At 31.9% G+C, this 114,465-nt stretch overlaps 11 protein-coding genes and 1 non-coding gene across 15 annotated transcripts in view; 8 read left to right on the top strand and 4 right to left on the bottom strand.

Moving 5' to 3' along the window:
• Nucleotides 1-3,306: 3,306 nt before the first annotated feature.
• LOC11438347 (uncharacterized) lies at nt 3,307-4,561 on the bottom strand. Its single transcript, XM_039830347.1, has 2 exons — nt 4,285-4,561; nt 3,307-4,238 (listed from the first exon to the last, which is right to left on the bottom strand). The coding sequence occupies exon 2, from the start codon at nt 4,225-4,227 to the stop codon at nt 3,586-3,588; it is 642 nt and encodes a 213-aa protein (XP_039686281.1). The 5' UTR covers nt 4,228-4,238; nt 4,285-4,561; the 3' UTR covers nt 3,307-3,585.
• A 16,894-nt stretch (nt 4,562-21,455) lies between these two features.
• Nucleotides 21,456-23,756, top strand: LOC11439352 (light-induced protein, chloroplastic). Its single transcript, XM_003594107.4, has 3 exons — nt 21,456-21,963; nt 22,474-22,669; nt 23,249-23,756. The coding sequence occupies exons 1-3, from the start codon at nt 21,521-21,523 to the stop codon at nt 23,561-23,563; spliced, it is 954 nt and encodes a 317-aa protein (XP_003594155.1). The 5' UTR covers nt 21,456-21,520; the 3' UTR covers nt 23,564-23,756.
• Nucleotides 22,109-22,181, bottom strand: TRNAA-AGC (transfer RNA alanine (anticodon AGC)). The gene has a single exon. It is a non-coding gene; the product is annotated as a tRNA-Ala (tRNA).
• Nucleotides 23,757-25,413: 1,657 nt separating the features above from the next.
• LOC11439351 (light-induced protein, chloroplastic) lies at nt 25,414-27,596 on the top strand. Its single transcript, XM_003594106.3, has 3 exons — nt 25,414-26,065; nt 26,274-26,469; nt 27,048-27,596. Exons 1-3 carry the CDS (start codon nt 25,626-25,628, stop codon nt 27,360-27,362), a joined length of 951 nt encoding a protein of 316 aa, XP_003594154.1. The 5' UTR covers nt 25,414-25,625; the 3' UTR covers nt 27,363-27,596.
• A 7,547-nt stretch (nt 27,597-35,143) lies between these two features.
• LOC11445901 (pyrophosphate--fructose 6-phosphate 1-phosphotransferase subunit beta) lies at nt 35,144-41,879 on the top strand. Its single transcript, XM_003594104.3, has 16 exons — nt 35,144-35,458; nt 35,534-35,695; nt 35,951-36,072; nt 36,941-36,994; nt 37,081-37,187; nt 37,418-37,523; nt 38,322-38,385; nt 39,562-39,650; nt 39,759-39,890; nt 40,027-40,197; nt 40,295-40,410; nt 40,636-40,747; nt 40,875-40,959; nt 41,255-41,299; nt 41,410-41,478; nt 41,563-41,879. Exons 1-16 carry the CDS (start codon nt 35,272-35,274, stop codon nt 41,637-41,639), a joined length of 1,698 nt encoding a protein of 565 aa, XP_003594152.1. The 5' UTR covers nt 35,144-35,271; the 3' UTR covers nt 41,640-41,879.
• A 9,651-nt stretch (nt 41,880-51,530) lies between these two features.
• LOC112419322 (glutathione S-transferase T3) lies at nt 51,531-52,445 on the top strand. Its single transcript, XM_039830948.1, has one exon. It carries the CDS (start codon nt 51,531-51,533, stop codon nt 52,443-52,445), a length of 915 nt encoding a protein of 304 aa, XP_039686882.1.
• Nucleotides 52,446-52,902: 457 nt separating this feature from the next.
• Nucleotides 52,903-56,364, top strand: LOC112419321 (uncharacterized). The gene is made up of 2 exons (XM_024776896.1): nt 52,903-53,920; nt 56,333-56,364. The coding sequence occupies exons 1-2, from the start codon at nt 52,903-52,905 to the stop codon at nt 56,362-56,364; spliced, it is 1,050 nt and encodes a 349-aa protein (XP_024632664.1).
• A 4,102-nt stretch (nt 56,365-60,466) lies between these two features.
• On the top strand, nt 60,467-61,903 carry LOC11440365 (putative uncharacterized protein DDB_G0290521). Its single transcript, XM_003594102.4, has one exon. It carries the CDS (start codon nt 60,479-60,481, stop codon nt 61,721-61,723), a length of 1,245 nt encoding a protein of 414 aa, XP_003594150.3. The 5' UTR covers nt 60,467-60,478; the 3' UTR covers nt 61,724-61,903.
• Nucleotides 61,904-73,015: 11,112 nt separating this feature from the next.
• Nucleotides 73,016-80,371, top strand: LOC25486235 (ATPase family protein 2 homolog). 3 transcript variants are annotated; one of them, XM_013607451.3, is made up of 13 exons: nt 73,016-73,345; nt 73,432-73,715; nt 75,120-75,250; nt 75,345-75,489; nt 75,599-75,867; nt 76,655-76,779; nt 77,326-77,369; nt 77,868-77,999; nt 78,101-78,178; nt 79,103-79,185; nt 79,284-79,406; nt 79,696-79,756; nt 79,850-80,371. In XM_013607451.3, the coding sequence occupies exons 1-13, from the start codon at nt 73,246-73,248 to the stop codon at nt 80,006-80,008; spliced, it is 1,734 nt and encodes a 577-aa protein (XP_013462905.1). In that variant the 5' UTR covers nt 73,016-73,245; the 3' UTR covers nt 80,009-80,371. The 3 variants fall into 3 exon arrangements, with proteins under 3 accessions (XP_013462905.1, XP_039686280.1, XP_024631342.1); XM_039830346.1 differs by having other exon boundaries at nt 73,419-73,715; XM_024775574.2 differs by lacking the exon at nt 73,016-73,345 and having other exon boundaries at nt 73,580-73,707.
• A 671-nt stretch (nt 80,372-81,042) lies between these two features.
• Nucleotides 81,043-83,623, bottom strand: LOC25486234 (auxin response factor 17). Its single transcript, XM_013607448.1, has 2 exons — nt 82,664-83,623; nt 81,043-81,630 (listed from the first exon to the last, which is right to left on the bottom strand). Exons 1-2 carry the CDS (start codon nt 83,621-83,623, stop codon nt 81,043-81,045), a joined length of 1,548 nt encoding a protein of 515 aa, XP_013462902.1.
• A 1,777-nt stretch (nt 83,624-85,400) lies between these two features.
• On the bottom strand, nt 85,401-89,833 carry LOC25486233 (plant UBX domain-containing protein 4). Its single transcript, XM_013607447.3, has 4 exons — nt 89,623-89,833; nt 86,888-87,179; nt 86,431-86,526; nt 85,401-86,048 (listed from the first exon to the last, which is right to left on the bottom strand). Exons 1-4 carry the CDS (start codon nt 89,760-89,762, stop codon nt 85,665-85,667), a joined length of 912 nt encoding a protein of 303 aa, XP_013462901.1. The 5' UTR covers nt 89,763-89,833; the 3' UTR covers nt 85,401-85,664.
• Nucleotides 89,834-108,261: 18,428 nt separating this feature from the next.
• Nucleotides 108,262-114,465, top strand: part of LOC25486232 (homeobox protein SBH1) — a 6,697-nt gene continuing 493 nt past the window's right edge. Inside the window, exons 1-4 of one of the 2 annotated variants that reach the window (XM_039830345.1) lie at nt 108,262-108,380; nt 108,519-109,510; nt 109,795-110,050; nt 113,507-113,754. In XM_039830345.1, coding sequence (XP_039686279.1) covers nt 109,094-109,510; nt 109,795-110,050; nt 113,507-113,754 — 921 coding nt within the window. In that variant the 5' untranslated portion in view covers nt 108,262-108,380; nt 108,519-109,093. Of the gene's footprint in view, nt 109,511-109,794; nt 110,051-113,506; nt 113,755-114,465 lie in introns of both variants that reach the window. The other variant, XM_013607446.3, reaches the window with a different exon arrangement.

The raw sequence follows: 114,465 nt of genomic DNA, 5'->3' as shown, positions 1-114,465 counted from the left end.
ATAATAATACATGGTTTTGTAATGTATGAATTTCTCGACACCCCCCAACAAAATATCATCCAACCACCACCATATACCTCCCCGAGAAATGCATATGAGCCCCATTATCAGTCAACTTACCAACAAAATTCGATGACAAACTATGGTTACAATGACTCAAACCAAGCTAGCACATTCAACAACAACTACTTCTCCTATAATGACCAAACCAAGTTGCACCGTCCAACACCAATTATCCCCCCACAACAACCCACAATACCCAATGTACACCAACCAAAACTACAACCACCCACCAACACCAACAAACCTGCTTAATATTATTGTTTTGTGAAATCTCACCCCTTCTGCTTGGAAATGTTGCTCTTCGTATGAGTAACTTGCAGGTGATCGAGAATAAGTAGCTGGTGTTTTGCTGTCGTGAGTGGCTATCTCTCACCGTGTCTTTAGGTGCTCTGATTCGTAACGGGATGGAAACTTTTGTGGCTATTTTCTATTCCTTACGTATTGCTTATGATTTTACATGACTATGATTTAGTTTGGAATTTTTATGAGATGTTTTGATGAGGCCTTCGTGCCAAAACTAATTATGTTGTTGAAATAAATCCGCTGCGAAGTTTTGAATAATTATGTTGAAGGATAAATTGTTATTTATCTCATTTATGATTTTAAAGAAGTGTAGCATTCCGTTTATGTGTTGAATACTCTAATAATTGTTATGAATTTTTATGTTGGGAAAACGGGGTGTTACATTAATTGCATGCATAAATAATAATAATAATAATAATAATAATAATAATAATCAACTACAATTATTATAAATGCCCTGCTGTCCCACACCCTCGTCTTCGATGATGTCTTCCGCGATTTACTTGAGGGTCATGTTGGTCTTCGTCATTGTTATCTGTAGTTGATTGTATTTGACTACCATAACCCAACGACACATCGTGTTCCCTTGTTATTCTAACAACATCATCATGATCACGGTGAAACACACCATTTTTGGAGTATCGGGGCTTCAGAGTTGTTAGGATATTGTCCTTTCCCAAAAAAAAAATTATTGATCAATTAAAAAAAATTCAAGATCTGAACAAAAAAAGTGTAGAAGAGAAAGGAAAAAAATGTAGTGCAGACAATCCATGATAAAATTAATACTCCTCTACAATCCAATGGTTGGAAAAAAAAACTTTTTCATGGTGGGAAACAACTAGTCATTCCCATGCTAAATCCCACCTCTCAAATGTGATGTATTTGAGAAACTAAACTTGCAATATGGAACAGTGTAGCAAGGTTCAAATTTGAGATTTTTCTTTTAGTATTTTAGGTTATGAAAACATAACTGTGGAAATTAGGGAAGGTAGATGGACGTAACTTTTATATTGGTATGGTTCAAATTATAAAATATGAAGTGTGTGTTTAAGTTTGAGATTATATAATTCGAATAGAGGCAAAATGTTGAAAATGAAGGACGTGCGAGAAGTGCGAAGGACGATAATTTTTTTTATTTACCTATTGTTGGTAAAAGTGCCTAACGACTCTAAAATTTATATTATATATAAAGAAAATAGGTTGTTTTGAGCTGACTTTTTCTCCTTCTAATTATACTTTAAATCAAATTTGACTATAAGAATGCTATTTTGCTGGTGTCATTCAACAAGATAAGAATTTATATCATATTTGTTATATTTTTTTGAAAAACATTATATTTGTAATATTGTTTTTATCATTGACAAAGATAAGTATAATTTATTACGATATGAAATTGCATAATATCTATTATCTATACATGTAATTTTTCCCTAAAAAATAAAAGCAATTTTAATCAAAATCAAAATAGTTTTAATAAAAAAAATAAAAAAAAAAAAAAAAAACACTCTTTAAAATTTATACATATTAGCGCAATAAGATGATGAACAGACGGGCACGAGCAAGTCAAAATAAAATAAATAGAATAAAAATATGTCACTTAAGAATGAGGAGTAAGTTCAAGATATGCTCTATCTTTGGTTTGAGTGACAATATGTTAAAAATGTTGGGTCGCGAGGGGAGTCTGAGGGACCATCCACATTAGGCAAGAGCAATAGCATAAGTGAGAGAGACACCACACTTTTACCCAAAACCATATGGCAATTGGTTTATGGATCCCATCACTTATAAAATATCCAACCTAAACTTTCTAACAGGCATGGGACTTCTAACTTACAATTGCACACAACAATCTATCTCTGTGTGAGTCCATCAATTCATCATGCTCACCTTTCAAGTGGAAGTTCTTTCATCCGCACACTCTATCTTGTACCACTTTTGTCATTTGCGCACTAAACGTCGTCGCCTAAGCACCTTGCCAGGAATACCTTAAGACTTGTGTAAATTACAATAGAGACAGGTAAGTGAGTTATTGTATGTTATGCTAGTATTCAGTGATTCGTTTCAAACCGAATGGGCAAAGTTTAAGTTGTTGCTAAAAATAAGGAAGCTAATTTATTCAGCTCATTAAGTTTTAACTAACAGATTTTACAATAACAGATCATTGTGTTTGATCCCGTTTTGCAAACTCATTGAGATGGTAAATCTCATTCCCCATTGTTGTCGTCTTTTTCAAATGTCAGCTCATCGTAGAATTGAAGAGACATGAAGGAAGTCGTCATCAGTTCAATGAGTTGATCGGAATTGGACCACAAGGAGTCTTAGTTTATGGTTTTATTTGCCGGAAAAATAATTAACAACATCTTTGTCAATTTAATTTCTTGTCACATTGTTGATATTAAAGAAAATCATTGATAACATTTTGTCATATGTATGTTGATTTCTCGTCAGACAGGTGGCTAAAATTCATTGACAATTTGACAAAAAAAATCGTTACACACTTGTGAAATTGATTTGTTGTCAAAACTTGAATTTTCACAAAATATTCTTTACTAACGAAATCGACATATATAACTTAATTTTGAAAGACTTGCTTTTATTTGTTATCAGATTTGTGATAGACACAAAATAATCAACGTAAACACAATTACAAGACCTAATAAGGAGCAACAAAGTGTAGGAAATTTGGTATGAAAAATCAAAGTACTCTTATTTCAAAAATTAACCAATTACACGAATTGCACATTTGCTTATTCTAATTTCTACTAATGATTGTTTGATAGGAAGACAAAAGACAATTGGGTAAGGTCAACTTTGTGATGGGATTATATGTTGAAGACAACAAACAAAGAAGCATCATTAGCTGCACTCAATTATAAAATTAGTGTATGATTAAACACAAATTATTTTTATATCAATTAAATCCACAACCATAAAGTAAAATAAATCAAAACTCAATACTTCAGCCGACTTTTTTATCCAATGGATGATGATCATATTCATAGCATAACATTACGTAAAAAAAGATACTTGTAATACACATTTGGAGCATTAACAAATTGCACATGCATGAAATGACATTCATAATAATCAAATTAGGCATGAAAAATATTCATTCAATCAAGCTCATCCTGCATGTTTGATATCACGATAGATTGATCAGTGTGATTCCAACAAATAAATCTACTCTGATACCAAACATGCATGTGGCCGTATAATTTTCTAAAAAATGTCAAGAATCTCAATAATAGAACGATTACAAAGGGGACAAGAGCCTCTATTCAACCACAGCTCCCTAGAACAAACCCTGCAAAAAGTATGTCCACATGGAATAAACGCCGCACCTTTATTCCTCCCCATGCACACACAACACACTGAATCATTCCCCGCCATAGTGCCAACTTTCTCCTCCGCCTTAACCACCACCGTATCACCGTTTTCCGTTTCCTCCAACAACCGCATCAAGGACACTCTCCACGGCGTCCCAGGCATCCTCCCTCCTCCGCCACTCGTTTCCGCCGCCGGTCCTCGGAGTTGCCTCTCTGCCGCCAACGCCGCTGCAAGATTCATACTCGAAGAACTGGAACCTGTTTGAATCACCGGAGCCACACACATATTCGGATCTTCACTCGGATCCGTATCAAGAATCCGTTGCTGATTCTGTTGTGAGTCAGATGAAGAAGAAGAACGGAATCCCCAATTGGCCCCACAGCATCCAATAAATCCTAACCGTTCCTTGAAACTTCGTCTCCGACGAGGAACTCCATCAACACCGTCCATTTGTTCTCTTAACAAACCGAGAATCGTTGTTGACTCAGTTTGAGACTGAACCGGTTCTTGCAATAATAAACCGAGTTGACTCATCTCTCTCTCTCTCTCTCTCTCTCTCTCTCTCTCTCTCTCTCTCTCTCTCTCTCTCTCAAACGGTTATGTTAAGTGAGTCAGAGAGAAAATGAAATGGAAGGAGCATTTAAGAAAAAACGAAACGGGTTATATGTTGTGAAAGTGACTTGGAATTGAGGGTTTAATTAATAGACTTGGACTTGGCACGCATTGCAAGCTTCAATATTAAAGAAAGGAAAATAGAGAAAGACAAAATGGAAGGAGAAGATGAAGGAACCTGTTTCTTCAATTTACAGAGTGTGATTGTGTCACCCATTCTTCTTTATAAATTTCTATGTTTGTGTATAGGAGCCAAGCATATTTTATTGCATTATTATTATTACTAGTACTAGTACTATTTTTAGTTGGTGCAAACATCACTAAGTAGTACTACATTTTTCAGAAATTAAAAAACATGAAATATAATTATCATTTTGAGATGAGATAATATAGATCTCTTCTAACTTTAGCAAGGTTTGAATTTGAATATAGTTTTGTAATGCAACAGCTTTAAATCGATCAGAGAGAGTTTATCATCCATTTGAGTTTAAGACACGATTGATTAGTACATGCGGTTGCACGAAGATGATATCTGATTGAAAATATCATTTTGTAGAAAATCAAAAAATTTAGACCTTTTTTATTGGACAATTTTTAAAATTTTCAAAAAAACTTTATCACACAACTTATAATATCATATTTCTAGTATTTTCTTTTTTATAATAAAAATGTGGGTTATTTTTATTTTTTTGGAGGAGGGTTATTTTTATTTCCTGTTCATGCATGCAAATTTATTTAAAAATGTAGTATTTCAATTTAATTAAAATAGTATAAAATTATTAATATTTTCTAATTTGTTTGTATATACGTGTCCTTGTTTTGTTGCCGGCATTAGCAAAGTCAAAAGCCGTTGAAGGCGGCACAACAACCAAGGTTTAGGCCAAATGGCTTTGCACTCTTGCGGCAAAGGTTTAGGTTTATCTTTTTCTGATCTCATCTCACTTTAGTTGCATTGTACTCCAACTCCAAAAGGAAATAGTCATTTTTTTTATTTTGAAATTATAAGAATGCATTTAACTTGGTCCTAAATATATTAATAAATTTTGCAATTGGAAATCATCAATTAATTTTTTTTTAGATAGACGAATGACAAATAACTATAAAAATTCACATACATAAGTTAAGATGTTGGAGTTTAAATCATGCTCACAACATCCAGCCTCGCAATTTGACACTTTTACCATTTGATTAGGATTTATGGTCTCGTCCACTAATTACTTAATAGAGTAAACAAATGTTGAATTGGTTCGTTGATTTAGGAGATGTTTAGTTGAAGTACATTTTCTTAAATTTGTATCAGCTTGTTTAGGGCTCTATCAATTACTTAATAGAGTAAAAAATGTTGAATTGGTTTGTTGATTTAGGAGATGTTAAGTTGAAGCACATTTTCTTAAATTTATATTAGCTTGTTTAGGACTCTATTTCTTTTCTTTTTTTCCCCGAAATTTAAGGTTCGATAATGTGTACTTTAAAATACATTTTCTTCAAAAAAAAAGTAGATCGAATTAATTTTTAGAATAGTAAAATTGATCGACAATCTTTAACTTTAATTAGTGAGACGGTCTTTTTAAATGACAATGAATTGGATTTTGACTCTATCAAAAAAAGAATATTACCTTTAATTTGCTCACATCTAAATAATCTAAACTATGTATTGGTCGAGTTCTGTTCGCATATCAAGTATGAGAACACGGTTCACCTTGAATGGAAAAGTGGAAATAAATATTAAGTTACAAAAACTTATATGCCTAATACCTTGAGATTTTGGTGAAAAATATGTTGCTCAATTCACTAGTGTGGTTGTTGTTAACTCAAGAGAATGATCCACCAAGCTCTCCTTGCAATACAATAGTGGTATAAGAGTTGATTATTTGAATAAAGGAGATTGACTCCTTATATCAAAAGTCTGCTTTATAATGATGGTCAAGTTGCGGATCTCGTTGATGTTGAGTGTCAATGGTGGCGTAATTGTATGTGGATGAAACTTAAGGGAAAGCATCTCAGATGAATGGATGAACTCGCACTTTGAGTGCTTGTTTGTATATCAAGCATGATTTAGAGTCTCACATTGGATGGAAAAGTGGATGTTGAACAATATATAAGTGATGAGAACCATATATTTCATATCTTAAGGTTTTAGATGAAGATATGGTGTCTCTTCCACTTATGTGGTTGCTCTTAACCAATTGTGATTATCTATCAAAATTCCTTGGACACCCAACATGTTAGATTGCACTTAGCTCATATGTTTCATATTTGGCTCGCCATCTCCTCGTTAGAACATATGTGAATGATGGTGATTATGATGATGCACACACTTAGAGAGATCAGAATGCTCTTATATGAAATGATAAAGTTTTGTTAAGAAATGAATGATCACAACTCTAATAATTTTAACTTGCATTAGACATTTATGGTCAAATGCATCTAAAGGTCCTTTAAGTTTTTCATTTTTTTCAAAGTCGTCCTTTAAGTTTCAAAAGTCTCAAACAAGTTCTTTTAGTTTTTGAATCGTTTCAACAAGTCATATTGTAGATAGCATAGTTGGTAATTGCTTCCATGAACTCATCTTTGGTACCAAATCTGGCTCCTAACACCCACTTAAAACTAGTCATCTTTTTAGGCATGGTAAATGGTGGATAATGCTCTTTGTTGCTATCATTTAAATCATCACAATCATCCTCTAAAAGGACTTGTTTGAAACGATTCAAAAACTAAAAGGACTTGTTTGGGACTTTTGAAACTTATAGGACTTGTTTGGGACTTTTGAAACTTAAAGGACGATTTTGGGAAAAATGAAAAACTTAAAGAACCTTTAGATACATTTAATCGACATTTATACAAGGGGTTTCACTGATAGTTAATAACTAACTACTAATTAACAACCCAAAAAAAATTAAAATACAATTTCTTATTTCAATTTCTCCACTACTGAAATTACACTTAAGAACCTTCTCAACTCTTTGAATTTTTCTATCATCAAGGATTTTGTCATGATGTCAGATATTTCATCCTCAAATCGACAAAACACTGGTTCTATTATTTTGTTAACTTAGCACAAAGAAAAAGGTTTTTTTTTTTTTTTATCTCAATGTCTTTGCTCTTTATTTGATGTCGATATGTTTGATAGTTGATATGTATGTTCACCATTAGTTGCACTGTATCTCTTAGTCATGGTTATATTTAATTCAATAATAATGAATAGATCCACATAGCTTTACATGTTGCATAACTATCTGCAATGCATTCGACTTCACATGAAGATAGGGCCAAAACAAATTGTTTCTTTAAGAACCGAGAGATAGGTACTCCAATGAGCTCAAACACATAACCCACATTACCTAATGTCCAACTAAACCTAGATTAGGTTCCAAGATGACATTTTTTTCTTTAGTCTTCCTAAAAAGTGTTCCTGGAACACCCTTTAATGATTCTAAAATAAGAAATTATTTTATAATAAAGTCAAATATATTTTAATTTTCAAAGTATTGATTATACAAAGTTTCATAAACAGTTATAATTTAAAGATCTTAAAAAACACCCTATTCGATGACACTCGTTAAAATTTATCCTTTTCTTTTTTTTGAAAGGGATCGAAGATGACATGATGCCACCCTTTTTCACTAATTAGTTGCACCAATGTTATTTGTAAAATCACAAAGTTGAGAAACATATTAATTTTTTTTTTTTTTTGAAGAAGGTAGCACACAAATTAGCCCATATAGTTTGAAATAAAAATAAGCAAAAGTTTACACTTATGAGTCTATTCAATGTGTCTCACATCTTCACTTTAACTTGATTTTTCCGTTGTCTTAATTAAAACTATGTCTCATATATTTAAGGGTTAATGGTGCTTTACCTCCTATAATATAGGTCATTTTTTGTTTTCCCTCCTGTAAAATATTTTTTTTGATTTACTCTCCTGTAAAATATTTTCGTTTTAAATTACAGGGGGGTAAATCAAAACAAATATTTTACGCGGGGGAAAACCAAAAATGACCTATATTACAGAGGGTAAAGCACCATTAACCCTATATTTAAGAATCAAATAATTATTTTTTGAATAAATCATTATGTTCGAACTATGTCTCTAAATTACCATTATGTTACATTAATTAATTTCATCTCTAAACTATGTAAATACAATGAGTACCGAAGGGAGAGAACACTTACGTGAATATATCACGATCGACGTCGCTGCCACCACCGTCGGGCTTGGGCTTGAGCTTGAGCTAAAAGATATATATTTTTTATGACCCAAAAATGTTATTAATTAATTAATTTTATTATTACATGATAGTGCTTTCTTAAGGAATATGTTTCGTGTATATTTGATCCAACTAACTATCCGATCTAATCCGCTTGCGCGCTCCAACTTCTTGCCCAAGCTTATTTAATCCGTTTATTGCTTGATTTGATCTGCGGAGATCTTGTTCCCCAAGTTTCTCCGGAGTGGTTGCGAATTTTCCCTATAAAAGGAGAGTTCGCATAGTTCTTCTGAGTTATCGAACATTTTTCTTCTCTTCTTCTTTTAACTTGTGTTAACGAGTTATTCTCCTCTTCATCTCTTTTTTTAGTAAAACATCTTTTCTTTATATCCCTTTAGTTTCAAGCGGTATACATACAAACGATTTTTTGGAGGCGGTAACTCTTTCTTGTATAATTTTCCGTTGTAAGTCTTAAAGAGAGCAACCCTTCATTTATTATATTTAAAGTATTTTTCAATTACAAAACTAACAATTCTAAGACATTTCCAGTACCAACAACTTGTTTATGAGAATGATGAGGGAGAGTGACCTTGAGTAAAAATAAATGGGTAACAAAAATACTGTAATGAAAATTTAGCTAGAATAAAGGTTAGGGAGACACGTCTAAAACAAAAAAGGTTAGGGAGACAACAAAGTGATAAACGAAACTATAGTTTGGTAAGAGTTAGTTCAGTTTGCACCTCACGGTCGCAGCAATTATTTTGTAGAGAGATTCCAATCGTATTATCATAGACCTACCTATATCAAAGTAGCCACGTTATGGTCAATTGGTCATCATGTCATGCTATATATATCCCTCCGTGATTTGAGCAATGATTATTTACTTAAATTTAAGGGAATATTTGAGACAGTCCATTTAACCATTATAAAAATTGACATAGCCTGATACATGCATGCTTGCATTACATTATCCCTCATAGTACAATCCATTGAATAAAGGATTGGCATTGGTTTGGTTGGTGAATGAAAGTCCAACCAATGATTACATGGCGTTTGATGTGGACGTGAAATGCAATTTCTCTGCGTCCATACCGCTAGGGATCATTTTTTTTAAACAAATGGAAAAAAGAAAACTACTCTCTAGGGAAGGCAACCCTCATTCTATTTGCAGGAGTAGCAGCATGATCATAAAGGGGAAGAAACCACCATCTTCAAATAATCATGCTAAAAATGATCCAACTTAGTAAAAGAAATTTAGCACATTAATTCTCTTCACGAAGGATATGATGCAATTCTCTTCACGAAGGATATGATGCAGCCCAATAACCCAACTATATATACTCTAGCAAACATGAAAAGATCTTGTAAAAGAGCAATATAGGCATGCTGCATGCAAAGGGCTTGCTCATTTAGTTAGACTATTCATATCTTAATTAATAGAAAAATGTTACATGAACACCCTTTATTCACACATTCCATTGTACACCCTATACAATAGGAATATTTTGGTAAATTCATCTCACAATCACACTTTCTTTTCTATTTGTGTGAGGTTCAGGTTGCCACATGTCAGAATTTTGTAATTAATATTTACTCCCTCCGTCCATAATACATCACACAGTTGACCCTATTACACATGTCAATGCATAATTTTGAGGCTAAATATCTTAATAATATAATATAAAAAAATTATGAAAATTTGATATTTTGAAAATACTCATCGAGACGAATCTAACGACATCTTATGTGATATTATTTATCTTTGTATATTAGTAGAAAAATATGGTCAAAGTAAGTTAGGTCAAAATTGCACATTTTCAAATGGGTCATCTATTGCGGAATGGAGGGAGTATAATTTTAGGATCAAGAGGCTTTTATAGAAACACACATATATATATATATATATATATATATATATATATATATATATATATATATATATATATATGGACGGATGTGAATGGGAAATGTTACTCTATCATTGTCATATCAAATGGTGCTTATATATTTATGAATATTTAGTAAGAAATTTTTTTTTTTTTAAGAAGAATAGTAAGTAAGAGATTTATAAATCAATAGATTGTTTATTTTAGTCAATCTGCTATATGGATTGATGATGGGAATCAATTAATTATTAGAAATGGTTTCTAATTTATTTTATTATGGCTAGTTGTTGATAATTGTAATATTTTTGGAACATGATAAGAATAATGGGATTAAACTTATGAGCGACCTATATATGGATTTGCTCACCTACAAACTTGTGGAGGTGCCTTGCTCTCTTCTTAGAAAATTGCTCTTTAGACACATAATACATAATTTAAAACTTGCTCTTTTGATTTGGTGGTGTTTGATTTAGAAACTTGGAGTGTGCTCCTCCTCAAAATATCAAGTTTAATTTTCGTCAATGTCAATTTAAGGGACTAATTTATCTTTTTAAAAAAAGTTACATAATTTAAAAAAAAATATACACGTATTATTCATAAAGTTGTTAATTAATACGTACCAACATAATTTGGCACAACCCAATTATCTATGGAGGTGAAATATTTTAAAGGCTAAACAACTTGTACTCGACATAATTGATTATTTCTTTTTTCACCCTCCTCTCTTTTGACGCGCCCTACAGTATTCTAAAAATATTTCAAATAAGAATATATAATTTGAATGTCATTTTGAAGGTTCACAGATTATATAATTTGAAACCTTCGTATGTATATGCAAAACTCAGAAACTTGTCTCATTTCAACATTTCTCTTTTTGCCCTAAAACCTCTCTCTCTCTCTCTCTCTCTCTCTCTCTCTCTCTCTCTCTCTCTCTCTCTCTCTCTCTCTCTCTCAAAAGCTAAACATGTTTTGTTGAATTGTATTTGTGATTTTGAAATTTTTAGATATGGACCGCATAGATTGCGTTAGAAACAACATAACTACCATGACTACATCCACTGGCAAAAGGTTGTAGTGAAAGGCAGAGCGACCAAGGTTAGGGACAGGGGTACGAGAATGGACTGCAAAATTCATGGATCCGGGCCATCTCAGGTGCACGAGCCTAAGCCCAGACAACACCACGTTAAGGACGAGGAGGCTGATTCAGACAATTCAAAGGGAGGAGGCGAATGTTGATGATGATGATGATGAGGAGGAGGAGGAGGAGTAGCCACGACATGTGGAGGAGGAGGCACAACCGCTGGATAACTATCATGATGGACCCTATGACGTGCATGTGCTCACCCAATATCATCATGCAACCATGCACTTGTTTGATGGAGCAGTAAGATTCTCCAACTTATATTTTTTTTTTGCACTATGTTTTTTTATTTATGTAAACTGATATTTATTTATTGTTTGTTGCAGTGGCGTAAAAATGTAAAGTGTGCGAACAACGGGATGAAGCTAAATGGTATACATGATTCAATTAAGGTGAGGGATACGTTAGCCATGGTTATACATTATCGCCAACTTCAAACAGACTTGTTGGAGCATATTTGGGAATGATTTTGAACTGATGATAACAAAATGTAATTTAATATATAGTGTATTCGTCCTTTTTATATATTTTTATTAGGTATTTTATGTATTTTTATTATAATGTGTTGTCCCTTTTATGTATTTTTATATAGTATTTTATGTACTTTTATCAAGTAAACATCATTTTTTTTTAATAATAAGTTTTTATGTGTATTAAATGAATTATTCAATTAATATTTTAATTTAAATAAATTAATGTGCAAATATTAAAGTATGACATATATGGTCCACTTTAGAGACTCATTTTAAGGACGTTGCATTGGAGTAAAATAAGTGTGTTGCTTATAAATGATATGTCATTGGAATTCACTCAAGAAACTTAAGATCCCAAAATAAGGAACATTAATATTGCATTGGAGATGTTTTAACAAAAAAAAATTTAAATAGTTTAGTAGTTAAAAATTCACATTTTTCAGATGAATACATGAGATGTTCAAAGTTCGAACCTCATTATAATAATAAAATTTTGTATTTGAAAATTAATCTTCCATAAAATGATAAATTTATATTGATGTCATCCGATGAAAAAGTAAAGGTTAAAAAGAGTGTCACCAAGATAGTCTTCCTAACATTCATGCTTAATCGAGACATACACTTCGATCTCATGCACTTTCACACAGACCTCACAATTTGTTTCTCAAGTCGGCAAGTCATCGTTTTCGTTTTTTTTTCTTCTTATTTTCCGATTGTAATAATCTTAAACCTCAACTATATCCACATGTCACATTAATTTATAAAACTTATATTAATAATTTGGAGAACTTGATTTTAATTAAATTAAAATAAATTTCTATCAACCATTAATTATTTATAGAATATTCCTGAAATTTTTCTTCAAATTTAAAATGAATTGAGATTTGAAGTATATAGTATTTAGATTAATGAATATCGTTTATTTTTGTCAAAAAAAACTAAGTTAGTATTATGTATACTATCAAATGTCATTTAATTTTTTTTCTTGACGATTAAGATTCCGTTTGTTTCAGATTTTAAAAAAAAAAACTATTTTTTCCTTAAAAAATCACTTTCTTTTATTTTGAAGTGTTTGTTTTGAATTTTTAGAAAAAATATTTTATCAAAAAAATCTATTTTGACTCTAAAATGAAAATCTAAGCAAACATCTTTTTTAGGTCACCTAGTTTTGTTTGAGAGAGAAGTTCCAAATTATCTCTAAGTTCTTTTTGATTTACCTCATGAGAGAGGGGTGGTTTTAGATAATTTTTTGGTCTAGAACCATCTCTCTAACATCTTTTTTGGTCTAGAACTACCTTTCTACATTTTTTTTTCTCCTTTTAATCTAAATAAGTGGTTTCTACGTAGATCAAGTTTTTACTTGTGTTTTTTGTGATTTCGTCATTTGAGTGTTGCGTTGTGTTGTTCGTCGTCTTATGCGGTGTTATTTGCTTTTCCACTTTGTTGTAGTATTCATTTTCTTCCTATTGAAAGATTGATTTCAATCAATTACATATTGGCTTAAATGCGTTTTTGGTCCCTTAAGTATTTATTTGGTATTGCTTTGGTCCCTTAACTAAAATAAAGATTATTTGGGTATTTTATCTTTATCTTCGTTACCTATTTTGGTCTCTTCCGTTAAATAAATTCAAAAACACGTTAGGGTTTATATTATTCATCTTCTTCCTTCTCCTTCCATCCTCTTCTTCATGATTTTCATCATCAACAACACACCAACCCAGAAGAAAAAAAAAATCTTTTTCATCATCATCTTCATCAAATCTATAAACATTAATCAATTTCGTATCTCCATCAATAACAAATTTTTCATCATCATCACCAATCATAAATCCATAAAATAAAATTAAAACAACCAAAAATCATAATCATAATAACTATTTTTTCACTCAAAAAACATCACTTTCATCTATCTTATTCATTCATTCTTCAAGAATCTAGATTCAGCCCTTTTTAAGTTCTTATCATGAATTAAAAAAATGGAGAGAGAGAATTCAGAATAGAGAGATCCAAATCCAACCCTTTTTCTTTTTGACTCTCTTATACCCTTTTTCTCTTTGAATTCGGATTCAGACTCCAAAGGAAGAACATGAGAAGAAATTCAGATTTGAGATCGAATTAAATTGGTGGTGGAAACTGAAAATGAGAAACTAGAAATTTGAATTATGATTTGAAATTCAGTGTTGTTGTGTTGCATATGTTTGAAATTGGAAACTAGAAATGGGAGAATAGAAGGAAATTTATGGTGATTTATTTGTGTGTTCTTCTGCCATTTTAATTTATTTGTGTTAACTGAAATAAAGGAAATCTCAATCCTTTTTTTTTATTTCAATTCTTCTGCCATTTTAATTTATGGTGATTTATTTGCGTTTCTGTGTGTTGTGGGTGGGAGAAGAGAAGATAAGGAAGTTAACTTGTTTTTGTGTTATTGTAATGGAGGAAGAAATGAATGAGGGACCTAACTTCTACCTTTTTTAAAAAAAAAAAAAAAATTCACCTTTGTTGTTGCAACAACCCGATTTTTAGCTAAATTTATTTTAATTACTTTTATTATGTGTTTTATGTGTTTGTGTGTGATTATTCATCATTGGGTGCATTTTCATAGGTTTTCGTGTTAGAAGGGTATTTTAGCCATTTTAGACTTAGGAGTATTTTGGTCATTTTGTGAGAACGGGTAAAATTATAATTTTGGTGGGAATTACTTTTAGTGATTAGTGAGAATAGTTATTTCATTAAGTTACTAGGGTAAATTGAGATTTTACCGTTTAGTGACCGTTAGTGACATTTTACCGTTATTAGTTAATTACCTTTCTGGAGTGAAGAAACATTTTGGTTTGAATAGAAATGGGTTAAGCCCACTAGAAACTAGGTTAAGCCCATTAAGGGGTATACCAAATGAGTTGTCTTAGGAAAATATCATTTCATTCATTTCATAAGATATTTTCTAGAGAGAGGTAGAGAGAGAAAGTGGTGAACAATCAAGGATTGGAGTGAGCTTAGGAACTAAATTGAAGCCTAAGTTGGGATTAATCTTTATCTAAGGTAAAGGGGTTAGTCTTTATCATAATCATCATCATTTTGTAAATTTTCAAATGTTGTATGAATTTTTGCATAATGGATAATTGTTGCTAAATTCGTGCTCCAACTGTGATAATATGTTTGTATGCATGAATTGATGATAATTGTATGATTGTTGGCGAAATTACATGTTCAAATAGGAACAAATGATAAGTTGTGAAAATTGTGCTCAATTGGTGAATTTTGCTAAGTTGTTGTTAGATTGAGTTATGATTCTTGTTCAATTGATGTTATGGCTATTAATTGATGTTGTGGTTGATGAATCATTGCTTGGGTATGCATATTCATGAATTGAGGATGAGAATTTGAATGGTTGTTGGTGTTTTGGTGAAAATGATGAATTGGTTCAATTGTCAAGTGTTTTCAAGTTTGATTGCGTCTTTGTGAGTCTTTTTAGTCATATTGACCTATAAACATGTTCTCGAAACACATTTGGGCAATGAGGGATCAAAATTGGGATTTTGGGGTGAAAAGGGGTCAAAACCCGTAACTTTTCTGCAAACCTGCGAAGGTTCGCTTAAGCAACCTAGTAAGCGAACATTCATAGTTTTTCTGGGTTCAGTTCGCCTAAGCGAACTGTGAGCGAGCCAGCGAGCGAAGGTTCCTGGTAGCTACTGGAACTCGTTCGCTTAAGCGAACTTATGGTCGCTTAAGCGAACTGGTGAGCGACCAGGAAGCGAACAAAGTAGTTTGCTACTGTAACTTGTTCGCTTAAGCGAATCAGGTGGTCGCTTAAGCGAACATGTTCAGTTTTAGCCACTTTGATCTTTTGTTCCGGGTCTTTAGTGTAACACCCCGTTATCCCAAAAACAATTAAATAACAAATCCACATCAGAGTATATCCCAAACGGGCATGTCACGCTACTTTTCAAAATTTTCTTAAATAGAATATAAACTATTTAATAAACATCCTTCATAAACAACAATAATTTGCAGCGGAAATATTTCTCAACATTAAACTTCAACATCAACATTAAATCCTGGCACGAAGGGCTCAACATAAAATCATCAACATTGTTCAATTAACAATAAAAGGCTACATCATCAAGTTCCAAAAAATTGATACATAGGAATGAAAAATAAATAAGAAATCTCATCCCGTACGTATCAGAGCCCTAGACATTGAGCCACCACCTACTACTCAGGATCACCTGCAAGTTACCTATAGGAAGGGAAACATTTTCAAGCAGAAGGGGTGAGATTCACAACAATAAATATAGATATAAAATTCATCAATTGAATCTAACACCCTAACATAATAATAGTTATTCAATATAAATATATATTTCATAATCAACACATCAACAACAATGGTATTTACAACCAACAACAATGACTCATGCAACTATTTGACAACACCGCTAAGACTCCTCGACAATGCGACAATACGACAATGCATGTGGTACTAATTTACAAGGCAGAAGCCCTCACCAGATATTGAATGGTTAAAGCATTCATCAGGGCATAAGCCCTCACCGCTTTGAACAATTAAAGTGTTCCAGGACATGAGTCCTCCCGCTTTGAACGACAAGGCGTTGCAGGGCAAGAGCCCTCCCGCTTTATATGCTTATGCAACTGACTCCACTTGTGTATATCTACATACAACTTAACAATGCATATATGTATATATGACTCACAACTCCATAAGTAACAACATGTATGATTTATTTAAATATAACATACATCACAGTCATCCACAGATCATTATAATCAATCCAACAATTCAGAAAAAATGCACAATTAATCATAATCATGCTCATACATCAAGTTCAATCAACATTATTCAATTAAAGAACAAACAACTCAGATACTGGGCAACTCGCCTCGCAAGTACATCTACGCGCTATGGCGAACACAAGAAAACGGGTTACTCGCCGTGGCGAACTCAAGGCGAATGAGAAAAAGGTGCTCTCGGGAATTTTGACATTTTTCTCACTAAATCTTCATTCTTAAGCTCCCTATTCATCTTTTTAATCTAAAAATTGTCTCAGTCCTCTCTAAAATCATTTAGGCACTCAAAACTAACCAAAATACAGCTTATAACAACAATTCAAAAATCATGATCTCACAGGCACTTGCTCGCCATGGCGAGTGGTTCTGCTCGTGAGGCGAGCCATGAAGTTGCTCACTCGCGAGGCGAGACAAGCTACTCGTCGGGGCGAGCGATGAACATCAGTACGTGCAGAATGTAGGTTTCTCCCAAAAATCCCATTTTCCTCAAATTCACTCCCCAAATTAGTTTACAGATATGAAACTAAATGCTGTATGCAACCATAACCTATTTCTCACATCAAAACAGCAATCTCTACACTCAATTCACTCAAAGACCCATTAATCAAACATAAACCCCAAAATTCCCATTCCATCATAAACCTGTTAAACCCAAAATCAGAATTCAATAACTATACTACTGAAGCAAACCTCACCCTTACCTTAATTTAGAAGGACAAATGCACATCAATTCAGGTTCACTTGGTTCTTCTCCCTTTTCTCCCAAAACTTTGTTTTCACGTAAAACTGCTTCTGACTTCTCTTTTCCTAACTCCCCTTTATTTCATTTACTCCCCCTGATAGATATTTTAGCAAGTGTACTAAATACTATCGAAGTAGTAAAAATATCGTTCCCACGAGGACTGTGTTAATCTCAATTTAGCAATAAGGTTAATATTTAGGATGTGTAAATTTCTTAGTTGCCCTAGGCAGTAGTTTTGGTTTGCATAAAATTAAATCAACATAATATAAAGATAGAGTTGGAAAGAATAAGAGAGAGATGAGATTAGGTCTTTCAAATCATCTATGTTCCCCTAATTGGTATACTGCACCTATTCTTATGAATGATTTTCTAGTTCCACGATAGTTAACAAAATAGTTCTAATCAATCCCTTGAGTTAGGACCCTCTTCTCAAACTACAGCCCCTAATTCCTTAGGTGGTCTAATAATCTTTGAAGGTTTAAGCATGTTAACCTAATATCACTAACAAACGATTATTCATTCCTAGACTAACCCTGTTTATTAGAACAATTCAATTCTGTCTAAGTAGAAAGCTATGGTCAGTAGTCATTCATTCTCACTAAATCATGTTTATATTTGATCAGGATATAAAAAGCATTTAAGAACAATTGAATTGAATAAAAACTAGATTGTCATTCACAATAAATAGAGTTTCACAGCAACATGGTTCAATTAGGGTTACAAAGAATCATCTCAGACCTAATCTCTAAGAGATTTAGCTACTCATAATTGAGTTTACAAATAGCATAATCAATAGTGGAATTAAAACATACATAAACTGATAGAAGATTGAAGAAATCGCCCTCCTAGCCGTCTTTAGGTCTCAAAATCGTACTTTGCTCTCTCCAAATCGTAACCCTTGTCTTTGGAATAGACTTCAGCTTAAATAGGCACAGAATTTCGCCTAAAATCGTGCCACGATTCTCCTTGAATCGCAAATCACTGAATTAGGGTTTCCTTAGATCGTGTCACGATTATGCCATCGTGACACGATTTCTTCAATGTCGAAGCTTGATTTTGATCTTCTAAAATCGTGTTACGTTTTTACCAAATCGTGACACGATTCTCTTGTTTGTATTTTTTTCAGTTTTCTACTCTTTTGCTGCATAAGTTGACTTGTGAACTCCAATTTGTGATCAAACTACATATAAAAAGACTCTAAAAATAGCGAATGACGGACTGTCATCACCCCCTTAATTCTATTAATTCCTAATTAACTCCCCAACCTCCAAAATAATATTAATTCACATATAATTCTAATTATATTAAAATAAACTATATAATAAAATAATACACACCACATAATCAATAATAATCATTTAAAATCATATAAAAAACTCTAAATAAATCTAAATAAATAAAATAACGACTAGGGCGTTACATTTGGGGGCCAACCCGAGTTTTCTTAAATGATTTTTTAAGCATGTTTAGCTACTGTTAATCCCCTAAAACCTACTGGAACAATGATTGCTTGCCTAAACTTGAATTTCTTCAATTGAGTCTTAACTTGGGAAATTTTGGGAATTCAATTTTGTCGAAAAATAACTTTTGTAAACTAATGAAGCTTGCAAGTTGAACCTACAGTTCATATAGGCTTAGGTAATACTTGCAAGAGTGGTCAAACATCTTAATCAAGTAGAAAGTGATATTTCGGGTGGGAAAGTGAAAGGTTGTGAAAATGAGATTTTCATATGAACTTAAGTTGTGCTTGGGTTAACGTTAATGATCCGGAGGTGACTTGACTTCATAATTATATTGTCGATTAAGATTGTTTGAAGGTTTTCAACTTGTCTTTTGTCTTGGGATTTGTCAATGTTGGTCGGTAGCCACTTGACATGGTTTTAGTCAAAAACGTTTCTTGAACCAATTGTCCTAAGAATTGTGGTGACTATGTTTATATAACTAAGTGAAGGTGTTGGATGGTTATATTTTGGATATGATGTTTATCATGAGATATGTATGCTATCTTACTTAAAATGTAAGAAATATTGAATTGGTGAAACTATATGTGATAGTTGATGTTGAATGACATTGTTGATTATTGATAATCATGTTGATGTGTGATGATGAATACTATGATTTAATTGTGAATGGGCATGTTTTCTTGATAATGCAAATGATGTGGAGATGAACAATATAATTGGGTGTTGTCCTATATATTGTGGAGAAAATTGTGATTGTTATCGCATTATCGAGTCTTGTTACATGTCCATGTATCATAGTCGTGTTGAGATTGTAGTTGTAAAAGGGTTGAACTCTTTTACTTCAGAGATTATGTAAGACGGGTGTGAACTCTTACATACGATGTTTTTGTTGCATCGAAGGTGACGACCTTTTGGAGATTTGGTACCACATGCATTTATGTGTCAATAAGTGCATATCATGACATGAGTCTTATTGATATGTGTGATTGGTGATTGTGAGTGAATATTTGTGAATTGATAATTGTTCATGTGATTAATGATTATTGATGCGAGATATTGGAGTGTGATGTAGGTATTGATGTGTGATTATTATTGATCAAATGCATGATGTTAATTGAAATATTCATGATAACTGTTATTTGGATTATGATAATGTAATACTTACCCCCAGTGGTTTTAAACCGCCTACCTGTCTGTATGGATGGGTAGACGTTGTGCAGGAGTAGTGCTTGGTGAGTTTGTGTTTGGTGATATCGGGAGCTTTCTCCGATATCAGTGTTGAGTCCGCTCTGATCTAGGCTTGTTGTGTCGGTCTAGATTAGGTTATTTTTGGATTTTGTTATGTTGGAGATTACCTGTTTGTTTGGAATTTTGAGATGCATCTATGTGATGTAATTTATTGATTCATGATATGTATATATATTTGGATTACTCTGGTTTACATTCCGCTGTAACTGTTGAGGTTTATATACATGTTATTGGTTTTTGAATTTTGAATGTGGCGTAGCCTCTATTTCTTGAATAAATGTATTATTCGCATGTTTAATTGCTTTAATAAAAATATGAGTGTTACAGTTGTTGATGGGTTTTGTTGTTGTTATTGGATTTTATTGTTATCATTGCTGCTGGATTTTGTTGATGTTGTTGTTCTTAATACTTTTCCAGAAATGGATGAATGAGTTGAAAGATTCAGATGGAGAAGATGAAGAAATGAATGAAGTTTTCTGGGTTGGTGTGTTGTTGATGATGAAGATCATGAAGAAGAGGATGGAAGGTGAAGGAAAAAGATGAATAATATAAACCCTAACGTGTTTTTAAATTTATTTAACGGAAGGGACCAAAACAGGTAACGGAGATAAATATAAAATACTCAAATAATCTTTTTTTTAGTTAAGGGACCAAAGCGATACCAAATAAATACTTAAGGGACCAAAAACGCATTTAAACCTTACATATTCAATCAATGATTTGAACATCAACATTTCAAATTCTGGTGCATATGTTTTTCAATTACTTTGATTTTATCATATTATTTATATGTATTTTACCATTATACGCTCTCATCTTGGGTATTGTGAGTTTGTTAACAGATTCATCATTTACGCTTTTAAGATATAGAATATGTGATTATATTTGATGTATTCTATCAATTTAAATGTTTATATATTTTTTTTTCAGTCAATCACATATTCTTCTTCAAAATATAAAATATATATAAACATTTAATTTAAAACAATTTATACCGAAAATAAAAGGACAATATTGTATTTCAATCTCAAGGACACACTAATCTCGTTTCACACCAACGTTTTCGTACACCTCTCAATTTCCTAAAAGAGATCTCAACCGTTTTGTTTCTTAGGACACAATCAATCTCAATCGTTCGTAATAGCGTCTTGCTGGAGACTTCTAAACCCACCGCTTCCCTGTTTCATTTCTTCATCACTCTATAAATCTCTCTTCAATCTTCATTCTCTCTGAATTCAACTAAAAAAAATGGCCTCTCTATCAAACCTAAACCAACTTCTCCATACAAACACTCTTCCAGTAACCTCTCTCAACTCCACACCTTCAATTTCTCCGTCGACCATCACAGTCGGTTTTCTGAACAAACATGTCAGAAAACCGATTGTGTTGGCCGATGGTTTGAGGCGGGTGGTGTATGTTCAGGCTAATAGAATCGATGATGAGTGGGGTCCAGAGCCTTCTGCTGGTGTCGCGGTTGCGGAGGTGCAAGCAACTGAGAAAGTGTCGGATGGTGAGACGGAGAAGCTGAAGAAGGCGTTGGTTGGTTCGTTTTATGGGACTGATCGTGGATTGAAAGCGACGAGTGAAACTAGAGCTGAGATTGTTGAGCTTATTACTCAGCTGGAAGCTAAGAATCCCACACCTGCTTCCACTGATGCCTTGAGTTTGCTCAATGGAAAATGGATTCTTGCGTAAGTAAAATTATTTTACTATCTAGTTTGATTCTTGTATAGTTTTATGTCCAATTTAATTTTTAAAACGTTATGTTGAATGAATTTTTAGCCAGATCAATATTTAAGCTCAAAATACAAATAGAAGAATAAATAAATAAAAAAATGGAGATGCGGGGTATCGATCCCCGTACCTCTCGCATGCTAAGCGAGCGCTCTACCATCTGAGCTACATCCCCATTGTTGATATCATTCATGTTTCAATAAATATGATTTGGTTTTCTTTATTTTTTTTTATCAAAAATTTCAATTAATTTTCATATTTTTATTCTTAGCAGTGGTTTATGTTTCTAAGGTAACATAAGTAAAGAGTCCTGCTTAATTCTTATTATTGATGTTAACTTGAATTTCTGAAATTGCATCACATGTGTGAACAAGAGGTACAAACAAATTATTTCAACCAGAATAATGGCAGTGTGTAGTAGTTGTTCTGCAGCTAATAAACTCGTGGTTTGATTTGTGGTTCTTCAGGTATACATCCTTTGCCGGTTTATTTCCATTGCTTTCGAGCGGACTACTGCCATTACTTACGGTTGAAGAAATATCTCAGACTATTGACTCTGAAAGTTTGACTGTCCAAAACTCTGTTCTGTTTGCTGGTCCATTGACTACCACCTCCATTAGTACCAATGCCAAATTTGAAGTTCGAAGTCCGAATCGTTTGCAGGTTTGCCCTTGCTCCTTCTTCTTTTCTATTTGTATTTTTATACTTCACCCTCCTGTTAGGAGAGAAATGAATACGGTATCTTTGATTTCGATTGACGTAAGTCAAGTCTGATAAACTATTTCAATCAAGGATCGAACTCATTCTAACAAAGAAATTGACTTCGATTGAAACACATTAATCACTTGCGCTCACCACCTATTTTCCTTTTATCCAATTGTATTAGCGTTTTAAATTGGTCCGGGAGAAAAAAGATTGACATTTATTTAGTCTTCGAAAAATAAAAAAATTAGTTTAAAAAAGGTCAAATATTAATCTAATGAGGAGAATCAAACTCAAGATTAGTCTATTAAGTATGACAGTCCCATATAACAAAAAATATTAATTTGATTTTTAGAACTTTTAAATATCAGTTAAGTTAGAGTTATGGACATTACTTGGCTAACATTTGTAATTTTTTGAAGATTAGAATAGTAGTTCTTCACTCTAAAAGCTTATCCGTGTAGAATTCAATTTAGACAAACAAGTGAATTTCATCATATCATGATTTAAGTTATTGGTCTCATCTTTTATCTTAATCAGATCAAGTTCGAGGAAGGTGTCATAGGCACTCCACAACTCACAGACTCATTAGAGATACCAGAAAATGTGGAAGTTTTGGGGCAAAAGATTGATCTATCACCTTTCAAAGGCATATTTACTTCTGTCCAAAACACTGCCTCATCTGTCGTGCAAACAATTTCCAATCAGCCTCCGTTGAAGATCCCAATTTCCAACGACAACGCTCAATCATGGTTGCTTACTACATACCTTGATGAAGAACTACGTATCTCAAGGGGCGATGGTGGCAGTGTGTTTGTTCTTATCAAGGAAGGAAGTTCTCTTTTGACAAACTAAAGAAATTATATGTAATAATATCCAGTGTTCAATTGTTCGTATATTCATAAATAAGCAACACTGGATTAGATACATATTGTGCAAATAACTTGTTGTCTGTAACAATTTTGTATATGTAGTATCATCCGCTGTATATTCTTACATTTGAACATTTCTATACAAAATAATTGTCACCATTTTAGATATAAAAAAATTTAGTTTTATAACCATCATTTGAACTATGGAGCTTATTTTCAAATTCTTTTAGGTGTTTCTTCAGTTCAACCATTTGAACTATGTCTTTGGGACCTGTAAGCATTTGATTATTCTTTTGATTGGGCAAATATTTTGATTGTATGGTCATTGTATTTTTGTTTCCTGTTAGTGTTCTAATCTGTTGCCATATGGTCCTACAATAAATTTTGTAGTGCAAACAAGTCCAGTAAACCCTAAGTTGTTTCAGACTTTCAGTGGTTTTTTCTATACTTCCAAACAGGGAAAGTTAAAATTGAGCCATTTCAAGTGGCTCTTATAACTTCTTTTGGTGGTACTTTCTGTACATAACCATATGAGATATATTGTATACAGAGAAGACTCTTAAAACTTTTACTTACAACTCTATATATACAGAGCTAAATTGTAATTTAAATACAAATATTAATAGTAGTTTTATGTTGCTTCGAATAGTTAGAGTGGTTGAGCTATGCATCGGTACTAGGATGTCCAATTTGGTTTCTAAAACATTAGTTTAAATGATTTTTTAGGCAAAATATTAAGATGCTTAGACTAATCTTAGTTGCTCCTTGGATTCAAATTTGTTTTTCTCTGTGTTTTGTTCGTCTTAGTTTAATAATTTATTGGTAGTTGATGTGTTAGGGACCGCTGCCCTCGGTTGGTCGCTTTGTATGTGTAATTTATTCTCATTTGGAGTACTCCAATGAGAACTCAAGTTTGGTAAAAAAAAAAATCATTAAACTAGGGTATTTTGATACGTGGAGATATACTATAGTCGCACTCTAACACGCCCCAATAATAATAGCCGAATCATCCCAATTTTTATTTTCTTTTAACTTGTTACCGGTTTCATGATAGGGTAACCATTTATTTTATATTTTTTTCATTATTTGGTTGAATTTGTCTGTTCTTCTTCTACAACTTTAAACTCCACCAAAGCTGTTTTCACATTTCAGGATTCAACATCCAACCTGTAGAAACAAATTACAACAGTCTCAAACAAAAACTTTTTGGAAGTTGAAAACATGTTCCAGGACAATTTTTTACTTTTGGAAGTCTCAAATTACAACTGAATAAGAAAGATGTGATCAAGTGAGCTATACTATTTAAATACATTGTTGCTTGAGCTACAAGTTAGCTCTTATGACAAACAGTTACAACCGACTAACTGTCGTCGGTACATGTACAGAACTCTAAGTTCTAACATATCTCAAAAACGGTTAAGATCACTTTGAAATTGGTTAGCCATCGGAGCTTGGAAACGATAAACACATAAAAGCTTGTAAATCGTGTGACATATCTATACGGCAGTGGCCTAAACAATGTGACCTTAGCATTTCTCTTGTTATATAAATCTTACAAGTAGGTTATTTTGGTAAATAGTTCCCACTTCCCATGTTTAGTACTTTAGTCCATAGAAATTGTTCACGTGTTAGATGCCTCCCATTTTGAAATAAATATGGGTTTTTTCATTTAATTATTAACTATTTATTGTTGACAATGATTTGTGTTTCGATGCCAACTTATGATGTTCTGCTTATTATAGATGTTAACTTTAATTGCATCACATGTGATAGGAACAGCAAGTATACAATAATGCCATAAGAATATAGCTTCTGACAATGCATGCTAGTTAACAAAACTATGTTCCACAGCTACCAAATTCGTGGTTGGATTTATGGTTCGGCAGGTATACATCCTTTGCTATCTACCGTTTTGTTTCTTAGGACACAATCAAATCGATCTCAATAAATCCACAGCATCCATGTTTCACTCCATCCATCATTCTCAATAAACCTCTCTTTTCCTCTCTCTTCAATCTTTATTCTCTCTTAATTCAAGAAAGAAAATGGCCTCTCTCTCAAACCTCAACCAACTTCTCCACATAAACACACTTCCAGTAACCTCTCTCAACTCCACACCTTCAATTACTCCATCGACCATCACATTCGGTTTACAGAGTAAAAATGCCAGAAAATCGATTTTGGTGGCCGATGGTTTGAGGCGGGTGGTGTATGTTCGGGCTACTGCAAATGATGATGATGATGATGAGTGGGGTTCAGAGCCTTCTGCCGATGTGGCAGTTGCGGAGGTGATAGTGCCAGAAAGTGAGACGGAGAAGCTGAAGAAGGACTTGGTTGGTTCCTTTTATGGGACTGCTCGTGGATTGAAAGCGGCGAGTGAGACAAGAGCGGAGATTTTTGAGCTTATTAGTCAGCTCGAGGCTAAGAATCCAACCCCCGCTTCCACTGATGCTTTGAGTTTGCTCGATGGAAAATGGATTCTTGCGTAAGCAAATTCGTTTTACTAACTTTCATTTTTTGTTAACAAGTTGTTTTACTATTTGATTTGATTCTAGTGTGTTTTAGTTATTAATTTTTTATTGTTAGACAATGATTTGTGTTTGGAAGGGAATTCTCATATTCTGCTTATTATTAATGTTAACTTTAGCTTGTGTTCTGCAGCTAACAAACTTATAGTTGGATTTATTCCGCAGGTATACATCCTATGCAGGTTTATTTCCATTGTTGTCAAGCGGGCTACTGCCATTACTCGAGGTTGAAGAATTATCTCAGACTATTGATTCTGAAAGTTTAAGTGTCCAAAACTCCGTTCTGTTAGCTGGTCCATTGACTACCACCTCCATTAGTACCAATGCCAAATTTGAAGTTCGTAGTCCAAATCGTTTGCAGGTTTGTTCGTGGTTCTCCTTTTCGTTTATTTATTTCCTTGACGCTCTAGTAACCACCTTTTCGTTTATTTATTTCCTTGATGCTCTAGTTATGAGAGAAATCGATATATAATTAGTATTCCAGTTGAGGTAAGTAAAGTCCGACAAATTATTACAATCAAGGATCAAACTCATATTCTACCAAATAATTTAAGCTTAACTGAAGTGTATTAATCAATGGTGCTTACCACCTGTTTTTCTTTTCGAGTTTAGTAATACATCATTGTTGGTATTAGTGTTTTAGATGTTTTATTAAATAAAATATTTGAGTTGATCCTTGAGAAAAAAGATGGACACTTATTGTCTTTGAAAATGTCAAATATTAGTCAAATTAGTCTAATGAGGAGAATCAAACTCAAAACGACTCTAATAGGTACGGAAATTTTGTGGACACTAATCAACTGATATTAAATTTTTTGAAGAACAAGTTGGTAGTTATTCACTCTAAATGCTTAATCTTGTAGAATTCAATTAAGATAAACAAGTGATTTTAATCATATCATGATTCAAGCTGTTGGTCTCATCTTTTATGTTATTCAGATCAAGTTTGAGGAAGGTGTCATAGGCACTCCACAACTCACAGACTCATTAGAGATACCAGAAACTGTGGAATTTTTAGGGCAAGAGATTGATCTATCATCTTTCAAAGACATATTTACTTCTATCCAAAACACCGCCTCATCGGTTGTGCAAACAATTTCCGATCAGCCTCCGTTGAAGATCCCAATCTCCAACAGCTATGCTCAATCATGGTTGCTTACTACATACCTTGATGAAGAACTACGCGTCGCAAGGGGTGATGGTGGCAGTGTGTTTGTTCTTATTAAGGAAGGAAGTTCTCTTTTGACAAACTAAAGAAATTACATTGGTTTGGTTTACTTTCTTGGTAATTATATGTAATAATATTCAGGTGTTCAATGGTTCTTATATAAGTTATATTCATAAATAATCAACACTGGATTAGGTTCAAATTGTGCAAATGACTTGTTGTTTGTTTGGGATTGGGACTCACAATTTTATATATGTATCATCGGTTGTATATTTCTGCATTTGAGCATTTATATACAAAATAATTGTCACCATTTTAAATTTATAAAATGTTAGTTTTGCAACCATCATTTGAACTACGGCCTCATTTTCAAATTCTTTTAGGGGTTTAGCTCAACCACTTGAATTATGTCTTGAGGATGTGTGAACAATTGATAGTTGTTATGATCAAATAAAAAGGAAAATAAGAAGAAAAGAAAGGTTTGTAGAGGTACATAATTTTTTTATAAATTAGGGTCGGTCCAATGTATTTGTAGGCTTAAAATTTGGTTTACATTACTGCATGCAATTGTCATTGATGTTCCATAACGTGGTAAGTGGAACAGTCCAAAAAGGGATTAAAAGCGTAGCATGTGAAGGAACAAGCTATGCATATAAAAAAGCAGGTAAACCATTTTTGGTTCAGGTTCAGCATATTCAAAGCAAGAGTGGCTAAGGTTTCGTGTAGGACATAAACCATTCTCACTCCCAGAAACTTACAGTATTATATGGACCCAATTTAACACCATATTGTTGAGACATATAAATTAGGTCATGTGCATGGTTCAATAAATTCTACAACACATTTATTAGTCACAACCAAACCAAAACTTTAGAAAAATTGCGACTTTAAATCTTTAATGATGTCTTAACCAAGTTATTAGACTCGGTGATTAATAAACTATTTGTTTGAGGACCTCGAATTTGAATAATGACTAAAACAATTACTAATTAAACTTTTGAGTATTTTGCTAAATGGTGCGAAATGTTTTCGCACAAATCACACGAAGGTACCGTTTGGCCAGGCTTTTTTTTCGGTCTAAAAGCTACTTTAAAACAAAGTTAAAATAAAGCTCTTTAAGAAAAAGGTTAAAGCTGTTTGGTTTCTTTATTTTTTTTTTAGTTCTAAAGTTATTTTTGAGTTAAAAGCTGTTTGGCAAAATATTGTACAAAACTTTGAATTTATTATTTTTTGGTGGTGTCTGGGGTTCGAACCCGGGACCTTGCATATATTTATGCATTGTCTATAAATAAAAAAACTTTGAATTCATTATGAATTAACATAATAAATAAAAAAATGTCTAAAATATTTTTTGAAGGGAAAAAATGTTTAAAATATAAAAGATATATTTTTACCAATACTATATTTACTCAATGACGTTTATTTTGTGTAACATGAATACAAATTTGTATCATCATATAAACGACTTGTTAAATATTTGAATAGGATAAATAATTTAAGGAGGCTCAAATAATAACATAAATAATATCAAAGTAGTTTGGAAAATTAAAAACAATAATCATTTTTTTTTAAAGACATAAATCATCACAAACTCAAATATTTCTACTCTCCATCAACGCAACTCCTATTTGATTTCTAACTTTATTCATGTAGCCTCCATCTTGCACTCTTCCTGGATTATATGAACTGATTTCTTCATTTATATTGTTTTCTTCGTCACGCTCAATCATATCTATAATATGTATATATGTGTATATATAATGAGAATAATTGGTTTTTTCTTTTCCAATTATACTCTATAACAAATTTTGTTATAAGAATACCATATTTTTAGTGTTGGTCAAAAAGATAAGAATTTATATATATAATATTATATTTGTTACATTGCTGGTGTCATTGAAAAAGATATGTTTAATTTTTTTAATAAGAAAAAGATATGCATAGTTTCTTACGATACAAATGTGTAAATTATATATAAGTATAATTTTTTTAGGCAACTACACTTGTACTTTTAATTAAAATCAAAATTTTATAAAAATAATTATACGCATTACACAACACTAACAAAAATTATACGCATTAGCATAACAAAAAAAAAAACAGAAAGAGGAACATAAAGTATTACTCTAAACAATAATGTGTGTGTATTTCCGTGGTTGAAGAAAGGGAATAAAAATATTCGGTGTCATTCATTGACAGCGTGAATACAAATATTTGCGTGGTTGTGATGATCAAAAGATATTGAAGTTAATATATAAGTGATAAAAAGATAATAAAATTCCTTAAAAAAAATAGATAATAAACTTAAATGGAACCTCATTAAAAAATTAAATGGACCGGTTAAAAAAAATAAAATGGATGAAAAAAGCGTATTGAAAAAATAAAACAAAAGGTTGCCGGCGGGAGTTGAAGAGAGGTGCTTGTGAAATAAATTGGGGAGAAATAGTTTTTTGAAGTAGCATTCAACAATTTTTGGTTAAAGCTCATCCCATTCAATTTTATGCATTCTAAAAAAAGTACTCTTTTTCGAAGGTACTTTATTGATATTGTGTTTGGCCTAGCTTCTCCTTAAAAACGTAGAAAAGCTGAAAAAAAGCCGGGCCAAACGGTACCGAAGCAGCACAATTAAAAGCCGGTTACTTATAATATTTAGGAAAAACATTTTTAAGCTCTGTTTGGTAAAAATAAGCTATAAGTTAGCTGATAGCTTGGGTTACATCCCGTATAAATCTTAATAGTATACCACTTCTAGCAATAGCTCTTAATGCCGCATCTCTTCCTAGACCAGGACCTTTTATTATGACTACGGCTCGTTGCATGCCTTGATCTACTACTGTTCGAATAGCATTTGCTGCTGCGGTTTGAGCGGCAAATGGTGTCCCCCTTCGTGTACCCTTGAATCCACACGAAGCTGAAAAACTTGCTTATTAAAAATAATGTGTTTGGTAAAATTAGTTGTTGAAGTGGCTGATAAGTATAAAATAAGATAAAAGGACTCTTTTTTTTTTAATATACATATAGACACACACATTTTTTTTGTAATGTATTTATTTTTTAATATTTTTAATTATAGTTAAATATGTTTTTGGTCCCTCTAAATATTCAAACTTTTGGTCTTAATCTCCATAAAAAAATTCTTCGACCTTTAATCCTAAACAAAAAATTCATCGACAATTTTGATCTCTGCTTTATGAATCCCAGAAATAAGAGTTAGGTGGAAACAAAATGTGAGTTAGAATATATAAAATTTTACAACGTACAATAGACTAGTTACTTTTTCCTTTAAAAAAAAATAGGCTAGTTATTTTTTGTGTGATGTACGGTAGGTTAATTATAGCAAAATATAAAGCATTTCTTTAGTAAAAAATACATATATATATATAAAGTGCTCCTTAAAAAAAACAACGTGACATTTTTTTTAAGGGAAAAAATGGGGCGGTTATAAAGATGAACATGGGTAGTTGTTTAATTGAAAAAATAATTAATTTAAATTGGGTTAAAGTTGGAAGAAAATATAAAAAGCTACCAGCTATAAGCTAAAAAGCTACTTGAAATAGCTTTTCAAAAAACGCTATAAGCTCATGAAAAAAGCTTGTTACCAAACACGTCACGTTTTCATCTAACGAGCTTATAAGCTAATCCAACAAGTTATAAGCTAACTTTTTTGTGTTACCAAACACAACCTTAATCTATTGATGGAGCAAGGGCTGGCTCGTGTCTCAAGAATGGGAAAAGAACTAAAATTATAGCTAAAATACAATTGTGACTCGGTGTTATATCCTTAAAAAAAATCATTGCACCCCCTCAAGAATAATCATGATGGCTCTTAAGATTTAAATTATTTAATTTTAATTTTAATTTCAAAATAATAATAATATTTTATATTATATTTTTTTGTTATATTGTTGGTGTTATTGAAAAAAATAATCATGATTAATTTGACTTGTTATAAATTGAAATACACAAAAATTTATAGTTTTAGTTTTAATCTAAATAAAAAATTCATAAAAAAACATCATTAATAATTTTCAAATGTTAGCGCAATAAAAAGAGCGGAAAGACGGGCACGTGGGAGCCCGTCTATTCGCTAGTAGTTATAATAATATTAACTAGTATAATTATTTTTTTTGAGGAATTAACTAGTATAATTTTTGACTGGATAAATTGTGGATTTGTAAAATACTGACTTTTAATTATGCCCTCGTGTGATTTGTGCGAATATATTTCGCACCATTCCGCATTTTCCTTAAACTTTATTTACCTCTTCATCGAACAAGACTTGGTCTCAACTCCATCTAAATTACAACTTACAAACAAGACTTGATGCATGTTGTCCAAGTCATGCTATTTTGTCATTTTCATTCCTCATAAGAACTATGTCTGTATATGTATGGACTATGGAATTATGTATGAATGTTTATATTAGAGAAGGAAAGTGAAAGATATGTTTTCATGCACACCTAATCACGATTTTTTTTTACAGTTTTTGGTTGATTTGTCACATATATACAAAGCTAGCAGCGAAAAATCTATCATCTTGACCTAACTCCAAGCCCCACCACGTCTGATCATCACTATTTTACAAGCTGTAGTCACCTTAGAAAGTAGGAACCCGAGTGTGACCGATCACCATTGTTACATATTAAAATTAAATTGAATGTATATAACTTTTTTTTTTTTTTGTGTGAAGTAGTGTCTTTATTATTATCAACATCTTTTACTCGTGGGATTGGGAACCGAAAGACAGACAGCTCTCAAAACCGCATTAAAGAAAGTGATCAAACAAGATAAAATATGTTAATCAACATGCTTTCAGATTATTTGGATCATCTAATCCAAAATATTTACATTTCATCAACACGGTTACTTGCTTAACAAAAGACAAGTGCACCTAAGAGTGCTTGTGCTTCTCGGTGTTAGGTGAAAGATAAATGTTTCACCAACCAATTAATCAAGCTATGAGATCTCCGAAAATTGATAAAGAACTAAGGCTTAAATATGATTTTCGTCCCTGTAAAAAAAAAAGTTTGAAAAACATCCCTGTAAAAAAAAATTTGTTTGAAAAAGGTCCCTGGCCCCACTAAAATGTTGAAGTAGCATGGTTTTTGCCACGTGGCATGCCACATAATATTAAATTTTTAAAAATAATTTTAAAATTCTAAAAATTGTTTTTAAAATTTAAAAATTTTAAAAAAATTAAAATTATTTTTATCATATAATTTTCAAAAAAAAAATATTTTTTTTTTTAAATTATAAAATCTGAAATTTCTGAAAAAAAAAATGAAATGATTTTTTTAATTTGTTTTTAAAATATGAAGAAAAAAATATAATTTTCAAATTAAAAAAAATTAATGGTCGAAAATTTAATTTTAACAGTTTTTTTAATGGTTTTTGAATTTATTTTCATATTTTTTTAATTTAAAAAAATAATTTTTAAAACTTTAAAAATAATTTTAATTTTTTAATTATGTGGACTGCCACGTGGCAGAAATTGCACAGTCAGCAACTGCCATGTGGCAAAACCCATGCCATATCATCAAAAATGTGGGGCCAGAGACCTTTTTAAACAAAAAATAATTTACATGGATGTTTTTCAAACTTTTTTTTTTTACAGGGACGAAAATTAAAACGGGTCCAAATTACAGGGACGAAAATCATATTTAAGCCTAGAACTAATATTAAATGTGTCATAAGAACTAATATTAACATGACCGTAAAAGAATATAAAGAAAAGACTAATAAAAAGTAAAATTTATGATAGGAAAAAAAAATCATTAATAAATACAAAGGTAACTTTATATATTGAAAATAAATACTTTTGTTATGAAAACAGTAAATACAAACAATAATATAGAGAAGGAGAAGAAGAGAGAATAAGTAGAAGGTGTTGTTTAACCTGGGAAATGAGAGTTCTTTCCTACCATGGAAAATTCCCTTTTCCCAGGACAGCTGTCTGTTTTTACTGACTATGTCTAAAAAAAAAAAAACTCAGTTAATTTTTTTAATGTTATTTGTAATATTACTACTGTACCTCCCCTTTTTTCACAGCACAAAGTACACCTCTAACCTCCATTGTTTATCTCTGATTCCAGCTTTTTGCCAAAACACCAAACCGCTTTTTCATTATCTTACAACATTATCAATTGAAGAAAATTAAAGATCATTGTGTTTGGAAATTTTATAAGATGAGTTTTATCCATGTTAATTTTACAGTTATTTTCAATTGAATTTTTTTTCTTATTCCGATTATGGACATTTCTTTAAACATTTCAATTGAATTTTTAAATTCATTCTACTCTTGAAGGAACTATTTTCATATAAATGGTTTCCTGGCATACAAAATAGCAACCCTTCCGTATTCTCTTCATCCAGTAACAGTGAAAGAGTTATGATTTTTAACTAGAAATGAAAGAACCAGAAATTTTTTGGAAAAAGATAATGCAGTAATTGATGTAAAAAATGGTTATGTTAAGAACAATGCTTCGAAAACGTTTTGGATTGGCAACAAAGAGAACAAAAGATTTGAGAGAAGAACTTTTTAGAGACACTAACATGGTTAAATTTAAAACCCCCACACACGAATCCTCATAACCAAAATCTTGCAAAGAAACAACCTTTGATTGATTTAAGGAAAACCCCAGTTATATTTCCCCTGAATTTTGAAAGAAGGATATTGTGATTCTGATTGTGTTGCTGGAAGAAGAAGATGCAACAAGGTTTGGTTGGGGTTCTATGTCTCTATTAAAATAAAACAATAAATAAAACAAATGTATAATTGTTTTTTAATAGTTTGGTGGGGTCAGGTTTTTTGTTACACAATAGCCAACAAAAAGTATCAAACCATTACCAGGTAACAGATCTAGACCATACACGTAAAATAAATATTAAATCAATGGTTGTTATTAAACTTTCTCATCATAGTAAAAAACTTTCTTTTCCCATACTAAACCCCACCTAAGTAGAAGTATTACTATTCTCTAGTATATTCAGAATGTTACAAATGAACTCTATTTATAGGGAAATATAGTAGCCTATAGACTAAGCCCAATAATCAAATAGTATGGCCTATTAACCCATTTGATATATGGATATCCCACTTATAATATTCATAACAACTTTGTAGTTATTTTTATCTTTATCTTTATTATAATAAGACTTAAATATGTATTTGGTCCCTCTAAAATTTTCCTTTAACTTTTAGTCCCTTCAAAATTTTCCATCTTCACTTATATTCCCTCATTTAAAGTAAACTCATATGTAGAATTTTTATTTTTGAATAAAATTTTGCAGAAAAATTCATAATATTATAAGAATCTCTCCCAAAAAAATTTAGAATTTTTTAACAAAACATGAATTTAATATGAGTGTTTATATTTTTTATGGTTAAAAATTCATATTAAATTTATGTTTTGTTAAAAAATTCTATTTTTTTTTGGAATGATTTTTACAATATTCTACACATTTCTGTACAATTTCATTAAAAAAATACTAAAATTAACTTAAAAATAGGGACCGAAAATAGCGATTTAAAATTTTATAGGAACTAAAAATTGAAGGAAAACTTTAGAGAGATTAAAACAAAAAGTTGGTATATTAATAAGGACTAAAAACATATTTAACCCTTATAATAATGATAGAAATTATCAATATAATACTATCCATTTTGCAAGCATTTTTCAAAACAACTCTCAATATAAAAGTAAAAAGTAAATTCCATATAAAAATGATTTTATTCTCATACAATCAACATCAAATAATTTTTTTATTCTAGAAAAAACAAAGAGTCTTTTTGACATTGAAAATGACTGCAAGGCTAAAAAATCGGCGGGTCGGGGATATTCAATTCAATCGGGTTCGGAAAGTATATTTCTTGTTTCTCAATCTAATTAGTTTAGTCGTACCCTTTTCAAACCTACTTTCTCACCCTCTTTCGAAAACAAATCTTAGAGATTCACGCTTTTCAACACTACTCAACAACTACACTCTCTCAAAAAAATGGCACCAGCTGCAATCGTAACTAACGGCACCACCACCGTCACTCCCACCGTCACAACACGCTTCGCCTCCGTCTACAGCGAAGTCCAAAACAGCCGTGTCGATCACAAACTCCGTCTTCCCTCCGTTCTCCAAGCACCGTTCGCCATTGTCGATGGTCCTAAATCCTCCGCCGCTGGAAATCCAGGTAAATCTTCGCCGTTCATTTCATTCACTTCGATCTGTACTTGATCTGGTTTTCTAACTTGATGTTTGCATGTAGATGAGATCGCGAAGCTTTTTCCGTATTTGTTTGGACAACCTTCTGCTGCTTTAGTGCCTGCTGGTGAGAACACTGCGCTTCCTCATCGGAAGTTGAAGATCGGCGTTGTTTTATCTGGTGGTCAGGCTCCTGGTGGACACAATGTCATCTCTGGAATTTACGGTAACACTGCAAAATTTCAATCCAAATCAATCAATCTATACATATAGTCTATAGACACCGGACATCACTCTGCAACAATAAAGATGATATTGGCACGTCAATGCTGATATTAATTTAGAAAATAACATAATTAAATATGTATAACACCGGACACGCCTTCAATCAGAAGTGTCAGTCCTACATAGCGTCGCATATAGATATTAATACGTATTGCTTTTAGTAGTTTTTGATTTGGTTTCGATTTTTGTGTCTTAGATTATCTTCAACAAAGTGCTAGTGGAAGCACATTGTATGGTTTCAAAGGTGGTCCTGCTGGGATTATGAAGGGCAAATATGTTGAACTTAACTCTGATTATATTTATCCTTACAGAAATCAGGTATTTTTGGAATGTAAATGTATTTGTTTAGCTGAATTTTCGGAAATTTAGGTGACTTTTATTGTTTAACTTCATTCATATCTTCACTTGATTGAACCTTGGCACTTGTGAAATTAACTTTTGTTTTTGTTCGAGGATATTTGAAATAGATTTGACTTGTTGCGGTAATGTATATGTATATTTTATTTACGAGTGTGGACCCGTTGACTCCCGAAGTAACTTTGATATTTGATATTTGTCTGGTAAATAATCATTCATTATATACAATGAATTTCACCAATTCAACTGTCAAATTAAAAGTTCTTATTGAGTAGATCAACTGGACAATTTTTTATTAAATGTTATAACTATTTGATACTTCATTATGTAATTTCAAATGAACATTTAATGAGCTTCTAAAAAACACAAGTGAATATTGATGGTTAGACTACATTGCTACGAAATGAGCTTCTAAAAAACACAAGTAAATGTTGATGGTTAGACTACATTGCTACGAATTTCGAATTGATATAAAACTTTATGTGTTTGATCATTAATATATTATGACAATAATCAACTGCTGGATTAGTGAATGAAATTCATTACTTATAATGAGTTATTAAGCGGAGTAACTCATCTTGAAGATAATTTTGGAGTCAACTGATCCCCACTTTTTCTTTATATTCTGACTTTTGATAATTAATAAACGCAAGCGAGACGCTTATGAGATTTTACATGTTTTTAAATTTGGCTCATGCTTGTCAAGATTTTATCACGTTCAACGGTTATTGCTCTCTCTTATTCTTGATGTGTTTGTGTTTAAATCTTGGCCTTGCAAAATGATCACCACATGTTGACATTTAATAATAAAGATAATGATTTCTTTCAGGGTGGTTTTGACATGATTTGCAGTGGGAGGGACAAGATTGAAACTCCAGAGCAGGTATGGGTCATGAGGCTACATATTTATTATTTGAGCTCTCATATATACTTTTTACCTGAAATGTAATTTTAATTTACATGATATAGTTTAAACAAGCTGAAGAAACAGCAACGAAGCTAGACTTGGATGGGCTTGTTGTTATTGGTGGAGATGACTCAAACACCAATGCATGCCTCCTTGCTGAGAACTTCAGGTTTGTCTTATCAGAGTTTTATTGTTGGCACAAGCCGTGAAGCTTTGTTAATTAAATTATGATTTCATGTTGATTTTCAATTTATGTTCATTGGACGTTTTGACCACTCTGTCTATCATTTAATTAATTGATATAATATGAATGGAGTTTTTTTCTATTTATGAATATGTAATGTGTTTCTTCCTATGTATCTATTATTTTTGTTCATACTTTAATTTGAATTTGCGCAGGAGCAAAAATTTGAAAACCCAGGTGCTTGGATGCCCTAAAACCATTGATGGTGATTTGAAAAGCAAAGAAGTTCCCACAAGCTTTGGGTTTGATACTGCTTGCAAGGTGAATGGAGATACACATTTCAGTCTTCATTGTGCACGCTTAACTTTTTATCAGTCTAGTCCATACTTAAAACATTTCTAATATTCAGTTTTGTCTTTTAATCACCTGTAATTTTCAAGGGGGGTTTTGTTTCAAGTTTACTAAATTTATTCCTACGAATAACTTTCCAAGGTATTTTTAAAACAGATGGTTAGTTAATATTATAATATTTAATATTCCCCTGAACCTTTATAACAGGGAGGTTAATAAGTTAGTTATTCATAAATTTATACCCATCTTCATGGGAACTTTATTCCCACCCTTTTCTTTGGGAAATATTCCTATCCCAGGAACATTTTCTACCTAGGAATAAAATTTACTAATCCTGTAACAAACATAAGAATATGTATTTCTATCAATTTATTCCTAGGAATCTACAAAATAACTTGAAACAAACGCACCCCAAAGAAATGGTTGTAAGAATCAGCTTTTCACTTTTACATGTGGTATATTGATTATCTAGTAGATTATTAGGATTCTTGAGAGCACTAGGGGTGGGTGCATTCTAGTTTCATGAAATATTTCGTTCTTCCTCCATCATCATCTATATCAAATATGTAGTTTTCCGACCAAAAGAAACCTTCAATTGGCATGACTTTTTCAACTCTTCTTGTGCTTGGTTTATAAGTTATCGTAGTGTCCCTGAAATACTCCCAAAATATTAATTGCTCAATACATTTTCCCAACTGCTAAATATTGCACGTTTACATGAAATCATGACCTGACTTATTTTCCTGTTTTTATATTTATTTGATTCAGATATATGCAGAAATGATTGGAAATGTTATGATAGATGCCCGATCAACCGGAAAATATTACCATTGTGAGTACAGGAATTTGAGATGCTCTTTTATTTGTATATCAATTAAAAATTTAAGAATTTGCAAGGGCATATATTGATGCTTAATGCATCTTTTTCTCCATGGACATTGCTTGCTTTAATATCCTATAATCTATACGGCTTCTGTTTGCTTCTTGCTTCTTGCATCATGGAATGCTTCTTTTTAAACATTTTACCCCTCAGAACTACTGCTATAATTTGTTCTAATTGTATCATCTGAATGCCTGAGATCATCTTTTCTATTCTTTAGTCTAAGATTGCCAATACAGCCATTGAGATAACAAAACCATACTCCAATACCTAAATGAGGATCATGCTATCTCCTTTTTTAACAATTTACTAACTACTGCTACCTCCATCGCCATTTATAATACCCTTTTGACAAAATCACGGGAATAAGAAAGTTGATATTTCTATTAAATTTGTTTGTAATTACTATTATTTTTACGATTTTATCCTTTAAGAGAGAGAGTTTATGTTTTCAACATGCTATTTATTGTTAATTGAAGAAAAAAAAAGTATGATAAATAAGGGTATGTAGGGACGGAGGTAGTAACATTTATCGTTTTTTTACCCCTTTGCATATGTTAAAGCAAAACATAGACAACATGATTATTATGGATATCATTATCTTAACCGGTTCACCCCTTGACTTGTATGATATGAGCCATTTTACTGTTCAGCGAGAAATGCCTTGCTCATACATCATCCTGTCCCTCATGACTTGTGAATGAATATAGTACATACACCATTTCTCTTGTGATGCTATTTTTCTACTTCTGAATTGACTTTTCTGAGTTGTAATAATACTCATGGTTTGAGCTGTTGAATGGTTTATCTAATTTATTGGCACTTTATCTAGTCTTTAAATGAATATCTACTATGCTCTCACCTTAAAATTACATTGATAGAAAAAGGTGTTGTGATTATCAGAGCTATCTATTACTAATTCCTTAATAATGTGTAACTTACTCTTAAAGAGAAACGATGCTTCAGATTTTCAATTCATATGGCGGACATTAGGCATCATATTTGTCACCATCTAATTGCCCTCTCTCTCTCTCTGTGCCTGTCTTCCATATACAGTCACACATATTTGCGAGTTCATGAGTATGCGGTTGGGATTTTAAAATATGACATGTGATCATCTGTCTGCAGTTGTGCGGCTTATGGGGCGTGCAGCTTCACACATTACACTGGAATGTGCTCTACAAACTCACCCAAACATAACTATTATTGGAGAAGAGGTTTGTTATAAATCTATTCAAAATGCTTTGATGTGTACGTTGTAATTGAAGTTTGCTAATTGGTCAAGAGCCCTTTATCAAAATTTGATCTGTAAATATGCATTACAGGTTGCTGCAAAGAAGCTGACATTGAAAAACGTCACAGACTATATTGTAGATGTTATCTGTAAAAGAGCTGAAGATAATTATAACTACGGGGTCATTCTTATCCCTGAAGGTCTAATTGATTTCATTCCCGAGGTGCGTCTATCACTCTCTTCTTAACAATGTTTACTCTTTATGGACTTGCAATTATGTATTGTTGGTTCTGTCATTTTACAGTCATATGAAAACTTATTTATATACTCATTTGTACATGCCATTGTTCTATTTGCAGGTCCAGCATCTTATTGCAGAACTCAATGAAATTCTGGCTCATGAAACTGTAGATGAGGGTGGTTTGTGGAAGAAGAAACTCACTGATCAGTCATTGGAGCTTTTTGAATTTTTACCTCAAGCCATTCAAGAACAGTTGATGCTTGAAAGAGATCCGCATGGAAATGTTCAGGTACCTAATGTTTCAAAACACTATCTTCTGTGTTTATTTGTCTCCTTTATGCAGTTAGAATCAATATCATTGTTAACATTGGTATATTTACATCCAGGTTGCTAAAATAGAAACAGAGAAAATGCTTATCGAAATGGTTGAAACTGAGTTGGGGAAGAGAAAGCAAGAAGGAAAATACAATGGAGAATTTAAAGGGCAGTCTCACTTTTTCGGGTATTCTATCTATTCTATTATTATTCCATATGTTGTGAACTCCATTAAACATTTATATGATGCAAAAAGAGGTTATAGAGACTTAGTTTTTTTTATAACACCATTAACTTAGATTTAAAATTATTTTGTTCATATGCATTGTATCATTGTATGTATGTTCTTTGCCAGTTTGACTTCCTTTTTTAGAGCTTGTAGTTACCCTTGATTTGTTTAAAATATATGCAGTTATGAAGGGAGATGCGGTTTGCCGACAAATTTTGATGCTAACTATTGCTATGCTCTTGGTTATGGTGCTGGAGCCCTCCTTCATAGCGGCAAGACTGGACTAATATCATCGGTTTGTGCTTTTCATTAGCAACTTAATTTTCTCTTCTAGATTGATATTTATTATTGTGATTTCAAAATGTTAGTTTCAAATACTGAAGTCATCAATATTATTGATTTTGCTATGATACTTTGATCAGGTTGGGAATTTATGTGCTCCAGTAGAAGAGTGGACAGTTGGTGGAACTGCACTCACCTCACTGATGGATGTGGAAAGGAGACATGGTACTCATTTTATCTACATGAGCTTTCCTTTATTAGTTATTCACTGGATTAGAATCCATGCAATAGTATTTTTCTACGATTTTGTAAACACTTAGATCCATGGTTATATAACACTGATTCTTAATCAAATGCATTTAGGTTATAAATATTTTCTTTTTTATATTTTCAGACAATCAATGTTCAGATTGTTCTTGTTTTAAAAAGCTTAAAAGTTTTAGTATGTTGCATTTATAATTTTATGTGAATGTTTTTTTTCATTGTTTTGATGTATATGAATATGTAATTTTCTTTTCAGGTAAATTCAAGCCTGTGATCAAGAAGGCAATGGTGGAGCTTGAAGGTATATGTTTTCTAAATCTTTAATGATTTGGACTTAGTACTCCAGCTCCACTAAAGTACTGAGTTATCATTTTCTCCCATACTAATTATATTACATGTTTGATTGTTCAGGGGCACCCTTCAAAAAGTTTGCCTCATTGCGGGATGAATGGGCCCTGAAGAATTGCTACACCAGTCCAGGTTTGTACTCGCTTATTTTTCACCTTTTCATCCACATTATGTATTAAGTTCGGCTGTCAACTTGTCGCGGTGTTTTCATTGTAGGTCCAATTCAATTTACTGGCCCAGGATCTGATGCAGTTAGTCACACTCTACTCTTGGAGTCTGGATTTCAAATTTAGGCATAATGGGGTCCTCGTATTTAACAGTGGCAATTCATTTTTGTGGGATCTTGCGAGTCTATTGTATCTGATACTAGCTAGGTTTTTTTTTTCTTCCTGTTTACTTTTGAAATTTTCCAGCTGGTTTATGAGTGAGTTGATGTTTTGAATAAAACTCTGATGTTGCATTTTATATCGGCAATCTATGTTCTTGTCAATAATTTTGTAGTTTAAGGTAATGTGTTCCTATTTGCCTGATAATGTTTACTGAGGTAATTTACATTAAGGTTAGATGGGAGCTTATTTTCCCACCCTCCAAAGTCACTTAAAAACATATATACTTCTAAAAAAAACAGTTTTCCGCCTTGTATTTACAGACACGTGTGGTTTTTTAAAGAAACGTGGGCATGGGAAAATAAGTTGTCTGGTTAGAATACCAATTTAAGTAAAAAATAATTCAGAAAATTCCATAGCCCACTCTATGGAGAAAGTTAAAGGGTTTGAATACTGCTCTTTCCTCGTGCCCAACTGAAATACCGAAAATACACCTGTGATAGTTAAGTCACACGGGTATTTTTGGGTGGTTCAGTTGGGAGCGAACAATAATTGTTGGGTAAAGAGCAGAATTCAAAGGGTTTTGATTCCCTTCTGGATTTTGAAGATTCAAGCCATGCAATTCACCAAAATAATATGAACGGGATGATTGGTATTTCTCTTGCGATAACCATTGCCGACATTTTTTCTTATAATTTGAATTGAATAAAGTGCAATTGCAAGCAATAGGCGTGTAAAGGTAACTGGTTAAAAATTTAAAATTTCGTCATCCCTGGGATATGGGATCTCTCTCTTTTCAAATTGGAATTTTCTTAAGAGGTTCTCAAGTGTCAAGTCAGTGCCATACTAGAATGTAATGGGGAAGCCATAAGATTCAACAAACTATGACCGTTATCAAACTATATATATTATTTCAACAAAAAAATAATATGACATGGTGGGGCTTGGACTTAGGTCAAGAGAATGTAATGTTAAATCAAATTATATACATTCAATTCTGCATTTAACAATGGTTGATCCGTCACACTTGGGTTTCTACTTTCCAAGGTTTCTACAGACAGCCTGTGAGACGTTGAGTATCATACATGGTGGGGCTTGGACTTAGGTCAAGAGAGTGGATTTTTCGCTGCTTGCTTGGTATGTGACAAATCAACCAGACACTTTATAAATTTGTTCGTGATTACATGTACATGAAAACACATCTTTCACTTTCCTTCTCTAATGAACATTCATTCATAATTCCATACAGATACAAACAGAGGTCTTATAAGGAATGCATATGACATATTGCATGACATGGAAAGCATGTATCAAGTCTTGTTTTTAAGTTCTTGAAAGGTTTTTGAGTTGAAACCAATGTTTTAAATCAAAGTCGCAAGATTACAATTTTTAACATTTGCGGAAAATTACAATCACATATGGCTAATGCAATTACAATTGTCACACGTTTGTAAGGACAACATAAATCTTTTTTTTTTTTTTTTGTAATCTTCTGATTTTCAAGGTAATGAGTCATGGTATTTCGGTGTTCGACTGAAAGGTAAATAAAGTTTGATTAGTCATGATATTTCAATCATGATTTGATTTGAGTTCTCCAAACAATTGTTTTTTTTTTACTGTCTCAATTGGGGTCACAATTTCTAAACTTTTGGTTTGGTTGTGACTCAAATAAATGTGTTATTGAATTTATTGAACCATGAACATGACCTATATGTCTCACCAATATGGTGTTAAATTGTGTCCATATAATACTGTAAATTTCCGGGGGGGAATGGTTTGTGTCCTACACAACACCTTAGCCGTGAAACTTTGGAAGCTAATAAATTATACACAAGCATTAAATTCATCTCTCTGCTTAGCTTATTTTTCTTTCCTTTTGCACGAAATTGACATAATAGTGATGTGAATTTTGCCACTCTTGCTTTGAATATACTGAACCGAAAAGGACAATCACTTTTTTTCTGTGGAAGAAACAGCATGCATTGGTTTATCTGCTTTTTGATATGCATGGCTTGTTCCTTCACATGCCACGCTTTTAAGCCCTTTTTGGACTGTTCCACTTACCACGTTATGAAACATCAATGACAATCCCATGCAGTAATAATCTGTTACTTTACCACCACCACTTTGTTCTTGTCATACCTATAAATTGTAAATGACGTAAAATAACTAAGGGTGGTAATAGGATCCACATCCACTATAAAATCCATCCAATCTATCCACTATAAAATCCATCTAATCCATCCATCAAATAAAACGTTTGTTAATGGATTGGTTTGAAATCCATCCATCAAAGACTATAGATGGATTGAGTCCATCCACCTAATTTTTGAAATCCAATGGATCATCTCTTTAAAAAAGAAAAAAAAAACCAACGGATTACTTCACATAATATTTAATTTTTTTATTTAAATAAATATATATTTGATAAAATAAAAAAAATTATTAAAAAATAATTTAGGAAAAAAACTGACAGAAAAAAAAAGAAAAAAAATTAATTTTTTAATATTTAAAAATTATTAATTTAATATATTATAAAAATATTATTTAATAGTATTATATTAAGGGTGGTGGTCAACGGCGGAGCTTGGCCGGTCAACACCAGATCCCGCCGTGAACCGCCGTTGGTCGCCGGAAAAATGGTCGGTGCACCGCCGTGGAGGTTGCTGGCGGGACACGGTGATCAACGCCGGTGGCTGTCAGTTGACCACCACCACCACCATATTATTTTAAGTTATTTAATTAATACTATTTAATATTTCTGAATTTTTAAATTATGTGGGCTTATGACAAGCTAAAGAAAAAAAAAGTATTGGGCTTGCTTATAAAAAATTCATTTGCATTGAATTTACTAAAAAAAAGTTGATTAATAATAAATAATACACCCTTCAAACAAAATAATACACTTTGATTTATGGATCGGATGGATTATCCATCCAATAAAATCTAATAATGGATGGATTGGATGGTTTTTTTTAACAAAAAACAAATAGTGGATTGTAATGGACTAATGGACCTTTTTTGATCCATTCATTAAGATCCAAATCCATATCCATCCAATCCATCCATTTTGCCACCCCTAACAAAAACCGCATTTTGAATTGAGAAATGGTAGAACGATGCAGAGTTTACTACTATACCTTTGAACCAAATTTTAGTTACAAAGGAGTCATTTATAAAAAATAATTATTACATACTTTAGGGTCACAATGTCTTGAATGAATTATATTTTTCTCATGTATATATATGAGCATTGCTATTTTGTTCGAAGGAATGTTTCGTGAAAGGAATGTCAGCGTGTTTGACGGAGAATAGATTCCAAACTTCTTCAACGTCCTTTAACTCAACAACCGAGTTATCTATAAGTGACTTATTAGACTTGGTTATTCATTTTCCCAAATGAGGTTTCTCACATTTAGCCACATCATTAGAATTTGGATTGAGATCGATTGGTGCATATTTCAAGCAAATTTTTTATTTCTTTTTAAAATAAAATAAAAACGAGTTTGAGATCTACAATGTCCCATCTCAATCTAACAACTACCGATGTGAGTGACTGCAGTATGATATCTAATAGTGTATATTTAAAGCAATTTCTTATTTCCTATAAAACTAAAAAAATCAAGTATAAAATGTACATTTCAATCTTGATCTAACAACTACTACAGATGTGAATGAGGAAATCTTCCCACTAGAGAATCGAAACTCATCTAAAGGGTTTAGAGACACTCATTTCCAAAGGGGTCAAACTTCTTGGAAAAAAACCGTGTGGAATTGTTTATTAATTTTGGTTTAACAACTAGGAAGCCAAAAGCTTAGGAACTAGATTATCTTAATTTGCTCACCTTATACCTCTAGAAACACATTCAAAAGTTTAGGATTATCCTAATCTCTTGCAAGAGTATCCATGTTGTGATTGTGATAAGTGATTAATTATTTCCTTGTTCTCTTTTTCCTTACATTGTACCTAATTGTGTGGAGGGAAGGGGACACAGGAAAGTGATTAGAACTTTCAGCTACATATGAATCATATGATTGCATACATGAAATCTATTTAAATTAAAGGTGTTGCTCACGGACTGACAGGCTGCCTAATAGCAATTTAAAATTTAACTTGTTTATTTTCTTTGCTTATTTTTAGTATTGTTTAGTTATGATGTTTTTTATGAAAAAGAAATAATCTGAGAGATATGTTTACTTTGTATCAGGAGCTAAATTCCAATACTTCTTGTCCTTTTTTCTTGTCTGGAGTAGGTGTAATCAAGGCCAATATGATTTTACATTACTTTTACCAAAAGGAGAACTCTCTCTTTTTTTAATAATAAGAGATGGTATTCATTAAACAAGTTTTACACTTCTTTAAAATTAAAAAAAAAAAAAAAAAGTAGACAAGTTTTACGCTGATATCTAATTGTATTATATCATAACAATATCTTTCTTGAAATATATTTATTCTATAATAAGATATTACTACCTCTAAAAAAAGATATTACTAAAATAATAATTGAATATATGTGTAAAATTTATTTACAAGTAGAATGTTTTAAAATGAATTCCAACTTGATCAATTTCATTTGTCAGGTATATTGTTTTTAATAGAGTATCCATATGATAATACATTTTTTGATATACGTATTGTCGACGATATGAGTGATACTGATACAATAATTAAGAATGACTATTCGAGAATATAGGAATGACACCTTTATATATATTTTTTTTGTTAAACAGAACTTTATGCATTGCAGGATAATGCATAAGATTTAAGGAACTGGAATCTTAATATATCGATAGTCTGTTTTTCCATAAAAGAAGTTCATATGTTGATATATGATTTTAAAGTTGCATCAGATCTCCCTTTAGGTAGAGTTACTTGGAATAATTTGATTTCATTAAAGATTTTGTAGTTGTTTTTTGTGGCGACTGAGGTTTGAACCAAACCTTTGCATATATCATGCATTTCTTTACCAATTGAGTTATACTCACGAAGACAAAGATTTTGTTGTTTGTGTAGAGATTACTAAATGATCGGATTTCAACAAAATTTAATTAAATCTGAACATTACCAATTCTACCAAAACCATATTCATTCTTCTTCCCTTGTTTTTGTTTCTACGGAAATAGGCAACAAGTGTCATACTTGATTGAAGCTTGTCTTTTTCCCTCATTGTTTAATTCTAAAGTTACTTTTTCTTTCCTTTTATGTAGATACTCATATTAGTTACAATTAATTATTCTTTCATAAAAATGCATTTGTAGGAACCAAACAAGTTATCGTAAGTGAAGATGCTTGTTGTCAGTACAAGGTTTGGTGGATCTTCCTCCCTTTTAAAACATGCTATGTCAGCTGTTTAAAATGGGATCCCCATACCATCGGGTCTAGCGCACCTAGGTTGGGATAATTTATAAGTGTCGTAAATTATGAATTCGCCTAGATCGGTCTTGTGGTATTAGCTTGAGATGGAAGATTTCATATTCGATTATCTCTGATATAAATTTAGATCAGTTAATTTAACTTGTTTAAAAAAAAGTGTTGTAATCCAGAAGTTCTAGTTCAACTAGCAAAATGTCGAAATTGTTAGGCCGGATGTCATGATTGGGGTTCGAACCCCGATACCTCCACTTGTGTGTGTCAGTTTATAATGACTTTGTCATTTCGTCTATTATAAAAAAAAAGTGTTGTAAATTATGAGATACCAAATTAAATTCTTAATGATAAAAAACATTAAATTTAATTTTTAAGTGAAATGATTTTTAATCATAGTTCATTTATTTGAAATTGAACTCTAAATTACTATGATGCTCTTTTATGGATAATTCTTGTAAAAAAAACTTTAAATGGATAATTAAAGAAAAATAAGCGTCCTATCAAATTATGGAAATATAGTAATTTCTTATAACAATGATAGGCAACACTAGATAGGCCACACTCCAACTAAGTCGCTAGACTTTTTTTGTTGCTACTAACTAAGTCACTAGATAGGCCACACTCTAATGGTGATAATAATTTTATTTTTCTTGGATAATTGTCAAAGAAGAGCAACAATAATTGGTCGATTAGGCTAGGTGTTTGGACATATTTGCTAAACTTTAGCAACAACTAGCTAAGCTAATTATAGGTGAATCTAGCCTTGAGTTAAATTCTCTTTAGGGTTAATTTTGTTATTTATTGTAATTTTTAAAAGATTAATATTTAAAATTGCGTATAAGAAGATAACACAACAAGAACTAACTTGGCTTTTTCTTAATAATCTTTATGAAATATCCATTATCACTTTTCATCTACAATCAAAAGCGCTTAGATAAGATGTTATAAGTCTTTTTTAATTTAACTAAAGTTTTGAATTCAAATTCAATTTTAAACATGCAAAAACGTTAAAATTCTTCAGAACAGTTTACCGTTCATTTGAATCTTATAAAACTCAAAAGATTACTCTCCATATTTCTACGTGGATGATAGTATGATAGTAGGTTTATACATGACTATGAGCACAAAAATAAATAGATTGGCTAGATATGAAGTGGGGCCATATTCATCGATGAAAATAATGTCTCTTTTGGACCCACATGCATGGAACATTTTGCCTCCAAACAAAACGCCGTTAACGATTCTCTTCAATTTTAAGGCTACAAGGAACACGCCACACTACCCTATAGCCATTAGTACGTAACGTTCTTTCCTTGGGACCCACCTCCGTTGTCAACTAGCCCGGGCCCTCCCGGTTGCTGGGTCTCTGGTTCAGCCCACTTACCCTTGGGCTCTTGTTCTCACCTTCAAACACAACAGTAATACCCGTCAGAAATTGGTGTTTTCCTTTCAACTGTGTTCCACTCTCTCATCATACCCCAAACTATAATAACTTTTTTGTCATTAAATGATGAATGTCATTTAAGTTGATAAAGTATATGAATAAGCATAAATTCATAGTCACTAAAAAAAATAACAAACATACAACGTTCATATTAATATCATAAAACGACAAAATATATAAATCTAAAAATATTATTATATTCAAGAGTTTGAAATACACATGTCACTGGATTGATGACACCATAGATATTGATTTAATCTACATTGAATCAAAGTTGATCTACATTAAGAAGGAAAATCAAAACAAATAATGTTATGCTAAGATGATGAAATCACAAAAACATACGAAAGGAGGCTAAAAATATATAAAAATCACTTATTTAACATAAGAGAAACTAAGAAGAAAAAAACAATTTGTAAGAGTGATTTCAAGTTAAAATTGAGCATAAATCATCTCTCTTCGATAGATCTAGAAGAAGGAAGAAAAAAATGATAACCGCTAGAGTTTGAGAAGCATAAAAGAGAGGGCGTACAATTAATACTTATGCAAGATACTTATTTTATGTGGTTCATAATTAGCTGAGATATATATAGTTCCTTTTTATAAATTAAATTTAGGGTGATGGACGTCCAACAGAGAAGACTTTAGAACTCGACATTTACAAATAAATTTACATTTACGTTTTATTCAAGAGCACTAACAGAGCTCGAACCCAAAATCTTTGTATACAAGACTTGTATTTTTACAATTATATCAAACATTTGGAGTTAAATATATATAAATTTATTTCCTCTTTTAGTTGATTTTTATTTTGGCTTAAAAGCAGTTTTAGCCTCCTATGAAAAAAACTACAAAATTGCCCCATAAGTTTTGCAACTATAGCAGTTTTGGCCTCCAAGGTCAATTTTTGGTAGAAAAAAAATAACACGTGGCACCTCATTTAAGGTGCCACATCAGCGTTGACCAAGTCAAAATTGGCATTGGGGGCCAAAACTGCCACAAATGCAAAACTTAGGAGGCGGTTTTGTACTTTTTTTTTCTTAGGGAGCTAAAACTGCTATTAAACCTTTTATTTTAAAAGTAGAAACATTTTAATTTTATCATTATTATTAGAGTGTCAATAAATAATCTTTAGATTAAGTGATAAAAGAAACTTACTATAACCCACTTTAGTTAGTTTTTGTGTCAATTTAGGTGTGTTAGTTTAGTTTCTTATAAAAAAAAGTACAATAAAAAAGTGATAAATTAGAAACCTTATAAATAACAATTTTTATTTATTTATGTTAACAACCCTTGAAAAAAATAAGAAAAAACTCGTAAATAACACAATAAGCATATGTTTGGAATCAAACCCAAATAAAAATAAATAAACTATTATGAGACTTATTTTTGAGAGAAAACTATTATGAGACTTGAAAAACGTATCTTAAGGGCTTATTGAGCTACAAGTTATCTGTTTTCCTTGTAGGAAAAGGGGGATTTAGCTAGCTAGTGGTTGGTGATTATTATGTAATTAAGACATTTTTAAAAGGTACTAGTAATGAGGGACTTAAAAGGAGCAACAAGCCAAAAGTCTTGATGGCATGTGATTAAGATTGGAAATGGTAAGGGAGCTTTTGAGCAGAGCATCATGTGTAATAATAGAGTCGAATGTCAACATTAACAATTATGTAACCTGTTAGATTCAAAAAAATTATGTAACCTCATTTTCAAATTTTCATTGTACGATAATATGGATTCATGGTATTGACTAGTGATGATCTGAAATGATTGTATAAAGTAAGATACTTGCAATTCATTAGTGTTAATCGCGTTCTCTATTTTCTTGAAAATAATCGATTCAATATAATTGCAAAAATGAAATCAACAAAATCCCTATAACTAAGGGAAGAAATATCAGATTCGTATCATTGTCTATCTCAGGCTCTGTTTGGATTGACGGAATAGAACGGAATGGAGCGAAATGAAATAGAGTGGAATGGAGCGGAACGGAACGGAATGGAATAAATATTCTATTCTATTGTTTGGGTATTATATGACGGAGCGGAACAAATTACTTGTTCCATTGTTTGGAAAAATGAACGGAATGGAATGTGTTATAACTTTTTTATTTCATTTTTACCCTTGTTTAAAAAACAATATTATGTAGAATTAAATCATATTATCTTTTATCAAAATAATTAATTTTTACCTTGTATTAAATTTCTTCTCCTTTTAGTTATTAAAATTGAAATTGAGAGAATAAAGTGAATTATAACTTGTTTATTTTTTATTTTACCCTTATATTAAATAGATAAAACGACATCAAAAACATTAATATTATATAAGTTATTGTTTGTCAATAAAAAATAAGACCACTTACAATGGTTTGTTTAATGGCACATTCAACACCAATTTCCCCTCCAATGGTGTGTTGAAAGTCTGTTGAATGAGGGAAGAGAAGAGAGAGAAGGTGAACCAATTCAACACAATTGAACCCTGCCAGGCCGGACACGTGGCATCGCGAAATTGGCTGAAAACTGGCGCGTGCAACACACGCGCCGACAGGGCGCGTGAGAGGTCAGACGGTCGGAGAGAGAAACGCATTTTGGAAAGATAAGGACACATGGCGCGTTTTAATTGGTTGTTCGGATTCTTATCATTTTCATAATTTAACCTCAATTATTTCGTTGTAAATTAATTTAAAAAAAAAAAATTATACCAAAATTCATGATTTTTTTTTCTCTATAAATAGAGACTTGGTTCATTTGATTTGGACACAGAAAAAAAAACCAAGTTTTTCACTATCTTCTTCTTATTATTATCTTTCTATTAGCAAACTAAGTGAAGTTTTAATCTTATTTTTAGTGAAATGGATCCCAATAATAACCATTTCAACAACCAAAATTATTCTAATTACCCATTTAACTACGAAAATCCCAACAATTATCCAAATCCAAATCAATTTTTCAACCAACGTCCTCAAAACATACCTAATTTTGGTTTTCCACCAAATTTCAACCAATCATCCTCTGTTCCAAACTTTCATCCATATTATGGATCTATGATGAGATATCCATCTCAAACACCCCCGTTTAATGGTTCTATGCCAATGGAGAATGATAATTTTCACAATGTTGGTGCAACTCAATATCCTGAATTTTCAACACAAATAACTCCTAGTGGCATGGCAATTGCTGATGAAGTCACTCCAGAAGATTCAACTCCTAAGAGCAAGAGAAGTAAGGAACCAGCATGGAACACTCAACAAAATTTGGTTCTAATTAGTGCATGGATTAAATATGGAACAAGCAGTGTTGTCGGGAGAAACCAGAGAGGAGAAACATATTGGGGTAAAATTGCTGAGTATTGTAATGAGTATTGCTCATTCGATTCTCCCCGCGATCTAGTTGCCTGCCGAAACCGTTTTAATTATATGAGTAAAATAATAAATAAATGGATTGGTGCTTATGAAAGCGCTAAGCGTATGCAAGGAAGCGGTTGGTCGGAAGATGATGTTTTGACAAAAGCGCAGGAATTGTTTGCAGGTGGGAAGAATATTCAATTTACTTTGAATGAAGAATGGCACGCTCTCCGTGATCAACCACGTTATGGTAGTCAGATGGGAGGAAATGTTGGGTTAGGGAGTAGTGGATCTAAGAGATCTCACGAGGACTCTGTAGGATCTAGTGCTCGTCCAATGGGTAGGGAGGCAGCTAAAAAAAAAGGTAAAATGAAAAGCAAGGGCGAGACATTGGAGAAGGTGGAAAAGGAATGGGTTCAATTCAAAGAATTAAAAGAGCAAGAGATTGAACAATTGAAAGAGTTAAATTTGGTGAAACAACAGAAAAACAAGTTGCTGCAAGAAAAGACTCAAGCTAAAAAAATGAAAATGTATCTAAAGTTAAGGGACGAAGAGCATCTCGATGACCGGAAGAAGGAGCTGTTGGAGAAGTTGGAGCGTGAGCTGTTTGAAAATTAATTTTAATCAAATATTTGTTTGTATTCAGTCAACATTATCAGTGTTGTCTAGTCCCGACTGTTTGCTTTAATCATTGTCAGTGTTGTCTAGTCCGTAGTGTTTGTTTTAATAATTATAAGAGTTTTGTCTAGTCCTCACTGTTTGCTTTAATAATTATCAGAGTTTTGTCTAGTCCTCACTGTTTGCTTTAATAGTTATCAGAGTGTTGTCTAGTCCCCAATGTTTACTTTAATAATTGTCAGTGTTGTCTAGTCCCCGTGACTTATTTGCTTTAATAATTATGTCCACTATGTGCCCATTATTTCACCTACTATAACTTATTTCAAATCCGTCAATGTCCACCACACAATGTACTTATATATAGGGACTCATATCTACTTTCAATTTCACAAGTCTCATTAAAATCTACTTTCAATTTCACAAATCTCATTCATATCTTCTTCCAAAAAACCTATCAATGGATCCTTTTGATTTGGAAGCCTACTTCCAAAAACGTGATGCTGAAGACACGTATATGGTCAACCGATTTATTCAGCGTCGAAAACAAATAGAGGAAGGTAGTGGATCTCGTAGTAGAAAATATTTAAAGAGAGATCATGCAGGGGCAAACCAAAGACTCATTGACGACTACTTTACCAATGAGCCTACATATGACGATGCAATGTTTCGTCGTCGGTACCGGATGCAAAAACATGTCTTCCTTCGAATCGTTGGAGACCTTTCAAGTAGTGATAACTACTTCACCCAGCGAGTTGATGCCGCCAACAAAGAAGGTATATCACCGTTAGCAAAATGTACCACAGCAATGCGAATGTTAGCATATGGTGTGGCAGCAGATGCGGTAGATGAATACATAAAAATAGGAGGTACTACAGCATTGGAGTGCTTACGTAGATTCTGTAAAGGAATCATACGACTGTATGAGCAAGTGTATCTGAGAGCACCAACCCAAGATGACCTTCAAAGAATACTACATGTTAGTGAAATGCGGGGGTTCCTAGGGATGATCGGGAGTATTGACTGCATGCACTGGGAGTGGAAAAATTGTCCTAAAGCATGGGAAGGTCAATTCACCAGGGGGGATAAGGGAACCACCACAGTTATTCTTGAAGCAGATGCATCTCATGATCTATGGATCTGGCATGCCTTTTTTGGATGTCCGGGAACGTTGAACGATATAAACGTTCTAGACCGGTCACCAGTGTTCGATGATGTGGAACAGGGAAAGACTCCAAGGGTGAATTACTTTGTGAATCAACGTCCCTATAATATGACATACTATCTAGCTGATGGTATCTACCCTTCTTACCCAACTTTCGTCAAATCAATTAGGCTTCCTCAAAGTGAACCCGATAAGTTATTTGCAAAACATCAAGAGAGCTGTCGGAAGGACATCGAACGTGCTTTTGGTGTGCTTCAAGCTCGATTTAAAATCATCCGTGAACCAGCTCGCTTGTGGGACATAGCTGATTTGGGTATAATCATGAGGTCATGCATCATATTACATAATATGATTGTTGAGGATGAACGAGATACATATGCTCAACGTTGGACCGATTTTGAGCAATCTGAGGGAAGTGGATCTAGTACACAGCAACCATACTCGACCGAGGTGTTACCCACTTTTGCAAATCATGTGCGTGCTAGATCCGAGTTGCGTGATCCAAATGTTCATCACGAATTGCAAGCAGATCTAGTGAAGCACATATGGACAAAGTTTGGAATGTTTCATGATTGAAGATGATTTGTATCGTACTAAATAAATTACTTATGTGTTGTGTGCTTGTTTGTTGTCTTGCATTTTAAGCTATTTGTGTGTTGCGTGCTTAGTTTGTTGTATTGCATTTTAAGTTAAGAAAATATAAATAAATTATTTAAATAAATTTTGTTTTTACAAACAAAAAAAAATTAAGTGTATCTTTATTTTAATTTAATTATAATCGATAATTTTAATTTTATGTAATTATAAAAACAAAAATATAAAATTAAATAAAGAATAAGAAATAAAAGGTGGTGGGGTAGGGTGTTGAATGAAAAAACCATTGGAGAGATAAAAATTAAATGAGTGTTGAATTAAGAGAGAGAAAATGATGTGGAGTGTTGGGAATTGAAAAAGTGGGTGTTGAATGGTATTATTGTGTTGAACCATTGTACATGGTCTAAGTTAACTTGCTTAATTATAAAAGCAACGGATATAACCTTGTATTCTTTTATCTACCAATTCTCCTGCACGGATTTTGATGAAACGAAAAGGTATAGCAGTTGAAAAATGCTTTGTTAGTAAAGAGTGTGTGAGTGAAAAACAATAAAATTGAAATTGAAAGGATATACATATATGCATGACAATGGAGAACAACGAACTAGAAAATAGAAATATGCATGATCAGTGAAAAATTGAAAGGATATATTAGCTATAAACTAATTAAAATGAGTGATTCCATCCAATACCTCCCAAATTGGAGGGGAAGAAAAATAAGAGGAGAGGATGGAATGGAATGGTATAGATCCCATCATGTTCGATCCCATTCCATCCATTTTTTTAAAGGCTTAATTGCACTTTTCCCCCCTATAGTTTGTCAATTGTGCGATTTTGCACCCCATAGTTTTAAACGAGCGATTTTGCCCCCTATAGTTTTCCCCTTTCTGATTTTATGGTCCCCATGACATTTAGTGCTGATTTTTTATCAATTAATGTGTGCCACGTGTGTAATTCCATTTTTTAAAAAATAAAAAAAATGGTATTTTTCAGATTTTGAAAGAAGGAGCACGTGATTTTTCAGATTTTAAGAAGAAATATCACGTGCCTCCTTCTCTCAAAATTTGAAAAATACCATTTTTTTATTTTTTAAAAAATGGAATTACACACGTGGCACACATTAATTGATAAAAAACAGACATATCAACACTAAATGTCATGGGGACCATAAAATCAGAAAGGGGGAAAACTATAGGGGGCAAAATCGCTCGTTTAAAACTATGGGGTGCAAAATCGCACAATTGGCAAACTATAGGGGGGAAAAGTGCAATTAAACCTTATTTAAAATCCAAACAATGGAATATCATTTCATTCCATCACATTCCATTCCATTCCATCTCAAACCACTAATCCAAACAGAGCCTCAAGGTTCCTACGTAAAGCGACAATAAATTTGGTATCGCAACTTGCAAGGTGTGGGCTTTTTTTCTTTTGGGTTTTTGGTTTTTAGGAGAAATGTTTCGTGATAATCTAAAGTTGAACCGAGGTAAATAAATGCATGTTGCTTTATAAATAAAGGATAATGTTAACCATGACACCGGTTAAAAAAATCAAATATAATAGTATTAGATTAAAAATTGTGCGATCAATATTTCAACGGTCTAAAAATTATCATTTTTGCCTTTTTTTTATTAGTATCTCAAAAACACTAATTAGCATGACCCATAAATAAATAATCAAACTTAGAAAAATATGGCTCAATACCTCAATTTGATTTTAACTTAAGTTCATTACCTCCAACCACTTGGCTTCCAATGTGTTGGTTTGAAATAGATACATGTTACTAGATTGTCTTTACATTGTTGTTAACATGTGTCCACAATGTGATGATCAACTTTAATATGTTTAGCATATGTTATCATGACTTAATCTCCTAAGAAGAGCTCAACCCAAAATTTTAGTCTATTATTAGGTGGAAGATCTTTTATAACTTAATTAATAATACATTGAGTTTTTATTTATACTCATCACATCATTCCTTGATAGTCATAAAACAATTATACCTATATCATTTGATTTGCCATGAGTGGCTCAATTTTAGTTTATCGATCATCAATTAAATTGAGACAGGTATACAACAACGACCTATCTGGTTTGCTCTTATGATTCATCACTATATGTGGAACTATAGGAACCAATGAGTTTCTCGACAGTGTGATGTGAGTGGTCAAGTGTATTTGATCATTTATAAAGTATCGTCCCTGCATCTAATTATATGCTTGGAGGAGTTGAAACCTGGTATATTAATGTGAACGATCAACGTCCACGTATCAATTGTGTAAAGGTTAGAAAATATATGACAAGTTTTTATGTAACCTTGTTAGTTGTAATTCGACCATGATAGAACTTTTGAGTCACATATAGTGTGCTAAAATGGGACAATAATGTTACAATTGTCATTTTTTAAATGGATTAGAAAGTGGTTGTTAGTATGGTGAATTGTTATGTGAGATTAGAGTCTTCTTAGATGATGAAGAGGAAATCATAAACATTTTCCAATGGATGTTTTTTTAGTTTAAATGAATTAAATATACTACTTGTAAGAGAGTGCTTTGATTCTTTAACATGTACTCTTAGAAAGTATCTGGAAAATATTTATTAACATTTACCTTTACTAACGTCGTTTAATAAATAGCAGGAGAAAGAGGCGTACTCAAATGACGTACAATAATATTAAATAGTATTCGATTAGATAACCACAAACAAATTTGACCAAGTTTCAAGTCTAAAGGTTTTTCGGTTGAGGTTACGTGTAAGTCGATCACAGTTTGATTTAATTGTCAAAGTTTGATTTAATTATCAAACTTAGTTTAGAGAATGCCGAATTTCAAAAATGATAAATATCAAAGTTTAAACTTCATAGAATACGTGTAAAAAAAGATTTTGCCACCTAAAAGTTAGACTATCGTCATACAAATTATAATGAACATAAGAATCGTCAATTATATTGTCATGCCCCATTTTTAAAGGTAAATTTCTATGATATTTATTTATATGTCATCTTAACATTGGTAATTAATTAATAAAAAAGATAGAGAATTGTATGGATGAAATTTATTCATTTTTAAAAAGTATATATTGAAAAGGAGTATGGTAACTTTTAAAATAAATGAATTCTCTATCTGCACTTTTTTTTTACCAACTCCATTGAGTGGAAATTGGGATTATGGGCGGATCCAACTTATGGCATGGTATGGCTATAGTCACACCAATTTTTTTTTTAATGAAAGATGTATGTAAAGATGAAATGTTAGAGAAGATGTCGGTCTATTTTATTCCAATTAATAATTGTTAAGGTTTTAGATCAACCTCTCAGTGAGATAAAGCTTGATTGTTGGTCGGTATTTTTTGACAAATCTCCTTACGGTACTTCTTAATTTTTCATTATTTTAAGATTTTTATTTAATATACTTAAATATTAGCAAGGTTTTTTTTTTTTTTTGGAATAAAATATTAGCAAGGTTATGAATATCTAAAATCAAAGAATCTTTAAATTACAAGGGTGAAATCTAAACAAATTTTTCTATATATATAATAAACTGGAAATTGCTAATATTACATGAGGATAAACATGTACTAACCCTATAATCATTTGTAATTTGCCCTTGAATGCATGTGTAAACTTTAAAAAGCATGTATTAATCGTTCATTAGAACATAAAAAATGATATTTGAACAACCATTTTTGACAACTTTTGTGACAACTTTCTCTCTCACACTCACATCATGTTTTTACTTTCTCTCTATTGCTTTGATTTTTGTACCAATACATCATTTTCTTTGCAAAATTTTGATTGTCACAAAAATTATCATCTAAATAGATGTTCAAATAACACAACTCTTAGAACATACACTACACCAATTACCAATCCTAGGCAAGCAATAGTATGTGTCAATGTCAACCTTTGAAGTTGACACTAAATTAATATTTTTGTAGGGGCAGCCTAAGAAGACGGTGATGTTGTTGAAGACTTGAAGTAGTCTCAATTGACATTTTTCCGTAGGGTCAGCGCAAATAATACATACCATGATTCCATACATACACAAATACTATACTAGTATATGCCAGGTGGTATAAAATATTTTGCCTCATAAATATACTAGTATAACATATCAAATTATTAAGTACGTATTTAATTGCTTAAGTGTTCATTCATTCTGATTGTAATTAACTTTTGTCTGATGATGCCACTCCAATTCTTGATCAGAGCTTTTCTGAATATTGTATTGCACGTACAAGTAAAGTAGCTTTTAAATCTGTAGTACAGTACCTAATCTTAATTAATTCATAATAAGCAGATGAAACTCTCCTACTAGCATGTGCACCCCACACATATCCACCATTAACTTTTGTTTTTAACGATGTGATTGGTGAACAGTACCATAAAGCTGCATAATGAGGTGATTATACACCATACATGTCATTCAGACATAAAAAGTTGATTTATATTCTATAAAGGATTTTTCTAACATGTGCAAATTTGCACATGTTAAGGATACTAAAGTAGTAAGTTTATATTGAAACTTGTGTATTTTACATTAAATATATATTCTTTTTTATAACAAGTGTGATTTTCAATAAAAAGTTGCTTCTTTTAGTATCCTTAACATGTGCAAATTTGCACATGTTAGAAAATTTGCACATGTTAGAAAAATCCTTCTATAAAAATGTGAATTTGATTTGAATGAATTTAATTGGAGGAAGTGTTATGAAACTTATCCATATTATATTTCAATAGATAAAAAAAGTAAATATCAATGTTATTTGAACAATCTTTTCTATGTGACAACTTGTTGGACAACCGCATTATACAAAGAAATTTAGATAGTGGTATAAATATCAAAGCAATAGAGAGAGAAAGTAGAAGAATAATGTGTGTATGAGAAAGAAAGTTATCATAAAAATTGTTAAAAATGGTTCTTCAAATTTCATTTCTCTTTCTCAAAAGTAAATGTTTGAAAAAATGTTAAAAAGAGAGTACTTGTAAGTTGTAACACTTTTCATCTTGTTGGTTCATTTTATGTTAGTGTTATCTAGGCTTTGACAGTTGGGAAAGAGGATTGTCTCAATTTTCTCTTCATGTTTTCTTATATGTTTAGATCTCAATCATTAATATTTTTTACTAAAAAATATCTTTTTCATTTGCAACGGTAGAGATTTCAATGAACCATTGTGTTACATGAAAGCGATTCAAAATATGTAATATTCGGATTAAGATCCTTTCAAGTGAATAAAAAAAACTTAAGGAAATAATGTGTGAATATAATGGAAATATGTCATTGAAATTTGAAAAAAAAAATAAGTCATTTAAGGATTGAATATGAAAATTGAGAAAACATTAAAGGAAAAAAATTATTGAGAGGATCAATTTCCTTAATTTTCATAAAACCACGAAAGTATATTTTTTTTTTGGGTTAATTAAGTTTTTAGTCCCTGTAAATATTCACAATTTTGTTTTTAGTCCCTATAAAATAAAATCACACTTTTTAGTCCCTGTAACATTTTCCTTAAGCATTTTAGGGACCAAAATTGTTGATGAAATTTTTGTACAGGGATTAAAAGTGATGATAGAAAAATTTATAGGGACTAAAAATGCTAATGGAAAATTTTATAGGGACTAAAAAATGTGATTTTATTTTATATGGATTAAAAACAAAACTGTGAATATTTATAGGGACTAAAAACTTAATTAACCCATTTTTTTCACCATTTAAAATGAAAGAAAAATATATAAGAAATTTAGATGAAATGAATTTCAATGTTAAGGTATGAAATATTAAAGAAATAATGATTTTTTTTTAAAAAAGAAATAATGATATTTATACAACTATTTTAAAACAATCTATTTTATACTCTAGTTGTATTCTTACTCTCTATATTATTTTTGTCTTACAAGAAAAAAGAAGGAGATTGTCCTAAATGTTAATATTACCCTCTCATGTGAAAATGTAAAAATCACACATGATCTATTTTAGGATATGAATCTTCTCTTTTCACTCTAATTTATTAAAAAAAGATCAAAGAGAGAAAAGATCAAGTGAGGTAGAATCAAATTATGAAATGAGAGTATCTTATAATTATTTGAACAAGAGGATCCAAATTATCTATTTTGATAAAGCTTCAAAATGCAACTCAATTAAAGATTTTTAATAAAGAAACAAACCCTCCTCCTTTTTTTTCCTAATAAAACTACACAAACAATCTTTTGTCTAGTACTAGTACCACCCAATTTGTAAGGCACATGGTCTCCTTCCTATTCCATCTTCGTGGAGCCTTAATGGACCCCCCAATCCTTACCCAACTTCCTCTCTTAAAATCAATACCATCCCTTTCTTCTTTTTTATTCATTCTCCTTTTATTTATTGCTTTGTTAAGTCCCTTTCATTTTCTCTCTTCTTCACTCTCACCCACCTTCCCAATATCCCCCATTAAACCCCCCTTCATTCCCCTTCTCTCCATCTCAAACACTCCAATCTCAATGGACACTAAACTAAAGCCTCAAACTTTATCACCAAATACAACTAATTCTAATTGTAATTCACCCGAATTTGAATTTTGGATGCTCCGAAACCCATCTTTTCCACAACCAAATCTTCACACCGCCGACCAACTTTTCGTCAACGGTGTTATTCTTCCCCTCCACCTCCTCCCCACCACTAGTAAAACCGACCCACCACCCCAAACACCAACTTCAAACCCATCATCTCATAACCCGGTTTCTGAACCAGACCCAGAACCCGATTCTTCACATCCCGAATCTTCACCTGTTATAACAGAATCTTCTTCTTCTGCTTCAACTTTCTCAGGTTCAAAACGGTGGAAAGATATTTTCAGAAAAGGAGAGAAAAACAACACAGAAGACAAAGAAAAAGAGAAAGAGAAAGAGAAAGAAAAGAAGAACAAGGATAAGAAGAAAGAGAGAAAAAACGGTAACGGTGCAAATTCTGCTGCAGAGTTGAATATCAATATATGGCCATTTTCACGAAGCAGGTCTGCCGGAAACACGACAACCCGACCCAAATTCTTCACCGGAGCTCCGGTGACCCGGAAAGTTAACAGTGCACCTTGTTCTCGTAGCAACTCCGCCGGAGAATCAAAGTCGAGAAAATGGCCAAGTAGTCCGGGTCGGGCCGGTGTTCATGTGGGTCGGAATAGTCCAGTATGGCAGGTTCGTCGCGGTGGTGGAAAAAACTCAGACCAACAAACTCAACAAGGTTCAAATACAGATAAAGAATTGAAGAAAGAAGCCACCGTGAGTCGCCGGAGCAAGGTGGTTTCCGGTGGTGGTGGAAAAGCGAAAGTTTTGAGCTTGAATGTTCCGATGTGTATTGGGTATAGACATCATTTGAGTTGTAGAAGTGATGAGAATAGTGCTATTGGTGTGAGTGGCGGCGTTGCTGTTAACCGCGGTGGTGGTGACGGTGGTGGTGGTGAGTGTCATCATCATGATGAAGGAAGTGGGGGTAACCTTTTTAATCTACGTAATCTTTTTACCAAGAAAAGCATAGTAACTTCTCATTAGATTACTTTTTTTAACCATGTTATGTAATTATTTTTACTATCACTTTTTCTTTTTTCTTTTTTTGGCTCCCTTAAATTAACCTTTTTGGGGTTCTTTTCTATTTTTGTTATATAGAAAGGTTTAATCTATCATTTTAATATCATACCTGGTATTGTAAGTTAGTCTTATTTGTTTGTCTTACATTGTTTTATCATTTTAGAATACTAATATGTATGGATTATATTATTCTATAATATCTTTATTTATTGTATATCTTAGTCTATCTAAGATGGATATTTTATAAATGAAATTCATTTCATTCTAATAAATTATAATGTTCAATAATTTTCTTTAAATATTGCACGTGTATGTACCTTTAAACGAACTTGGTGTTTGTTTGATATCGTGGTGAGTTCGATAAAATCATAATGAAGATCATGAATTTACTAAAATTATACTTTATCGATGTTTGGTTGTGCGGTAAACATTGAAACTCTTGTGTCCTCATGACTCTGAGTAGTGAATTTTACTTTTTGGCCCCTCAAAACAGTTTGGTTCGTAACTCTCAAATGACTTTTTTTTTTGTGTGCTTATAAACCCTTCAGAAGATATCTCTTGAACGATGTTTATAAAGTTTAAAGAACATTCATTTTGAGTAGATGCTACATGTTCTAGCATACTTACCACATTGGATGACTCGATATGATATCAACGAGTGTGATTAATTACATCGTGAAACTTTGTGCTTTTGTACAACATCAAATCCAAATCCCCCAAAACACATGTTAAAGAACTCAAAGGTAAAAATTTTACACTAAAAAATAATTAGTGTATCTTTAAGAATTTAATATACGACTTTTAAACAAAATTCTTATACATAGCTCTTTTTTTAGAGATCTTATACATAGTTTATTAACATGTGTTTCGTGTGTGTGAAAGACATCTATTAACATTTTCCTATACATTTAAATGATTTAATGCAAGATGAGGATACCACATAGAAAGTATATACTTCTGACTTTCGGTTAAGATTTAGGAGTTGGAACTTGACATATTCTCCTTAGTGGGAATTGTCCTAGCTGGTTGTTGGAATGGTAGTTACTAGTTACTCCCCTTTATGTTGTGCACCTCTCGAGTAATAAGAAATGCTTTATCAGAACGTACTTATTAAATTATTTGAGATGTGGGTAAGGGACAGAGTCTTTACTTTAAGGAATTGGGGGGAGTGAAAAGTAAAAGGGGTGTTTGTTAACATGCTTCCTCGGGCAATCAAACTTTTGTGCTCTTCCAATTCATTGTATAACCTTTAATTGTATTGCAAGGAAAGGAAACTGTTTTTTGTTTAGAAAAGATAGTTTAATGTTCAGACTTGTGAAAGCTTTTACTGAAGGCCATAATTGTTGTTGTTGATTTCTGAGAGAAATGAATGCTCTTTGCTGAGGCTACTTTAGCTTCTGTGGTGTCATGCATGGTGTGGCTTAAATTGGATTGCGAAATGTACTAACCTTTGGTGTGGTTTTAGCATCCTGCTTACGTTTGTAGAGGAGCTTTTAAGCTGGAGGACCTTGATTCTTTTTAGACTCAACCCTTGAAGGATTATGGCTATTTTATTAGTTATTAGTATGTTCTAATTTTCTCTATGACATTTACTCATGGGATGAATAATTTAAAGAAAATGCTAGCAAGTGTCTTCGGCCATTGTTTAAGTAGTTAAAATGAGTTAAGACGGAAAACGGATCAATTAATTTTCAAGAATACACCTTTCATTTTTGTGTATGTCCGGTTCTCATGTGATAGGAATTGGGTTTTACGTGAATTGATTCTGGATAAAATTGGGTTGAATGTAAAATGATTTATGTTTGGATGAAGTTATGTAAAAATGAAGCTTATGGAAAAAAGTGGAGTTGAATGCGCCATTTGAATCCAAAACATTGAGGGAAAATGACTATTTTATCATTTAATATTATTATATGGGAAAAAAATATTAAATTTTACATTATTTTATTTCCAAACTTGTAAATAAAATAATATGAAATTTGTTTTTTTTTTCTTCCTATTATACAAATTCTATTTTTGACCACTTTCACCAATTAGACCCCGAAACTTGAGGAGTTATGTACCCTCCAAGGTCCAGATCGAGTTACTACATGGTCAACCAATTTGACCCTTCTTATGAGTCAACATATTTGGACAAGTTCCATGAATAGCTCAATGGCGCATTAATGAGTTAAGATGGGGAACAAATCAATTGATTTCCTCCACGACATTTATTTATGGGATGATTTTCTTATACCAATTGGCAACATGGGATGAATAATTTAAGAGAAACCACAATATAAAAGAAGACATGTTATATAAAAAGATTTATCACTAAACTTTATTATTAAGGCCTTAGAATATTTTTCTAGACGATCATTGTTTTTTTTACTTCCAATGTTTCCTAGAAACACATGGAAATGTCTAAAAAACTCAGCGGTAGTTAACTACCGTCGGTTTTCTAATTATAAGTATTTTCTATGTGTTGTCAGAAAGTTTTTGAGGTTAGAAAAACAATTTTTTATAGAATGGACTTAGTAAAACCCATCAAAAGGCCAAGGCCCAATCCGTTCAAATTCTCCTAAGAGGATTTTTTTTTTTTTTATCTTATCTTGCTGGCTTTTCGCGTGTCTGATGGATTTCAGATTATACATTTTGAAAGTATAAAATAGTTCATCCTCAATGTTTTGGATTTTAGAATCTTAAATAGGGCGAGCAAGAAGGTTGGAATGTGAGAGAACTAATTTTTCTCCTACTTGGCTAAACCTAAGGGTGTGTATATGAATTGGGTCAACTCATTTAATCCGCTCAATCCTACCCACAAATATTGGGTTGAGTTGGATAGCCGACTAAATTTGATTTTCATTTTAATCAACCCAACCCGGCTAAGACACAATAGAGAAAACTCAATTATTGTATTCTTATATTGTACACAACTTACTTTTGTCAATTTATGATATCAATTAAATAATGATGTGTGTGTTTTTTTTTTTTTTTTTTTTTTTTTTTTAAAAAAAAGAATGATGTGTGTTTTTATGTGTAGTAAAGTTTTTTATTTTTATATTTATTCACAATAGGTTTTAATTCAGTCGAAGATAGAGCTCATAATAACTTTTGTTTCAGTTGAGATTCGATTGAAGGAATAATAAATAATGGTTAAAGGAAGACACTCATGACCTGCATAACATAACATATACTCCCTCCGTCCTTAATTATAAGACCCTTTTGAGAATTTTTTTTGTCCCTTTTTATAAGACCCCTTTGTTATTTCCAACTACATTAATTATTTCTTTACATACACGCCCCTATTTATTATACATCTTTTTCTTCAATCAGCAATAAGTAACATATGGAAAACATAAACTAACTCTCTCTCTTAAGGATAAAATTGTAAAAACAATAGTGATTACAAACAACTTTAATACAAATATCCGCTTTCTTAATTCCCGTGATTTTAGTAAAAGAGTCTTATAATTAGGGACGGAGGGAGTATTACCTATCAAATCACAACGAACATTTGCATTTGACATTGCCAGTTGCGAGGTGTTATACATACATCTATATTTATGGCTTGTATTTTTTAAAAATATTAATATCTCACTCGAACAAACCTCATGTCAATATATTTTATTGTTTAGAAGGAATTACACTTACTTGTTTTTTTAGTCCAAGTAGCGACGGGTTTTGCTATGACTTTTTATTATGGTCCGACCGTTACGGAGGCTTTTGCTTCTGTTCAATATATAATGACTGAGGCTAACTTTGGTTGATTAATCCGATCAGTTCATCGATGGTCGGCAAGTATGATATTTAAATATTCATAAGGGAGTAGTTGATGTTTGATTGTGACTATACAAACAAGTGAAACATTATTTGGTATAAGGAGAAAAAACTGAATGGACACATAATTCATAATTATTAAACACAACTATTCATTCTACTCTTTCTCAAAACAAAAATTTATTCATTCTTGTTATCAACGTTCATCAACCATCGAAGCTACCATCCCATATCTTCAATCTTCTCCTTTGTGATTTCTTCTTTTTCTTTAACATGTATATCTTTTTTTTGGCCCGATGTTATTCGCTTGGGACATGAAAGTGTGCTCCTTTTTAAGATTTCAGATTCGATTCTCACCAACTCAATTTAAATGGGCTAATTTAGCCTCTCTAAAAGAAAAAAACAGTATACCTTTCTATTTCTAATTTCATTATTACTTCTCATTGTCGTTCGTCTAAACTTTCTTGAACGATATCATCCCTTGTCATGCACATAAACTTAAAGGTGAGGACATTCTGTTGTTATCATGTATTTAAACTAGTCTACTATGGTTTGTCATTGTGAGCACATTTGAAGTTTGAATCCTTCTTTGCAGGTGAGAAGGACGATACAGTAGGGGCATAGACTTTTGAATTTGAATTTGAATTTGAATTTAAAATTGATTAGTCAAGAAGACATTTTTTTTTAATAACGAGAAGACATTTTATGTTCCTTAACAAAATAATCATTGAGTTTTGTTATTGAATGAATTTAATCAAAAAGATTGTGAATAAATATGAAAATAAAAGAACTTTACTACATACACACAATTGTTTGATTGATTTCATAAATTGAAAATAGTACATCGTGTATAGTGCAACAAAATAATCATTGACTTATCTCTTTGGCCAAATCTATACTGAATTAAACTTTTGTGAGTGGTATTATACATTAAAAAATTACTTTATATATACTAGCGAAAAGATGGGTAGTTACGTGCCCGTCTATCCGCTCTTTTTATTGCGTTAACGTTTGAAGATAATGAACAGTGTTTTTTTATATGAAATTCTGATTTTAATTAAAACTAAAAATATAAATGTTTGTTGTTTTCAAGTTATAACATAACAAACTAACCATGATTATATTTCAATGACACCAACAATATAGATAAAAAAACTAAATTCTTTTTTTTTAATGACACCGACAACAATCTCTTTATTTTTTAAAAGAGACATCGACAACAATCTTTATTATAGAAAAAGTTGTTTAAGTGTATAATTTAGATAATGAAAAAGTAGGTATAAATATACTCATCTAGTTTGTTACACTTTTTGAATGATAAAAGAAAAAGTTGTTTACATGTAAGTAATCTGTCTTCCTTGAATAAACTGGATTAACACCAATAAATTTTATTACATGTAATTTTAATGTCTTCTATGAATAAACTTTTAATGTCGATGACTAGTTATTGTGCATTAAAAGTTATATTTTAGTGATTTTTTTACTTGTTCATACCACATATTAGTATATAAAAGTTTTAAAAGGCAATAAACTATCTTATATAGGACTTAAAACATTTGAAATATAATTAAAATTGCAAGAGTCAATACTTACTATTAGATGCTTTGCAATTATGAATAAACCTCAAAATCAAAAGGATATAAACTGGACTCATGAGATATACACCTCTTTCTTTTGTTGCAATCGATATTCTTAAGAATAAAAAGATTAACAAGTGGTTGATGAGTAGTTGATAAAAAAAATTGAAAATAAAATGTTAAGTATAAAATTAACATTTAAAGGTCTAAACAAATGTAACATATCGGTGATTCTTGAAACAACCATGGGTCGTAAACATCTTACTAAATATCTTTTCTTTAAGATGATTTGGAACTACTTGTTCGACGATGATTCTTATTTTGTGAACAAGCGTTTGAAATTGTGCTCCATGCAAAAATCATTGGTAAAGTTTACTTTAAATCATTTTAATTGATTAAATACTGTTTTAGTTTTTATTTTAAATTTTAATTGTTTACAGTTAATTATACATGGTACAAATACCGATGTCGTCTTATTTTAGTACAATCCTTCATTTTGTCGCACAATCAATTCACAAATGTCTCTTACAATTTAATTTGATTCATGTAAGAAACACAGGCGTGAAATTATCTTGCAAGCCTAATGTTTTTCACAATTGTATATGACTTAATATGTTTCAGGTAATTTTTTATAGAGGTATTTTTTTAATTTCATCGTTAAATTATAATACACTACAAATAGTTATAATTATTGGAGAAATGTTTTTCTATATAATTTAGTTATAGTTTTAGTCGTACCAATGCAATTAAATGTTGATGAAAAACTCATAACCATCATATTATCATGATGGTGGGAAAAAATTGAAATGTTGTACTATATGTGTTTCCAAATAGTTTTTATCTACTCTAGAATAGGCACGGGATTACACTATTGCACTCTTTCTCTGCGTTGTTCTCTCTCTTTCTCTTTGATTGGAGATGATAAAGAAAAGACGGATGCTCAGATCGATTCGTCTTTGAAAACTTGACCTTTTAAAGAGGGAAGAAATTTTGAAAGAGTGAGGAAAGCTTCTGAAGCGAGAAGGAGGTTTGAAGTTGATATGTAGCTAAACCAACAAAAATATGATAAGACGCTCTGGGAGGAGAAGATTGCACGTGCAAAGATAAATCAAAGTTTTGTTGATAAACTAACAGTTCACTGTCGTAACCGCAAAGAACAAATTGCACGCTTGTCTGGATTCTGGTTTAATGTGATTAAGGCTGATCTAAACCTTGTTAGCCAGTTGAATAAAACAGATTCTGAAATTTTAGAGAACCATCTCACTTCCATTGAAGTTGTATATGATGCAGATTCAAAATTAAAATTTTCGATCATATTTGATTTCATTAAAAATGAATATTTTTCCAATGATCGCATTTTTAAGCGTTTTAACTTTCGCGACGGAGTTTTAATATCAACTGAATCTACATGTATAAACTGGAAAAAAGAAATTCTCAACATTGTTCCTGAAGAGAGCGACGAGGAGGACTACAATACATTTGAAGTACAACTTACCTTCTACAGTTTTTTCCATTGGTTCAATTCAACATATGATAAAGAAAAGTTGTGAAATGGAGACCAGATTGAAGATACATTGGAGAAGTTGTGGATTGACCCTCTGAAGTACGTACAAGGTGATGATGATGTCACAGAGGATGAAGTTGAAGATTGATATATTAGAATGTTGTTGTTGCTGCTCTTATTTTGTCGATTAATTTTATTGTTATGATTAGTGTAAGTTTAAACTAAAATTGTTATGATTATTAGTTGTTTGATTATGATGTCTTTAAACTTAAACTAGAATTGTTATGATTATTAGTTGTTTTATTATAGTGTCTTTAAATTAAATGTTCTTTGTTTTTGTTTGGTGTAAAAAAAAAAAATCCACTCTAGAATAAATATATTCAAGTTAATATTGTTGCAAGTGTGAAGTGAGTTATAAGTTCCACATTTGATAGAAAAACGAGTCTTTAACAATATTTAAGCGAGAGAACTCATAAACTTATTGATTTAAGGTCTTTGAGGTTAAAATCTAGTGTCAAACTCACTTGTGTGGATGCATTGGTTTTTAATATGCGTGTGTGTGATGAAGAGACTATGTGTTGTTTGCTTTTCGACAAACCTTTATTATGGTGGATTAATTTAACAAATTAATTTTTTTTAAACATCTTACTTTTTTAAGACTTTTATTGCTTAAACTTGTTCATTTCTAAATTTGATTAAAACTTTCAAAGGTGAAATTTATAAGTTGTTGAAATCTCATGCGAGTGCTATAGTTACTAGATTTTTAATCAAAATAAATGATATATGTTGAACACTCTTACTCAATTAAATTGCTTTTTTTTTGTTTACCCTAACTTATTTATCTTCTAATTGTTTAAGATTAATCATGAATGTTACTTATTATTATTTTGTTATTACATTAGACTTTAAGAGCCAATACACTTAACATCCATTTTGCAACATTACAAAAAAAAAAGTGTTAATCCACAAATTTTTGGGAGATAAAAACCTTTATATATATATATATATATATATATATATATATATATATATATATTGTTTATTTGTCATAAACAGTTTTGCAATCCTTTATGATCTCCGTCAAATTCACATGTGTTTTTATTTTTATTTTTTTCCTTCTCTTTGAATTTCATTTTGGAAAAACAAAGTTTAATGTGGGTATCAATCTACCTACCTCATGAAAATTTAACACATAGTTTTCTTCTATCTATCTATAAATGTTATAGTTCCAGTATATCAGCTTGAATTGAAATTTCTGAGGGATGCAATACCATCGAATTTCAGTCCAACACACTTCAATCAAGCTACCTCAGACCTCTATTTAACCATTTAGGTAGGTGCATGTCTTTTTTATATAATAGTTTCCCTTTATATTTTTAATATGTGGGCTTGCATATTTCATTCATTTTTAAATAAATATATGAACTTTTATATTAATTATACTCAATCTGATGACAAAATTTATTGCAAGTTTGCTTGCTTTCAAATATTATTGTTTTCCACTTTTTTTTATTTTATTATCCGACAAAGGAGAAAAATGAAAGAAAATACATTTTATTAGGAATGATAAAAATAACATTGAAAACTCTTATATGTAATATTGATTTTTTAACTTATTAATTTATCCATATTGATATGACAGATGTTTTGTAAATACTTATGTTATTATAGTTTGCATTGGTGGGTGTGACTCCCTTTCTTCCGAAAATGACACGTCTTTTGATGACAAGTCTTTTGATAAATGCTAATCCAAACCCTTAAATTTTGTTTTCCATTTATAGAGGGAAGAATCACCTTATAGAAGGGAGACTGAATATTTGTTAATGAATTCTATTTTATATTCCCTGTAACACGTACAAAACACTTATATATAATACAATGAATGTGCTTCCTAAAGACAACTATATATCTTAGTTATATACTAGTTTTTAACAATTAGTATATATTTTTTTCCTTAAAAAAATAATTAGTATATTTTTTAAATTTGATAAAAAAAAATAGATTTGATAGTAATAAAAGAAAAAAAACAACTAGTATATTTTTTAAATTTGAAAAAAAAAAAATAGATTTGATAGTAATAAAAGAAATTAGTTTATAACAATGGATAGTTTTTATCTTTCTTATAAACCAACACGATTTAAGAACATTAAAAAACATAGTGAGTGAGTATATACATCAGTTGTGTATTTTTTTTAATAATATTAACACAAAAGTTGTTCGAAACTTCATATGAAATTTGGTCATTTTAATTCATTATCTCAAAAGTTGGATCATATGTTATTGCAAAAATATATGAATATTTTGTTTGAACATTAATCATAATGCAAATTAGACTTTGTTATTGTGCAACTACAAATTTCAACCAAAAGGATGCCAATTACTGTTTGTTAATAAAAACTCATTACAACCTTCATGAAAAAAATTGATGCAACGAAGTATTAGAATTTAGAAGCCAATATTAATGCACTGCTTAGCTTAATGTTATTGTTGTGTCTTTTTTAAAAATTCTTTTATGATATTTTGATTTTCCCTTTTAATCAAAATATACAAAACCATGTTTTGATTTTCTACCTTCGAAGAATTATTTAATAGATACATTCTTAGTTTAGGAATAAATGAACAATTAATCAGTCAACTAACGTGAACATGGTTCACAATTGAATTTTGCACTGTGGTCTGATTCATCAAACTTACCTCACCTAGTAGGAAAATGATTGTTGTATAATGCTCAATTAGCTTAATTTAATAGAAAGGGTCTCTGATTTGTGTTTAATTCCATCATGTGATTTTACATTTCTCATACGATTACATCTTATATGTCATTATGTTGTGCATTTTAAGTTATGATCTTTGGAAACCAAATCTTTAAGCAACTATGGGAAAGGGCACGAGAGACATTATCCAAGGAAAAATAGGAAAAGATGAAGTTTTGGGAACTATCATAGCAAAGATGAAACAATGTTTCGTACATGTATGTTGCTATTTAAAAATATATCATTTATTTTTGGATTTCTTTTCTGATTATGGACAATGTGACCTTCTATAATTGATAACTTGTACATGTATGCAGGCATCAATCAATCAAGGGAAACTTATTGACGCGATTTCAATGTATTTTTTCGAAGGTAGTTAACCTGCACCTTTTGCCTTTGAATTCCTTTACGCTGAATTCCTCACATAAAGTCATCAACCACTTTTGCAGACAACCTAAAGTTAGGGGGGATTTGCAATTTGTTCGTCATTGTCCTCAATGTCAAAAGTCGTCCATGTTCTTAAGGCAAACAATAAGTTTTTAAATAATGATGACAATTCATGAACAAAGATAATACATTTTTGTGGTAATCTTTTTTCTATTCTTTTATTGTGCACGAGAGCATGCTTAATATTATTTTATCGTTGTTTATCAGGATCACTGGTTTAATATTCAATGTCGTCACTGGTTTAATATTTAATTTTGGAAAAGGAAAATTCTATGTGTTTTTCTCCCTCGTTGTCCCTAAATTAAAGTAAATTTGCAAAAATGAGTTAATCCACAAGCTTTTGGAAGATAAAAGTCTTACTATATATATATATTATCATTGTTTTTCCTTTCTTCATGTTTCTGTATACGCGGAGCTCGTGGACTTGAGACCAAAATCAATTGTTTTCTTCGCTCTTCGTAATTTTTCATCTTTGACATGTTTATGGGACTGGTGACATAATTTTTCCATGTTGTATGAACTTCAAAATCTTCATTGTGTTTAGTTATCATGTTTTTGTAATTTCTAAGAGGTGTCTTTTGATCGAATCAACCTGGTGGCCTAGACAAAAAAAAAATAAAAAACTATAGAGGCGGAAATTAGTGGACACTCTTCCCCAAAATCATGAGTAACTCGCTCTAAATCATCCATAAAATCATAAGTTAAATCATAAAAGATCAATAAAATACATGATATGATGCAAAGTCTTCAATACTATTGATCGATTGATTTCATAAATTGAAAATGGTATATAGTATAGAGTACAACAACATAATAATTGAGTTCTCTTCTTGACTAAATTAAAACTAAACTAAAATATACTGTGAATAAATATTAAAGTGACACGTAACTTGAAAATCTTGCTTATTCTATCTAGTGACACATACTACTGATTTATTTTATAAATTGAAATCATATATTAAAATCATATGCAATGTATAATACAACAACATAATGATTGAATTCTCTCTCCAACTGAATTAAACTAAACTATTGTGAAAGTGACATTCACTATACACACACAATTGATTGATTTCATAAATTAGAAATAATACATAATTATTGAGTTCTCTCTCCGGTCGAATTTAAACTGAATAATAACATAAAGTATTGTGAATAAAAAAAAATCCACAATAGTTTTTAAATATAAAACATTTAAATAACAATTTTGATTTACAGATGTTAAGGAGTCTTTGATTTGGTGATAAACCCTGTAGTATCTGTAAATGAACTTAAACCTGTACCCTGACGTTCAACACTAGCTGCCTTGTTGAGCAGGAAAGCTAGAGCAATAAACTTAACTATCTCTCCGTTTCAGTTTACTCCACCGCGCGTTCTTCTTATATTCTCAATAACATAACACCGACGACGTGTCACTATATCAACCCTTCATCTCTTCACTCTCCAATGGAGCATCTTCTTAGATCACTTCGATCATCGCGTTTTCGTTTCCGTTCACTTCCTTCTTCTCACTCCTCTCGCCGCCTTCATTCTTCTATCTCTCCTAGTAACTACTTTCTCTCTCTCTCTCTCTCTAACACTTCATTTTTCTCAATCATTCATTTTCATTATTATTATTGAATTTCTGTTTAGGAGTAGAAGCTGCTTCTGCTCGATCATCATCTTCATCGGTTTCCGATGTTTCGAGAGTTTTGCGAGGGGATTTGGGACAGTATTCGATGCTACCTGCTGTTTTGGCTGGTTTATTTGGAATTGAATTAGTGGAAACTGCTTATGCGGAAGAACAAGCTAATAGTAACGAGGATGTGCAAGAAATTGCTATTAAAGAGCGTCAGAGAATTCAAGACTTGCTTACAACTAAAGGAATTCGTCCAAGTTCTGTTCCTCGTTTCAATGTCGCTGTTAAAGGTCAAAAGGTTATATTATTATTGCATTTTGTTATTATGTGATTTGCATAATTATCTTTTGATGAATAATCAATGAGCAAAGTTGCAAATTCGTGAATAAGGATTATGTCGAGCAAAAAAGAAATTTGTGAATAGGCAAAAAAGACTGTGGTTTTTAATTATGTCGAGCAACTTAATCCTTATGTTAACTCTTATCTAATTTACTATGAAATTAGTCCATGAATTATGTCATATACTAGCAAATTAGTGTCCGTTTGGATTGACTTATTTTTTAGCTTATGAAAAATAGCTTATGCAAATAAATAAGCTTTTATGTTAATTCATAAGTTTTCACTAACGAAAATTGTATCTTTCTAACCTGTGTTTTCATAAACTACCTTGAAAAGCTTATGATTAATAATACATAAAAGCTTATTTATTTGTTTAAGCTGTTTTTTATATCTCAAAATTAAGCCAATGCAAACGTGCCATCTCTGAATTATGTCACTTACTGTTAAACTAGTCTTTACAACTTAACAGAATCATCAAGTTGTTTGGTGTGATTTAAAATTGGGGTCCTCAATAATTAATATTTCATACATGGTAGGTTCTCGTTCTGTTTTGTCCTACCATTGGCTAACTAACTTCCTTGAAGTATCTCAAAAAAAATTCACATATGATGAGTTGAGATATAATATTATGAAAAAGAGTTTTTATTTTTGATGAAAAAGAGTTTAATTTTGATATAATTAAACAAACAATGGCCAGTCATATGTGTGACTTTTGAAGTACTTATGATTAACTCAGATGTTTTTTATGATATGACGACTATGATTGACTGGTAGTGTAAACTGTAAAAAGTCTTTGTACTGACTATATGAATTAAATCCCTACGTAATTAAAGTGACATAATTTGACACAAGCTAGTATTCCAAGAGTGACAGATAAAATTAGACGGATTTATGATTTCTGTTTTGTAAAGTTATTCATGTAAACCAGAAAGTGAGGCTTAGCTGAAAAAGAACAAGAGTTCCACACTTCCACTCCCTTTCGTTTTTTAACGTGTAATAGAATAAGCAAACAGATTTTACCTTTTCTTAAAATTTCAGTACTGCTTTGACCTTCTTTACTGTTAGCTAATCTTAGTGCAAGAGAATTTTGTTTTTCAATGTCCTTTTTCTGTATGATATCCAACGCTGTTTTAAATTCAACATAGATTATCCTCTTCGTATATTAGTTTTTAACTTCATGGGTGACATGATTTGTTTCCAACCTCTCCTTTTCTTTAATGCCATTGACTTGGCCACATTCTACTACTTATTTTTCCTTAAATCGAAAGACATGATTTTCAAATACTGTGCTAGTTTGATGATGTGATGGTATATTACTGCAATGGAAGTCAAACTATATCTGATGGAGGAATTACAATTATAGGTGAGTATAAAGTTTCAAATTCCTCCTGGCTGTGAAGTTTCACAAGTTATTGCAAATCTTACTGCACATCTTGGACTGAAATCTGAAGGCCATGGCGGTGGTTCAGATATGATTTTGCGTGCATGGGACAGGTACTTCATTTTTCGATTTCTGTGTTCTGAGGAATGTCAGTGCACTTGTTTATTCCTTACTCAAAATTCTAAATGTTTCCTGTCATCTATCCAGCACGGTTGCTTGGCAACTAACCCTGACTCATCCATCAAAGCAAAAACATATTCAACAGAATGATCCGTCATTAACTGATACAATTGCACATGATACAGATCTATGCATACTTATATTTCATTCTCTCATTGGCACAGATAAAGTTGTAAGCCTTTAATTTTTCATTTTTCTTGACTTGATGTTCACAAATTTGTGCTTTGGTGAGTAGTGGCAATCAGTCATTATGAAATTATCTTCTTCGGCCATCATTGCAGGAAATTGAATTTATGAAGCAAGGGAACTTGAGCCCTGAAGAGCTCGATGCTTTCATATCTGTTTTACAATTAGCTGGTAACAAGTTGGTAGAAAGAAATCCTCTGGAAAGAAAGCGAAGGGAAGAGACTGAACAGCCGCAATCTGTAGATAAATCTATTTCTAGTCTTGAGGCCATGGGAGTAAAAGTATATGGGCTCAATGAACCCATAGGTATATCAAACAGTGAGATATCATGGGACATCATCGCTGGGTACGAGGATCAAAAACGGTATGTGAATATATGTAAATTTGGAAATTCAGTCTCTACTTTGCAGTTAGCTCAGTGTTCTATTGCATTTAGAAAGAAAATGTTGTTCACTAAGATTTTAAATTTTTGTTATTTGATACCTGGGATGCAAGTGGACCTGGTAGGAATTACAAAACAAAATAATGTTTATTGATAAAAAAAACTATTAAATTTCAGGTATTTGTGAGACCTAGTTCACTCTCACTCTTGGTTCCTTTCCAAAAGTAACCAAGGGTGTTACCTGTCAATACTCCCCCTCCCCCCTCTCAACATTCACATTGTCCTCAAGTTGAGTATATTGTAGTTTTTGAAATTAAAAGTTCCACTGGGGTCTCACTGTCTGAAGTCTTGGACTTTACTCGTGTTGTTGACTTGACAATTAACCATTGGAATCAATTAAGCTCCACTAGGATAAAAAAATTCCTCAGACATAGACTCCCTGTGGCCATCTCCCTGCAAAAATCTTCTTCCTATTGCGAACACGATCAGCTTCTAGTCTCTACACAGAATCCTTTCACAGCCAACGACCCACCTTGTACACTATACTCATTGCCAACAAGACAACAACTGATCTAAATTGTGAAACAGTTCATGGGCTCTAAGATGGCTAATTTCCCCCGATACTCAATCTCCTTAGTGAATTGGGTTTGGACCATCAGTTTCAGCAACTTGTTTTGATCTCCCACATCCTAATCTTTATTTCTGTTGACATGTGTTCTCAGCTATGTAATTCAGTTTGTTTACTTAATCTTTAATTAAACATTTCCAGGGTGATAGAAGATACAGTACTATTGGCTTTGCGCAGTCCTGAAGTATATGATGATATTGCTCGAGGGACTCGGCATAAGTTTGAGTCTAACAGACCTCGAGCCGTGCTGTTTGAAGGTCCACCAGGTTTGTTGTCACTATAGCTACTTTTATATGTTTGCTGTATAATTGAATAATTTGAAACATTTAGGGTGTAGGCGTAGATATTATGTTATGTTTTTATTCAACTTCATGGTAAATGTTTGTTCGTACATCCTTCTCTTTCAATGATTAGTTTAAAATTGACCAGACTTCTTTAATCGTGGAAAATTGGGGTCAATTTGGTAACTATAATTTTTTTTATGAAATTTTTTATCTTACTATTTAATGTTCATAGAGCTCTTGGTTTGGACATAAATACAACAGGAAATTATTTTATTTATTTACTTTTTGGCACATCAAATGTACCTATGATCTTCAAACTACTATTGTTTCTATTGGATTATGAGTATTGAGTACATACAATGTGACGTTGTTTTGATAAGAAATTATATTGGTTGAAATGTTCTTCTATAAAGTTGGAATCTCAATTAGTGAAACAAAGTAACTTTGATGATAGAACAATATTTAATTTTCTTTCTTCTAACTTCTAATGCATAAATAATGTTTGAGTGGCATATTTTATGGTTTCAGGTACAGGGAAAACCTCTTGTGCCCGTGTTATTGCCAATCAAGCGGTAAGCTGCTTTTAACTCTTTTACTGCTGTACCCAAAAGCTTTATTGTTTCACTGGTTCCTGAATACCTTCCCTTGCCCTTAATTTAGGAGAAAAAAATATAACAATAGATTAAAGCTGTCCTGGAAATGTTTTTTGCAAGGGGCTCATGTAAGATATGAATTTATTAGGTATACATGGGACATGTTGAAGTTGCATGTTACTACTTTTGTTATTCATATCATATATCACTTATGAGGAAGTAGGATCTTCTATTTTTCACGAGGAAACTGGATCATGTACTAATTGGTGATTGCTTTGTATTTTACTTTTGCCCCACATAAATGTTTGACTTTGGTTCAATATAGTGTTGTAATATGCTATATACTAAATTATGCAGAATTTTGTATTTTACCATTGAGCTTGGTTCCACAATGTTCCTTGTAGTTGTATGCCTTCTTCTATATAATAGGAAATATGTGGAGTGAATTATGTAGAATTTTGCATTTTGACATGGCAGGGCGTCCCTTTGCTTTATGTGCCACTTGAGGTAGTGATGTCTGAATTCTACGGTAAAAGTGAACGCCTCCTAGGGAAAGTGTTTTCACTAGCAAACAATCTTCCCAATGGTGCTATTATATTTTTGGACGAGGTAATCAAGTGATAAATGCTGTTGAGGAATTGATATTTGCCTCTTATTGATTTTCCAATTTGATCTCCCTATCTGTTGTTTGCATTTTTCTTGACATACAGATTGATTCTCTTGCTGCTTCTCGTGATAATGATATGCATGAAGCTACACGTAGAATGTTGTCAGTATTATTGCGACAGGTTAATATTGTTACTTACTGCTTTATGTGGCATTATGACATTTTATATATCTTTATAGACCTGCTTGTTTTAGATTTAAATTTTTTATTTTTTTTATTTTTATGTTTAAGTTATGTTTGTGCGTAAGTTTTCTTTAAAAGATCAATTTGTTAAAAAATGATTCATGCTGAAAATGAAATAGCTATTTTGACACACATAGTTTTTCCCCTTGAATGCTTTTTTAACCATAGTTTATGATTTTCTTAAAAATCTCTAAAGAATTCTCCAAGTTATTTATATGAAAATCGCTTTTATTTTGATATATAACGAACAGGTCTATATCTTTACAATGGAAATTGTTGGACTTGATTTCAACTTGTAAATAAGTAGTCATCAGGATTATTTTGTACTGGAATTTGAAATAATTTAGTTTTTGACAGAGCTCAGTTCAGCAGTGTTGATTAATTTAGTAACCACCTTCATCCAGTAAGACGTCTTGATATTTGTTATTTGAATTAATGTACAATGATATTCATATATTTGTTTTACTGGATCCAAGCCGTGGACTTATTTTCTTAATACTGTAATCATCTTGAGAACTGATAAGAAGTACATAATAAATTTGTTGGGCCCATTGTCCCAAAAAAAAAGGTTGGGCACAGATCTCATGTTTATTCTAGAAAGAGACAGAGAGAGAGTCGGGTGATAGATAGATAATGAGCCGAAAGATGAACAGAATAAGGTGTATGCAGGATCAGAAAAGAAAAGAAAATAGGGAATCCTAACAGAATAGGAGCCCAGTGATAAAGAGAACCATAGGTCTTATCTAAATCCTTGTTATTTAAACTCATGTATCAAACTATCAACAGATCAACCAAGGTATATCAATGTGCTGAAATATTTGTTTTTGTGGAATTTGACTTAAGAATGAAACAAACTTTGCAGATAGATGGCTTTGAGCAGGATAAGAAAGTGGTTGTCATTGCTGCCACAAATAGAAAGGAGGACCTTGATCCTGCATTAATTAGGTGAGTTTAAGAAAAATTGCTCTATAGCTTACAAATTTACATAATTGTTCATGCAGGAGCCAAGAATATTAACCTAGCTGTCTTTTTTCTTCTTGTAGTCGGTTTGATACTATGATCGCTTTTGGTTTACCTGATCAACAAACTCGTCAGGAAATAGCATCTAAATATGCAAAGCACCTGTCTAAAGCCGAACTTGATGAACTTGCAAGAGTTGCAGAAGAGTAAGTTTGACTAATTATTGAGTTTCCCACCAGAGTTATTCATGAGTAGAATATGCAGAAAGTATATAGATAGACGTGTTCATATTATTTACCTCTACCAACCAATGCGCATTCTTAATATTGATATTGAATATTAGTAACAAGACCTTAGCCATTTTTCTTAACTTTACGGCACCAATCCCTTTTAAGGAAAAAAAAAACACTGCGCTCAAGTTACAGTTATCTAAATTGTTTTGCACGCTTCTTTTTTTGTTGTTCTTTTCATGTTCATTGGTTGTTATTGTTTCAGTATGGCTGGAAGAGATATTAGAGATGTTTGTCTGCAAGCGGAACGATCCTGGGCATCAAAGGTAAGAGGAGAAAAAAATTCAATTTCCAGTTTGTTACAGTATTCTGAGGTACTCCTATTATTTAAATAAAAGCATTTCTACATGGTTGGACAGATTATCCGGGGACAAGTGTCTAAAGACGGCGAACAAGCGAACCTTCCACCTTTGCAAGAATATATAGCATGTGCTACAAATCGACGGGAAGCGCTGCTTAGTGCTGCTGCAAATAGGAAGATTCGAAGTTCTTCCCACCAAAGGATGATAAATGAATAGGTGTATGGTTAGAAAATACCAAATCATAGGATCAAATAACATTGGACCAGAGCTACACTTTGGAGCTTCTCAAAGTCGCGGTGAGAGCTCTGAACTCACAACCTGTGGTTGACCACCACTCAACTAAACACACAACTAAACACACGCTAAGACTTGACCTCATTTGACAGGGCTCAAAGGCTTACTATTTTCATTATTTTAATATATTAGTTTATTTATATAAGAACACTCTAATTTGACTTTTTTGTAATGGTTAATTTCGTTAAATATTAGCCTGTAAGATTTACCAAATAACATAACTGAACTGGAATTAACATTTTTTGCGTTGTTTCAGTCAACAAAAGAAAAGCATTTTTGGTGTTACAAGGTCCTAGAAAACCAAATATCAAAAGTTTGTTTTATAAGCAATACATTCCTGCCGTGTCACTCGTTGAAGAGGATGGTAATAAAGCAACACTAAGAGTTTGGACTAAATATGAAGCAATAAAGATCATGAATAAGATAGAATCCCTATCACGATTTTCCCAATTATGATCTTGATTGGATGCACCCAATTCTTTTATTTTGTTGGTAGATGAAGTGACAAACACCATTATAAATTCACTCACACACAAAACCAAACATCTTGGATTCAAACCTGGAAAGATAATCGGTCTAACAATATCGATGATAGTGATTGTAAAGACAAACTCAATTCTAACAAATTTATTATCAATTATAGAGTGTAATTTTCAGAGCCACACATTAATTGTCAATCACATGCATAATGAGAAAAACGGATTATCAATAAATTGACTTGTGTTTAGTAATAGTTTGCCAAGGATCAAATTTTTCTAGTCTGTTCAGATTTGAGAGAGTTCAATAAAAGACTAAGAGAAAAAATGATATTTTTTCTGAATAGGAAAAGAAACCACAAAGCACAAACGATTGTATTATATTTGTACGGTAAAACTTCATGTACATCTTGTCGTTTACATAACTATTTTCGCATAGCTTGCTGAGTTATTTATGTGCAGCAAATTCTATGAATGCCTTCAATTATTGCAGCCCATACAACCATCTTCTCCCTTGGTAGCAGAATCATGCAAATTACTTTCAACAGGATGTAAATGTATCATCTTACCAAATAGAATAAATGAACCGGGATTAACTTCTTTGGTGTTGCACTTCTGGGAACCATCAAACTTTGTCTCGAAGGGGTTCAAAATGCTATGGTTAAGAGGTGACAAGTCACCAAATATAGGAGTGCTAATGTTTGACTCAATTGACACAATATCCAACCTTGCCATTGAATTTTTCTCAATTAAATCATTGGCCTTAACATTCAAAAAGTTGGTAGTAGTTGCTGTGGAATTTTTTTTGTCTTGGGCTCTCTGCATGCCCTCAATAAAAGTATCACAATCCAACAATGCTTGATTCAAGGATTTTGCTGGTGACTGCTGGAAATCTATCATTGGAATGGAAGATCTCTCTATATTATCTAATGAGGTAGAACCCTGAGCAGCTCTAAGCCTTTTTGTTGGGGGCAATTGTAGATTCAGTGCAGGTATATAAGAAATTAGTTCAACCTCCCAAGGACTTTGCTTTGGATTATGTGGGATTTCAGGCCCATCCCAGTTAACCTATGATATATATTGAGATGAAAAATTGTGAGAAATCCAACATCAAAGATTTATGATATAAAATATAGTATGTATCTATAAAGTCAATGGTTTTTTATGAATTGAATGCATAGGAGTTAAAATTAATATGCTACATAGAATTAAGAGTATTTACAACGGAAATTACTCATAAAGTTCTTAAACTTAAAACCGATACATTCTTAGGAACTATTGGAGCAAGTTAAGTTTGTAGGTACATATAAAAATCGTTGTGATAACATTGACTAAACATTATTAAAATGTAATCTATACATATGTAAACAAACGGTGAGACAGCTTCTTTGACCAATTTCAACTTCTGAAATAATTCCATCATTAGTGTATTAAGTTTCCAAAGTCAATGAAGTTAATTAATGTGGTATGACTCATAAAAAAGGAAAGCAACTCTAGCTAATTTAATTATACTATTGTAGATGCTTAAAGGAGAATGTTACTAAAAAAACAAGCAAATGGATTTTTTCATTGAAGTATGGATGGTAATATAAAAAACAACAACGATGTTGGGACAATCTAATTCCATAATATTCATTCAACATCTCATTTATCTTTATATCTCTTAATTTATCACATCACCAACTTATCACATCTATCACATGTAACTCTCTTTCTTTCTTTCGCTCTCAAAGTATTTAATGAGTTTATGCGTGTCTAAAAAACATTTTCCTATAATTACCTAATAATTGTCCATAGGATAAGCATCTTCGTTGGTTAAATGCCCAAAATCACTTGCCACTCAATTCTCTTCTCAAATTTCATCAATCACTTGAGCATAGATTTTCTGTATACACTCCATATCACTTGCATATAATTGTTCATAATTTCACAAAGAATCACATTGTAACTTATCCTATAGGTTGCAAAGCTACTAATTTAATGAACCACGCATCATCAAATTATGGAAAATCATGTTTATATCAACTTCAATTGTAATAATATTTATGAAACAAAAATATTGCATATAATACAAAAGATGATCAAGCTTATATATAAATACCTCAAGCATGCGCCATGGACGATTAGGAGCTGAGAGAGCGGATATTGTACCCTTAAAAACTGACCATCTCTTTGAAGAATCCTCATTCTTCAAAGAAAATTTAATTTTCATTCCACAATTCCAGTTAATCTTCATTGCATCCTCAACAACCTTGGCATCCACCACAAAATCACAAAACCCTTCAACCGTAGGATGATACTCAACTTCAAAAGCGATGTTCTTATTCGCCAACTCCACTGCCTCCATAACCGATTCTTTAGTTATCTTAGCAGCACCAAACTTAGTATGCCGACGGATTCCGACAAAGATATCTCCAAATGAGTTTTTCTTTTTCATAAAAATTACGGAATCACCGCAGACGAGTTTCTTTTCGTCCACAAACTTACTCCAATTAGTGGTGATCAGGTGTCTCAAGGGAGTTCCACGGTAGACATGGCGAAACTCCCAGATTTTGCCATGAATGTCGGTAACAGACAGTTCTTGAGATGGCTGTTTTGTTTCGAGGTCAAGCTGTGGGAAGATTGATGTCGCGCAAGAACGAGGTACGGAGAATGCACCACCGTTATTAGCATCAGATAGGGTTAGAGTCTTTCCAGAGGAAACAAACTCATCACCTTTAGGTTCGTCTTCCCGAACCTCAGCAGGAGGTTCGTGAACACAACCATCGGTGATGGGAGTTAGGAGCAGTTTGACGAAGACTTCATCGGTATGAGGATCGGCGAGGTAATCAACCGCCGATACGATGCAAGGATTGAAAGGACGGTGACCATCAAGAAGGGATAGGGTTTCAGTGTTGGGGAAATTAAGGCAAGCATGTTCTAAGTGACCTTGCGGGAAATAGTAAACCTTTGAATGAAGTTTAGGAATTTTGACGGAGTGTCCGGCGCAATACTGCCAAAGTTTTGGTTCTACACGGCTGGGTTGTGGTGGAGATATGGCGGAAATCTTTGGTTCTACCATCGGAACGATTACAGTTTTGAAACTTTGCTCGCTGAAGGAAAGAGTTTGTTATGGTGGGAGAGCGAATAGAGTGTGATTAGGGTTTTCAAACCTGTATATAGGGTTTTTCAACATCGGTGGAAGTTTGTTATTATCTATAGTTTTGTATTGTTTTTTGACTTAAACTTGGCTTAAGTTCAGCACTAGCGATGTGTCATGTTTTTAAATGAGATGGTAAGCAATGATAATTTGGCCAAATCCAAGTGGAAATATATGTATCGAATCAAGATAGATTGTCGTCTTGGAAGTGTCATTTTTCAATGGATGGTGTTTCTATCATTTTGAAAGACATTTTAACCTCTCCATTTTACTTTCTCTCCTTCTACAAAGCTCCTTCATTTACCATATTTATGATTGAGAATCTTTTTAATTTTTTTTGTGAGGTAGGTGTGAAAAGGCTCGAAAAACTCATTGTGTTTATTGGAATAAAGTGTATTTACCTAAAGAGAATGGAGGTTTAAGAGTGAGAAATTTTAAAGATTTTAATTTAACCCCATTAGAAAAGTGGTGTTGAAGGTTAAGAAGGGAGAAGGAATGGATTTGGCATAAAGTTCTAGTCTATAAGTATGGGCTATTTAATAATAAAATGATTGAGGGGGAAGTAAAGATTCAATTTGGTGGAAGGATAATTATAGTATTGTGACGGATGATGAGGGGAGTAGAGGGAGGTGGGAGGTAGCAGGCAGTTTTCTAATAATGTTGTTGTTTACACGAAAATATAATTATCTTGTTGATTGAATTTGGAAAATAGGCGATTGAACAATCAGGTGAGGAGGCCCTTTAGTCAAGTGAAAGATATGCGATGTTTGAACAGCTGAACGAGAGAGGTGATTCTTTCTCAATGCCACTAACTCAGAGCGTGGGTCGTCAAAGACTCAAAACTGAGTCAAAGATATAGTGGAAATGAACAATGACGCATTACACATAATCAACGTTCTCATCACTAATAATCATTCCAAGGAATGAGGGAATATACACGATTTGTAGTGGAGTTAGCAGACAAAAAATGTCAATAGATCATGTCTAGGAGAGGAAACTGAAGCCGAATGTGGGGCGCCACGATCCCACTACCATGGGAGTTATAACACAACACCCACAAAAATTATTTGAATGGGGGTTACACGTTGTAAGCTACGATGCTTTGTTGATAGACAATAGTTACACTATAAATATTATGTTGATAATTGTAATTTACACATCCAATCAATCAAACAAGCTTATTTTTGCAAATTTATCCATTTATCTTGCTGGTTTTATTTATTCATTTCTTAGTGTGGCTCAAAACCCAAAAAATTGTACCCAACACTCATAGGTAAGGAATCCACAAGTGAGGGACAAAGCTCATTTCTCAGCGTTAATCGCTTAAAGCAAATGGAGTCACAATTGAGAAAATTCAACCGACCTCAACTAATTTCAACATCCATCAACAATTACTAAGAAGATTGGAAAGGTAGTGACACGTTGTTTTGGCACCAACCATGATTGGGTGGGAGAGTGTTGAAGAATCGCTTAAAACAATTTTTCTATAGACTAGAAGTAAAAATGATATATTTATATGGAACAAAACATATTAAAACCTTTAAACTATTAATATAAGAACCAAATTATTTTGATGTTTTCAGTATTGAAGAGTGCTTTGAAAATTTAATTGTTATAGATCTTACGAAAATGAGTTAAGATTTATAATTTTATGTGCATAAATTACAAATGTAAGGATTATTCTACATTTAAGGATCAGTCAACCCAAATATCAAATCCAGTCATTACGAAGACACGGCACAATCATATAACACATTTGATCAAAATTAAATAAATATCATAACACAGAATTAAGTCCAAAGCTAAGCCACCCAACTGAATCTAAAGCAAACAGAGTACATGATAAAGTTTAAGTCACAAAAATAAGATATTCCCTCAAAACATGGGGTTTCCTATTTGTTTTTGTTTATCATTTCTATGCAGCATATAGCAAGTAATGACAAGACTTTGAAGCAGAAGCTTGTTAAAATTTCTGTATGACAACTGAATTTGCCAATCCTGCTTGCTCTATAGTCTGTGTCTCATCAGCCAGAACCTTTGGGGGGAACCCCATCATCTGAAGTTGATAATTCTGCCGACCCCCAGGTCTAGACGCATCAATGAAGGCACGGATGTCGCCGATTGTGTGGTGATGATTGAATTGTGATATCAAGCGGGTTCCATCAGCTAGCCTGAGTTGTATTGAGGTTGATGGCAATGACTGGTCAACCACAAGACCAGCAGAAGGGGTTGGAGCTGAGGTGGGAGGCGTTGTCGAGGCAACATTTGTCTCAGGTTCCATTGAAGCCGAACTGCTTCCAAGTGTTCTTCCCACTCCCTGAAATGAAGCTTGGCTCCTTTCCGGTTCCTGTTGCTACGACAAAGCACTTGTTATTTATTGTATATTGGAATTGTGTGATAACAACAACAAAGGACTGGTTTTGTTTCATAGTAAAACTCTGTTTGTATAAACATCTTAATTAAGAGCTTATCATATTAGTACATACTTATGTATAAGCTATTTATATAACAAAAGATAAAATATAGTTCAATCGTTTTAATATAAGCTGTTTTTATAGAGCTTATGGAAATAAGCTGAAAACAGCTTGTGAACATGTCAGAAGCTGTTTCCATAAGGTCTCTTAAGCAGTCTCGAAAGTGCTTATATTAGTAGATATACTCAAATAAGTCAATCAAACAAACCCTAAATTGGAGAAATACAAACCAAAGAACTCAAACAGAAAACTCACACGATAGTTCTCATTCCTCCTTATGAGGTTTACATTTACAGCTGACCTCCTATCTGCAGGCTCAAGCTCTTTAGGGCATTCAGACTTTTTAATGCTCTGCATTCAAAAATAGGATATATCATTAAACACAATAAAACCATTGATATAACCACGAAGAAAGTAATATTTTCCCAAACACATATCAGGGCATTCTTAGATAGTCTTGTCAAGATAATAAAAGCCACCTACAGTAAACTTACAATATAAGCTGACCTTTAGAGAAAATTTAATTACAAAAGTGAAGATATAAGTGATTTTTTTTTTATAGATATTCCATTGTTCCCTGAATATAGATTAAAAAAACTCGATCTTCTAAAACTCAGGAGGAGTCATTTTGGGTAAACAGCCGCGATAGTCGATACTCCAAATATTTCCTAACCTCCAAACTATTTACAGAATAAGAATCTTAATACAGTACCTCCAAAAATGAGGCATTTGCAGGATCATCCAATCTCCTCAAAGGTCCGTCATTTACGGTGAAACCATTACTCCAGAAAACAATGTTGTGAACAACAGACTCAGGTTGTTGAGAGTTAGAAGCTGTCGGTACAGTATCCCCAGAGAGTAACCTGCCAGTTCCAGTAAAGCTTGTTGACCTTGGAGGTTCCTGAAGCTGATCCAGAGGCCTTTCTACAGCTCCAAGTTGCCTAGCTTGGTTGAAAATTGCATCCACATCATTTCCTTTTGAAGGGTCCTGGACAAGCATTCCACTGGAGACAATGTCCAATTGTCACATGATCAGCAGAAAAGTAACAAATCATAAAACAAACTGAACATCGACATATTTATCTGTAAACCTTGAAAAGTTTAGATAGCATGATTACAGATATACTTATTTAATCGACATGTAGATATACTTTCAAAAAACCAACTTTTAATGTACAAAATCAAACACTTTCAGTAAAGGTAATCAAAGTAACTTCTCCACTAACAGGTGCTTGAAGTTCTAGAAAAGTAAAGCATGTCCATCAAGATGCTGTGTTTGCACGTCAAGAAAGGAGATAAATGGAATGGTTTTGAATCAGATAGAGCAGAAACGAATCATTATTGTTTAAAGTTTTAACTAGGGAATGGTCAAGATCCCGTTTCCTCTGTTACAAAGTGACAATGGTAATTAAATGAATGGAGTAGATCAGAAACATATCTTCCTGGTACTGCCTCTATTGCCAATCTCAAATAGAGAGGTGTAGCGGCCAACACGAAACTGGGATAGTGGGGATGGATGCTAATCTACTTCTTTTTTTATAAATAATTAAATAATTTATACTGGATAAGTTATATTAGATTATTTATTTTAGTTTATACTATATAGATACGTGCAGACTGTTGTGGGGTAAAAGATTGTAGTGAAACCTCTTGGGATTAAAAGGTCCAACTCCCTCTCACCTAAATGGCATAAAAATAGGGAAAACCTGTCCCCCTTTTTCTTCCATCAGCCACATTCAACACCAAGTAACACAAGGTTGCAGTAATGACTGTGCAACTTCGTCGTTGCTGTCCTCCTTTTTCTTGTTTTCTCTTTATTCTAGCCTCTTTTATGTTACTTATCCGCAGGTCAGAAAACATTAGATTGTGGCCAAAAACACCAGAACTAGAAAACCCCTGTAGACCACATTCGACTTGATTTGTGGCCGCAATAACCGCTTCAGCAAAATGTAATACACCTGTATTCAGTGTTGCAGTGGATCCCTCCAGGGCTCCGCAATCACGCATTCTTGCACCGCTATTGGCAAAATAGTGTATTACCATTCAAGCCAGGCTCCAGGTAATTGGAGTAATTACCCAGCAGTGTTGTCAAATAGCAGTTATAGTACTATATCGCTATAGCATAGCGGAATTTGAACAAACCTCTATAGTTCTACGATACACTATTTAGTACAAACAAAATTTTATTAAATGACGGCGCTATAGCATATCAGAATTTAAAAAAAAACACTATACTCCGCAATTAACAACATTATTACCCAGTCCACTATATTACCTTAAAACTCTCCAACAATGGGTTGACTTGCTTTTGTCATAATATAAAACTTCGTATAACACATTAAAGACGTCTAAAGGCGCTCACAATCCAAAAGAGCATTGCCATTAGACCATGGAAGAGCAGCGAGTGGGGGGCAGTTTGAACAAATGAAATTAGAAAATGAGAAAAAACATGTCGCTTAGAGAACTTTGTCTCCTCCCACTCTTTAACAAGTTGAGCTAGTTTTGAATAGGTTTTAAATAGCCCAAGCAAACTAGTTTTGAAGATGTTCATCAAAAGCAAAAATACCATCATTTTTAAATCCCCTAAGATAAGTTTTCGAATGCTTCCACCCAAAAATAATTTTGAGAAAAATCTGAAAGAACATCGCAATTGTATTAGTTCAAAAGAACAACATGATTTGTAACCACTATTCTATATTCGAGGAGGATTTCCTATACTACTAAGACAGTATGCTAAAAAGTGTCCGAATAAGTTTCAATTGTAATCACTAATAAGTTTCAAAAAGGGTCATCAAAAGAGTTACATGATTTCTATATGAATTATGAAGAAGATTTCCTATAGTTGCAATTATATTAGTTCAACACTATGAAGTTCAGACTCAGACACAAACACGAGACGTCAACACCGATAATAATTTAAGAACATGGTATAATTCAGTGTAATCATTTGTGTCGTGCCAGTGTCGGACGTATCCGGTACATGCCTAATCTGAGGAGTATCTATGCTTCATAGGTTCAAAAGAATAACATGATTTGTAATCACTAGTGCTATAACATCAATTGAACCAAGATAAGAGTAACTAGGGCAAAAGGGTCATCAAATTACACATAAAAAAAATTCACAATAGAAACCAATTTTGCAAAACAATGGTGCAACCCTAATAAGTTTCCACCCCAACCCTCACATCTCTCCCAATTTCACACCTCACTCACTTCACTGCTTCAATTCACACCAAAAAAAATATTAACTATTGATTCAAACAAAATAACCTCCTTCTCACGAAAAGTATAATATATAGTTCAAACAACAACTTAAGCATGATTATGATATAATTAGAAGAAATAGAAACAACCCATAAGACTAAAAATCAATAAAACACTGAAAGGAATCATAAAGTTGAGTTTTTTACAAGATGGTAGAAAAAGAGAGTGAGAGAAAAATTGAACCTTTTTTCACCGCCGGTGTAATACTCCTGAGGACCATCGGAGTCACTGTCGGAATCAGCAGATGGTCGGTTGAGATCGGAAAGTGTGCGGATTCTGCCAGCTCGACTGCTTGATGCCTTCTTGTTGTCCCGTGACGCCATTGATTTCAGTACTCTCACAACACCTAGAGAGAGAAAGAGAGAGTAATATCTTGTGATTTATGTGTGTTGAATAATAATAATAAAATCTGTTTTATATAATACTACTAATAAGATCAATAATAATTCCTTCCCTAAAAAAAAAGATCAATAATAATTCCTTTAAAAAAAATCAATAATCATTATTCAAAACAATCCTTCAAAAACAATTATTCAAAACAAATTTCTCAAAAAGGTCAATAATAATTACTTGCTCTACGACTTACCACTAAAAAAAAACTATTGCGATTTAAGCGTCTATTTGTTACGGATTAAAATAAAGTGATTTTTATATTGGATATCTCAGAAATTAATTTTTAGAGATTCTATATAAAAATTAGAATCTATTAAGCATTTGTTTTTTGTAATAAAAAAGTTTTTAAAATAATTTAATTTTTTTGAATGCAACTATATAAAAAAAATTTGTTGCAAAATTACTAATTTTGGATTAATTAGTCTTAACAACTTTTAATTTGAAGTTGTTTTTAGATTCTGAATTTTTTTAAATGTTAACAAACGCATGCAATGCTCTTTAATGTGATTCTTTTTTAAATAAATGATTTTTTTCTTAAAAAAATATCTTTCAGTTTATTTAGAAAAAAATTTAGGTTTTATTTTTTTTAGGTTAAATTATGTTGTTTTGTCTCTACAAAATTATCAACTTTACAACATCTTTATGCATCCTCTCAATAAAAAAATATTATGCTTGCAGTTTCATTGTAAACAAAAAGACATTTAGGCTCTGTTTGGTAAAAATAGCGGATAACTGATAAGCTAGTTGATAGCTTTTAGCTGATAAGCTAACTGAAGTGTTTGGTAAAAATAGCGGTTCAACTAGCTGATAAATGTAAAATGACATAAAGGGTATTCTTAATTCATAATAAAAATTATATCATTAATTTAAGTATTTGTAATTTTGTAAACTAATTAAAAAAAAATACTTTAAATTTATTAATTTAATATATCCTATGTATTATAAATTAAATTAAATTTTATTAACTAAAATTTTGTCTTATATTTATTATCATTTAAGTGTTTCCACTTTATAAAAAAATAATAATAACATTTACCTCAAAAACAAAAAAAAAGGTAGCACTAATAGAGTAATAATAATAACAGAGAATAAAGAAAATAACACTTACCTCAAAAAAAAAAAAATAACATTAATAGAATAATAGTATTTTGTTTCGTAAAAAAAAAACGAAGGTATATATTTTTTCAAAAAAAAAAAAAAAGGCCAGCTGATATATATACAAAAATTGGAATAAAGGGATAGTAGTCTTTATTACGTAGCTTATTATAAAAATTAGAATGGATAAAAATACAATTTAAATGAAATAATAAGGGTAAAATTGGAAGAAAAAGTGAGAAGCTATAAGCTATAAGCTATAAGCTCAAACGCTACTTGGAATAGCTTCTGAAAAATAGCTTATAAGCTCGTGAAATAAGCTATAAGCTCATGGTGAAAAAGTGTTACCAAACAGAGCTTTTTTTGTCAAACGAGCTTATAAGCTATAAGTTAAAAGCTAAAGGCTCTTTTTTGAGTTAACCAAATAGACCCTTAGAGTGAAAGAATGACCCTCTAATATAAGCATGAAAAACCTTCAGGTTCAAAAGAAATTTACATAAATTTTTGCCAAAAAAAATATTATTTACATTAATCTCTCTTCAATGCCAAATTTGATTTCATGCTAAAGCCAAATATGTAAACTTTTAAACTTTTGAATTATTTAGAAAAATAATTATAAAATGAATTAAATATGAATTCTTAAATGTCAAAGGTTTTATAATGCTAAACTTCACGTTTATTGTTTTTGCAAAAATGTTTTATAATGTTTTTTCTTTTACAAAAACATGTCAAAAAAAGCTATTCAAAATGCATGTTGACTTTATAATAGAGACTAGAACTGAATGCATAAAGGACCAAGTATAATTGCTCATGGAAATTAATCAATCTAAGACCACATGGAAATTCAATTTAGAAAAAAAATAAAAATAAAGGAGTAAGTATATTTGCTGATAGCATATCTAAGTTAGGAAAGACTCTTGGGATGGGATAATAAATGAAAAAAGCTCATAAACTTTATGCAAAGTTGCAAATTATATAGGATTTGGTAAGATGTATTTGATGATTCAAGTAACATCATGAATGAGCTAGAGAAAATGTAGCTAACAAACACAAGAGTGTTTTGCTGTTGCTGACAAAATATTATTTGTGTCACATCATTTGTACATATTTTTGGTTTGTGTTAATGTTGTTGCCCATCTTTTTCAAATGAGCTCTTCAGTTTGAATTATATAATTGAACATAGGGTATTTTTTAAAAAAAATATGGCGTGTGAGAAACTTATTGGGTGAAAACAAAAATAATCAAATATTTTAGCCTTTATAAGTCTCACATCGCCGCCACCTTTCAATTCAAAGTGGACTTTATTCTAAACTCTAACACCCATCTCAAGCACATACTAACTCAAGTGTCAATGTGTTTGTGCGTATACCCCTACTGTAGGGATTGAAGATGCGGGATTGGATCCTCTCCAGTGACAGGAGAGGTCTAGTGAAATCTTGGCCATTTAAAATAAAAAGGTTATTAATAAACATATGAGAGATAAACCATTAAAGGATGTAGATTTTCACATGAGAAAACTGTAGAGAAATTTACTAGAGGGAATCCATTCCCTGAAGATGCAGATTAATGCCAAACACCACCGCACGAGGAGCCTTCTACCATTGGTCATCCGTCGTCATTGAGAACCCAAGTTCTAGATTGGAACACCAAGAAATAAAAGTGGCATCCAAGAGTAATGAGAAATTTTGCAATCTAAAATTTGATAATTGTGCATAGTTTGAATCATATGACTCTTAATTAATTTTTTTATGATATTTGAATTTAAGTTGAAGAGACATATGTGGTCCATAAAGTTTTTTTGTCTTTTGGTTCATTTCATATAAGCTATCAAGCCAAACCAAGTTGATCATGAGTTTGAATTGTGTCGAGTTCGAGCAGAAAAAAACTTGTTATGAATTTGAGGCGATCTAATTCTTATTAAGTTGAATTAACTTGAATCAAGTTTGACTTAACTATACTCACATCCAACCTGAATGAAAACTTGTCATTTAAAAGTTTCATGTATGAATTTTTATGGCATCTACTCTCATTTATGATACTTAAAAACCACTCTCATATGAGTTTAGTCATTCAAATGAGGAAACAAACACCATTTTGCCTCAATTTATTCATCTAGATGCATACATCCAGAGGGGTGTAATTTTTAAAAACCATTGTTTGCCCCAGCAGCCCACTTCAGTCTTGTCCCTTACTAATTTTTGGGCCCCAAAGATGACTTAGTGCTACTCAAAAGTCCAATTGAAAAGAAGCAAGGAGCAAACATAAGCATGCTGCAGCCATACAAACATAAATGCTCCTCCAAGTGGAAGTCATTATTAAAATTTAACAATAATCTCACTAACAATTGTAAGTCTAAGTCAGGCAATAAAATCCTCAACATTTTCTTTCATTACAAGTAGACATAGATTAGCAATTCAATTGGAACAAACAAAGCTTAATGTCATGGAACAATATCAAATTGCCACATACAATCTTATCTTGGAACCTAAAAGATCTTAAGAGAAGAACCAAAAGTGCCACCCCACTTGGCTAAAAAGCTAAATATGCTTATGGAAAAAAGCATGATTTGATTTATGTTGGAAAATTATAAGCCAAACAACAGTAAAGAAAAATAGTTATGCATCGCACCAACTTTCCAGCTAGAGGTGCCATCTATAAATGTGTTTAAACTAACCATATGAATATAGGCAACATAGAGGAAGAATTGAAGGGTACTAACATGTGGGCCTTCCACCCTTTTGTGGTGTACAGCATGATATATTCTCTATACATGAAGCGGTTCTAACACACGGTTTAACTCACTTTTAAAATTTGTAGGTTCCATAACATTTTATGAAACTTATGAATTTTAACCGATAAAACAAATGTGTTGAAAATTATTGTTAAAAAGTGTGTTGTTAGCATTATTTTCCCCGATTGTTATCATCTAGGAGAAATTGCATATGTATTTTTTTACATAAGGGGGAAATACATTTAATCAATAGTAAATGGGTTTGCTTGAACCCCGCCATACAGATTTCTTATGTTTTAAGTTAAAGTTTTGAATATCCATTTATCCAATGTGAAACAATATCCATGATAAAGTACAAGGATTTATTAAAAACTGCTCAACTTACCAAACAAAAAACTTCTCAACTATAACCATGTGCCGAGATATAACCAAAAAAATAGGAATTTACAGTATAGTTTAAAATATAGGTAACATGGTCTTGTCTCCTAAAAATATTGACATGAGGTAACATGATTGGTAGAAATCAAAACTCTTAACCATGTAATGTACGTAGTTATGAATTCAACCTCTAATCAGTACGTATAAAAAATTGCATTGAATAGAGCTCAACTAGACATCGAAGACACATCTAAACAAAAAGGAAGTTATCGGTTTAATGTCTTGAGACTTGAAGATCAAATTGATCACATTGTTCAAACATTTGGAAAATATTATATTCCTTGATAACTTTTCATCAAATATATATTTACACATATTGTTTGTTGGATCAAAGATTTATATCATATGTATAAGTTATTTAAAGTTTTAAGTAAATCTAAGATTATTTGATGCTAGTTTAGAAAATTCTTGAAAAAACAAATATGAATATCTCAACTCAACACATATTCGTTTCATTAAACTGACATTGAACAAATCATTGTATCATTCATGACAACAAGAGTTGTTGGTCGCAGGATTCTACTTTCAAGGGACCATATCAGTTGTCGATAGTAGTTCAAATGATTATTTATCTAGCTTAAACCATTTAACAAATTAATAGTTAGTAGAACATGCCAAAGAAAAAACTAAAACAAAGGCTAGAATATAATCATCTTTAAAAAAAGAAAGATGAATGGTGCCACCTTTTGTTTTTTCATTGGCGATGCTTTAAAGTTTTAAAACCCGCATACTTCAAAAATGGAAAAAGTTTATCATGCATCCCAAACAATCAGACTCTCACACCTACATTTTGTATGGACTATCCATTTAGCCGTCAAATATAAATTAAAATCATGCACTTTTTTTGGATTTTTTTGAATACAAACAAAAAAGATATACATTGATTTTTTGGAAACTAATGACTACACGTAAAAATCATTGTCAAATGTAACATGCAACGGTTTTTAGTTGTCTAAAAAGAAATTATTAAAAAAAGGTTAGATGTATTTTTGGTCCCTTTAAAGTAAACTCATGTGTAGAGTTCATATTTTTGTATAAAATTTTGTAGAAAAAATTACAATATTAAAAGAATCTCTTCCAAAATATATTAGAATTTTTTTAACAAAACATGAATTAAATATGAATTTTTATATTTTTGGAGGTTAAAAATTCATATTTAATTTATGTTTTGTTAAAAAATTCTAAAATTTTTGAGAATGACTTTTACGATATTCTACACATTTCTGCACAACTTTATTAAAAAAATACAAAAATTTACTTAAAAATAGGGACCCAAAGTAGTGATTGAAAATTTTATAAGGACTAAAAGTTGAAGGAAAATTTTAGATGGACTAAAACAAAAATTTTATATATTTATAAAGACAAAAAACATATTTAACCCTAAAAAAATACAAACTTGAACACTTAATATAAATTTTTCGATTTACATTTATCTCAGGAAACTTATGGGAACAGTAAAATAGTTGTCCAAGGTAATAGTCAACGGTTTTCTAACAGTTGGATGAAAGTATATTAATTCAAAATGAAAATTAAAAAATAAACAGAAACACTTAATATAAGTTTTTTTGTATCACTTTATTTGAGTTCTTTTAATGATATTTTTGTTGATACCATGATAAACGGATCAAAATATATTATTAAAATTTACACAAAAACCCTACCGTGTGTTTTTTTTTTATACTAAAATATGTTTTTGGTCTCTGCAAATATAGCGAATTTGGATTTTAATCCCTGGTAAAAAAAAATTGAAATCAATCCCTGCAAAAAAATTTGTTTTTTAAAAAGGTCCTTAGGCCCATTTAAGTTGCCATAAGTCACCCTGATGCCCACCTAGTGCACGATGACTGTGCATAAGTGGCCATGTGGCATCTTAATTGGCTTTTTTATTATTTTATAATTAAAAAACTGATTTTTTATTTTGAAAATTGATTTTCTGAAATCAAAATTAAAAAGCTTAATTTTAATTAAACAAAAAATACATAAAAATTGAACAAGCCTACTTCAACCAAACCCATAATCAGTATTACAGACATCCTTTCTCATCATCAAACCACCAACACATCTCGTTACAAACAAACACAATTGCAATCAAAATTCAAATTTACACAGAGAGGAAAGTGAAAAAGAAAATAAAAGCCTCTGATTCGTCACCTTCTCCTCCTGCAACCACCGCCTCGTCCTCTTGCAACAGCCGCTCCGTCGCCCTCTTCTTTGTTGTACCGAAAATTCAGATCTGTGTGTTGTTGCACGCAGGCAGGAACTTGTTAAAGTTCGGTGACAAGAATGAATTTATGATATTGTGTTGTTAGAATTTATGAGTTTGTGTTGATAGAAGATGATTTTGGTGTTTTTGTTGTTGTGTAGTGAGATATGGGTTTGATGATTTTTTTTGATAAAAGAGGAATTTGGTGTTGAAGATGAAATTGAAGAAGGATGAATAAAATGATAATATAGATTAATAGTGACGAAGGAATTAATGAGGTTGAAGAAATGAGAGAAGAAGGAATTGAAGAAGCTGATTAATGAAGGTTGAAGAAGGAATTGATAATATAGATTACTATATATAATTTTTTTTTTTAAAATTTCAGAAAATTATTTTTCATAATTTAAAAATCAATTTTTTAATTTTAAAAATAATAAAAAGCCAACTCAGATGCCATGTGGCCACTTATGCACAGTCAGCGTGTGCCATGTGGGCATCAGTGTGACACATGGCAACTTAAATGGGTCCAAGGACCTTTTTAAAAAACAAAAAAAATTTGCAGGGACTGATTTAAAAAAAAATTACCAGGGACCAAAACCCAAATTCGTTATATTTGCAAGGGACCAAAAACATATTTTAGCCTTTTTTTTGACAAAAAAAATGATATTCATTCATTCAAATTGATAGAGTACATATAAGATACAAACATCACTAAAAACGTAAAAGATGGATCTGCGAACAAACTCACAACATCCAAGTTAATAGCATACAACGACAAAATGTCTACTATAATATGATAAAATCTAAGTCACTGAAATTCTCATGCTTCCGGATCTGCAATGTTGGCGCCCAAATCATTGATTGAACTTGTAATTGACTGATGTCGATCTTTCAATAGGAACTATGCGAACACCGCGACAAGACGCGAAATCAATTGCCGCACAAGACGACTAACAACACGACGTCGCAATTAGACGACGAAATTACAAAAACACAAAAGGAAAAACTTAATATATGTGCAAGCCACTTATTTTGATTGAAAGAAAAGAGGAAAAAAGATGTAGAGGGGTGATTTTAGGTCAAAAATGATCTAAAACCACCTGTCCTCGACGTATGAAGGAGAAAGAAAGTTTAGAGAGAAGTTAGAGTTTCTCCTACTAAAAAAGTTTAGAGAGAAGTTAGAGTTTCTCTCACTAAAGTTAAAGAAAGTTTAGAGAGAAGTTGGAGTTTCTCTCACCTAAAACCAACCCTACTCTTTGTTATGATCACAAATATGTATATATTTTTATAAATTGTAATTTTTATAGTTGTATATAAATAAAAAATAATCGATACATTTTTTAAATATTTTACATGTATGAGTTTTAACATACAAACTTTGTTAACATATATTAACCGTATCATATCATATATCATGAGTTCTTAAATTTTGCATATACGTGAACCAGTATGTATTGTAGTCGTAATGTGTATCTCGACTTTCCCATAACTCTATTGTCAGCCAGTATCAAAGGCTTAACAAGAGCATTTTACCTTTTCCTTTAAAAAAAAAAGAGCATTTTAATTACCTTTATCTTTAAAAATTTAAATTCACGTTACCTTTGATAAAAAGGTACTAACAAGTTTATTATTTTATTTCAACCTGAATATAAGTTGACTCCATAGTCAACCCCAAGCCTTTTACAAAGTGGGGAAGCCTACAATATCTACTCATATCGACTAGCATAAAAGGTAAATACTAATGATAACTTTCGGATATCAATCAAATAAAAAATATCAATCAAATTTAATATCACCAAAGTATACTTTGACGTTGATTATTCCTTTAAATGATTATTTCTTTAAATGATTGCTGGGAGTTAACACCGATAAAAAGCAGTTTGTCTCCTTAAAGCCTCTTACAACAGTGTTAATAGCCATCTTTGGGCTGTTCACAAGTTATATAATATGAAATCATCATTGCTTGATTTGTCTAAAAGATCATTTTTGTGAAAGCCTTTTGCCTAATATTAGTGTATATGCATGCACACCACCCAAAAAAAAAAAAGTATATGCATGCAATCGGAGTTAATTTACATACTCCAAAACAAAACAAAAAAAAACTAAAAGAAGTGTCCAGCTTTCCCTAAAAAAAGTTATGAAATTTGCTCAATAGACCATTGAATTGCTCATATGCCCCTTAATAACTCAGAAATACCTCTTTCAATTCGTAACTCCCAAACCTCTCAGGGTCTAACTCCCGCTCGCTTTTGTTCGAGAGATACGACCTGATGCACCTTCGATAAATATTGAAATAGAAATAGAAGTTATTGTTTGTGGTTCAAACCATTTACTTATAATTTCCCTCCATTATCCAAAAAATCAAGCTCAAACAACTAATAAGTGTTCAAAATCTCAAAACCCACACATTCCTTCGCATTTTATATGTTAGGGTTTTGAAGTTGCTAATATGATTGTGGATTTGAACATTTTGTCTTGAAGGTTTTCTTGTAATTAATGGATGGTTCTTGAAGAGTGGCAAAGATTTTATTATAGTTAATGTTCATGCTCCTTGCGAGTCGTCGGATAAACAGCGATCACGACACATGTTATCGGTGCTTGTCGGTAATCATGTGATGACAAATATTTGTTTCTGTGGTGATTTGAATGTCGTTCATTCTGAGTAGGAAAGAAGAGTATTGTGGTTTGATTTCTCGACGAATGGAGATTGACATTTTTAACGGGTTCATTGAGGACAACTTTCTGGTGGATCTTTCTTTTCATGGTCGAAGGTTTACTTGGTATCTCAGTGATGGTCAATCAATGAGCCGTTTATATCAATTTTTGTTGTCAAAGGAGTGGTGTTTGGCTTGGCCTAATTGTGTTCAGGTTGCTCAATAGAGAGGGTTATTTAATCATTTATCGGTGATATTGACAGTTGATAAGGGTAATTGGGGCCCAAAACCGTTACAAATGTTGAAATGTTGGACATATATCTCAGGTTACAATCAGTTTATTCGTGATCAGTGAAGTTCTTTTCAGATGGATGGTTGGGGCGTTTTGTTTTAAAAGAAAAGTTAAAGAGAATAAAAGATTGTTTGAAATAATGACACCAGAATCATACTTAGAATTTGGAGGGAAGGATGAAAATTGTGAAGGATCAAATTTCGTCTCTAGATTGTAGGGGTATGACACTTCCTTTAATGATGAGGAGTTGAAAGAGCTTCATGGTCTTACAACTAATTTGCACTCGTTGGCTAAATTTAATTCTAGTATGACTTCGCAGAAGTCGTGTTAGCATTGGCTGAAAGAAAGTGATGCAAATCCTAAGTTTTTCTTGGTATAATGGCGAGTAGGCGCATTTGAAACACTATAATTACCATTAATCTTAATGGTGTTCCAATATAGAGGGTGGATAATAATGTTAGAAAGTGATACAAATTCGAAGTTTTTTGAGTTGTCATCATTTTGTCACTCTTTGGTTTATGATTTGAAATTGGATTGGTTTTTCCGGTGTTGATCCATTATGAATTTGAGATCATTTTTTACAATTTGTTCAGTTTGGATTGGATTGGTCTTTTATGCAAGTAATCTGGTACGTGTGTGTTTGGTCGATTTGGAAAGTCAAGAACGACAAAAGTTTTAATAACAAAGAAGCCTAACTTCACCACTTCTTTGATAAAGTTAAGCTGCTTTCTTTGTGGTGGTTGAAATCGAATAATGTTATTTTTACTTTTGACTACCACACTTAACCCCTGTTTTGTATGACTTAATCTCTTGTTGCGTCTGTTTTTGGTTGTAGCTTTATTTTTCGGCCTTTTTTCCTTTGGTTGTCTTTGTTATTTTGTTAAACTGTTGTTGATGTTCTCTGACACACCTTGTGTTGTTGGAATGTTGTTTTCATATTAACGTATCAATTTTCGTCTTGTTAATTTTTTCAAAAAAAACACTCGAATAAAAAATATTTTTAGATAACACCACTAGTATACAATGAAAATATATAATATAATATAATAGTTTATTTCAGCTTCAAACGATAGACTTACGTCAAATTAATGGTAGGGTTGTGCAAATACATTTTTTTTGACAAAAATAAAATGATATTCATTCATTCAAATCGAGAGATTACATCATTCAACATCGCTAAAAACGTAAAGGATGAATCTGCGAACAAGCTCACAACATCCAAGTTAATAGCATATAACGGCAAAATGCCTACAAAAATATATGATAAAATTAAAGTGACCGGAATATCCATGACCTCCGAATCTGCAACGTTGACGCCAAAATCTTTGATTGAATAATCGATCTTTCAATATGAATCAAATGAACACCACACGAAGACGGGAAATCAAACAACGTCGCACAAGACGACGAACAACAAACCACCACACTCAGATGATGAAATCACAAAGAAAAAACCTAGATCCATGTGAAAATCACTTATTTAAATTGAAATAAAGAGAAAAATATGAAGACCATATTAAATGAACTTTATTTAGATTGTTGCTTTACACACAGAGATTGAATGAACTTTTTTTTTTTTTTTTAAATGAACGATTGTTGAATGTACTCTTTCATTTCCAACCTTAGTTCATCAATGGATTTTTTTTTTTGTTGCAAAGTTGCGTCTAACATAAAAGAATTGTTACAAAATTAAGAAATTTAATTTCAAAAACTTGATTGAAAAACTGATTTTCACTCCTACGTTATAATAGAGTAAAGACCCATTTTTAGTCTCTCACAATTTTCTGACGTCCAATTCAGTCCCCTACAAAAATAAAACTCAAATTCAAAATGGATCTTCATTGTTTAGTGTGTATAATAAAATTCACCAAAATCCAATTTTTTCAAAGAGAAAATAATATTTGTACAATCATTTGGTGACAACTTTATTTTTCTATATTTTTATTTATCAAAGGAAATTGAGAGAGAAAAATAAAGAGATATAAAAAACCATAATGTGAATATATGAGATAGAAAGTTGTCCAAAAATTATCATAAAATAGTTGTACATATATCATTTTTCTCTCTCAAAATGCACCGAAAACGGATCGATCAAAAAACTAGTTCAAAACCAATTAGATTGAATTAAACATGTTTAAAATTGTAAATCAATTTTGAACGAACCGTAACTAGTTTGCAAAATTAATTGTTTTTAAACAGAACCATTAATATGGCGCATTTATGTTAAGTTTATGAATCACAAACACCCTTAATTAATAGCCAAAATAAAAGATATTGAGATTTCGTTGCGGTTAAGGGTGGGAACATGTCAGGTCGTTCGAAAGGGGCCTACGACCTAGTCTATTTAAAGTCTAGCTCGGCTCAGCTCATTTATTAACAAGGACAGACTCAAACTTTTTATAAAACCTATTTAATTAAATAGACGAGGCTAAAGCTTATAAAAAAGCCTATTAAACTTTTTATATATAATATATAATATATTTTTCATTATTGATATTGTTGATGTTTTTTTTCCTCATAAACTTTAGTCTTTATGATTGGTTATTTAGTAGCAGATATAGTGGTGTGATTTGACTTTCGTAAGATTTATTATTTAGTAGCATAGATTAGACCTTCATAAGTTTTGACCTATTTAATAGTAGGTTTACATGTGTTGCTAGGCCTTAGTGTAAGATAGGTTTTCATGCCTCATCAGACCTTTAAAAAGGCTAGACCATACTTCGAAATAAGCCTATGACGGATAATATGCCAGACTTAGGTCTATAATTTTTTATGTAGATCAAGCTTAAACCTTACAAAGCCCGACCCAGCCTAGCCTATTTCCCTGATGAAGCCAACTAATGATAAATTTTCGGTATTTGTACAAGTTTGGGTCTTAAATTGAACCGCAACTAAGGATACCTTTAAAAAGGCTAGGTCAGGCTTCGAAAATAAGACTATGACGGATAATAGATCAAACTCAAACTTATAATTTTTAAAGTAAGCTAAGCTTAAATCTTATAAAACCCAGTCCGAACTAGTCTATTTCCATCCTCGTTGTGGTTCAATTTAAGACCTAAACTTGGACAAATACCAGAAATTATCATTAGTTGTTTTTACACTCCTAAAAACACATGGTTTCACGATAACGGGTTAAATGCTTTGATTAATACAGTATTTAATCAGATAAATTGCGTCTGTCTTTAGTGAAAAGAATTCATGATAAATAATGTACGAAAAAATCTGCAAGGATATTTTGGACCCACTGATTGGATGGATCGTCAAGGGAGGTCATGTGTGTCAATCAAGGCAAACTATTGCTTGATTTACCATTCTTCTTTGAAACCTTCACCTTCACAGAGATGGGTTTCTTAACCCCTCTTTCTCTTTTCCTTGTTTTTTTTACCACATTGGTTTCGTTAGTGTGGGATTTGGCTCCACTAATTATATGCTTTCATTTGCGTAAATTAATAGTAATTTTTAATCATGCTGAACATTCGTCCTTCAAAAAATTTCATGCTTAACTTTCGTTAATTTCCACCCTACGGAGCTAGAAAATATTTCGTGATGGAAGATGGAGACACATACTCGTACACTATTTTTTTTTTGGAGACGATCCTCGTATAATATTAATTATGTATTAATTGATTTGCAAAAAAAAAAAATTATGTATTAGTTGAGTTAATTTTTTGAAAAATGCTAACATCTACCATTATAACACATATTTTTAAAAATTGTGCTAATTTATTTCTCAATAGGTTAAATATTTGCTACTTTTAGAATCCTTAATATGCGTTATAAAGCACGAGTTAACAACACCCAATATTTTTTTTGTCTTCTATATATTGTGATTGTGCAATTTTAATTCTCCAATTTTTTTAGTTATTAATTTGATGTGTTAATCCTTTGTGATTTGGAATTTCCTTCCGATTTTTTTTTTAAAAAAATAAAGGCTTAAATAAGTAAATCGTCTTTGTAAGTTCGCATGATTTTGGTTTTCGTCCCTATAACTTTTTTTGTTCTAAAAAACAACTCTGTAAGTTCTAAATGTTTTGCTTTTGGTCTCGGTCGTCATCATTTGTTACATAAACGCTGATGTGTCTAACGACGACTGATGTGGTGACGCGTGATGTGGCAAGTGAGACTTATGTGTCGTATGTGACAAGGTTATAGGGACTAAATCCAAAAACGAAAATTTACAGAGGGACGAAATTCAAAAACATGAATTAACAAAATTTCAAATTAAAAACCTTGTTTTTCCTTTCTTCATCTTCTTCCTTCCTCTTCATCATCTTCATCCTCACCTACATTACGAATTCATCAATCTTCATCATACCGAGAAAACATAAATTCAACATTCAAACTCTTCAATCAAAATCTCATTTTCCATTTCCTCTTGTTTAAACTCTTCTTATTTGAACACACTTTTTCTTAATTCTCAATTCTCCCCCTTCTTTCAATTCCATATCCAGGGACATAACATAATAAAACAAAGGGGAAAAAACCTCAATCAAGAAAAATATGAAGGATGTTGAGAAGAAACCCAAAACTCAAATCTTCTCATTCTAAGTGCAATTTTAATTTCGTCAATGTGAATTAGAACACAAGCCCAGAACAATCAAAACTGCTACTATGATAGAGTTTGTTGTGGCTGGAAAAACTTTGCAATGTTTCAAATTAGCATCTTTTAAAAAACCGTGTCTCAAAAAATTGCTCTAATGATTTTTTAGTCGCTAATTTGTTGTGGGATTGTGTTGCTGGAAAGAAAAAAAATGTAATCGGTGTGTGGTTTAATGGGTTGTTGTTGTGTGGTTTAATTTGAAATTTTGAAGGTTTCTGCAGAATTTAATTCAAGTTATGTGTTGTTATTGTTTGATGATTTTGGGTGATGATGAATCGATAGAAGGAAATAGAATAAGAACCAACACAAGGATCCATAAAGGTTTTACTACACTAAAGGGATGCGATTTTGGGGTAGATCCGGAGATTTTAGGGTTTGAGTATGATTTAGATTTGGAATTGAGTATGTATTGGATCCGGCGAAGAAGAAGATTTTGATGGAAATGAAAATGAGATTTTGATTAAAGAGTTTGAATGTTTAATTTATGTTAATGGGCATGATGAAGATTGATGAATGTTGATGATGGTGAGGTTGAAGATGATGAAGAAGAAGAAGGAAGAAGATGAAGAAAGAAAAGCAAGATTTTTAATTTGAAATTTGTTAATTCGTGTTTTTGAATTTCGTCCCCTGGAAATTTTCATTTTTGGATTTAGTCCCTCTAAACTTGTCAATTGTGACACATAAGCCTCACTTGCCATGTCACGCATCGTCACATCGGTCGCCGTTTGATATATCAACGTTTTTGTAACTTATGATGACGACAAGACCAAAAACAAAACATTTGAAACTTACCGGGTATTTTTAGAATCAAAAAGTTACAAAAACAGAAACAAAAAACACGCCAACTTACAGGAACAATTTACATATTATAAAAATGGTTAATTAAGTTTTTAGTCCTTGTAAATATTCACAGTTTTATTTTTAGGAACAAAATGTTGATGAAATTTTTTTACAGGGACTAAAAATAATGATGAAAAGTTCTTATAGGGACTAAAAATGCTGATGGAGAATTTTATAGCGATTAAAAAGTATGATTTTATTTTGTAGGGAAAAACAATTAATTAACCCTTCTAAAAATCTGAATTATTATTATTCTAAAATTGACAGCAACTCAAATTTTCAATGCTGTACGAAAGAGAACAAAAAAAATGAAGAGTATAAACCGGATGGGAGGGGGGACAATGGGATGCGACAATAAGTACGTAACCTGATGGAGCTGCTTTTATACGGTATTTTTACGGGAAGTGATGCTAAGTCTATGCCTTTATTGTGGACGATGAGGAAGGATATATAGATATCTATGGTGCTAGTGCTACAAATAGATTAGCAAGTCATCAAAGAAAAAAAGAGGAAGAGACATTCGGACTGTCCCACATACTTTACAGCTTTATTAACTTAGCTACAGCACTAGCTTTTTCTGCAGTAAATTATCTCGAATTACTACTGATTATATGCATGCTAGCTAACATAGCAACGTCATATTGGGTTCAATTTAGTAAAAGATAAAACTTTGTTGAGTTAATTAATAATTCACAAAATTAAAGTAGAAAGTTAATCATCTTTGGTAGCCCTTGGCTTTCTGATAGTTGGAGATTTTTTCTGTTCAATCGGCTGATGTTTGCTTGCATGTTTTTCAATTTGGTGGTTTGTTTAGTTGTAGTATTTGTTTACGAAGGATATACTCATCATTGCTTGTATGTGATTTTGTTGGATGTTTTATTGGAAGAAGTGTAACTCGTAGGTTTGCTGTAACAAAGAGTTGAATTTAGATGTTACAAGATCGTATTAAACTTTTCTCTTGGTGTATTTTTTGTTCTATTTTTAGAGGGTTATAATTGATTTTGGAGGTATAGAATTGATTCTGATATGTTTGGTTGTTGTTGATTATAATTGACCATGTCTCCATAATTGATTATATTTGAGATATGATTTGTAACTTTTGAATCTATAATTGATTTTAATATACAAATTTATAATTCAACTCACTTTTACATGAACGTATCCAAACATAAATTACATTTTTAAAAAAAATTACTTTTAATTAAAATCAATTCTACAAAATTGATTATATCAAAATCAATTTTTTCCACAACGCAACCAAATATACGTTTGGTGGTGGTTGAAATCTCAAGAACCACATATTTTTTTACATTTCCATTCGTGATGGAATAATCCATTAGTCTGTATTGATTATGCCACCATATAATGTTGTGTCTCAAAAACTTGTAGTTATGATATTATGTGTGGGGTGACATCGATTTAAACAAATCACGATATCACTTAAATTAACACATCAACACATCTAATAAAATTAATTAACAAAGAAACATTTTGATTGACGTAAGACAATTTAGGGGAATAATTTTATGTTTCATAAATTTAGTGTTCAAAATAACAATTACATTTTCAAGACAAAAATGTGATTTAATCATTAATTACTATTGTTCAAAAGAAACAAACTATATATCTTATAGTTTCTTGTATACTAAAATGAGTTAATTTTTAATCTCGAGCAAGAAGAAAACAAAGAGAGTGAGTATAATGACGACTAGTGTTGTATTTTCATAAAATTAAATGTACTCGTTCTAAAGTAATTAACCTTTCTAAAACAAAAATTTGTCACGAAATAATTGATCTTTTCAATTTTCAACATAGCATTAATATTTTTTCCAATCGTATCTCTAATATTACTTGTATCATTGTCAATCAATATTTTTTTTTTTTGACAAAAATTCAATATATTTTATAGTTACACAAATGTCAACTTGTGCCTTTTTTAAGTTAAATTAATCCATCTAAATTAATATTGGAGATAATCGAATCTGAGACCTCGAGCATGAGCACACTTCAAAATCCTAACTCAACATCACTAGACTAGGGATCTAGTGATGGCAAAGCGGACCAACCAACTTAAACCCGCAAAAAGCAGGAAGAAACGGGTTGAATCAATTTAGGTGGCCGAGTTCAAAATTTCATCCCCCGCTTTATGGCGGGTTGACGGGCCGTCAAAGAAAAAACGTGATTTTTAATGCAATTTTTAACAGTTTTATTGTTATGAAAAAATATGTTGTGGTTATTTATAAAATAAAATTGGGAGCAAATCAATTTGTGCTAAAACACAAGCTTACGAGACAAAATTGGATTATAATGAGTTATTTGGTCACTTCATTTTAAATTATGTCTAACTCGTCGATAAAATAAAAAATTAAAAAATTTCAAGTTGACGAGTTGGTGGGTTGGCCCGCCCCGTCCCTATCCCATCCCATCCCATTTTTTCAACGAATTAAGCAAGACGAGCCTATTAGAAGTGGTGAGTTCAAAACTCCAGCTTAGCTCTCCAAAAAAAGCAAGCTAAATGAGCCGGCCCGATAATTAGGTTTGTTTTGCCACCTTTACTCCAAGCCAATCCAAGTTGGTTAATTAACTTATGCCCTTAAGGCGCATGTTAAAGAACTTATTATAAATATATACATTTTTTTAAGAATCGAAACATACATTTTTAAAGTTGTATATTCATCTTTTTAAAAGTCAAAATATTATATTTTTTAATATAAATTAAAGTTACTCTCGTTGAGTTTTTAACATGTGCGTTGGGTTGCAAAAGGACATCTTAATGAGTGGCTTCTAGCAAAACTTATATATATATATATATATATATATATATATATATATATATATATATATATATATATATATATATTAATTGAACAAAATCCTTATTTTTTTTTCTTTAGGTGCGTTTAACATTTAGGCCATCTCCAACAAGGGATCTCTCTCCTTTTTAAGACCAGATATTTATTAAGTAATTTCATCGAGTAAAAGTTATTGAATTAATAGGAACAAAGTCTCAATGTAGATGTTAAATTTTTAGTGAGATGATTTTTTTATTTTTAATATTTTATTTTTGAAATGCAATGATATAGAGTCATTGGTAGATAATTAATGTGTTCCGTGTTTAGCTGGAGGGATTGACTGCTTATTAGATATTATTATTAAAAAATTATAAATGAGTGATGCAGACATATAAAATTATTCTAAGTATCTAAAAATGATTGTTTCCATTTTGATTTTATTATACAATGAGAAATGGTAACTAGTGTTTGGGGCCGTGATTAAGAAAACCAATATGGTATATAGTACAATAAAAATTGTATAACCTTTCATTTGGTCTTTGTAATTAGGTTTTGTTAAAGAGTGCTGTCGGGGCACTCATGAAGGATTTTAAAAGAAAAAAATTATTTTACATAAAAGTTAAATATTTTGATTTCTAATACATTGATTATACATATTTTTATAAAAAATTATCATTTAAAGGTATTAAAGAGTACCTCGGAGGCATTTGTTAATATTTTGCTTGTGATTATAAAAGATTAAATTGTACTTGTATAATAAATACTAATAAAATAAGAATTGATCTAAGAAAAAAGAATAGAGTGAGTGAGGTGAGGGAGATAGAGAGAAGGATTGATTCCGTGCCCTATGAAATGAACCTATCTTCCCCAATATATTCATCATCATCAGCATAGTAGTAGTAGGTAACTTGTTTTCTCCTCCTCGATTTGATCGTTCCTAGCTCACTATTTATTACTACCTCTCTCCAAAACAAAAGAAAAGAAAAGAAAAAAAAACTTGCTTGTTCTCTTGTCTCTCACTCCACTGCTTTTGTATGGCAGGGGTATCAGTGGCAGTGCAGAAAAAGGAAGGTAGAGTTTTCATTGGGAAGGTAAAACCTTTTTTTGGCACCAATGCTTCACACTAACCCTTCTTCTGTAACTCAACCTTCATCTCTCTCTCTACATATCCCGCGTGCACTCTACTGCTTTCTCACTCCTTCATAAAAAACCTTGTATTATCCACTAGCTAGAGAGACAAAGAGAGATTCATTTCTTCATTAAATGCTGAAAATGTGTGGAAAGAGAGATTAACACTCATTTTCCAAAGGAAATCTGTGCAGGCTTTTGCCAGTAGTAGAATCCAAAAAACCTCTTCACTACTTCTTCATGTAACTGACTGTAACTATACAACATAGCCACCACAAAACACTATCACTATTTATGTTTTTCTGTAAAAAAGCCTGTTACTTTTTTACCATAAAACCCGGGCGGGTGACCCTTGTGTGAAACAAAAACATCTTCAATATTAATATCATTCAAGTGAGAGAAAGAAAAATCTGACCTAGAAGGCAAAAAGGGTAATAAAAAGGAAGTGTTATTGTGGCTAAGTGAGTGAGTGAGTGAGTATTAATTCAATGGAGGGTAGTTCTAATGGAAGTTGTTCTTATGTGATGGGTGCTTTTGGAGAAAACAGTGGTGGGCTATGTCCTCCAATGATGATGATGCCTTTAGTCACTTCATCTCATCATAATGCTCATCATCCAATAAATTCCAATAACAACAATACTAATGCAAACAACACAACCGGTCTTTTCCTTCCTATCCCTAATTCCACTAACAATAATAACAATCACTACACCAACTGTAATAACAACACCTCTTCTATCATGCTTCAAAATAACCATCAAAACACTCCTGGTTTAGGTTACTATTTCATGGACAACATCAACAACCATGGAAGCTCTTCTTCCTCTTCTTCTTCTGTCAAATCCAAGATCATGGCTCATCCTCACTATCACCGTCTCTTGGAAGCCTACATCAACTGTCAAAAGGTCAGAAAAAAAAAGAAGATAATTATTTTGAAAACGATGTGTGTGTAATTAATTTCTTTGTACTTTTTTTGTTTGACAAGTTTGGATCTGATGAGCTGTGTTGTATAATTGTACTTTGAAACTGTGGCCTTTTGTTTTCATTTCCATTTATTACTAATATTGACAAACTATCATGTATATTATTGTAAGTCAAAACCCTTTTAAGCATATGTGATAAAGACACTTCATCTCATGACTATTTTTTTCATAAATTTTTTACTTCATGAAAATTATTGTGTTTTTAGGTTGGAGCACCAAGTGAAGTGGTGGCAAGGTTAGAAGAAGCATGTGCAACTGCAGTGAGAATGGGTGGAGATGCAGTTGGATCAGGTTGTTTAGGTGAAGATCCAGCTCTAGATCAGTTCATGGAAGCTTACTGTGAGATGCTTATCAAGTATGAGCAAGAACTTTCCAAACCCTTAAAGGAAGCTATGCTTTTTCTTCAAAGGATTGAAGTCCAGTTCAAAAATCTTACAGTTTCTTCATCTTCAGATAATATTGGTGATAATAACCTCTCTCTCTCTCTCTCTCCAGAAAATACTATTCAGATTTTAAATCATAATCTTGATTGCTTGATATTTGTTGTTGTTTACATATGCATCCATGCATGCCTGTGTTTGGAAGAGTTTGTTAATTTTGTTAGTATGTAAAAGTGTTTGATTATTATTAATTAATTAATTAAATTGAAGTTTATGACAAGATCTACTTTTTTTTTTCTAGCTTTTCTTATAAAAAAAATTCTTAATTAGTCTTTTTCAATAGTATTTTATATTGCTAGCTTGTACTCTTTTTAATCTTCTTTGCCTAAATAAGTGAGTTCCTAATACTTGCTACCAAAGGTGCCCTTAACTCATGCGTTTTTTGTCTAAAAATAAAGGTAGATGGTGATGTATAGTAGTACATATATATTTCATTGGTGTTGGTGCATTGAAGGAACTTAACTATATAGGTATCTTGTTAAATTCGTCTTTTCTTGTGTGTGTGCTTGATAGTATTGTTTTTATGGGAACTATAAGACTTGCATCATCACACATATAGCTTTTTCTTAAAATTTCCCTTTTGATGAGGTCACAGAAACTCTCAGATTTCACTGGCTTTTGTAGTGTTCTTAATATATTAACATTATTAAAGAATCTACTTTGTAATGAATCCAAAAATTGGAGGACTTCGGAACAGGAAGATTGGTGGGTGAATTTAGGTTTTGTAAATAATAACCAATGAATTAGGGTTTCTTCTGCACTTGTTCCCAGAAGTGGTAATTGCGAGGTATATACTCACAAGTTTCTTTCCTAATTGGAGTGCAAAATGCAGATAGTAGAGTAGCTCCAAAGAGCTGAAGTACTTTCCTGGGGACAAGTGCAAAGTGGATTTTAGATTTATGATATGGATCAATTAACATGGAAAAAAATCTTGCAAAGTTGATTGGATTTGATTAATGACCTAAAAAAGAGATTAAGCTATGATGTGTTAGTAGGTCCTTAAGAATAATGATGAATTTGATTGATTTGTTCTCTTGCTTCTTTTTCTCATTTGTCTCATCAAGGTTCCGTGTAAACACTACTCCCTATAGATGGAATATTTTATTAATTTGTATTATTTCATATAGCTAGTGTGATTATATGTGTTGTCATCATTATGTATATTTTTGTGTCTGCAGGTATAGATGCATATTATAATGCTTGTTAAAATTATGTTTGTTTTTTGATATTATATTTGATAAAAAACTTGGTTACTTGTCTTTAACTAAAAATGGATATACATTGTCCTACATGCATTTTTCTATGTTGGTGCTTAAGAAAAAACTGTGGAATCTATGTTGAATGAAGACTACAATTGAATTTGAGTCAAACTTTGCTGCTATAGAGTTAATGACTATGATGAAAATAAGTAGAACCTTATCACATAATGCACTGGATATAAACATGACCAAGCTTTTAGTGTGATAATTGATTTCTGGCTTCCAACTATGTATGGGCCAAAAGAAGTATATAGTAGTAACTTTCCACATATTGATCCAAAGTTTTCAATTCAATGTTTCTGATCTTTATGTTCATGTTCCCCTCTATTTTTGTAGTATATCATCGTATGCTGGTTTTTCAATTATTGAAGTCTCCTTGTAGTAATGTACTGTCTTACCCTTCAAAACATAATTTCCTAAAGGGTTAAATATGTTTTTAGTCCCTATAAAATTGCAAGCTTTCAAGTTTAGTCTACAAAAATTTTATTCACTTTTAGTCCCTATTTGCATTTTATAGGAGCTATTTTGGATGACTAAAAATGTCCATTTTTTGTAAAAAGTTTTTAAAATAGGGACTATTCTTACGAATTACAATATTATGGACTAAAATTACCATTAAAATTTTATAGGACTAAACTTGAAAATTTGTGATTTTGTAGGGACTGAAAACATACTTAACATTGTACATGTTTTTGCTTATGCTTTTGATGTTTTAATTTTGTTAAACTCTCCTACATAGAAATTTGTGATTATGTTTGAAGTATTATAATATATTGTACCATTTTTATCCCTACGATAATAGGTTTCCCCCAGTTTTAATTTCTGCATCTAGGTTTGACTAGGGTCTCTGTGTATATGGATTATGTTGCCCTTCATAAGTTAAGTATTTTGGTGAAGTATACCTTCACGAGGAATAAACTTTATCCTCTTTAACTTTGTCTTGTTTGAAGGAAAAGGAGTGTCCATTATCTCAGGGTTTAGATGCATGGAGCCTTTGAAAATAATGGATGTGTAGATAATGTGCCTTCACGGCTCTTTATCCTATGCACCTAGTAGTTCAAATGTTAACCTTCAATGTGGTGAATCAATGATTTCCAATGATTGAAGATTGTACTTTTATCCTTTATTTAATTAAACATTCACCCTTGTGATATCAAAATTTGTCCTAAACAATAGTAATGTAGTAGCTTAGCTTGGCATTTAAATCCAACATATATGCTAGTTTCAGTAAGTTGAAATAGTATTGTGGTTTAAAAAGTTAAGCTACTACATTCATTAACCTGATTGGTTTACTTTTGGGGTCTTGCTAACCAGTGCCCTAAGGGCATTGGTTAAGGAATCTACTAATAGAAACTTTGTCTTGGAAATATAAGTTTTTATTTTTGTCTTGGCAATAATCACACTACTTTTTTTATGCAAACTTACAAATTTTAACACCTTAACCATTGCCTCAAAGGCACTCATTAACATTCTCCTTACTTTTATGTAAACAACAAAGAAGAGTTCCAATTAAAAATAGGAGTACAAGGGGTACTCAACCCGAGGACAAGCTAATTACAAGGGGTACCCCAACTTACAATTTGATTCTAGGACCTAAGGATGCAATTCATATGACCTAAACACCACTCATAGAAAAGGCTATTGCCTCCATGAAATACCTCCCAAGTAATAATTTTTTTTGAACAACGAATTTTATTTATAAACCAGATCTCTGCTAAAAACGAACAAAGACCGGTGATTTAGAAAATACAAACTAAACCTCCCAAATAACTGAATGCCAAATTAGTGACATTCCCTCTCTTTTCAACGCGCCCCCCCCCCCCCCCCCCCCCCCAATATATATACAAAAATCCATGGTCCAAATATTCTACTCATTTTGATTTCACTCTACATTGTTAATACATAACTTAATTTTTTTTTTTTTTATATATTTTCCTCTCATGTTTGTTTTCTATATTTATTTTAATGATGACTATAGATTATTTTCTGGTAGCAACTATTATTATTGGCTAAATGCTCAAGTCTCACATTGCTTAGAAATGTCATAACATAGAACTTGGAATCATCACTTTGGAAATCGGTTTGAAGAGTAGGTCTTGGGATGTCAAGTACTATATATTTTGAATACAACCTTTTGTTTTTTCATATATTCAAAATATCCTTCTAGTGGTATAATATTTGTAATCATCATAATTGATTTGATTCATATATATGATCAGCTTGTAGTGAAGGTGGAGATAGGAATGGATCATCTGAAGAAGATCATGTTGATCTATACAACAACATGATAGATCCTCAAGCAGAAGACAGGGAATTAAAGGGTCAGCTTTTGAGAAAATACAGTGGATACTTAGGCAGTCTGAAGCAAGAGTTTATGAAGAAAAGGAAAAAAGGAAAGCTTCCAAAAGAAGCAAGGCAACAATTGCTTGAATGGTGGAGCAGACATTACAAATGGCCTTACCCATCTGTAAGCACCATCTTTAAAAATTTGAATCCTTTTTCTTAATCTCCTGCCACAATATTTCTAATGAAATTTTGATTTCTTTCATTTCAAATGCAATCACCTAGTTACGGATTTTAATAAATTAATCAAAGATAGTGACAACTCATGTTTCGACTTGGTGCATGTTTGGATTCATGAGTGATTTGATAAAATTGCACCGAGACCGTGATTTTTTGTAGCTTCAATGTGTAGCTTTTGCAAAAAGTCACGATGAAACACCATGGTTTTTCAAATTTACAAAGTCACGATGAACCACCATGGTTTTTCAAGTCACGCGAAGCCGAACATGCATTTAGTATTTGAAGACTGATTTTTTAAGGTCAAAATGTTAGTTGTTTGACATTGATTTGATGGTCAATTGGACCCTTCGATTTTGATCCAACAGTCGTTAATGTGGTTAATTGTGTGACTTGACGATTTTGTGACTTCACACATATTCTGAAATCCTATCCATATAAATATGTCCAATTTTTCCGAAACCCTGATTTTTTAATTTTTTTTTAAATCAAAATCTGTATTGATATTTGGACCCTTCGATTTTGATCCAACGGTCATTAATGTGGTCAATTGTGCGACTTGACGATTTTGTGACTTCACACATAATCCGAAACCCTATCCATATAAACATGTCCAATTTTTCTTTTTTTGAAGGTAAGAATTTTACTTTATAATAAC

This window comes from Medicago truncatula, chromosome 2 (assembly GCF_003473485.1).
Source record: "Medicago truncatula cultivar Jemalong A17 chromosome 2, MtrunA17r5.0-ANR, whole genome shotgun sequence".
NCBI classification, from domain to species: domain Eukaryota; kingdom Viridiplantae; phylum Streptophyta; class Magnoliopsida; order Fabales; family Fabaceae; genus Medicago; species Medicago truncatula.
This window is presented reverse-complemented; position numbering and strand designations above follow the sequence as displayed.

Bases quoted from the DNA above. Each gene is read 5' to 3' on its own strand.
- LOC11439352 (XM_003594107.4), top strand. From the start codon at position 21,521: ATGGCCTCTCTATCAAACCTAAACCAACTTCTCCATACAAACACTCTT. The intron at 21,964-22,473 runs GTAAGTAAAATT...GTGGTTCTTCAG, and splicing joins AATGGAAAATGGATTCTTGC to GTATACATCCTTTGCCGGTT. The intron at 22,670-23,248 runs GTTTGCCCTTGC...TATCTTAATCAG, and splicing joins GAAGTCCGAATCGTTTGCAG to ATCAAGTTCGAGGAAGGTGT.
- LOC11440365 (XM_003594102.4), top strand. From the start codon at position 60,479: ATGGACCCCCCAATCCTTACCCAACTTCCTCTCTTAAAATCAATACCA.
- LOC11439351 (XM_003594106.3), top strand. From the start codon at position 25,626: ATGGCCTCTCTCTCAAACCTCAACCAACTTCTCCACATAAACACACTT. The intron at 26,066-26,273 runs GTAAGCAAATTC...TTTATTCCGCAG, and splicing joins GATGGAAAATGGATTCTTGC to GTATACATCCTATGCAGGTT. The intron at 26,470-27,047 runs GTTTGTTCGTGG...TATGTTATTCAG, and splicing joins GTAGTCCAAATCGTTTGCAG to ATCAAGTTTGAGGAAGGTGT.
- LOC112419321 (XM_024776896.1), top strand. From the start codon at position 52,903: ATGGATCCTTTTGATTTGGAAGCCTACTTCCAAAAACGTGATGCTGAA. The intron at 53,921-56,332 runs GTATAATCATGA...GTGGAACTATAG, and splicing joins GTGGGACATAGCTGATTTGG to GAACCAATGAGTTTCTCGAC.
- LOC112419322 (XM_039830948.1), top strand. From the start codon at position 51,531: ATGAGATATCCATCTCAAACACCCCCGTTTAATGGTTCTATGCCAATG.
- LOC25486235 (XM_013607451.3), top strand. From the start codon at position 73,246: ATGGAGCATCTTCTTAGATCACTTCGATCATCGCGTTTTCGTTTCCGT. The intron at 73,346-73,431 runs GTAACTACTTTC...ATTTCTGTTTAG, and splicing joins TCATTCTTCTATCTCTCCTA to GAGTAGAAGCTGCTTCTGCT. The intron at 79,186-79,283 runs GTGAGTTTAAGA...TTCTTCTTGTAG, and splicing joins CTTGATCCTGCATTAATTAG to TCGGTTTGATACTATGATCG.
- LOC25486234 (XM_013607448.1), bottom strand. From the start codon at position 83,623: ATGGTAGAACCAAAGATTTCCGCCATATCTCCACCACAACCCAGCCGT. The intron at 81,631-82,663 runs GTATTTATATAT...TATATATCATAG, and splicing joins GTCCATGGCGCATGCTTGAG to GTTAACTGGGATGGGCCTGA.
- LOC11438347 (XM_039830347.1), bottom strand. From the start codon at position 4,227: ATGAGTCAACTCGGTTTATTATTGCAAGAACCGGTTCAGTCTCAAACT.
- LOC25486233 (XM_013607447.3), bottom strand. From the start codon at position 89,762: ATGGCGTCACGGGACAACAAGAAGGCATCAAGCAGTCGAGCTGGCAGA. The intron at 87,180-89,622 runs GTTCAATTTTTC...CATTGTCTCCAG, and splicing joins TACACCGGCGGTGAAAAAAG to TGGAATGCTTGTCCAGGACC. The intron at 86,527-86,887 runs GTACTGTATTAA...TTTTGAATGCAG, and splicing joins CAAATGCCTCATTTTTGGAG to AGCATTAAAAAGTCTGAATG.
- LOC11445901 (XM_003594104.3), top strand. From the start codon at position 35,272: ATGGCACCAGCTGCAATCGTAACTAACGGCACCACCACCGTCACTCCC. The intron at 36,995-37,080 runs GTATGGGTCATG...TACATGATATAG, and splicing joins AGATTGAAACTCCAGAGCAG to TTTAAACAAGCTGAAGAAAC. The intron at 39,651-39,758 runs GTTTGTTATAAA...TATGCATTACAG, and splicing joins TAACTATTATTGGAGAAGAG to GTTGCTGCAAAGAAGCTGAC.